This window comes from Rhinatrema bivittatum, chromosome 1, assembly GCF_901001135.1.
Source record: "Rhinatrema bivittatum chromosome 1, aRhiBiv1.1, whole genome shotgun sequence".
In the NCBI taxonomy this organism is placed as follows: domain Eukaryota; kingdom Metazoa; phylum Chordata; class Amphibia; order Gymnophiona; family Rhinatrematidae; genus Rhinatrema; species Rhinatrema bivittatum.
In genome coordinates, this window is record NC_042615.1 from 825,487,848 (window position 1) to 825,632,026 (window position 144,179).

Consider the following 144,179-nt stretch of genomic DNA (forward strand, 5'->3'; position numbering starts at 1 on the left):
CATTTTTCGGAAGGAAAATAAAGAACAGAAACGGCAGAGAGCTCCTGCTTAGGTCTCAATGCGTGCGGCCATCTTGGTTCCGCCCCCTCAGTATTTGTCTTTTAATGAAGTGGTCAGAGGGACAGGCCTGGAGTGACTGAGTTGGGCCCATGAACTGAAGCTTTGTCTGGACTTCCATCATGGAATGTCAGGACTACACTTAGAAACTTCTAATTAAGATACATTTTACTTACAATTGAAAACTGGAACTATGAGTCTGCAATATGATTATCTAAAAGGCAATGAATGACCACTAGTGCCTATTATGAATGCAATATAATTCTTTTGGACTGCATATAAGGGAGCACTTCTGTTTGGTGAGTAAGTTTAAAGATATCCAGCTCTGGGTATTCATTAACTTTATGCTTATCCTGCTCAGTTCAAAGAGATGATAGCTGATTTATGGTTAAAAAAAGAAAAGCCTGGAGGCCTAATTCTCCAATTTCAGCCCCAGTGCCGGCTCGGACCCCCCCCCCCCCCCCCAGCATCTCCATGCTCTTCCAAACATTGCCTGAAAGTGTAAAGTGGTACTGAGCTGATGGTCAAGTCTCTTTCCCTTCTGGGACTGCTCCCAACCCAGCTAGCTAACTCCGAGTCCGGCCCAGAAATGCCCCTTAAACGTACCTGGCTGAATTATTTAAGCATTTTCTATATCCTCATTCCAAAAGAAGATCCCTCAGTTTTTGAATGAAATTATCCAATGTGGATTAAAGACACAACAAGCATTGCAGTAATAATTACCTTATTAATGTATCTATCCCCTGTACTCAGCCCTGGGGAGCATTGGATTTAATCACTCAGGGTCATGTACACTGTCTCGCAAGAGGACGGGAGGGGCACTGGTTTCTGGGCAGTGCCAAACTGGCTGAAGACGCTCCCAAACCCAGTCCATAAACTCCATTCCCTGTGCGTACCCGGATCAGTCCAGACGGCTGGGTTTTGCCTCCCTTCCAGCAGAGGGAGACAGAGAAAAACTTGAAGAACGCCCCCTCTTAGAGTGGTGTTGTACCTGCGACCCTTCAGTATTTCTCTGTCTCCAGCAGACGAAGGTGGCAGAACCTGCAGTCCTGATCTAAACAAAAAAAAAAAGAAAAAGGCAAGTCTTTCAGTGAGGGACTTTTTTGTTTCTCTACCTCGGGTTTGATCAAGCAAGTTTAAAAAAAAGTAAAAAGAAGGCAGGAGTCTTGGACTGAGGTACCTCCCAGGGCGTAGGTAGGTCTTTCTGGGTCCATCCACACCCCCCTGGTTGTAGGCTGAGCTAGGTGGCCCAGTAGCTCCTGGCCCCAGAGTGAAGCAGTCTGGCTGGGGTGAGTACCGGTGGTCCGCTCCCCTCCCCCCTCCGCACAGAGACGTTTTTATTCCTCTGTTGAAAAAAAGCCCCAAAGGTTTTGAACGGTCGCTCGGGGAGGGTTCCAGATATTTTTAGCGCTGATGCCTTGTGCGACGCGCTGCTCTGCTTGGGTACATCCCAGCAGTCTGGATTGATCCGGGTACGTACAGGGAAAGGAAAATGGGTTCTTACCTGCTAATTTTCGTTCCTGTGGTACCACGGATCAGTCCAGATGCCTGCCCGTTGTGGGGCGGGGGGTCATGAGTGAGAGTCCACTCGAATATTTTTTATTCCCAGCAATTTCTGTCTAGGTTAAACGTAAGGACATGTCGGAAGAAAATGGATCACTGCAGTATTGCTCCTTGCCTGTAAATGGTTTACTGTTTTTCATTATTCCGGTTCTTGCTTGATCTAGCTTTTGGTTTTATATTGGTTATTCTGCTGTGGTAAGATTAATTCTGAAGGGTCGCAGGTACAACACCACTCTAAGAGGGGGCGCTCTTCAGGTTTTTCTCTGTCTCCATCTGCTGGAAGGGAGGCAGAACGCAGCAGTCTGGACTGATCCGTGGTACTACAGGAAGGGAAATTAGCAGGTAAGAACCAATTTTCCTATATCCACACTTCTCTTGTGCTCCAGAAAGTAAATAATGGATTGTAAAACTTAACAGGCAAAGGTAGAGAAAGAGTGTCTTCATCATTTCAATTGTCATCTTGGTCAGGTCCCCAAAATCAGAGTTCACCACTAAACCCTTCCCAGCTGTTTCACTTGTAATGCGGAAGCTTTGTGGCTCCAGCTCCTCCTCCACTAAGGGCACCCTCTCTCAAGCAGCCTCTTCCTTAGGGGCCTCTGGTTCATCTGTAACAGGTCAGAATTACCATCAATCCAGTAAGGCTTCAGAAGCAGCTCCAAGAGCCATTGGGCACAGTGTCAGTCCCCGGCCCTGTGCTATAATAACCAGCTGCAACCCCCCAGCACAGTCTCTGCATCCAGATTCTGAACTTTGCCTTAATCAGTAAGGACTTATTTATTATTTATTTATTTAGGGTTTTTATATACCGACTTTCTTGATATATATATATCAAATCAAGTCGGTTTCCAAATAACACAACTATCGCCGGGGGGCGTTACATTAAACAATAAACATAATATTGAACAGAGTAACCTTAAACAATAAGTAAGGTTGTTACATTAAACCATAAACATAGTATTGAACACAGAACGTGTAGGGTTACTTTGAACAATCAATAAGGTCCTGATGGTCCTGAGGGTATTAGGTTGGTGGTGGACTTTAAATTGCGCTATTTTGTTCTTTGACCTGTGTCGAAGTGTTCCTGCGATTCTGGAAAGGCTTGCCGGAAGAGCCATGTTTTAAGGTTTTTCTTGAAGATTAGATGGCAAGTTTCGAGTCAAAGATCTGGCGGAAGTGAGTTCCAAAGGGTGGGCCCGGCTGTGGAGAGTGCTCGTTTAGCTAGCGAGGTTTTAATCGGGGGAGTGTGTAGAGAACCTTTGTAGTTATATCTGATAGGTCTTTTTGATGTGTGAAGGCGGAGTTGCGAGGTAAGATTTAGGTGGGCGCTTCCCATAATATCCTTGTGGATCATTGATAGTGTCTTGAAGGTGATTCTAGCTTTTATGGGAAGCCAGTGGAGGTAGTGCAGAATTGGAGTGATGTGGTCTCTTCTGTTAGAGTTGGTGAGTAGCCTCGCCGCGGCGTTTTGTACCATCTGTAAAGGTTTTATGGATGATAGCGGAAGACCTAACAGAAGGGAATTGCAGTAGTCTAACTTGGACAGTATTAAAGACTGGACTACTAAGCGGAAGTCATTGAAGTGAAGGAGTGGTTTAAGATTTTTTAATACTTGTAGTTTGAAGTAACATTCCTTAGTTGTGTTGTGGATGAAAGATTTAAGGTTGAATTGATTGTCGATGCGCACCCCTAAGTCTCTGACTGAAGGTGAGTGGTTGATAGGTGGATTTATGGATTGTGTTGAGTTTTGGACGTTGAAGAGTGTGTGGTTTTCATCGGGCGAGATGATGAGGATTTCTGTTTTATTAGTGTTGAGTATAAGGTTGAGGCTGGATAACAAGGATTTGATGGATAATAGGCAATTGTTCCAATGCGCCCAGGTTTTTTGGAGTGATTCTGTGATGGGAAGAAGTATCTGAATGTCATCGGCGAAGATATAGTGTTTTAGCTTGAGGCTGGAGAGTAGGTGGCAGAGCGGAAGCAGGTAGATGTTAAAAAGGGTAGGAGAGAGTGAAGAACCTTGAGGTACTCCTCTGGTTGATTTGATAGGAGGTGATTCTACATTATTTATCTTGACTTTGTAGTATCTGTTTTCTAGGAATGATTGAAACCAACTGTGGGCTTCTCCTTGGATTCCTATGTCCGAAAGCCGCTCGAGGAGGATTTCATGATTTACGGTGTCAAATGCGGCGGATAAGTCAAGAAGAGCGAGGAGGTACGATTGTTTTTTTTCAAGGTTGAGGAGGATAGTGTCAGATAGTGAAGTTATTAGGGCTTCTGTGCTTTGTGATTTCCTGAATCCAAACTGTAAGGGGGAGAGGATGTTATTCTCCTCCAGGTAATCAGACAGTTGTTTGTTAACAAATCTCTCCATTACTCGTGAGATTAAAGGCAGGTTGGCTATCGGGCGGAAGTTAGCAGGGTCTGTTGTTGGCAAGTTAGGTTTTTTTAGTAGTGGTTTAAGAATGGCTATTTTCAGTTGTTCTGGGACCTTTCCTTGGGTTAAAGAACAATTAATGATGTTTGCTAATGCTTTGGAGATGGTGTTGGGAGTCGATAGTAATAGATTGGAAGGAATGGTGTCCAGAGGGTGAGAAGATGGTTTAAGTTTATTGAGGATGATTTCAATTTCCAGGGATGATGGGGTCTCGAATGATGATAAGCTGCATTTTTTGTTGTGGGTCGGAGTGCTGGTGGGTGTAGGAGTCCGAGGTTGGAAGGAAATTGGCCTAGCGGTGCTATGGTGAGTTGTTGTTGTCAGCTGTTGGGTGGTGATTGGTTTGAGGAGATTGGTGATCTTGTTGTCGAAGTAGATTGCTAATTCCAATGCTTTGACGGCTGCTTGTTCGTCCGGGATGGTTGGTGGAGAGGGTTTTGTAAGGGATGATACAAATGAGAATAGGGCTTTAGAGTCGAATACGAAGTTATGGATTTTTTTTTGCAAAGAAGTCTTTTTTTGCCTTGAGAATAGCTAGTCTATATGTGTTGAGGTGGGATTTGTAGATTAGACTTGTGTTGGTGGTTGGAGATTTGCGCCAGATGTTTTCCTTTTTCCTAAGTTCTTGTTTGAGAGTTTTAAGAGTCGGGGTGTACCACGGGTGTCTATTAGCTTGCGGAGGTTTCAGAGTTTTGGTAGTGGTAGGGCAGGATAGATCTGCGACCTCCTTTGTTATCTTAAGCCAGGAGTTGATCGCTGATGAGGCGTCTGAGAGGTCCAGGCGGTCGAGTTCTTTAGAGAGCACTTTATTAAGGCTGTCAATGGTGCAAGGCTTCCTGTAGTGAATAGTAGTTGCTGGGAAGCTAAGACGAGGCTGGTCTTTGATTTGAAGTTCCGCAGAGATGAAGTAATGGTCAGACCAAGGGACTGGGACACAAGTGGGGTTGTTGGTCGAAGTTATGCCATTGTTGAGAAAGATCAGGTCTAGCGTGTGACCCGCTTTGTGTGTGGGATCCTTGATGATCTGGTTGAAGCCAAGGTGATTTAGAGCTGTGAGGAGGATGTCGCAATTGTGGGTTAAACGAGTGCTGTTTACATGTAGGTTGAAGTCACCCATCAATATAGCTGGTTTGTCCTGTTTGAAGTGTTTGGTAGTGAATTCAATTAATGGTGAGGGGTCAGTATCTAAGGTACCTGGAGGTGAGTATACTAGAGCTATTTGTAGATGGTCTGAATTGAAAAAGGCGATTTCAGTATTGTTTATTGTGGTGGAGAGTTGTAGTGAGAGCCCTAGGCTCTTTTTGGAGGCAAGCAGGATCCCTCCACCTTTTTTTTTTTTGGTTCTGGGGATAGAATGTAAGTCATAGAGGTTGTTGGGGAGTTGGTTCAATAGAACTGAGTCAGTGGGTCTCAGCCATGTTTCCGTAATCGCACAGATGTCGGGGTTGTCATCAGTCAGGTGATCGTTGAGAAGGTGGAGTTTTTTAGAGATCGACTGTGTGTTGAACAATGTGAGCGTAAATAGGGCTAGACCCAGTGTTTGGGAGATTGGAGAGATCATGATTGGAATCAATCTCTGTTGCCTGATGCCTAGAGTTCTGGGTTTATTGGGTGTAGGTTGGTAATTGTATGGGATTGTAGGTATAGAGAAAGGGGGCATGATGCGTTGTTGGTGAGTGATATAGAATCCTAGTGAGTGTTAGTGAGTGATATTTTTTTTTTTTTTTTTGCTGGTGAGTTTTTTTGCTGGTGAGGTTGGATGAGAGCTGTCTTGGCTGGATGATTACTGGTGAGGCTGGATGAGAGCTGTCGAGGCTGGATGATTGCTGGTGAGGCTGGAAGAGAGCTGTCTTAGCTGGATGGGAGCTGGTGAGGCTGGATGATTGCTGGTGAGGCTGGATGATTGCTGGTGAGGCTGGATGAGAGCTGTCTTAGCTGGATGTTTGCTGGTGAGGCTGGATGAGAGCTGTCTTAGCTGGATGATTGCTGGTGAGGCTGGATGAGAGCTGTCTTAGCTGGATGATTGCTGGATGACTTGTAATCCAACCACTTGTACTTCTGTTGGAAACCGGAGGCTCTCCTCCACTCACACCCCAAAAGGTAATCCACAACTGGTCTCTCCATCTCAACCCACACTGCAGCAGTTCTGGCTCAAGCACTAGAAGTTTCTCCTCTTCTTTGGCTTGGTCTGGCCCCTCCAGAGCCTCCTGTTAGCCTGACTCCTTCTGCCGATGACCAGCCCCTTCCCCTAATGCACTCCTTTTGTATTGCACAAAGCTCTCAGCCATTGGCCAGCAATCACACTTGCCACTCATCAAATAAAACACTCCTACTGGGGTCGTCCAGCCATGATCTAAAGAATGAATGTTAGGCATTATTAGGAAGGGAATGATGAATAAAACGGAAAATGTCATAATGCCTCTATGTCGCTCCATGGTGAGACCACACCTTGAATACGGTGTACAATTCTGGTTGCCGCATCTCAAAAAATATATAATTGCGATGGAGAAGGTACGGAGAAGGGCGACCAAAATGATAAGGGGAATGGAACAACTCCCCTATGAGGAAAGGCTGAAGAGGTTAGGACTTTTCTGCTTGGAGAAGAGATGGCTGAGGGGGGATATGATAGAGGTGTTTAAAATCATGAGAGGTCTAGAACGGGTAGATGTGAATCAGTTATTTACTCTTTCAGATAATAGAAAGACTAGGGGGTACTCCATGAAGTTAGCATGTGGCACATTTAAAACTAATCCGAGAAAGTTCTTTTTCATTCAACGCACAATTAAACTCTGGAATTTGTTGCCAGAGGATGTGGTTAGTGCAGTTAGTGTAGCTGTGTTTAAAAAAGGATTGGATAAGTTCTTGGAGAAGTCCTTTACCTGCTATTAATTAAGTTGACTTAAAGGGGATGGAACAGCTGTCCTATGAGGAAAGGCTGAAGAGGTTAGGACTTTTCAGCTTGGAGAAGAGACGACTGAGGTGGGATATGATAGAGGTGTTTAAAATCATGAGAGGTCTAGAACGGGTAGATGTGAATCAGTTATTTACTCTTTCGGATAGTAGAAAGACTAGGGGACACTCCATGAAGTTAGCATGGGGCACATTTAAAACTAATCGGAGAAAGTTCTTTTTTACTCAACGCACAATTAAACTCTGGAATTTGTTGCCAGAGAATGTGGTTCGTGCAGTTAGTATAGCTGTGTTTAAAAAAGGATTGGATAAGTTCTTGGAGGAGAAGTCCATTACCTGCTATTAAGTTGTCTTAGGGAATAGCCACTGCTATTGCTGGCATCAGTAGCATGGGATCTACTTAATGTTTGGATACTTGCTAGGTACTTGTAGCCTGGATTGGCCACTGCCCCTTGGTCTTAGCGAGTATAGCAATTTCTTATGTTCTTATAAATTGTTTTAATATTTTAGAAAAAAAGCACACAATACCAATGCCTTAGAGGTGAGGTGGCCACCTCCGGTCCTTGAGAGCCACAAACAGGCCAGGGTTTCCGAATATCCACAATGAATATGCATGAGATAGATCTGCATGCACTGCTCCATTCAGTAAAGCATAACCCCAGTAAGAACAGAGCTACTGCGTTGCCTCGTGACCCCTTACGGTTACTTTCTTTACAATAAAATCTGATCAGCCTTTATAGATTTAGGCTTGGCTAAAGAGTGCAGCCTTTAACTGTTTCCTAAAATTCAAATAATCATCTTTCACCCCCAAGTTTGTGAGGCAAGGTATTCCGCATTGTGAGCCCCCAGAAAGGAGGCTGCCATGGCCCTGCGTCTCACGCAGTCGCTAATCCCGAAGCGAGGACACGGATGACTGATTCTGCCCTGCAGAACGCAGTACCCCAGAGGTTGCCAAGGCGCCATGGATTATCACCGTGAAGAGTTTAACGAATAATGGTCAGGTCTTCGAACGAGACAGGCTGCTGGCTTGACAGCAAGGCCGCTCCCTCGCCTTTGGCGAAATCCTTTGCATGCACCCGTGTGTCAGTCACAATCTTTGCTGCTGCATTCTGGGCCAACTGGGTAGCACACAGCCGGGTCTTAAAGCGCCTTGGGTGTAGTGCATCTACGGGAGTGAAACTTAACAGGTGCCACAGCTTACAGCACCGCTCTGAAGTCATTAACAGCAATGTAATGTTTCACTGGCAGAATCGTTTTCATTTTTAAAAACAAGCCAACCCTTGTGACTGCAGCGAAAGCTTATGACACAACAATCCTGACTTCTTGCAGTCACCAACTTTCAGACTAACCAAGTTATCCAGTGGTGCAAATCTGCTGATGCAGAGAGCGCTCGCCTTTTGCAGAAGTCAGAGCCAGCTTTTTATCTGACAGCCAAGTGCTGCTCACCTTGAGACATCTCCAGAGCACATCCAGGTGCAACCTGCCATCCACATGCATAAAATGCATAAGCTAAGTAAAGAGGGGGGTGGAAAAAAGGTGCAAAAAGATACAATAAGTGAATAGAGAGATACAAAGAATAGTGCTATAAAGTGGGACAAAGAAAGATAACTGTAAAATACCCTAAGTGAAGAGCGATACAAGGCAAAATGCCGTATAGTGGAACTCTGATAAATAATTGAATAATACAAAGGCGACTAGGGATACAGAGCAAATCGCCCCCTTCTCCCCTCTTCTCCCCCCTCTGCTCTCCACTCCCCCCTCCCCCCCTAATATTCCTAAATCCCTTTTCTCTCAGTTCTCTCAACATTGTACATATGTATATAATTGCAATTCTTGTTTAATATTTAATGCAATTTATCCCATATTCTCTTACCCCTTTATTCCCTTGTTAACATGTTTTATCTGTTCCATGTAAAGCGCCATGTATGGCGTATATTTGCGTTACACTGTGAACCGATGTGATATCCTGGATGAATGTCGGTATATAAAAAATTTTAAATAAATAAATAAATAAATAAATGAATATTCCATAGAGAAATAATTGCGGGCAAGCAGCTAAGAGGAAACTGTGTAAATTATGTATAAGCTTGAAGGAATAGCCATGTTTTGAGTGTTTGCTTCAGTTTTATAGATTTTAAAAGGGCCACGCGTGTAGCCGGACCTTGTGACCACCATATGCACATTTTAGAACGGGCCTGGCCACGTGCGTAACCCCTGTTATGTGCAGCAGTGCCAGGCCCTGCAAAAGGGGCGAGCCAGGGGGCGAGGCGGGAGGTGGGCATTAGCTGCTGTCCCGGGGAAGCGCGTGCCAGCACCCAGTCGACACGCGGAACTTACTACTGCTCAAAAGTAAAAAAAAAAAAAAAAAAAAGTTAGGGTAGGTTTAGGGGTCAGGGAAGAGGTAGGAAGGATAGCGTTAGGGATAAGAATGTTCCCTCTCAGTCCGCTCCTTAATTGAAGCGGACTGGGAGGGAACTGGGGGAGGCCCGATCGCATCACTGCGTGTATTTTTCTAAAATCCCCACCCCTCACCCCGTGCGCGGAAAAGGCCAACCGCCCGCACGTGCACACGGACATGAAAATCTGGCACAGATGTACGCGCGGGAGTGGTATTTTATAACATGTGCGCGCATGTTATAAACTAGTCATGTCCATATGCACGCGCCAGGGACTGCGCACACATGGACGCGCGTGCGTATTTTTTGAAATCTACTTTCTTGGTTTTCCAGCATGAACTGCGCGTTTGAGTTCTCCCCAAAGTGGCTCAGTAATGTTGAGCTCAGGAGACTGTGATGGCCACTCCAGAACCTTCCCTTTCTTCTGCTGCTTCAGCCACTGAAGGGTCAACTTGGCTTTGTCATATTGGGAAGTCCAAGTGCGGTCCATGTGCAGCTTCCTGACCGATGAATTCTCTGCCAATGTCTTATGATAAGATGCTGCATTCATCCTCCCATCAATTTGGACAAATTTCCTGTGCCGCTGTAGCTCACACAACCCAAACAGCAGAGCTTCACCTCCATGCTTCACAGTAGGGATGTAGGCTTCTTCTCTTCATAGGTCTTGTTGACTCCTCTCCAAACATAGCGTTTGTGGTTGTGACCATAAAGCTCAATTTCAGTCTTATCACTCCAAATCATTTTGCTCCAGAAGTGTTGAGGCTTCTCTTGGTGCTGTTTGGTGGATTGTAAGCGGGCTGTTTTGTGGCGTTGGTGCAACCATGGCTTTTTTCCTGCAGCCCCTTTTTGTTCAAGTATCTCCTTATTGTAAGTGCTGAAACGCCCACACCACTTGGTTTCGGAGAAGCCTGCATTTCAGAAGAGCAGGGATCATGGACCCCATTTCAGCTTCAGAACGCTACGTGGATCCCCTCACACTTCTCCGTCATTTTGCATGCTCGTAACAAAAGAAATAATAAGATGCTCGCCAGAATCATTCATAATGCATAAAACTGTGATTTGAACTGAAAGCATAAGGAGACAATTTCCACAGTAATTGAAAAACTGCCTCATAATTGAAGGTTGAGGTTGGGGAAAGCCGGCGCATTTGTTCCTGCAAACTTTTCATCTGCTTTGAAACAGGTGCAAGGTTCATGCGTGAAAAGCGTGCACGAGGATTTCCAATTTAAATCTCCCCATGTATTCCCCTCCTCCCCCCAGCAGGTAAAAGCACACGGGCTGGGGAAGAGCAACTCTCAGAGGCCTTGGTACACGGATAAAGACGCATTTCCCCACACAAACCATTCTGAGACTTCCTTTCAGCCTGCTTCCTGTTCAGAAAATGGTAGTTATTAAATCATTGAGATTAGAGAAACAAAACAATAACCTGCTTTACAAAGGGTAAAAGGCCCCATGTCTGTCTGTGTGCCCCCCTAAATAAATTGTATGTATAATGTCTTTAAACAAACCTAGCTGTTGTCTCACACTCCTTCCTCCTTGATCCTTGGGTGTCATCTTTCCCTTCTCTCCTCCTGGACCATGCGGGGCCCTCTATCCCTCCTTCTCGCTCTACCTCTATCCAGCACAATTCCTGATAGGCTGCCTGCCTTCCCCTTAACCAGATTAATAATGGATTCCTGTCCCTCTCGTAATCCTCCATTTCTTCATTCCAGTCTCATTCCTTCTCCCCTCTGTCAATCCCAGTACTATTTCCTCCTTTCTTCCTTTGAGCCCTCCTACTCACTTGTTTGGTGCAGCTCTCTCCCCTCCTCTCTCTGTCAGGCAGTAGTAGGAAATGTGCTGATCTAGCTTTTCTTAGTGTGCAGCAGTGCAGTCGGTCTCTTTCTTCTCCACCTCCTCATGAAGTGTGGCAGTGGAGTTTACAATTGCTCCCCCGCTTCCCCCATCTCTGCCAAACATGGAGCAGTGCACTTTGGGGCTTTGCACTGATGTGAATTCTCTTCTCCTTCTCCTAGTCTGCTGCAAAGTGGGGTTAAGTTTTCAGGGCCAAACTAGGCCCCACTCTCACTCTCTTGGCCTGTGGCAGAAGCTCAGCTCTTAGCAGCAGCACATTCATCTTCTCCCTACCTAAACTTTCTTGTATCCCTTCCGGAGGATCCCCTAGGAAGGTCTCATGGACCTCTGGGGTCAGTGGAACCCAGGTTAGAAACCACTGCAGTAGAAGTTGCTTGTAGGTTTTGCTTTTCATCCAGACAAATTTTCCTGGCAGTTGTGCCTGAAATCTTTCTTGGCATTTTCAAATCTTTGGATATCTTTTTATATCCTTTTCCTGATTTATAAAGTTGAACTATTTTTGCTCGCATATCCTTTGACAGTTCTTTTGCTTTCCTCATGCTTCAGTAACCACCAAAGTTACTGAATGAGATGCACAACGTTTCTCAAAAGCTAAGACACTCATTGACTATTTACACACAGACACTAATTACAATCAAGCAAGGCACAGGTGTGGCTATCTACCCTTCATTGCCATCTCAACCTGTGTGTGTCAGCTTGAGTGTATATTATCAGCCCAAGCATTCAAACTTGCAAACTTTGCATGCAAGGTTTTGAACAAGACAGTTTTATTATTTCCCTTGTTGCTATGTTTTTTTTAAAATTATTCTGTGATACATAATAGTTTTAATTTAAACACATTAAAAATAACAGACGTGTTTTGTCTGATCATTCATGTTTTCTTAAAATGCTACACATCTTACAAATTTTGCCAGGGGTATGTAAACTTATGAGCACAACTATAGACAGAAAACAACAAAAAGATAAAGCTGACCCTTGGGGCATCGCTGAGTCTAATGTCCTTCATGGAAAGCATTTTTCTATAACTCTCACTCAGGGCATAATCTCTGGTGGAAGAGTCCAGTCTGGCATTCTGCCCCCTTTTTCCTGGCACTCAAGGAAGCAGAGTAGAGCCAGTTCTGGCTCTCCCGCATAAATGGAGCAGAGCTAGCGGTGTAAATCAGTTCCAGCTCCCCTGCAGGAACAGAGCAGAGCAAGGATCATGCCTGGCCAGCCAGGGCTCAGAGGAAGCAGAGCACAGTGTGGTGGAGCCGCTTACCCAGAGACAGGATTCCCACGTGACCTTGAGTTTTGACCAATTTCCTGGCACAACTGAGAAGGCCATGAGGGAAAATGGCCAAGGTAGAAGAGACAGGAGGTGAATGCCTGTCAGCCCCACAGCTTCTGCCACTGCTGGGTGTGTCGGCTTCCTGGCCAGGTTGCTGCTTACCAGGCTGGTTGCCCAGGCTCCCGCCACCCCCCACCTCTGCCACTAGTGACCACACTAAGGGAGGGGGCAAGGGTCAGGAGCGTAAGTGAGGCGATAGTGGGAGGGAAGTGAATGAGGGGACCAAAGGAAATGAGAGTGAGGGTGATGGAGATGGGAGGAAGGGAGAGAGGGTGTGACTGAGTGGCAGGATCAGAGTAGGGAGGGCAGTCTGTGAGGGAGAGTAAAAGACAGAGTGACTGAGGAGAGCACGTTATGCCTCCCGTGAGGAAGTCAAGAAGTGGATGCAGGTCTGAGGAGAGTACAAGTTACATCCCCCAGCTGATTTTGGCTCAGAGAGAAGGCCTATGCCATACTGGCCAAGGAGGGCATGGAGGAGAGTTGCTGGAGTGGAGAATTTTCTGGAGAGGGGGAATTAATGACTATCGTGGCAGGGGGGGAGATCTTGAGGACCATCAAGGATTTGGGTGTGAGACTTAGGGGCAAGAGGACCTCTGGAGGAATCATGGGGAAGGATTGGGAGAGGATGTCTTGAGGTGGAGAGGATCACCGGAGCAGAAAGGAGGAAGAGGAAGGGCCACATTCTCTGTAACCTCTTCCTCCTTATCTTAGTGACCCTCCATCCACGTCCCCAGTAGTGTTCAGTTCCTAGTTGTCCTTCACTCACCAGTGCTTATGGATGAGGAATGGCTGTGAAGAAGCGAGCCCTGGAGGAGGCTGGGGAGGAGCCAATCAGAATTTGGTTTCACACATGTGTGTATGTGAGAGAGTGTGCGTTTAGGAAAGAGCTCACACCCAGCCCTGGCTCTTGCCTCTCCCCTCCCCCATCACTAGGCCACTCTTTCATTTCCTTTTTATCTGCTAATTAATCCCTGTGAAAGAGAAAAGGCCTCCATGTCCAACCAGGCTTTTAATTAGAATGTAACTGAATTGTTCATTTTTTAGGGTAATGATATTTTTAGGTACAGCATCTATCAAATGTTAGGGACAGTGTATCTTTCTGTAGTTTATTATGCTTTTCCCTGCTCAGCTATGCAGAGTGTAGGAGTTGTCAGCAGAAGGATTAGATATTCCTATAAATTTATCAAGATCCTTCCTTACTTATTATTGGAAATCTGGTCCCACGTATATTTTCTTTTGGTTTTATTTTGATGTAGATATTTGTTTGTTTGGCCTTAATTATTGTTTAATATTGATTTTGTGGGGTTATGTATTTTATCTATTGATTCGTATGACAGTTTGAGCTCAGGAGGGTCAGGGATTATAAAGAAATCTGGATTTTACATATCCTGCTTCTACAGAGAGACTGGGAAGAGAGGACAGTAAAGGCGGGGAAAACAAAGCTGCTGCTAACTCAGGATTAAAATCCCACCCCATGCATATTCTCCTGTCATCCCCCTATCCCTACCCTTCTCACCTCAGCCCCATGCACTCTGTCTTCCTCTCCCTGCCCTCCATTCTTCCGCGTCTCATAAGAACATAAGAAAATGCCATACTGGGTCAGTCCAAGGGTCCATCAAGCCCAGCATCCTGTTTCCAACAGTGGCCAATGCAGGTCATAAGAACCTGGCAAGTACCCAAAAACTAAGTCTATTCCATGTTACCATTGCTAATGGCAGTGGCTATTCTCTAAGTGAACTTAATAGCAGGTAATGGACTTCTCCTCCAAGAACTTATCCAATCCTTTTTTAAACACAGCTATACTAACCGCACTAACCACATCTTCTGGCAACAAATTCCAGAGTTTAATTGTGCGTTGAGTAAAAAAGAACTTTCTCCGATTAGTTTTAAATGTGCCCCATGCTAACTTCATGGAGTGCCCCCTAGTCTTTCTACTATCCGAAAGAGTAAATAACCGATTCACATCTACCCGTTCTAGACCTCTCATGATTTTAAACATCTCTATCATATCCCCCCTCAGCCATCTCTTCTCCAAGCTGAAAAGTCCTAACCTCTTTAGTCTTTCCTCATAGGGGAGCTGTTCCATTCCCCTTATCATTTTGGTAGCCCTTCTCTGTACCTTCTCCATCGCAATTATATCTTTTTTGAGATGTGGCGACCAGAATTGTACACAGTATTCAAGGTGCGGTCTCACCATGGAGCGATACAGAGGCATTATGACATTTTCCGTTTTATTCACCATTCCCTTTCTAATAATTCCCAACATTCTGTTTGCTTTTTTGACTGCCGCAGCACACTGAACCGATGATTTCAATGTGTTATCCACTATGACACCTAGATTTCTTTCTTGGGTTGTAGCACCTAATATGGAATCCAACATTGTGTAATTATAGCATGGGTTATTTTTCCCTATATGCATCACCTTGCACTTATCCACATTAAATTTCATCTGCCATTTGGATGCCCAATTTTCCAGTCTCACAAGGTCTTCCTGCTTGTGATTTAACTACTCTGAACAATTTTGTGTCATCTGCAAATTTGATTATCTCACTCGTATTTCTTTCCAGATCATTTATAAATATATTGAACAGTAAGGGTCCCAATACAGATCCCTGAGGCACTCCACTGCCCACGCCCTTCCACTGAGAAAATTGCCCATGTAATCCTACTCTCTGTTTTCTGTCTTTTAGCCAGTTTGCAATCCATGAAAGGACATCGCCACCTATCCCATGACTTTTTACTTTTCCTAGAAGCCTCTCATGAGGAACTTTGTCAAATGCCTTCTGAAAATCCAAGTATACTATATCTACCGGTTCACCTTTATCCACATGTTTATTAACTCCTTCAAAAAAGTGAAGCAGATTTGTGAGGCAAGACTTGCCCTGGGTAAAGCCATTCTGACTTTGTTCCATTAAACCATGTCTTTCTATATGTTCTGTGATTTTGATGTTTAGAACACTTTCCACTATTTATCTTGGCACTGAAGTCAGGCTAACCGGTCTGTAGTTTCCCGGATCGCCCCTGGAGCCCTTTTTAAATATTGGGATTACGTTTGCTATCCTCCAGTCTTTAGGTACAATGGATGATTTTAATGATAGGTTACAAATTTTTACTAATAGGTCTGAAATTTCATTTTTTAGTTCCTTCAGAACTCTGGGGTGTATACCACCCGGTCCAGGTGATTTACTACTCTTCAGTTTGTCAATCAGGCCTACCACATCTTCTAGGTTCACCATGATTTGGTTCAGTCCATCTGAATCATTACCCATGAAAACCTTCTCCATTACGGGTACCTCCCCAACATCCTCTTCAGTAAACACCGAAGCAAAGAAATCATTTAATCTTTCCGCGATGGCCTTATCTTCTCTAAGTGCCCCTTTAACCCCTCGATCATCTAACGGTCCAACTGACTCCCTCACAGGCTTTCTGCTTCGGATATATTTAAAAAAGTTTTTACTGTGAGTTTTTGCCTCTACAGCCAACTTCTTTTCAAATTCTCTCTTAGCCTGTCTTATCAATGTCTTACATTTAACTTGCCAATGTTTATGCTTTATCCTATTTTCTTCTGTTGGATCCTTCTTCCAATTTTTGAATGCAGATCTTTTGGCTAAAATAGCTTCTTTTACCTCCCCTTTTAACCATGCCGGTAATCATTTTGCCTTCTTTCCACCTTTCTTAATGTGTGGAATACATCTGGACTGTGCTTCTAGAATGGTATTTTTTAACAATGACCATGCCTCTTGGACATTTTTTACTTTCGTAGCTGCTCCTTTCAGTTTTTTTCTAACAATTTTTCTCATTTGTCTCACAGAGCTGCATCCCCTGACACAAATTCACCGCTTCCTCCTTACACCTCCATCAGCATTCACTTTCTCTTGCTTATTCACCACAGCTTTCACACCCTCAACTTCTTCCCTGACACCCTTCACTGCTCCCCTGGCTCTAGAGCTGGTTCCCTTCTCTCTCCCTTATCTCTCCAGACAACAGAGGAGAGCTGGATCACCACCCCATACCTTTCCTAACCCACAGTATCAGACATCATGGATGAGGGGAAGAGGGGAGGTGAATCTGCTGAGAGCGGGGAAAGGCTGGGTGTGTGTCTCCTGCCCCTCCTGTCCCTGAAGCATCAGGCTGCATGGGTGGGGATAGAAGGGGAGGGGGAGTTACTGAGAGCAGAGGATTGCTGGGTCTGTGTCTCCTGCCCCTCCTGTCCCTGAAGCATCAGGCTGCATGGGTGGGGATAGAAGGGGAGGGGGAGCTGCTGAGAGCAGAGGAAAAGCTGGTTCTGTGTCTTCTGCCCCTCCTGTCCCTGAAGCATCAGGCTGCATGAGTGGGGATAGAAGGGGAGGAGGAGCTGCTGAGAGCAGGGAAAAGCTGGGTCGGTGTCTCCTGCCCCTCCTGTCCCTGAAGCATCAGGCTGCATGGGTGGGGATAGAAGGGGAGGGGGAGTTGCTGAGAGCAGGGAAAAGCTGGGTCGGTGTCTCCTGCCCCTCCTGTCCCTGAAGCATCAGGCTGCATGGGTGGGGATAGAAGGGGAGGGGGAGTTGCTGAGAGCAGGGAAAAGCTGGGTCGGTGTCTCCTGCCCCTCCTGTCCCTGAAGCATCAGGCTGTATGAGTGGGGATAGAAGGGGAGGGGGAGTTGCTGAGAGCAGTGGAAAGCTGGGTCTGTGTCTCCTGCCCCTCCTGTCCCTGAAGCATCAGGCTGCATGGGTGGGGATAGAAGGGGAGGGAGAGTTGCTGAGAGCGGGGAAAAGCTGGGTCTGTGTCTCCTGCCCCTGAAGCATCAGGCTGCATGGGTGGGGATAGAAGGGGAGGGGGAGTTGCTGAGAGCAGGGAAAAGCTGGGTCGGTGTCTCCTGCCCCTCCTGTCCCTGAAGCATCAGGCTGCATGAGTGGGGATAGAAGGGGAGGAGGAGTTACTGAGAGCAGCGGAAAGCTGGGTCTGGTCTCCTGCCCCTCCTGTCCCTGAAGCATCAGGCTGCATGGGTGGGGATAGAAGGGGAGGGGGAGCTGCTGAGAGCAAAAGAAAGCTGGGGTGGTGTCTCCTGCCCCTTCTTACCCTGAAGCATCAGGTTGTATGGGTGGGGATAGAAGGGGAGGGGGAGTTGCTGAGAGCAGGGAAAAGCTGGGTCTGTGTCTCCTGCCCCTCCTGTCCCTGAAGCATCAGGCTGTATGGGTGGGGATAGAAGGGGAGGTGGAGTTGCTGAGAGCAGAGGATTGCTGGGTCTGTGTCTCCTGTCCCTGAAACATCAGGCTGCATGGGTGGGGATAGAAGGGGAGGGGGAGTTGCTGAGAGCAGGGAAAAGCTGGGTCTGTGTCTCCTGCCCCTCCTGTCCCTGAAGCATCAGGCTGTATGGGTGGGGATAGAAGGGGAGGGGGAGTTGCTGAGAGCAGAGGATTGCTGGGTCTGTGTCTCTTGCCCCTCCTGTCCCTGAAGCATCAGGCTGTATGGGTGGGGATAGAAGGGGAGGGGGAGTTGCTGAGAGCAGAGGATTGCTGGGTCTGTGTCTCCTGTCCCTGAAACATCAGGCTGCATGGGTGGGGATAGATGGGGAGGGGGAGTTGCTGAGAGCAGGGAAAAGCTGGGTCTGTGTCTCCTGCCCCTCCTGTCCCTGAAGCATCAGGCTGTATGGGTGGGGATAGAAGGGGAGGGGGAGTTGCTGAGAGCAGGGAAAAGCTGGGTCTGGTCTCCTGCCCCTCCTGTCCCTGAAGCATCAGGCTGCATGGGTGGGGATAGAAGGGGAGGGGGAGGAGCTGAGAGCACAACAGCTCTTCCTTCTCATTTCTCAGATCTGAGTTGCTGCAGTCCCGCTGCTCACTGGATATGATTTCTGTAACGTATCAGATGAAAAGCGACAGAGGGTGATCAAACCCCTCTCTGAGATTGTCAGTTTTGAATGTGTGGTGGCAGCCAGTGTAGCCTGATAAAAACTGCTCATGCTGATTGAATACCTTTCAGTTGGCAACCCTAGGAACAGCAAAGCAGGCCAGAACTGGGGTTCCGGGGAGAATTAATGAGACTGGCTGGTCTGGGGAAAAGGGAGGGGGAAGAAGCAGGCCAAATGGTGGGGGAAACAGCAGGGAAAATTAAGAGATCGATATTCAAAAAATTTTGGAATCGCCTGCACATGAACCAAGATTAGAATATGTGTCCCCTTTCCTGGTTACATTTTGTCCGAATAACTAGAAAATGTATGGCTACAGGGAGGGGGCGCTGTTTCACTTGGATAGTCAGCAGTACCCAGACAAGTTTAGCAGAGTTACATTTTTTATGAGAAAGAAATAGCTGACCTGAAGTTACCCAGCTAAGCTCACCTGCGGGTCTCAGCCTGATGTCTATTTATCATGGGGGTGGTGTCCTGGCAGGCTTGGAATGGTGTGGCCGGGGCTCCCCTGCCCTGGAAGCCTCAGTACCGGTTAGTTTCTCCCATTGTGCGTGTAGTCTGTATTGCTAGGCGCCCAACCCAATGCGTCGGGAAGGGAAGAGCTGAGAGTGGTGACCCCCACTGTTAGTTCCTCAGTACATTTATGCCCATGGCATGGGATTAAAGCTAACAGCGAGTAATGGAGTGGAGGAGATGAGCAGTACACTGGATGGTAACAAGCCAATTAAAAGGGTATAGCGCTGGAGGTTCTCAGTTCCTTATAAGGGTGTTCGAATAATTCAGTCAATGAAGATATTTTCCAAGCATTTCCAACTTTTATTCCTGGAGTACAGGAAAAGTTGAGGGACCCAGAAATGCCACGGCGGCACTGCCTATGTGAGTCTTTGCTGCCTGCCTTGCTGCCGACATCAGAACAGCAAAAAGTTTGGTAAACATGTTCCTTACACGAGTAAGGGGCTGTCCCCATGATGAGAAGGGACAACCAGGAGGCTCAAGCAGCATAGAAAACTGGAGCTGGGTGGAGGGGAGGCAGGGATCCAAAGAGACAGTGCTTGGACCCGGCGAGGGATGGGGCATGAAAGACACAGAGTAAGCTCCTTTTTGGCAGTAGTGCTGCAGGGGCAAAAGCTCATGCCTCTGAAACTGGCTCCTCCCCACTCTGCGGCAGGGGAAGGCTAGAGAGGAGGGAACACACTGCAAATTTCCTCAAACCACGCATTCTCTATGGTGACTGGGTCCCCATAATATCGCTCAAGTCTTTCCCACACCTCTTTTAGCACCATAGGAGGATCCTCTGGGTGGACGTTTTTTAATCTTCTCACGTGTTCGACTGATTCATGTCCCAACCATTTCATCATCAAGTTCATCTCTTCTTGCGGGGTCAATCTCATATCCTTCACTGCATCTTTAAAGTCAGATTTCTATGCCCTGTAACTCTTAGGGCGGTCGTTGAACTCGTAGAACTCTGCGGTTAAGAATTCCCGGCGAGTCATATACCTTGCTAAGTCTTCTCTTTCTGAAGACTCGTCCTGAAAGGTAGTAGGCCTTGATGGGTGGATGACTTGTGGTTGATCAATTGTCTCCTGTTTAGGTTCAGGGTGTCCAGCTGTGGCCCTTCCTGAGCGGCCTTGGAGGGAACGGGGAAAGCCATAGGGGCTCCCCTTGGGCTCGGCATCGCCATCGCCACCAACTGTTTCTGGCCCTGTAGTTTTGGAGGTAGGGAAGGGGAGGCTGAGTCATGCCAGCCAAAATGTCGATACCCAAAAGCAGCAGGGGGACAGAAGTCTCGACTAACACTTAGCATTGACAATGTAGCGCAGTCACTGTTTGCTTCTGATTCAGATGAAGAATCATCTTGTGTGGGATTTTCATCTGAAACGGAAAAAGTAATAGGTGACGAATCTTTGGGAGGATCAGTTAGTCCTGTCTTAGCCTCCACTTCAGTGCAGCAGGGGAGACATGAAACAGATGAGGAGGAGGAAGAGCAGTCAGTGCAGGCACAGAGGGTGACTGAGGTCCCTGGCATTGCTTCTCAGGGTGCAACCACTATCTCAGCTCCAGTGCCAACATCCACCCCCAAGGGTTTAGAGAAGGGAGGATCACGAAAGACATCTCCATCGCTAGCCCTACCTTCTGGAATTTCCTACCCACCAATCTACGTCTAGAGCCTTCCCTCCATAATTTCAAAAAAGGAATCAAAACATGGCTGTTCAAACAGGCCTACCCCGATTCGAACCAAACCTAGTCTAACCCTTACCTACCTCTCTACCTCTCTCCCTCAGCTAGCCATCTGTCCCTTTTCCCATTTTCCCTCCGCTCCCCCTGCCCTCCTCCCCGCCTAGCATTCGACCACTGCGTTCACTTAAGATAGTACACTGTATAAAATTGCTCTGATGTATCCATTGCTATTTTCAATGGCGTTTTTGTAATTATTAGATTGTATATATTGTAATTTTGCTTATACTCATTCTGATATTGTAATCACTTATAGCAGCTTCTTACCATATAATTGTTCCTTTAATTTTCCATCGCTTGCTTTTTCCTTCATTACTCTTCCTCCCTCTCCTTCTAGCCTTCTCCCCTTCCCCCCTCCTTGTTCAATGTAATTTCTCCAACTTTATTGTTAATTGTAAACCAGCATGATGTTCCACACGAATGTCGGTATATAAAAACTCATAAATAAAATAAATAAATAAATAAAAATAATCTGCGATCTGGAGCCACTTTAAAGTGATGGATGACCCGCGTTTTGCTCAGTGTAATTACTATGCCAGGGATATTAGCAGAGGCAAACAAAAGGGACATCTATCTAATTTTGGCATGACGCATCATATGAAGAGGCAACACCCAACAAGATTACTGCCATCTGGGGATGGTGGCAGTTCCAGTCAGGGGACCCCTTCCAAGCAGCATAAAGTGGTTGAAAAGCAGCAGAGTCACCCCATGCCCTCATCCCCTTCTAGCAGTCAGGTGGCAGGCCAGCAACCCTGTGACATGTGGCAGAAGCGACAACCCACCATGGAGGAAATGGGGTGGATTGCGATAACATTATTCTGGGGTAGAAGGCAGGCAGCCTCAAAAGTCCGTACAGGCCTTATGTCCCTACAAGTGTTTGACCTCGATTGCTGTGCCTGTCCATCCAGGCCTTATGTCCCTACGTGGGTTTCACCTCTGTCCTCGATTGCTGAGCCTGTCCATCCAGGCCTTATGTCCCTACAAGTGTTTGACCTCAATTGCTGGGCCTGTCCTTCCAGGCCTTATGTCCCTACAAGTGTTTGACCTTGATTGCTGAGCCTGTCCATCCAGGCCTTAAGTCCCTACATGAGCTTGACCTCTACTCTTGACTGCTTTGCCTGTTCATCCAGACGTTATGTCCATTGAAGGGTTTGACCTCAATTGCTGTGCCTATCCGTCCAGGCCTCATGTCCCTACAAGTGTTTGACCTCGATTGCTGTGCCTATCCGTCCAGGGCTTATGTCCCTACAAGTGTTTGACCTCGATTGCTGTGCCTGTCCGTCCAGGCCTTTTGTCCCTATGTGGGATTCACCTCTGTCCTCAAATGCTGTGCCTGTCCGTCCAGGAATTATGTCCCTACAAGGTTTGGACCTCGACTGCTGTTCCTGTTTGTCCAGGCTTTATGTCCCTACAAGGGTTTGACTTCGATTGCCATGCCTGTCCGTCCAGGCCTTATGTCTCTACAAGTGTTTGACCTCGATTGCTGTGCCTGTCCATCCAGGCCTTATGTCCCTAGGTGGGCTTGACTCTGTCCTCAATTGCTGTGCCTGTCCATCCAGGAATTATGTCCCTACAAGGGTTGGACCTCGATTGCTGTGTCTGTTCATCTAGGCCTTATGTCCCTACAAGGGTTTGAGCTCGATTGCTGTGCCTGTCCGTCCAGGCCTTATGTCCCTAGGTGGGATTATTAACTCTGTCCTGTATTGCTGCGCCTGTCCGTCCAGGCCTTATGTCCCTAGGTGGGATTGACTCTGCCCTGTATTGCTGCGCCTGTCCATCCAGGCCTTATGACCCTACGTGGGATTCACTTCTGTCCTCGAATGCTGTGCCTGTCTGTCCAGTCCTTATGTCCCTACAAGGGTTGGACCTCGATTGCTGTGCCTATTCGTCCAGGCCTTATGTCCCTACAAGTGTTTGACCTCTGTCCTCGAATGCTGTGCTTGTTTGTCCAGGCCTTATGTCCAGTCCTAACAGCTGAACCCTCATTGCAAAGGGAAACCTCAGTCTCTGGCAATTAAAACTAGTAATCCTTTACAGCATGGATCCTTAAATAAAACAAACAGTTTTCTTTAGTTTCAGGGCAGAGAAGAGAACTTCTTCCGTCTTGCTTATGAAGTCATGATCTGTTTGCAAATGCTTAAATCCTAACAATTTGTACCAATATACACTCTAGGGGCCATTCCATTCCAGGGAGCCCTTTCCTGCTCAAAGAAAGGAAACTCTCCCCGATGTTGCAGCCTATCTCTTAGTACCTGTTGACCCATGTTGATCTGCTGTTCACATGCACTCTCCTCTGTCTCGGCCTTGAAAACTCTCGTTTGTATATCAGCTATGTCCACTAGGGTTGTGCATTCGTTTTTGCCGTATTGGCGATCCGCAACGTATATTACACTATTCATAGTACTCGTGGGGAAGCGAAACGTATCGCGATTCCCCACAAATACACGAATCTTCCCCGAATTATATGGCCACCTAAATAAAAATTTAAACAAACCCCCCACCCTCCTGAACCCCCCCCCCCAAGACTTACCAAAACTCCCTGGTCATCCAGCGGGGGGTCCGGGAGCCATCCCCTGCACTCACACCCTCGGTGCCAGTTTCATCATGGCGCCGATAGCCTTTGTCACAGGGGCTACTGGTGCCATTGGTCAGCCCCTGTCACATGGCCATTGGCACCATCTTGTGCTCCTACCATGTGACAGGGGCTGACCAATGGCACCGGTAGCTCCTGTGACATAATATGGGCAAAGGCTATCGGCGCCATTTTGAGTACTGGCATCGGATGGCCGGAGTGCAGGAAGTCGCTTCGGGACCCCCGTTGGACCCCCAGGGACTTTTGGCCAGCTTGGGGGGCCTCCTGAGCCCCACAAGACTTTCCAAATGTCCGGCGGGGGTCCGGGAGCGACCTCCTGCACGCCAGCCGTCCAATGCCAGTACTCAAAATGGCGCCGATCGCCTTTTCCCTCACTATGTCACAGGTACCGATAGTCGGTCCCTGTGACATAGTGAGGGCAAAGGCGATCGGCGCCATTTTGAATACTGGCAGCAGATCGCCTTTGCCCTCATATGTCACAGGGGCCGAATCCGAATCACGAATGCAACATATGGCGTCCCTCTGCACATCCCTAATGTCCACCAGATTTTAAAAGACCAGCGAGAGCTCACTAGACGCCAATGGAAACACCCCACTCTAGGGGCGAACCCATTCTAGGGAGCCCTTTCCTGCGCAAAGGAAAGGGAACTCTCCCTGGGTGTAGCCAGCCTGTATCTACCCTCTGACCCATGTTGAACCACTGTTCACATGCACCCTCCTCTGTCTCTGCCTTGAAATCTCTCGTTTGTATATCAGCTACATCCACCAGATTTTAAAAGACCAGCGAGAGCTAACTAGACGCCAATGGAAACACCCCACTCTAGGGGCGAACCCATTCTAGGGAGCCCTTTCCTACGCAAAGGAAAGGGAACTCTCCCCGGGTGTAGCCAGCCTGTATCTACCCTCTGACCCATGTTGAATCGCTGTTTACATGGTAACCTCCTCCACCTCAGCCTTGAAAATTCTCGTTTGTATATCTGCTAACTCCACCAGATTGTAAAAGACCAGTGAGAGCTCACTAGACACCAATGGAAACACCCCACTCTAGGGGCGAACCCATTCTAGGGAGCCCTTTCCTGTGCAAAGGAAAGGAAACTCTCCCCGGGGCTCTTGTTTGAATATTTGCTACTACCACCAAAATCTGTACCCGCAGATGCTCCACCCCACCCAGGCATAGTTCATCATGTTTCAGGTCCTAGCACTCATGTTTGACTCCCTGGTCCCTGTTTCAAGACGGGTCTGGTGCACAGTACGCCCAGTTGACAGTCCTGCCACATGCTGAGCCTCGTCTTGTCTTGCCTCCTTGTCTTTCCCTTATCAACACCACAGCGACCTGACTACCTCAGCTCTGCAAGCCTGTCTTGCCCCTATCAACTTTCTGCCACTCTGCCTTGTTGCCATACACCAGATGACTTACTCAACTCCTTGTGGTGTTCTTGCCACTATCATGGTTCCTCAGTGTGTTGGTGGTAGTCTTTCTGCTTGCTATGTTCCCCCTTCATTGTGCTGTAGGATGTTGATGCCACTTGTCTTGCCACTTTTTCCTGTCGTGCTGCCTACGAGGGTTCATGCATCTGTTATCGGTGCTCTGTTTTGAAGCTGTGGTGTGTTTTTGACATTCTCGCTGCACTCTTGCCACTTCTGGTACCCCTTTGCTCCTTTACAGTGCCTTAGGCTATTCATGCCACTTTGGTGCCACTTTGCCACAGTCTAAGTACCTTGGAGCTCTTTGTTGTTCTGATGATTGCTCCCCAGAAATTTCATCAAATTAATAATAAAACCCCAATTCTCAGCCAAAAATAGGCTGCAAATACTTCCCTCATTGACTTTAATGGGAACCGGAAAACGAATGCACGTATCAACGTATCGGGGCGCCATTGTACGAATGCAATGAATATGCCCCCCCCGATGAATACGTATCCCAAATACAACAAATAATTTCTGGCTGCACATCCCTAACAGAAACAGAAACTATTCTACGGAAAATGAAACCAGCGCAGCACCCCTCCGACACTATCCCTAATACCATTGCCCAAACTATTGCAGATAGCATTAACTGCTCCCTCACCCACGGGGATGTTCCTGCGCCCTTAAAGCAAGCCACTGTCAAAACCCTACTCAAAAATCCTAACCTCGACCCTAACAATCTCTCGAACTACAGACCCATCTCTAATCTACCCTTCCTGGCCAAAGTACTAGAAAAAGTAGTTAACACCCAGCTCTCAGACCACCTAGAAAAACATTACATCCTTTTCCCATCACAATTTGGCTTCCATAGATTTTTCAATACTGAGACCCTCCTAATTTCCCTTACAGACATCATCCTAAAGGGTTTCTGCAAAGGACAATCATACCTACTTGCACTACTTGACATATCCTCGGCCTTTGACACTGTAAACAACAACATCTTTCTTACCCATCTCAAAGAAATTGGAATAGTTGGAACCCCCTCCACTGATTTGAATTGTTTCTAACCAATAGACTTTACAAAGCTAGAATTGATGACATCGAATCCAAACCTATTCACCTCTCCCGGGGCGTTCCCCAAGGCTCCTCCACCCTTTTCAACATCTACCTTCTGCCACTCTGCCAACTCCTCTCTGACTTACGCCTCTCTCACTTTATTTATGCGGATCACTGACTCATTAACCAATATCCTTAAAACATGGGAAAATGCCTTATCATCTATCAATAGCTTCCTCTCCAACCTGAACCTGGCCCTCAACTCTTCCAAAACGGAACTTATCATCCTCTCGCCTCCCCATAACCCAATAAGTGCCACCCCCCAAACCTTTACATTCTCACAGCAAGTATGAGACCTCAGTGTCTCTATTGACCATCACCTCAACCTAAAAAAAATGTATTAGCCTGACAATGAAAGAGTGCTATTTTAAACTTAACACTTTTAAAAAACTGAAACCTCTCCTCCACCTTAACGATTTCCGCACTGTACTACAAGCCACTATCCTCACAAAAATAGACTACTGTAACTCCCTACTCCTCGGCCTCCCCAAAGCTATTATTAAACCCCTACAGATGCTTCAAAACTCTGCTGCCAGAATACTCACAAACACTCATAAAAAAGACCACATCACACCCATTCTCAAAGATCTGCACTGGCTCCCCATCTCCTACCGCATAATCTACAAACTACTCATCTTATTACATAAAACCTTTCACAACCAGAATATGCGCTGGTTAAATGACTCTATACTTTTTCACACTACTAACAGACCTACTTGATCCTCTTATAAAGGCTCCTTCACCTAAACTCTACCACCTAAGCACCATAAAAGATTGTGTCTTCTCCACTGCTCCTGGAATTCCATGCCTCCCGACCTCCGACAAGAACAATGCATACAGAAATTTAAGAAGAAACTTGGTTATTTAAACAAGCCTACCCTTAATCCTCCTATCACACTCGCATCTCTCATTTCGCACTCCCCTCATTCTAGCCCTATACAATTAACTCCCCCCCCCCCCCCCGCTGCTCTTCCTCTTTCCATTGTTTCTCATCCTTTGCAATTGGATATTTAATCATCTCTTTGGTCTAAGCAAGATATTGAAATACCTTTAATGCCTCTAGCCATTTCTCCCTTGATTTATGTAACTTGTTTTATCCTTTGATCACTGTCCCACTTTTTCCTATGTATTATGTTTTACATATGTCCTGCTTTAAATTGCTCTAGGCCAGTGGTCCCCAACCTGTTTTGCACCAGGGACCGGCTTCAAGCAAGACCATTTTTCCATGGCCCGGCAGGGCGGGGTGGGGTAGGGGCGGGGCTTTGGTCATATGGGGGCGGGGTTATGGAGGGGGTTGGATTTTAGTGCACACTTATCATTTAATTATGACATTTATAATGTGAATGTGACTCAACTCACCATAGGTTCTCATATGCATGGCACACTGACCCATGATCGTCATGGGGCTAGATGTAAAAGTACAGTTTGTATCCACGGGAACCCCCCTGACCCACAATAATGGATGTAAAGCAGAATTATGACATTCCCCATACAACTCACCCTACAAAAAAGATATTCTGGTTCTGGTGTCATCTCAGTAACAGCAACTCACACTCCTTCTACTTCCAGGCTCAATAGCCCTACTTATGAAAAGACAGCAGTTTACCACCAATGCATGTCCTCTTGAGAAAACACAACAAATAAGACCGATACAAACGCTTACATGCTAGTAAAATATCTCATCTCGGTAACAGACACAGAACCGACCTAACATACTCCCAGGATCTGTAGTAATACACATAAACTAATCCGCACACAGTTACACCTGTATTATGGAATACACTCAAACAGGAGCAACCCTATCTATGAAAAGGCAACACTACAAATATTAAATCAGGTCCTAAAAACCAATACACCTCTTATTAGGAAAACAGAACTAGCAAGCAGCTATAGATCCCCACACAGAAATAATTGTAAAACTATACTAATAAGCAGAATAAATGTTTCAAAACAGCTATGAACAGAATAACATCCAACAATTAAAAACTCATAAAAACTATTAAACATTCTCCAAACACCAATAAAATATTTCAAAAAAGCAGACATCACACAATTAACATGGCAGTCAAGAAAAATAAACTTAAAAAGCCACCTTTACTTACCCCCTCCAGCAGCTCTCCTACTCCCCTTCCCTGCAGGCCGTGAAGCAGCAGTAGAAGCTAAGCTCTATATTCATGGTCCTCTTCCTTAGTGCCCATGTCTCTCACACACACACCATACCAGTCATTCCCCCATGACCAGTTTCTGTCTCTCACACACCAATCATCTCCCAAACAGTCTTTGGCTTACACACACACCAGTCACCTTCCTGAACAGTTTCTCTCATACCATACACACACACAGGCTTCCCACTCTCATGTTCTACTTACATATATGGGCTTCTCACTCTCATAATCACTTTCTCTGTCTCTCTCTCACACACACCCACACACACACACTCACTCACTCACTCACCAGTCTCTCAATCCCATGCTTGTTCTCTTCACATGCACAGGCTTCTCATTCCCATAATCACTTTCTCTCTGTTACACACACACCAGTCTCTCTCATTTCCAAGCTCACTCTCCACGTGCACAGGCTTCTCATTCCCTGAATCACATTCTCTCACATTCACACACACCAGTCTTTTTCTCTCACACACACCGTCACCTTACCAAGCAGTCTCTCTCTCTTATGCATGCACTCACTCCCATGCTTTCTTTCACCCCCACAACACCAGGCTTCTTACGCCCATGCTTTCCCACATACCCAGACTTCTCACTTCCATGCTTTTTCTCACACACACACACACACACACACACATCAGTCACCTCCCTGACTAATGTCTCACACTCTCACATACACATCAGTCATCTCCTTGAGTAGTCACTTTCATTGTCTCTCACATACACACACACATCAGCTCTCTGACCAGTCAATCACACACAGGCTGGCTGCCTGCTTCTCTCTCCTTCTCTCACTCACTTCCTCTTCTCCCCCCCCCCCCCCCCAAGCACAAATGGAAGCTGCAGCAGCTCCCGCAGGCCAAGAAAGAAGAATCCCATCGGCCGCGGGAGGCTCATGCTGCTGTCTCCTTTCTCAATTACCGGCTGCTTCTATTGCTCGGGGACCGACGCTGCAGCCACCGCTGCTACTTTATCACGCGGCACGGCTCTTTCTCCTTCCCGCGCACTGCTCCGTGTATCACTTCCTGTTCCGGGTCACGGGAGGGGGGGGGGGCAGGCGTGGGAAGAAGAAAAGGCCCAGCCGCGGGTGCCACAGCTTCTTCTAGCACTGCTGCCGTTCCCACTGGGCTTGAACGTGCTGACAGCCCGGCGGCAACGGCAGCGGGAGAGACCGGGAGCACGCAACACACCTGCCGGTGCTTGGCGGCACCGCGGACCGGCAAAAAACTCCCACGGCCCGGTCCCGGTCCGCGGACCGGTGGTTGGGGACCCCTGCTCCAGGCAATATTTTATCATTTATTTCAGCTTTTCTGACATTCAATTTAGTTTTTAATTACCCTTATTGCCTTAAGCCCCTGGTTCAGTTTCCCTTGTGTAAACCTGCATGATGTACCTATGAATGTTGGTAAATAAAAAACCTCAAATAAATGAATAAGTTAGAATAATCAGGAATGTCAATGCTTTTGATTTATTGAAGAAGCGATACAAGGGATTAGCAGAATCATGAGAAGTTTCTGGCGGTGAAGATGCTTTCTGTGCCAGCAGAAATGGAAGAAGATCCCTTGTAGTGAGCAGAGAGGATTCAGCCGTCAGCCATCACTTTGCAGATCCATCGGCTGATATTCAGGTATGGACTCAGTATGTCTGAAAGAGAGAATAAGAGCAATAAATAGAGAGCAGGGTCAGCCTGAGACAGAAAAATACAAAATCTTCTGAAGGGATCAGTGAGAGTGGATCTCTGTTAATGAGGGGGATGATCCAAGGGCACCATGGGGAGAAGCTAACTCGCTGCTCGTTTCCTCTGGTTGCACTATGGGAGAGTCCTGATTACTTATTGGCTCTGACTGCACTGCTGAAGCTTTCTGGTTGGCTGCTTATTGGCTTTGACTGTACAGGCTTAATAAATTTTATTGTAATTGCTTTGATACTTTCTATATTTCATGCTCACTTTCATCCATGCAATATTTCTGTAATGAACACCGGTCCCATTCCTGCTCTCTGATTAATAAACCAGAAATCCTAGAGGACTCCGGCTGTAAGGAAGGAGGCTGCAGGAATTTGCTGGAGTAAGAGTCACGTTTGCTCCTCTCCCCAATCTTTCCCCACAGGAAACAGCTCTCACCCCCTTCACAGTGATCTCAGAACCAGGCTGTCTTAGAGCAGGATCGGGTCTCCTCCCAGAATCTCCAGTTTCCCTGTACGTACCCGGATCAGTCCAGACCATGGGTTTTGCCTCCCTTCCAGCAGGTGGAGACAGAGAAAAACTTGAAAGGCACCCTCACTTAACCTAGTGTGCCTCCTGCATCCCTTCAGTGTTTGTCTCCAGCAGATGGAGGTGGTACAAACACTGCAGTCTTGCCCTGTTTCTGGGGTGTAGGCTATCCCTTAAATTTAAACAAGAGTGAACTTAGCTATAAGTTGTGAATCAAGCAAGTTAAAAAAAAAAAAGGAATTTCTTCTGCAGAGGGACGTTTTCCCAATCCTCCCAGAGGGTTGTTAGATCCTGCGGGCTCATCCTCTCTGGTAGCAGGTTCTTGGAGCTGGGGTTGGTAACCCCGTGGGCCTCCAGACAGGTATGGACCTGGGGAAGAGATTACTGGTGGTCCAGTCCCTCTCTTAACCCGTGGTGTTTGTGAGCATTTAAAAAAATATATATATATATATATTTGAAAATTATCTTTTTTGGTCTGCTGTGATCCAGGACGAATTTCACGTTTTTTGGGCTGTTCTCTCCCCCACGATGCTGCAGGCATCTTCGTGTATGGCATATGGAGAATCATCCGTGCGGCTTTCTAGGGCCAGTATTTGCTCCCGCTGCCTGCCTGGCAGGGAAGGCACCTTCTTTTGCAGGGTCTGCAGCATCAGCCAAGCCTCGAAGGGCTTCAAAACGATCTGCTCCACGGGAGCTTCAGGCTGATCCTTCCTCCCTCAGTGCGGGGACGGCAGCCATCTTAAACACCTTTGCTGCAGCTCAGGCAAGTGCTATGGGGGAGGGGGAGCTTCCTCCAGCGCTCTCACCGGTCCCTGCCAGTACTGAGGATACTTTAGATCAAGACTGGGAGTCTTTACTTGAGGATCCTGCTGTTCCAGGGGGACAGGATGTTGATTCTGATTCCTTTTCCTTGGATTTTGTCCTCCTTATGCATAAAGCAGAGTGGTGCTTTGCCGAAGAGACATACGCAGGGGCCGTCCCCCAAGAAAGCCAAGCGCACGGATGTGCAGATCGCGAAGTTAAAAGGCGCTGTGGCTTCGGGAGGCTCAGCTGCTCCGGGGGCCCCGGGCAGTGTGGCTGCAGATGCAGGAGTCTCTCCATCCCCCTCCCCCGCCGGGGGGTGGGGGTGGGATTGGGTGATGACCGGGGGAAACAGTCCACCTTGGATGGAGATGATCCTAAGGTGGTCCGTCTGTTCCAGAGAGGAATTGGAACCCCTCATTCTGGCTGTGGTTTCTGAGCTCGGAGTGGAACTTCCCCCGCAGGCTCCACCACAGGACACGGTGGATCCGGTCCTGGCGGGATTGCGAAAGCCGACCCGGGCTTCTCATTGCCATCCCATGCTTTTACAGCTGATGACCAGGGAGTGGGATGCTGCGGATGCTGGTTTGTGAGTGGGGCGAGCCATGGATAAACTGTATCCGTTATTGGATGAGTTTTTGGAGCTCCTGCGGCCCCCTAAGGTAGACGCTTCAGTTTCAGCTGTTGTCAAGCGGACCACTATTCCAGTCGCAGGCTCAGCGGCTCTCAAGGATCTTCGAGACCACAAGCTGGAAGTGCTACTTAAACGCATCTTTGAGGCGTCGGCCCTGGGTATCCGGACGGCGGTGTGTAGCAGTTATATGCTGCGTGCGAGCCTGCGCTGGGTACAGCAATTGCTGACGTCCAGAGAAGATTTTCCTCCAGATGAGTCAGAGCAAGCGAAGCTTTTGGAGGCTGCGGTAGCATATGGAGCGGATGCACTGTATGACCTGCTCTGCACATCCTCTCGCACCAAGGTGCCTTTTGTGGCTTCACAACTGGTCAGCTGATGTTTCATCCAAGGCTCAGCTTGGTGCTATTCCATTTAAAGGTGTTTTTTTATTCAGGGATGATTTGGAGCAGTTGATAGTCCCCGGGGGAGAACAAGATTCACAAGTTGCCATTTTTTTAGAGATGGTGCCGGCCGTCCATTACTCCTACCATGTGACAGGGGCCGGCCAATGGCACGGATACTTTGTCACATGGTTAGGGCAAAGGGCCATCGGCGCCATTTTTATTAGTGGCAGCCGACGGCCCGAGAGCAGGAGATCGCTCCCGGGATCCCCACTGGACCACCAGGTACTTTTAAAAAGTTTGGAGGGGGAGTCATGAGGGTGGGGGAAGCTAAAGGATGTGTTTTAAAGGGTCGGGTGGGTTTTTTGTTTATCACTCGGGCACAGCCGATTAAAAAAAAAAAAAAAAAACGATCCAACCCCACGAAAAAAATTCCCCGATTGTACCCGAACCTGGAATTAGAACCGATTCTGGTTCCGATTCACATCTCTACTATGCGGTCCACAAGTCAAACGGCAGATTGTTTATCAGACTCTCAAACGTCTCCTGGCTCTGGGATTGGTAAAGCCGGTCTCTCCCGAACACTGGAGGACAGGAAGGTACTCCATTTACTTTGTAGTTCCAAAGAAAGAAGGGTCCTTTCGGCCAATTTTGGACCTCAAGAAGGTAAACAAGTCTCTCAAGGTGCCACACTTTCGCATGGAGTCTCTGCCCTCAGTCATTGCGGCGGTACGTTAGCAAGTAGCTCATTTAAAACAAATCGAAGAAAATTCCTTTCCACTCAGCACATAGTTAAACTCCGGAATTCATTGCCAGGGGATGTGGTTTCAGCAGTTAGTGTTACTGAGTTTAAAAAAGGTTTGGATCAGTTCTTAGAGGTTAAATCCATAAACTGCTATTGTGGTAATTAATAAGCAATAGTAGCTTGTGATTTATCTAATGTTTGGGTACTTTCCAGGTACATGTGACTTGAATTGGCCGCTGTTGGAAACAGGATACTGGGCTTGATGGACGCTTGGTCTGACCCAGTATGGCATTTCTTATGTTATGTTCTTATGTATGTAAGGAAGAATTCCTGGCCTCTCTGGATCTGATGGAGGCATACTTGCACATTCCCATCCGCAAAGATTATCAAATATCCCTTCGTTTTATGGTCCTGGGGATGCATTACCAATTTTATTTTTATTTATTTATTATTTATTTAAATCTTTTTCTCTACCGTCGTTAAGGTGGGCACCGTCACAACGGTTTACAGTAAGGCACAAAAGAAATGCTATTAACCTCTATCAGTTTACATAGGTGCCATAATGTTCGGTAACATAGTTTTAATCAATGTTAGTTGTTAAATGAGAGTGAACACTATCATGTCCCGTTTGATTCTATAGCAGTTTGAGTCAAGGACTCATTCTTTAAGTAACTTATCCTTTACTGATGAATTCTATTAAAAACAAAAAAACATACACCCTTAGTGATTTCTGTTTGCGTGGGTGTTTTGTCCCTTGCACTTACCTGGTTTAAGCTTTGCATTTCCCTGGATTCTATTCTCCCTTCTCTTTTTGAAAGGCTTGTTTGAAAAGCCAAGTTTTCAGATTTTTTCTGAAAGTTTTGTTTTCTCTTTGTAGTCTTAATTCCAATGGCATGGAGTTCCATAAAATGGGTCCTGCTAAGGATAATGCCCTTTCTCTTACCTGCGTTAGTCTTGCTGTCTTGACTGATGGAATCGTCAGAAGCGCTTTGTTGGCTGATCTCAAATTTCTGTTGGGGATGTGTACACGAAGGGCTGTGTTCAGCCAGTCTGCGTTTTCGTTGTGTATTAATTTGTGTATGGTGCATAGTGTCTTGTACTGTATTCTTTGTTCAATGGGAAGCCAGTGCAACTCAGTCAGTGTTTCCATAATGTGATCTCTCTTCCTTTTTCCAGTTAATACTCTTGCAGCCATGTTCTGCAATATTTGTAGTGGTCTTATGGAGGTGTATGGTAAGCCTAGTAGAAGGGTATTGCAATAATCAGTGCTTGCAAATATTAGTGCTTGTAGTACTGATCGAAAGGCTCGCGATTGCACCCCAGACATTCACCAAGGTCTTGGTGGTTGTGGTGGCGTCCCTCCAGAAACAAGGCCTACTCATTCATCCCTACCTGGACGATTGGTTCATCAGGGCCAAGTCAAGGGATTGCTGTGTGGAAGCGATCCACAAGGTGACCACTCACTTGGAATCCCTCGACTGGGTAATCACTCAGACCAAGATCAACCTTGTTCCCCCTCAGACATTAGAATTTTTAGGAACCAGGTTTGACACTGCGGTCGGGAAAGTTTTTCTTCCAACGGATCGAAGGAACAAACTGATGGAGCAAGTTTCTCACTTGTTGGTTCTTCCACTGCCCAAGGCCTGGGACTACCTGCAAATTCTAAGTTCGATGGCATCCACACTGGAGGTGGTTCCTTGGGCTTTTGATGATATGAGACCGTTACAATGAGCATTACTTTCCCGGTGGGATCCCAAGTCGGAGAATTTCCAATTACCACTCACTGATCACGCCAAGTCCAGTCTTGGGTGGTGGCTTTGCCCACACAACCTGTTTCAAGGAATGGATCTGGACGTCCCGAACTGGACAGTGGTGATTACGGATGCCAGCCTCTCAGGCTGGGGAGCTGTCTGCCAGTATCTTTCAGTACAGGGTAACTGGTCCCCGGAGGAGTCCGGATGGTTGATCAATTGCCTGGAGACCAGGGCAGTTCGCTTGGCCTTGCAACCCTTTCTTCCACAATCACACCAACAGGCGGTTCAGGTTCTCTCCGACAATGCGACGATGGTGGCCTATAATCAACTATCAAGAGGCACCAGAAGTCAAGCTGTAGCCAACAAGGCGGAGTTAATTATGGCTTGGGCACAGCAAAATCTGGCAATGCTGGCAGCTTCCCACATCGCCGGGAAGGACAACATACAAGCGGACTTCCTCAGTCAGAGGTACATAGATCCAGGAGAGTGGGAACTCTCGGATGGAGCAATGGATCTCATTTCTCACAGATGGGGACTCCCCACATGGACTTGATGGCAATGCGGGACAATGCCAAAGCTTCTCCTTCTTCAGTTGCAGAAGAGATTACGGCGCAGAGGAGGTCGATGCGCTAGTGCTTCTCTGGCAAACCTCCATTCTCCTGTATGTGTTTCCTCCTTGGCCTCTGGTGGGCAAGGTGCTTCGCAGGATAGAAGTCCTCCCAGGGAGGGTAATTCTAGTGGCTCCCGAGTTGCCCTGATGTCCGAGGTTTGCAGACCTCATCAATCTGGCCATGGACGGCCCTCTACGACTCGGGCATCTTCCACATCTTCTCCATCAAGGGCCTATATATTTTGACCAGGCAGCTCGCTTCTGCTAGCGGCTTGGCTTTTGAAAGGAGGAGATTGAGGAAGAAGGGCTATTCTGAGGAGGTCATCACTACATTGCTACAAGCCAGGAAAATGTCTACCTCCCTCTCATATATTAGAGTATGGAGAGTTTTTGAGATATGGTGTCGTGAGAGAGAAATTCTTCCCAGACATGCTACGATTGCTCAGATGTTAAGTTTTTTGCAAACTGGTTTGGCCAAGGGCTTGTCCTTTAACTCACTCCGGGTACAGGTGGCGGCCCTAGGCACTCTGGTTGGTAGCTTGGTGTTGAAAATGGTGTTTTTGGTGAAACATCACTTCGGTTTACATAAAACGGATAGAGAGGAGGAAATGGAAAAGGAAGGGAAGAAAAAAGGTTACATAATAACAAAAAACAAAAAACTTTCAATTTAATAATTAACGAGAAGAGGTTAAAGGATAGAGGGGGACAGGATAGGCAAAGGGGAGGTTGAGTAAAAGAGAAGCAGGTAAGATAGATTGAGGGTAAAAAAGAGAACTTGTAGGAGGAATATATACAGGGGAGAGTATGTACAATGGAGAGGATTATATACAGGGGAGAGTATGTACACTGTAGAGGGGTTGTGAGGTGGTAAGGGGGAGGAGAGGAGTTACGTGAAGGCTAAGGTGGAGGAGATTGGAGGAGGGTGTTGGGCGGGATGAGATCAGTGGGATGGGCAGCGAGTTTTATTTTTTTAATGAGATTTTCCATTTCAGAGGCAGACTCTCTGTTATTATTTGTGATAATTGTGGGTGGATCCTTGGGCCGGTAGCAGATGACCACGCCCTCGGGGAAGATCCCGAGAGGGGCCACCGGTCAGGCTCAGAGTTGGGAGACAGTAATGCACTAGATCTTTTATTGAACTGTATAGTGAACCACCAGAGGTGGCAGTAGTGAGCTGGAAGAGCCCAGCTGAGCTGTAGTCCCTCAGGCACTGGAACAGCGATCCTAGGATGGCTGAGCTGTAGAGAAACTGAATAGAGTGAGTAGGCAGAGTATGCAGAGTTCAGGAACAGAACCTGGAAGGTAACACTCACACAATAGTCTCTTGAGGCAGCCCAGAGGCTGGAATGAAGTAGGCCCTTGAGAAGCGAGTACCTGGTTCCAGGGAAAGCTCTGAGAGAGAGATGGTAACTCACTGGTGTTGTAGGCCGTGGTGACTTCTTGGCAGAAGTAGTATTTGGTAGCAGGTCGGGAACGTGGGCCCTCGAGGAGCGAGTACCGGTTCCAGACTGAGACCTGAAAAGTAAGAGAGAGAGCGAGGTCCCCGAGGAGCGGGTACCCCTGGTAAAGTCCAAGGAGGCAGAGTATCAAGGTATGCAGAGAGCGAATCCCATCCACAGCGATACCTGGAGAAAGCTCTTGCTAATTTGAATAGCTAGCAACAACGAAGACTTTAACTATCCAGTGAGGATGACGTCATCTCAGGGGGATGCCCCTGAGGTTATGGATATCATCAGCAGTGGATTGAGCTGCTGGGGACGTCACTGAGAGCTTCAGTGGAAGTGGCGGTGTTGGGGAATGTCCAAAAACCACTTCAAAAGGTGACAATCCAGTAGATGTTGCTGGATGAGAGTTGATGGCAAATTCAGCCCATGGAAGCAATTTGGCCCAGTTATTTTGTCGGGATGTAACATAAGCTCGAATAAACTGCTTCATTGTTCGATTCATCCATTCCATCTGACCATTCGACTGCGGATGATAGGCTGAGGTGTAGCCTAGAGAGATATCAAACAGAATCGTGCCGTGAATTGGGATCCACGGTCAGATACGATGTGAGAAGGTAGTCCGTGGAGGCGGAAAATGTGCGTTATGAAGAGCTTTGTAAGCTCCAAGGCTGAGAGTATGCGAGGGAGCACCATGAAGTGTGCCATCTTGCTAAATTGATCCACTGTCACCCAGATGGTATTCATTCCTCCAGAAGTGGGTAAATCGAATCAGTAGTGATGTGCGACCAGGGCTGTTCCGGAACTGGCAGTGGTTGCATCTGACCCCATGGTTGTCCAGAAGCAAGTTTGTTCTTGGCACAGTTGGTGCAGGATGCCACGTAAGAATAGGTACACTTTTTTATGGTAGGCCACCAATACAGCTTCTGTATCTTGAGCAGGTTACGGCATTGGCCAGGATGGCCAGCCAGCTTAGAATCGTATGCCCAAAAGTGCACTTTCTTCCTGAGTCTTTTAGGAATGATAGTTTTACCAGTGGGTACAGACTGGGTGGATGCCAAGAGGATCTTCTTCGGGTCAATTATGTGCTGTGGCTCATCAGGCACATCCTCCGAATGAAAAGAGCGTGACAGAGCATCTGCTCTGGTGTTTCTATCTCCAGGGCGGAACTTCAACACAAAATCGAAACGATTAAAAAATAAGGACCATCTGGCCTGTCTGTAATTCAGACGTTGTGCATGGCGGAGATACTGTAGATTTTTATGATCCGTGAATACGGTTATTTGATGTTGAGTGCCTTCGAGCCAAGGCCACCATTCCTTGAATGCAAGCTTTATTGCTAAGAACTCTTTATCGCCGATCCCATAGTTGTTCTCGGCTGAAGAAAATCTTCATGAGAAGAAGGAACAGGGATGTAAGGCTTTCGAATCTCCTGTTTGGCTCAACACAGCCCCTACACCCACATCTGAAGCATCAACTTCGATGATAAAGGGCTTGTTGGGGTCTGGATGCCGCAAGCACGGTTCTGTGGAGAAGGCAGTCTTAAATTTCTCGAACGTGGAAATGGGCTCCGCTGACCATTTTGAAGCATTGACACCCTTGCAAGTTATCGCAGACAAGGGTACGGTTAAAGAAGAATAGTTCTTTATAAAGCTTCGATAATAGTTGGTGAACCCCAGGAATCTCCTTAAAGCCTTCAGCCTGGTAGGCTGGGACCAATTCTTGATACTTTCAAGTTTGTGAGGGTCCATTTGGAAGCCTTCTTTTGACACTATGTAGCCTAGAAAAGGCTTTGTGAAAAGTCTTTGTGAAATTCACACTTAGAGAGATTGACGTACAGCCGGTGTTCGCGAAGACGGTGGAGTACTTGCTTGACATCTGCAATGTGAGTGTCCAAATCCTGGGAGAAGATTAATATGTCATCCAGATAGACCACAACATTCTTGTACAGCAGATCCCGCAAGATGTCATTCATCATATTTTGGAAAATGGCGGGTGCATTGGACAACCCGAATGGCATTACTAGATAGTCAAAGTGGCCGTCTAGCATGTTGAAGGCCGTTTTCCATTCATCGCCTCTCTGAATGCGAATGAGGTTGTAGGCCCCCTTCAGGTCGAGCTTAGAAAATATCTTGGCTCCTTGCAGCTGGTTAAACAGCTCCAAGATTAACAGCAAGGGGTAACGGTCTTTGATCATGATTTCGTTTAGACCTCGGTAATCGATACATGGACGTAGGGTACCTTCCTTCTTCCCCACATAGAAAAAGCCTGCACCAGCTAGTGACTTTGATGGTCTGATAAAACCCTTCTGGAGATTTTCTTCAATGTATTCCGACATTGCTTTATTCTCAATGGCTGAGAGAGGGTACACCTGTCCTTTAGGTGGCTCAGCATTGGGCTTCAGTCTTATGGCACAGTCATAGGGCCTATGTGGAGGAAGAATATCAGCCGCTTCTTTGGAAAATACATCCCCTAAGGATGCATATTGGGGCGGCAGTCCTGGCATCACTGGAGTCGTAGGTATGCAAATGATAGGCGAGGTTTCCTTAGGGCACCTCCTGTGACATTCTGGGCTCCAGTGGGAGAGATCCAAGGATGCCCAGTCAAATTGGGGTTGGTGCACTTGAAACCAGGGTAACCCCAGGACGATAGAGTGCATCGCCCTTTCCAGTACAAGAAGGAGAGCGATTCCGTATGGAGAGCTCCGGTGCGGAGAGTAACTGGTATGGTTTGGCAAGTCACGTCGCCCGGTAAGGGCTCTCCATGAATGAAGGATAACAGTAGTGGATCTTTCAACTTGATGAGGGGAATCCTCAAGTATTCCACTAGACGTCTGAGAATGAAGTTGCCTTCTGCCTCTGCATCCACCAGGACAGGAGTCTGAACCGTGACTGGTCCATAGGTCAAGGAGACTGGGAGAGAGAGTGGAGGAGAGGGTTTAATGAGGCCTAAGAACAGTCCTCCTGCAGGACTTAAGCCCATCTGTTTTCCGGGCGAATGGAGCACGTAAAGACATTGTGGCCGGGCTGACCACAGTACAGTACATGCAAAGGTCGCGCCTCTTCCGAAGTCTTCTCTCTTTGGAAGTCAATCATCCATGACCAAGTTGCATCGGTTCATCTTTATCAGCAGCAGGGATTACTGGAACCATCTGAGGTGCAGGTATAGCACTAGCCTGTTTCAACCCAGGTAACACCTTAGGCCGGAGTTCCTTCACCTTGTCCCAAAGCCGGTGATCAATCCGAGTGGCCAAGGCTACTAATTCGTCCAGCGAGTCAGGTGTTTCAGGAGCAGCCAGCTCGTCCTTTAAACGATTATCCAGGCCTCTGAAAAAGCGAGTCTTAAGACATTTGGGTTTCCAGCAGAGTTCCGCCGCAAGAGTTTTAAACTCTATGGCAAATTCAGCCAATGATCTGTTCCCTTGCTTTAATTCAACCAAAGCAGAACTGGCGACAGAGGTTTGAGCAGGGTAATCGAAAACAGATTTAAATAAGTCCATAAATCCTTCTATGTCCTGCAAAATGGGGTCCTTGCATTCCCATAAGTTAGATGCCCAAGACAAAAGCCCTACCATCCAGGTATGAAAGGATGTAGGCAGTCTTGGAGAGAGCTGAAGGAAATAAAGATGGTTGTAAAGCAAAATGCATGTAGCACTGGTTTAAAAAACCCCGGGTCTTTTGGATTTCTCCAGAAAAACGAATTGGAGCTGCCAGTGATACAGCAGTCTTCAAAGTTACCTCCTATAACTGACCTTCATGGCTGGAAGCTGTGCCTTGAACCTTCTGTGTGTGTAGCTGATGGAACGCTGAAGTAAGTTTCTCCAAGGCGTCTTGCTGCTCCGAAATGAGATGTGCCGGATCCATGGAGTTAGCAATCTGTTATTATTTGTGATAATTGTGGGTGGATCCTTGGGCCGGTGGCAGATGACCACGCCCTCGGGGGAAGATCCCAAGAGGGGCCACCGGTCAGGCTCAGAGGGGAGACAGTCACACACTAGATCTTTTATTGAACTGTATAGTGAACCACCAGAGGTGGCAGTAGTGAGCTGGAAGAGCCCAGCTGGGCTGTAGTCCCTCAGGCACTGGAACAGCGATCCCAGGATGGCTGAGCTGTAGAGAAACTGAATAGAGTGAGTAGGCAGGGTATGCAGAATTCAGGAACAGAACCTGGAAGGTAACACACACACACAATAGTCTCTTGAGGCAGCCCAGAGGCTGGAATGAAGTAGGCCCTCGAGGAGCGAGTACCTGGTTCCAGGGAAAACTCTGAGAGAGAGATGGTAACTCACTGGTGTTGTAGGCAGCGGTGACTTCCTGGCAGAAGTAGTATTTGGTAGCAGGTCCGAGAACGTGGGACCTCGAGGAGCGAGTACCGGTTCCAGACTGTGACCTGAAAAGTAAGAGAGAGAGCGAGGCCCCCGAGGAGTGAGTACCCCTGGTAAAGTCCGAGGAGGCAGCGTAGCAAGGCATGCGGAGAGCGAATCCCATCCACAACAATACCCGGAGAAAGCCCTTGGTAACTCGAATAGCTAGCAAAAACGAAGACCTTAAGTATCCGGTGAGGATGATGTCATCTCAGGGGGACGCCCCTGAGGTTCGCGTCACAGCTGGAACTTGAGTCGGGGCCGCGCCGCGCGCGCACCCTTAGGCCTCAGGAGAACATGGCGGAAGGCAGCGTCTAGCTGGTCGGGGGACGCCGGAGGAGGTCGGCAAGATGACACCGCGGCAGCCAAACTTCCATCAACCAAAGAGGGAGTCACAAAAGGGGTAAGGTGGGCGGAGTGGACACGTCGGGCAGCGATGGTCACAACACTCTCAGATCATTTGTTTGTCCTATGGAGTGGTCCCAGGAAGGGTCACAAGGTGTCTAATATGACAATTGCTCGATGGTTGAAAGAAGCCATATCGTCTGCATATATTTGTAAAGGGAGACCTGTTCCTGAGGGCCCATTCTATTCGTTCTCAAGCAGCTTCGTGGGCCGAATGCCAGTTGGTATCACCTCAGGAGATTTGCAGAGCTGCTACTTGGAAGACGCTCCAAACATTTGCTAGCCACTACCGCTTGAACGTTCAGGCGCCCGGAGATTTTGGCAGTGGTGTGCTGCGTGAGGGACTCACGAGGTCCCATCTGGTTTAGGAAAGCTTTGGTACATCCCATGGTCTGGAATGATCTGGGTACGTACAGGGAAAAGAAAATTGGTTCTTACATGATAATTTTCGTTCCTGTAGTACCACGGATCAGTCCAGACACCCACCCAAAGACAAGGAGTGGGTAACAGGAGGATCTGTAAAGTCCGCTCGCGTATATTCAGGTTATGTTATTGCAGCATACTAAGAAAGAAAGTTACAGTTACGTGTTTATATGTTCGTTCTTAAAGTTCTTGCTTGATTCATTGCTAGTCTAATTCTGCTTTGATACTCTGTATACTGAAGGGATGCAGGAGGCACACTAGGTTAAGTGAGGGTGCCTTTCAGGTTTTTCTGTCTCCACCTGCTGTAAGGGAGGCATAACCCATGGTCTGGACTGATCCATGGTACTACAAGAATGAAAATTATCAGGTAAGAACCAATTTTCTTTTAGTGCACAAGGTAACGGCACTGAACCCCAGGACTCCCCTAAAGCTGCATAATGCTGGGGGGAGGAGGTTGAATTGGGGTTCATGGAAGCAGAATTGCCACTTTCTGCCAATGTTGTGGTAAAATTCAGGTGAAGATTATTTCAGAGGCCAGCGATGGGGAGAGGGTTGAGACATCAGTAAAGTCAATGTGGGTGAGGGGAAGGAGGGGAGATGGAGAGGAGGTGTTTGTGAGTGGAAGTTTTATTCTCATCTATTGAAAGAAGCAGAGCAGCAGAGAGGAAGAACTCACTGAGCAGACTGGGGGAGCAATTGGTTTTTTTCTGCAGTCATTTACTATTTCAGCAGAGGAGTATTCGTACAAACTCCTAATATTAGTAAGAACAGGAAGTTGGTTTTACCAGCAGTTAGTGATAACCTTTGCTAATCTTCAGGAAAGAACAGAAAAAGAGGTTGGTAGAAGATGAGGTAGACCTGATTGACAAACTTAAGAGTAGTAAATAATCTGGACCAGATGGTATACATCATATTACACCCACTCTCCGAAACCTTCACTGGTTACCAGTCTACCACAGAGTCCTTCACAAATCTCTCACCCTGATACACAAGTCCATCCATAACTATTTTCATCTTGACCTTGAATTTCCCCTCAAACTCCATACATCCAACAGACCGATTAGAGAAATCCACAAAGGAGAGTTACAATCCCCTCCAACCAAAACCATTCGCCTAGTTTCGACCAGGGTCCGAGCCTTTTCTCTAGCAGGTCCAAACATTTGGAATAGCCTTCCCGCAGAACTCAGGTTGGAACCATGCCTACCAACTTTTAAAAAAAAACTTAAGACTTGGCTGTTCCGACTAGCCTTCTCGGATCCTTCAGACACACAATAATCTACCATCCTACTCACGAGCCATGGAACCATGCCTCTCCGTGAGATGCCTCTTATCCAATACCTCCGCAATTAAACTATCTTGCTCGAACTGAGCTCATTATGACTTTTGTGTTTTAAGTTACGGCCCTGCTCGGGCCTTTTTTACTCTATTTACTTCCAAGCTGTAAAGCCTCCAAGTTTATAGTCCTTGTTCAATGTAACTTTCTTGCTCTCTTTCTGATTATAACTTATTGTTCTGTTTTTTTTTTTGGTTACAAGTTTCTATCCCTCGTTCGATGTAAACCGATCTGATATGGTATTCAACCATGAAGCTCGGTATAGAAAAATGTGAAATAAATAAAATAAATAAATAAATACAGCCCAGAGTTCTGAAGGAACTAAAAAATGAAATTTCAGACCAATTAGTAAACATTTGTAACCTATCATTAAAATCATCCATTGTACCTGAAGACTGGAGGATAGCAAATGTAACCCCAATATTTAAAAAGGGCTCCAGGGACGATCCGGGAAACTACAGACCGGTTAGCCTGACTTCAGTGCCAGGAAAAATAGTGGAAAGTGTTCTAAACATCAAAATCACAGAACATATAGAAAGACATGGTTTAATGGAACAAAGTCAGCATGGCTTTACCCAGGGCAAGTCTTGCCTCACAAATCTGCTTCACTTTTTTGAAGGAGTTAATAAACATGTGGATAAAGGTGAACCAGTAGATGTAATGTACTTGGATTTTCAGAAGGCATTTGACAAAGTTCTTCATGAGAGGCTTCTAGGAAAAATAAAAAGTCATGGGATAGGTGGCGATGTCCTTTCGTGGATTACAAACTGGCTAAAAGACAGGAAACAGAGAGTAGGATTAAATGGACAATTTTCTCAGTGGAAGGGAGTGGGCAGTGGAGTGCCTCAGGGATCTGTATTGGGACCCTTACTTTTCAATATATTTATAAATGATCTGGAAAGAAATAAGACAAGCGAGGTAATCAAATCTGCAGATGATACAAAATTGTTCAGAGTAGTTAAATCACAAGCAGATTGTGATAAATTGCAGGAAGACCTTGTGACTGGAAAATTGGGCATCCAAATGGCAGATGAAATTTAATGTGGATAAGTGCAAGGTGATGCATATCGGGAAAAATAATCCATGTTATAGTTACACAATGTTACGTTCCATATTAGGTGCTACAACCCAAGAAAGAGATCTAGGTGTCATAGTGGATAACACATTGAAATCATCGGTTCAGTGTGCTGCGGCAGTCAAAAAAGCAAACAGAATGTTGGGAATTATTAGAAAGGGATTGGTGAATAAAACAGAAAATGTCATAATGCCTCTGTATTGCTCCATGGTGAGACCGCACCTTGAATACTGTGTACAATTCTGGTCGCCGCATCTCAAAAAAGATATAATTGCGATGGAGAAGATACAGAGAAGGGCTACCAAAATGATAAGGGAAATGGAACAGCACCCCTATGAGGAAAGACTAAAGAGGTTAGGACTTTTCAGCTTGGAGAAGAGACGGCTGAGGGGGGATATGATAGAGGTGTTTAAAATCATGAGAGGTCTAGAACGGGAAGATGTGAATCGGTTATTTACTCTTTCGGATAGTAGAAAGACTAGTGGGCACTCCATGAAGTTAGCATGGGGCACATTTAAAACTAATCGGAGAAAGTTCTTTTTTACTCAACGCACAATTAAACTCTGGAATTTGTTGCCAGAGGATGTGGTTAGTGCAGTTAGTATAGCTGTGTTTAAAAAAGTATTGGATAAGTTATTGGAGGAGAAGTCCATTATCTGCTATTAATTAAGTTGACTTAGATAATAACCACCAGTATTACTAGCAATGGTAACATGGAATAGACTTAGTTTTTGGGTACTTGCGAGGTTCTTATGGCCTGGATTGGCCACTGTTGGAAACAGGATGCTGGGCTTGATGGACCCTTGGTCTGACCCAGTATGGCATGTTCTTATGCTCTTATTTTAACACAAATTTATACCTAGCAATAGTTAATTTAAACAATTATCAGGAGGATAAGTTTAGGTTTACCTTAGCAGGCACAGAGGGAGCAGCAGTATCCTAAAGGAAAGAATGAGAGTAGTGAGATTAGGGAGGAGGATCTCCTGGGAAGGTCACTTTATAGGGGAGACAGCAGAGTTAGAACTGAAGTCCATGTCACAGTGATCAGATGCTAAAACCACCAGGACCAGCAGCAGAGGCTCCCTCCTACTCCTGGTTCTCCTGTCCTCATCCCATTGGGTTCTAAGCCCCATGTGGTTTTAGCATTATATCTCAGGATGTGAAAGATTAGGAGATGAAATCTCCAGCACATTTACCAGTGGAAACCTGTATGAGCATAGCATGGTGTTCATGCTTGGCAGAGCTTTCTGGATGAAAGGGTGCTGGGTAGGGATGTGAATCAGGCTTCGGACGATTGAAAATATCGGACAATATTTTCAAAATCATTGTTGCTGGTGTTCTCTTATCATTTTGGGGGAGGGCGAGAAAAACGGCACGCCAAAACAATCCCTAAACCCACCTGACCCTTTAAAACTGTTCCCTTAGCTTCCCCCACCCTCCCGAACCCCCCCAAAACTTTTTACAAGTATCTGGTGGTCCAGTGGGGGTCCCAGGAGCCATCTCCCGCTCTCGGGCCGTCGGCTGCCACTAATCAAAATGGTGCGAATGGCCCTTTGCCCTTACCATGTGACAGGGTATCCGTGCCATTGGCCGGCCCCTGTCACATGGTAGGAGCACTGGATGGCCTGCGCCATTTTTAAAGATGGCACTGGCCATCCATTACTCCTACCATGTGACAGGGCCTGGCCAATGTGACAGGGCCTGGCCAATGCCACATATATATATATATATATATATATATATATATATGTGACATTTGCCATGAACTTCGGTATAAAAAAAAAAATTAAAAGGATAGAAAGGGGTGACATATAGGATCCAGGTTTATTTTTATTTATTTATTTTAAGTCTTATTATCTGCAGCTTCCAGTTTGTTCAGTGTGGAGTACAGTATTAACCCTTAGAATCAGTTAATTATAGCAAAACAACATAAAACAAAATATAAAATCATAAAACCATTACTTCCAGATGCCTCAATAAAATATAAAGCCTTCATCTGTTTCCTAAAAACTTTGATATCCTTCTCCCATGCAGTGCCAAAGGCAACGCATTCCAAAGAACTGCTGCAAAGTATGAAACAGCACTACAGCGTGTTATCTGCAATTTATAATCCCATGATTTTCTTTTTTTTTGACTATGTTACTTAAAACCGGCACAATAAAACAACCCTAAAACCCACCCCGACCCTTTAAAATAAATCCCCCACCTCCCGAACCCCCCCAAAATGCCTTAAATTACCTGGGGTCCAGAGGAAGGGTCCCGGTGTGATCTTTTACTCTCGGACCTCCGTGCATTGTAGAAATGGCGCCGGCGCTAACTTTGCCCTGTCATATGACAGGTCAAAGGTAGCGCCGGCGCCATTTTGTTTTTTTGTCCCCCGACGTCAGGAGCGTAGGAGATCGCTCCTGGACCCCCGATGGACTTTTGGCAAGTCTTGTTGGGGTCAGGAGGCCCCCCCAAGCTGGCCAAATGTCCCTGGGGGTCCAGCGGGGGTCCGGGAGCGATCTCCTACGCTCCTGACGTCGGGGTCAAAGGTAGCACCGGCGCCATTTCTACAATGCACGGAGGTCCGAGAGTAAAAGATCACACCGGGACCCTTCCTCTGGACCCCAGGTAATTTAAGGCATTTGGGGGGGGTTCGGGAGGGTGGGGGATTTATTTTAAAGGGTCGGGGTGGGTTTTAGGGATGTTTTAGTGTGCCTGTTTTCGATTTACACGATTTACACGATATTTAAAAAACCCAAACTGCGACGATCCGATTCCCTCCCCCTCCCAGCCGAAATCGATCGTTAAGACGATCGATCACACGATTCACATCTCTAGTAAATGTCTGTACTAAAATAGCCTGGGGCTCAGTTTGTGTAAACATGAATGCCAGTTTATCCAACCTACAGCTCAATACAGTAAAGTGCGGCCGCGGTTACCCCGCTCCTAACCTGCTTTCTACTCACTTTCCGGCCGCGTTAGCCCTTCCTGCGATACACAATCCCCTTTAACCTACTCTTACCGCCTCTTTAAATCCCCGGGTAACCCCTTCCGCACGCGGCATGTATATTAGATGTAAACGAGCGAATTAGCTATTCCCTCCCATACAGTAACGCGCGCCCCGACTATCGCTATTTTACCCTGCCATTTTGCCCCGCATTTAACCTGCTAATTTACCGCCTACCCCTACCCCTGCGTTAGAGGCAAGGGTTAACGGTAGATGGCAAACCTTTCCACAAAAGAAAACCTAAAAACCTAAAATGGGTATAAATACCTTGGATGTCACTTTCCGAATCCCCCATCTCCACGCGGGCGGGCGGGTGTGCGGTCATCGAGGCGGGAGCCGGCGGGCGCACGTTCATCCAGGCGGCGGTGGCGGGAGCCGGCGGGCGCGCGTTCATCCAGGCGGTGGCGGGAGCCGGCGGGCGTGCGTTCATCCAGGCGGAAGGAGCCGGCGGCGAAAGCGGTCTCCAGCAGCCCCCGTCAGCAGTGAATGAATGCACGCCTGTGTACGCCCGTGCAATTTCGGCGCTCAAGGCAGGGCATTAGAGAACGCCGACGTCACATGCCATGACGTCAAACGTCGTGACGTCACGCCTTGAGCGCCGAAATTGCACGGGCGTACACAGGCGTGCATTCATTCACTGCTGACGGGGGCTGCTGGAGGCCACTTTCGCCACCGGCTCCCTCCGCCTGGATGAACGCACGCCCGCCCGCCCGCTGGCTCCCGCCGCTGCCTGGATGAACGCGTGCCCACTGGCTTCCGCCGCCGCCGCCTGGATGAACGCCTGGATGAACGTGCGCCCGCCGGCTCCCGCCGCCGCCTGGATGAACGCGCGCCCGCCGGTTCCCGCCGCCGCCTGGATGAACGCGCACCCGCCGGCTCCTGCCGCCGCCGCCTGGATGAACGCGCGCTCCCGCCGGCTCCCGCTGCTGCCTGGATGAACGCGCACCCACCCGCCCGCTGGCTCCCGCCTCGATGACAGCACGCGTGCCCGCCGGCTCCCGCCTCGATGAACTCGCTCCCGTCTCGAACGCGCGCCCGCCAACTCCCGCCAGTAAGTTTACTTTTTTTACACTTTATTCCCTTTTGTTTTAATTTTCGCCCTGCGCCTTGCTTCGGGAGGGGGGGAACCATCCACTTCCTGGGGCCTGTCATTTCAAATGTCATTTGAAATGACAGGCACCAGCGCACCCAGGATACTGTATAGGCGCTCTATCCAGTAAAATGGGTTGCGCGGGCCTAACGCTTCTCCTAACGCTTCGCAGACGTGGCTTGCATTTGCAAGCAATTTAAATAGAGTATCGAGCGGCATGTGAGCAGGACTGTGCGTGCGGCGAACGAGGGTGCGCCCGGCACTGCCGCACTCTTTCTAAGGCGGCCTTACTGTATCGACCTGCTAGAGAGAAGTTTTCCACGGGGCGGAGTTGGGATTTATATCTAATGGTGTCTGTATAATTCGGAGTCACTGATCCAAACACATTTATTATATGCAATGTACAAAATTAGTTTTAAAATATACAACATTTTGTGAAATTATTTGTCATTTAGTAAATTGTTCTTACCTTAGCGTTATTAAAAGATTCCTTATATCTTTCCTGAAAGAAATAGAAACAGAAGTGATTAAAACCTAGAGCTTGTGCCAGCAGAGATGAGTCTTCTGCTCTCCATTTTGTTTGGGTTTAGGGAAGCTCCAGAGGAAGCATTAACAGACCCTGGGGGGGAGAAGTCCTGGTGATCAAGTGACCCCTGCTGCACTGATTTGGGGTCCATCATTGCAGGGTCCGAGAAGGAGCCCCAGTGCATGGCCATGGCCTAGGACTGCCCCTGCAGTGACTATGCTAGATATGTTGAGGAGTGCAGCATGGGTGAGGAATTATGAAATAGGGGAAAATACTGGGGTAATTGTGAAAGAAGGCTCATGAGTAGTTATAGGTTACACATCTCGGCAATACTTTATGGTGCCAGGTGGACACACCCACTTCTGGTTTAAGCCTCAACCCTTTTCACACCCCTCAGCCAAATATTTTCACTTCCAGTTTAAGCCCTGTCCACTGGTCCCCTCTCATCAAATCAGCTTTCAAATCATGGTTAAGCTCCACCCCAATCCCCACCTTAGTCCCTCCTCTTTGCTGTCATTTAGCCTAGCTCTGCCCAAGCCATGCTGCTTTTGGCTTATGGGGCAGCCATCTTGTGTGCCCTGGGATAGCCATCTTGTATGACTTCACAGCTGAAAGGAGGGGATCTTTCTTGGATAATATCACCAGAAATTACATCACAGGTAAAAGGGGAGGTGCCATGTTTGGTTAATGACAACTCAATAGAACAGAATTTGTAGCTTCCCCTTACTACTCACCGGCGGCCATCTTTAAAGATGGCGCCGGCCAGCCAGTGCTCCTACCATGTGACAGGGAACGGCCAATGGCACGGATACCCTGTCATATGGTAAGGGCAAAGGGCCATCGGCGCCATCTTTATGAGTGGCAGCCGACAGCCTGAGAACGGGAGATCGCTCCCGGGACCACCACTAGACCACCAGGTATGTTTTTGGGGGATCAGGAGGGTGGGGGAAGCTAAGGGGTCGTTTTTAAAGGGTCGGGTGGGTTTTTTTTTTATCGGGCCATCGGCGCCATTTTTGAGTGGCAGCCAAAGTGGCGCCGATGGACCGAGTGCGGGAGATCGGTCCCCGCGCCCCCACTGGACCACCAGGTACTCGTAAAAAGTTTTGGGGGGGTTCGGGAGGGTAGTGGAAGGGATTCGTTTTATAGGGTCGGGGTGGGTTTAGGGTTTTTTTTGGTGTGCCGGTTTTCCCCGCCCTCCCCCGATTTACAATTTTTCATGATAAATCGGGGGAATTTCTATTGTATCGCGACTCTTAACGATTTTTGACGATTTAAAATATATCTGATGATTGTTTTAAATCGTCAAAATACGATTCACATCCCTAATCACCATGTAGTAGCCTTGACTCCAGAAATCCACCCCCATGGCTCTTCTCTTCATTCCCATCCTCTAGCCATGCCCCTTTGAAATCCTTCACAGTTTTAGTCTTTAGTTTACTTAGGGAATAGCCACTGCTATTAATTGCATCAGTAGTATGGGATCTTCTTGGTGTTTGGGTAATTGCCAGATTTTTGTGGCCTGGTTTGGCCTCTGTTGGAAACAGGATGCTGGGCTTGATGGACCCTTGGTCTGACCCAACGTGGCAATTTCTTATGTTCTAATGTTCATGTTTCCTCCTTGCCTTCGGCCCTCCATAATTCTAAAGATATCAATATAGGTCTGCTTTTTTATCTTCTTTTAAAGAGACTTGGGGACACTCTCCAATAGATGAGATAGAGACGTCAGTGCTGGGGGGCAGTCATGATGGTTCCGCTGTTTTGTCGGTCTCTCCTTGGAACTCGTACAATAATGATTTGGACGACGAGTGCTTTGATGATGAACTGAGAGCCTTCGGCTTGGATTTCCTCTTTCTCTTGCCCCCCTTCCTAGCTCTCTTGCTCTTATCTGTGCCTGGATTTTTTTGCATGCAATCCCAGCTGCTTCACCTGCAATTGCACCCTTGGACTCACCAGGCCGACTGCAAGGTCGTAAGATGGTGTGGACGTTGTGATCGTGCATTCTGCTTTATGCATATTGTGCGATGTACCATTGGAACTTGCAAGATTCACTGCTGTTATAGGCTGCATTTCCTGAGTAAGGGGAGCCAGAACCATTGCATAATCATACGACCTACGTGTACTGACAAGAGGCATGCCAGAACTCTGGGCTATAGACTCCTGAGTGCATTGACCTGACTAGCAGGCTTGTAAAGCCAGGTTCCCCATGGATGTGGTGCCTCAACGTAGGACGTGCTGCCGGAATATGGGTTTGGGCACCATGTGTTTGGATGGCTAAATGCCATCTGCACACCCGAATAATTTGGAATCATCAGAGGGTAATGCTGGTTAGAGGCCCAGGATGGCATGGTGGGCCAGTAGGAACCTTGTGGGGAAAGCTAATCACTGGTCCTGGCCATGTAGCATTCCATCTTATAGGTAATGGTTGTGCCGTAAAGCCCACGGAACTGGATCCATCGCAGGGTGGACCTGGTGTGCTAGGACGTGGTCTCTCATGTGGCTGTGCAGTCATCTCGGCTGGCGGTGCTGTGGCGGCTTCTTCATCTGGAGGGTTCTGTGGGGACATGAGACAGGAGTGTCGTGCAAACCAGGGTGCTCGGTAAGTCATGGGGTATGGGAACAGTCTCGGAGGGGGAGCAGGGGCGGAATCAAGCCCTCTGCTTCTCTAATGAAAGGGTCCGCAGCACATGCTAACTGCGCTGGCTAGGGCACCCTTGTGTATTACAGTCTGGATGTTCAGAAGTCTGCCGCCACAGATTGTGTAATCCCCCCACAACGGGGTACGAAATCCCTCCCTTTGTGTTTTTTTGGGGGTTTTTTTGCGGTGTCAAAATTACATAAGAACATAAGAAGATAAGAACATGCCATACTGGGTCAGACCAAAGGTCCATCAAGCCCAGCATCCTGTTTCCAACAGAGGCCAAAACCAGGCCACAAGAACCTGGTAATTACCCAAACACTAAGAAGATCCCATGCTACTGATGCAATTAATAGCAGTGGATATTCCCTAAGTCAACTTAATTAATAGCAGGTAATGGACTTCTCCTCCAAGAACTTATCCAATCCTTGTTTAAACACAGCTATACTAACTGCACTAACCATATCCTCGCAACAAATTCCAGAGTTTAATTGTGCATTGAGTAAAAAATAACTATCTCTGATTAGTTTTAAATGTGCCACATGCTAACTTCATGCAGTGCCCCCTAGTCTTTCTATTATCTGAAAGAGTAAATAACCAATTCACATCTACCCGTTCTAGACCTCTCATGATTTTAAACACCTCTATCATATCCCCCCTCAGCCATCTCTTCTCCAAGCTGAAAAGTCCTAACCTCTTTACTCTTTCCTCATAGGGGAGCTGTTCCATTTCCCTTATCATTTTGGTAGCCCTTCTCTGTACCTTCTCCATCGCAATTATATCTTTTTTGAGATGCGGCGACCAGAATTGTACACAGTATTCAAGATGCAGTCTCACCATGGAGCATTATAACATTTTCCATTTTATTCACCATTCCCTTTCTAATAATTCCCAATATTCTGTTTGCTTTTTTGACTGCCGCAGCACAATGAACCGACAATTTCAATGTGTTATCCACTATGACGCCTAGATCTCTTTCTTGGGTTGTAGCACCTATTATGGACCCTACATTGTGTAATTATAGCATGGGTTATTTTTCCCTATATGCATCACCTTGCACTTATCCACATTAAATTTCATCTGCCATTTGGATGCCCAATTTTCCAGTCTCACAAGGTCTTCCTGCAGTTTTTCACAATCTGCTTGTGATTTAACTACTCTTTGATGGAAATCTGTAATGAAATGGCCTCGACGGCCAGATGTAAAATCAGGCGCATGCCAGCCATTGGAATGAAGATATTGTAATAAACAGAAACCAGCCTCATGGGGTGAGGTGCTCGCTGGCATGAATGGTTTGCGCCAGCTGCTAGGATTGATTTGGTGCTGCCTTCAATTGCAGCAGCTGGGAAGGGAAAAGGGGCCGTTGTGTGCAGGCCGGCCAATTTTATTTAGCCGGTGACATCATCACCGGGCGCCGTTATCCTGGCCAATGACGGGCCTGATGTGCGTGCGTTGCCCTCCCCCTTCGCTCACGCGGCCGGAAGACCGGAGGAGCAGGGATGGGGAGCTGGGCGGGCCCGCCACGCACGTCGGCGCAAGGCCTTATCGGCAAAGTAATGTATTGAAAGCCATTCGCCATTTTAAAACCTGGGGACATTTGAAAAACTTACACTGAAACCGTCCAAAAATCATATGCAAACGAAATAATAATAAAAACGTTGTAAATAGTGAATTGGGAGTTTAGAAATGCAGAGAACACGTTTTAAATATTTAGATTAGGACCATCATACCACCCCACGGACGCTGAATCATTTGCATTCAGTATTTTCACCACTGAAATTCAGTTCTGCGGTGAAAATACTGAATGCAAATGATTCAGCGTCCGTGGGGTGGTATGATGGTCCTAATCTAAATATTTAAAACGTGTTCTCTGCATTTCTAAACTAATAATTCGCTACGTGCAATGTTTTATTGCATTTTATTTGAAAACTTATATAAAATTCTCATTTTTTAAGAAATGAAAAAAAAAAAAGACAGGCATAAATCAGATTGATGTTTTCTTACCTTAGTACGAGTGAATCGCTTCACACAGCTTGCAGAGTTACATGGGGGAGCTTTCATCGCAGGACACACTTACTGTTGTTTGAAATCCCTTAGTACCTGCTATAAATGTTTCAGGCACACGATCTCTTCATCCTTTCCACGTTTTTTTTTTGTGCCCACCAAAATAAACGATGCCACAGAGCAGGCTTTGGGCACAAACACAAAGGCAGAGACAGGTTAGTTTTATCTGCAAACCTTTCCCCCCCCCCCCCCCCGGGACAAACTGGGCTGATGACGTGAGAAATGCTGGGGAATGTAGTCTCTCCACTCCATCTCCTCTCTTCTCTCCCAGAAAGAGATCCCCCCCCCCAGCCAAGCCAGGAACGAGGCTGCAGCCTTCCTTTATCCCAAACATACATAAAATGAAAAGATTGAAAAAACCTAAAATTGAGTTAAAACCTGCTTAGACATGTCAGTGCTGTTTCATACAGTAAGTAAGACTGCGATGCCCTTGCATATTTTGTTTCCATTCTAATTATGGTGGGTGATATTGCCATGTTGTAACCTTAACTTTTTTTTCTCTCTCTCTCTCTGGATTGTCAGGCTGTATTGAGAGAGAGAGAGAGAGAGAGAGACCGGTGAACTGGACCGCTTCCTCCTCTCAGCTTTGTATACCGGGATCTTATCCTAGTCACTCCCGTGCTTCATTTGTTAGGGCAGAAAATATGCACGGGCCAGGGAACAATAACGGATCCACACCAAAACCCGAGACCTACGACTGGAAAGAAAAGTCTTTCCATGGGGTTTAAAGGTCTTGCCTCTAACTGAGACCGAGGCAGATCAGACGGCGAGAGCATTCGTTTTTCCACTCTAAAGACTCTGGTTCCAGCCTGGGCTGTGCTAGTGATTCTTCTTTTATACAACAACTGTGTGTTTCTACAAATAACCTGTTCTCTGGGCTATTTGGAGCTTGCATAGAGAGTAAATGTTGACAATGCAAGACTTCAGTGTGATCATCCAGGGAGGCGAGGCCAAGCGGGAAGCAGAGGCCAACTGGGGCTTCGCCCTCATTCCCCGCAGGTTGAGCCTTTGTGGTACTGGGGGGCCAGCGGGACTGAGGTGGGCCTCCACATGGTTGATCCCGGAGGGAGTGCCCAGAGACGGGGGGCCAGGAAGCAGCATAGACGGAGGGTCCCAGAAGGGAGAGGCAAGATCCGAAGTCTGGGTTCAGAAGAGAGGAGGCAGACGGCTGGAGACAAGGCCAGGTCTGAGCACGAGGTCGAAGCCAAGGAGGTCCGTCCGAAGGTAAGGAGGGACAGGAGCTGGAACTGGAGCAGGTACTTGGAACAGGAACAGAACGCATGACTGGAAGGTGTGACTGGAGACCTGTTGCCAAGGCAAGCTCTGAACGTCTGAAATGCAGCTTAACAGTGTGGCAGCTAAAATGATAACTGAGCAACCTCTTAAGACAGCCTGACAAGCTGGTACTCTCTATCACCCTGATGACACAATCCAGAGAGACAAAAGAAAAAAAAGTTGAAAGGTTATAACACAGTAATGCCAGCGGCCAAAATTAGAAAGGAAAAGAAATGCGAGTGCATTGCAATCTTACTTACATTATGAAACAACACCGGTTTGTCTAACGCTGTTTTAACTCAATTTTAGGGGTTTTTTTTTATTTTTTATTTTATCATTTCTTAAAAGGAAGAAATATTTTATGTACGTTTGGAACAAAGAAAGGCTGCAGCCTCATTCCTGGCTTCGCTTCGCAGAGGTGAGGAGATCTATTTCCAGGGAAGATTGGAGAGGGTTTGCAGAGAAATCCAATCTGTCTCTGGGTTTGCGTTCAAAGCCCGCTCTGTGCCCGTCCTTTATTTTGATGTGCTTGTAAAAAAAAAAAACATCTAAAAGCTGCCAGGAGGAAGATGAAGAGATTGTGTGTGTGAAACATTTACAACCTGTTCCAAGGGATTTCAAACAGGGAAAAAGCAAGCATCCCTGGCTTCCGGCCCCTCCAGAGAGCTGCGATCAAGGCTCCCCCTGGAGCTCTGCAAGCTCGGTGACCCAATCCTAGGAAGTGATACCGTAGCACCAAGACCAAAACAAAATGAATCATATTTATGCCTGTCTTCCGGCCCCTCCAGAGAGCTGCGATCAAGGTTCCTCCTGGAGCTCTGCAAGCTCGGTGACCCGATCCTAGGAAGTGATACCGGAGCACCAAGACCAAAACAAAAATGAAACATATTTATGCCTGGCTTCCGGCCCCTCCAGAGAGCTGCGATCAAGGCTCCCCCTGGAGCTCTGCAAGCTCGGTGACCCAATCCTAGGAAGTGATACCGTAGCACCAAGACCAAAACAAAATGAATCATATTTATGTCTGTCTTCCGGCCCCTCCAGAGAGCTGCGATCAAGGTTCCTCCTGGAGCTCTGCAAGCTCGGAGACCCGATCCTAGGAAGTGATACCGGAGCACCAAGACCAAAACAAAAATGAAACATATTTATGCCTGGCTTCCGGCCCCTCCAGAGAGCTGCGATCAAGGCTCCCCCTGGAGCTCTGCAAGCTCGGTGACCCGATCCTAGGAAGTGATACCGGAGCACCAAGATCAAAACAAAAATGAAACATATTTATGCCTCTCTTCCGGCCCCTCCAGAGAGCTGCGATCAAGGCTCCCCCTGGAGCTCTGCAAGCTCGGTGACCCGATCCTAGGAAGTGATACCGGAGCACCAAGACCAAAACAAAAATGAAACATATTTATGCCTGTCTTCCGGCCCCTCCAGAGAGCTGCGATCAAGGCTCCCCCTGGAGCTCTGCAAGCTCGGTGACCCGATCCTAGGAAGTGAGACCGTAGCACCAAGACCAAAACAAAAATAAATCATATTTATGCCTGTCTTCCGGCCCCTCCAGAGAGCTGCGATCAAGGCTCCCCCTGGTACTCTGCAAGCTTGGTGACCCGATCCTAGGAAGTGATACCGTAGCACCAAGACCAAAACAAAATGAATCATATTTATGCCTGTCTTCCAGCCCCTCCAGAGAGCTGCGATCAAGGCTGCCCCTGGAGCTCTGCAAGCTCGGTGACCCGATCCTAGGAAGTGAGACCGTAGCACCAAGACCAAAACAAAAAAATGAATCATATTTATGCCTGTCTTCCGGCCCCTCCAGAGAGCTGCAATCAAGGCTCCCCCTGGAACTCTGCAAGCTCGGTGACCGGATCCTAGGAAGTGATACCGTAGCACCAAGACCAAAACAAAAATGAATCATATTTATGCCTGTCTTCCGGCCCCTCCAGAGAGCTGCGATCAAGGCTCCCCCTGGTACTCTGCAAGCTCGGTGACCCGAACCTAGGAAGTGATACCGGAGCACCAAGACCAAAACAAAATGAATCATATTTATGCCTGTCTTCCGGCCCCTCCAGAGAGCTGCGATCAAGGCTCCCCCTGGAACTCTGCAAGCTCGGTGACCCGATCCTGGAAAGTGATACCGGAGCACCAAGACCAAAACAAAAATGAATCATATTTATGTCTGTCTTCCGGCCCCTCCAGAGAGCTGCGATCAAGGCTCCCCCTGGAGCTCTGCAAGCTCGGTGACCCGAACCTAGGAAGTGATACCGGAGCACCAAGACCAAAACAAAATGAATCATATTTATGTCTGTCTTCCGGCCCCTCCAGAGAGCTGCGATCAAGGCTCCCCCTGGAGCCCTGCAAGCTCGGTGACCCGATCCTAGGAAGTGATACCGGAGCACCAAGACCAAAACAAAATGAATCATATTTATGTCTGTCTTCCGGCCCCTCCAGAGAGCTGCGATCAAGGCTCCCCCTGGAGCTCTGCAAGCTCGGTGACCCGAACCTAGGAAGTGATACCGGAGCACCAAGACCAAAACAAAATGAATCATATTTATGTCTGTCTTCCGGCCCCTCCAGAGAGCTGCGATCAAGGCTCCTCCTGAAGCTCTGCAAGCTCGGTGACCCGATCCTAGGAAGTGATACCGTAGCACCAAGACCAAAACAAAATGAATCATATTTATGTCTGTCTTCCGGCCCCTCCAGAGAGCTGCGATCAAGGCTGCCCCTGGAACTCTGCAAGCTCGGTGACCCGATCCTGGAAAGTGATACCGGAGCACCAAGACCAAAACAAAAATTAATCATATTTATGCCTGTCTTCCGGCCCCTCCAGAGAGCTGCGATCAAGGCTGCCCCTGGAACTCTGCAAGCTCGGTGACCCGATCCTAGGAAGTGATACCGTAGCACCAAGACCAAAACAAAACAATGAATCATATTTATGCCTGTCTTCCAGCCCCTCCAGAGAGCTGCGATCAAGGCTGCCCCTGGTACTCTGCAAGCTCGGTGACCCGATCCTAGGAAGTGATACCCTAGCACCAAGACCAAAACAAAATGAATCATATTTATGCCTGTCTTCCAGCCCCTCCAGAGAGCTGCGATCAAGGCTCCCCCTGGAGCTCTGCAAGCTCGGTGACCCGATCCTAGGAAGTGAGACCGTAGCACCAAGACCAAAACAAAAAAATGAATCATATTTATGCCTGTCTTCCAGCCCCTCCAGAGAGCTGCGATCAAGGCTGCCCCTGGAACTCTGCAAGCTCAGTGACCCGATCCTTGAAAGTGATACCGGAGCACCAAGACCAAAACAAAAATGAATCATATTTATGCCTGTCTTTCGGCCCCTCCAGAGAGCTGCGATCAAGGCTCCCCCTGGTACTCTGCAAGCTCGGTGACCCGAACCTAGGAAGTGATACCGGAGCACCAAGACCAAAACAAAAATGAATCATATTTATGCCTGTCTTCCGGCCCCTCCAGAGAGCTGCGATCAAGGCTCCCCCTGGTACTCTGCAAGCTCGGTGACCCGAACCTAGGAAGTGATACCGGAGCACCAAGACCAAAACAAAATGAATCATATTTATGCCTGTCTTCCGGCCCCTCCAGAGAGCTGCGATCAAGGCTCCCCCTGGAACTCTGCAAGCTCGGTGACCCGATCCTGGAAAGTGATACCGGAGCACCAAGACCAAAACAAAAATGAATCATATTTATGTCTGTCTTCCGGCCCCTCCAGAGAGCTGCGATCAAGGCTGCCCCTGGAGCTCTGCAAGCTCGGTGACCCGATCCTAGGAAGTGATACCGTAGCACCAAGACCAAAACAAAATGAATCATATTTATGTCTGTCTTCCGGCCCCTCCAGAGAGCTGCGATCAAGGCTCCCCCTGGAGCTCTGCAAGCTCGGTGACCCGATCCTAGGAAGTGATACCGTAGCACCAAGACCAAAACAAAATGAATCATATTTATGTCTGTCTTCCGGCCCCTCCAGAGAGCTGCGATCAAGGCTCCCCCTGGAACTCTGCAAGCTCGGTGACCCGATCCTAGGAAGTGATACCGTAGCACCAAGACCAAAACAAAATGAATCATATTTATGTCTGTCTTCCGGCCCCTCCAGAGAGCTGCGATCAAGGCTGCCCCTGGAACTCTGCAAGCTCGGTGACCCGATCCTAGGAAGTGATACCGTAGCACCAAGACCAAAACAAAATGAATCATATTTATGCCTGTCTTCCAGCCCCTCCAGAGAGCTGCGATCAAGGCTGCCCCTGGTACTCTGCAAGCTCGGTGACCCGATCCTAGGAAGTGATACCCTAGCACCAAGACCAAAACAAAATGAATCATATTTATGCCTGTCTTCCAGCCCCTCCAGAGAGCTGCGATCAAGGCTCCCCCTGGAGCTCTGCAAGCTCGGTGACCCGATCCTAGGAAGTGAGACCGTAGCACCAAGACCAAAACAAAAAAATGAATCATATTTATGCCTGTCTTCCAGCCCCTCCAGAGAGCTGCGATCAAGGCTGCCCCTGGAACTCTGCAAGCTCAGTGACCCGATCCTTGAAAGTGATACCGGAGCACCAAGACCAAAACAAAAATGAATCATATTTATGCCTGTCTTTCGGCCCCTCCAGAGAGCTGCGATCAAGGCTCCCCCTGGTACTCTGCAAGCTCGGTGACCCGAACCTAGGAAGTGATACCGGAGCACCAAGACCAAAACAAAATGAATCATATTTATGTCTGTCTTCCGGCCCCTCCAGAGAGCTGAGATCAAGGCTCCCCCTGAAGCTCTGCAAGCTCGGTGACCCGAACCTAGGAAGTGATACCGGAGCACCAAGACCAAAACAAATGAATCATATTTATGCCTGTCTTCCGGCCCCTCCAGAGAGCTGCGATCAAGGCTCCCCCTGGAACTCTGCAAGCTTGGTGACCCGATCCTGGAAAGTGATACCGGAGCACCAAGACCAAAACAAAAATGAATCATATTTATGTCTGTCTTCCGGCCCCTCCAGAGAGCTGCGATCAAGGCTCCTCCTGGAACTCTGCAAGCTCGGTGACCCGATCCTAGGAAGTGATATCCTGGCACCAAGACCAAAACAAAAAAATGAATCATATTTATGCCTCTCTTCCAGCCCCTGCAGAGAGCTGAGATCAAGGCTGCCCCTGGAGCTCTGCAAGCTCGGTGACCGGATCCTAGGAAGTGATACCGTAGCACGAAGACCAAAACAAAATTGAATCATATTTATGCCTGTCTTCCAGCCCCTCCAGAGAGCTGAGATCAAGGCTCCCCCGGGAACTCTGCAAGCTTGATGACCCGATCCTAGGAAGTGATACCGTAGCACCAAGACCAAAACAAAATTGAATCTTATTTATGCCTGTCATCCGGCCCCTCCAGAGAGCTGAGATCAAGGCTGCCCCTGGAGCTCTGCAAGCTCGGTGACCGGATCCTAGGAAGTGATACCGTAGCACCAAGACCAAAACAAAAATGAATCATATTTATGCCTGTCTTCCAGCCCCTCCAGAGAGCTGAGATCAAGGGTGCCCCTGGAGCTCTGCAAGCCTGGTGACCGGATCCTAGGAAGTGATACCCTAGCACCAAGACTATGGATGTGAATCGTTTTTTGACGATTTAAAATATCGTCCGATATATTTTAAATCGTCAAAAATCGTTAGGGCCACGATACAATACCAATTCCCCCGATTTATCGTCAAAAAATCGTGAATCGGGGGAAGGGGGAGGGCAGGAAAACCGGCACACTAAAACCCCCTAAAACCCACCCCCGACCATTTTAAATTAAATCCCCCACCCTCCCGAACCCCCCCCCCATGCCTTAAATTACCGGGGGGTCCAGCGGCACACTAAAACCCCCTAAAACCCATCCTCAGCACACTAAAACCCCCTAAAACCCACCCCGACCCTTTAAATTAAATCCCCCACCCCAAATGCCTTAAATTACCTGAGGGTCCGTAGCGGCGGTCCGTAGCTTAAATTACCCCCAGGTCCGTAGCTAAATCGGGGGAAGGGGGAGAGCAGGAAATCCGGCACACTAAAACGTGGTGTCTTCAGCCGGCGCCATTTTGCAAAATGGCCGCAGCAAAATGGCGGCGGCCATAGACCAATACGATTCGACGCAGGAGGTCATTCCGGACCCCCGCTGGACTTTTGGCAAGTCTTGTGGGGGTCAGGAAGGCCCCCCCCAAGCTGGCCAAAAGTTTCTGGGGGTCCAGCGGGGGCCCTGGAGCGATCTCCTGCCGCGAATCGTTTCCGTACGGAAAATGGCGCCGGCAGGAGATCGACTGCAGGAGGTCGTTCAGCGAGGGGTCCGGAACCCTCGCTGAACGACCTCCTGCAGTCGATCTCCTGCCGGCGCCATTTTCCGTACGGAAACGATTCGCGGCAGGAGATCGCTCCAGGGCCCCCGCTGGACCCCCAGGAACTTTTGGCCAGCTTGGGGGGGGCCTCTTGACCCCCTCAAGACTTGCCAAAAGTCCAGCGGGGGTCCGGAACGACCTCCTGCGTCGAATCGTATTGGTCTATGGCCGCCGCCATTTTGCGGCGGCCATTTTGCAAAATGGCGCCGGCTGAAGACACCACGTTTTAGTGTGCTGGATTTCCTGCCCTCCCCCTTCCCCTGATTTAGCTACGGACCGCCGCTGGACCCCCAGGTAATTTAAGGCATTTGGGGAGGGTGGGGGATTTAATTTAAAGGGTCGGTGGTGGGTTTTAGGGGGTTTTAGTGTGCCGGTTCACGATTTTAACGATTTTAACGATACTCTAAACACCCAAACGGCAACAATACGATTCCCTCCCCCTCCCAGCCGAAATCGATCGTTAAGACGATTGAGGACACGATTCACATCTCTAACCAAGACCAAAACAAAAAAATTGAATCATATTTATGCCTGTCTTCCGGCCCCTCCAGAGAGCTGAGATCAAGGCTCCCCCTGGAGCTCTGCAAGCTCGGTGACCCAATCCTAGGAAGTGATACCGTAGCACCAAGACCAAAACAAAAATGAATCTTATTTATGCCTGTCTTATTTTACATGGGATTCTTTTTTTCTTTTCTAAAAAAAATGATAATTTTTTTCAGAAATGCTCAGCTTTTAACATGGCTATTTGCTTTCAATACATTACTTTACTTTTCCAAACTACATATTGGGTCATTTCAGGTCTACAATATTGCTTTACCCTTTGGAGGTTTATGTTAAGACTTATGACAGGAGAGAAGGGGAGGTGGGGGCTGTCAGAGGGTCTTCTCCCCTTCCCCCCAAGCTGGATGAAACGCAGATCCCTGAATGCAGATCAGTTAGGAAAAAGTGAAATGAATGAAACCCTACACATGGTCTGCCAAGGAAACAACATCAGATGCTACAAAACGAAGCAGCCATGATCCTTACTAACACGCACAGGATGGACCACATCACACCGATACTAAAAATACTTCATTGGCTACCCATACACTCCAGAATACTCTTCAAGACTCTGACCATCATTCACAAAGCCATATATCATGAATCCTCTCTACAACTAACCATACCCCTCAAATTACACTCTTCTTCAAGACCTTCCAGATCTGCTTACAGAAGCTCCCTAGAAGTTCCTCCCAGCAGCTCCACTAAACGTAACTCCATCGAAAAACGAGAGCTTTCCACCGCGGGACCACATCACTGGAACTCTCTCCCACCAGACCTACGCCAGGAACATTGTCATCTCACATTCAGAAAAAAACTGAAAACTTGGCTCTTCGCCCAAGCTTATCGCTGAAGAAACCCATGGTATCTGCAAGGACCTCCACCCCCCCGGTAGATGTCCTCTCACAGCTGCATTAAGCAGCCGCTATTCTAGAACCGCTCTTGTATATTAACATTGCAATAGAATCTCCAGTATGTAAATATGTATTTAAGTTTAACAGCGAAGCATCCGCTCCTTGCGGATAGACTGTTCTATACGTTTAGAATAGTAATTGTTAATCTATCCTTTTTCTTCTAACAGCGATGTTCGATCTCCCTGTTTTAATGTAACTTTTTTTTGCTTCCTATGTTAACTGGTTTTCCCCCTTGTTTATTGTAAACCGGTACGGTAAGACCTAGTCTTGAGCATTGGGATATTAAAAGAACTGAAATAAATAAATAAATAAGTAAATAAATACATAAATAAATAAATAAATAAATCTTAGACTGGTTATTTACACTAAGATTGCCCATAGGAATGTCTTCTAAAAAAAACCCCTGTGATATTGATTTCTGCTCCCGACTGCGATTAATGGCGTGAACGTGACAGAATGATGCATAAACAGTAAAACATTTTTAGTCAGCAAAACAGAAAAGCATGCAGGGAAGGCTCTAGGATTCAAAGTAAAGGGCTTCCACATATTCTGAAGTACACAGGGATGCAAGTATGTATCTCTCTGCTACCGAGATGACACAAGAATTTGAAAGCTCTTTTTTGCTTGGTGGATGCTCTTAACTTTGCTCTTCTGCATTGTCATTAACCAAACATGACGACTCCACTTTTACACTCATGATGTCATTTCCTGTGATGTCATTCATGGTGGCTGCCTCCATTTTAGCTGTGATATCATCGTAGGTAGCTGCCCCAGGACTGAAAAGATGTCTGTCCCCTAAAATATGGCCACAGTAAGGGTTGCCACAATGGAGGCCTCATGGGCAGAAGTGTGGGTGTGGCTAGGGCGGAGCAAGCTGAATGTCAGCAAAGGCGCAGGGCGAAGGCAGGGAATGGGTAGGGCTTAATCCCGATGTGAATGTTGATTGGCAGAGAGGGAGCTAGTGGTGAGGATTAAACCAGAAGTGAACACTGATTGGCTGAAGGGTGGGGAAAGGGGCAGGGCTTAATACAAAAGTGGGCATGGCTAGCTGTCAAAACAAAGTTTTGACAAGATGTGTACTTAACTACTCTCATGGCATCAGGGGTCCCTGCCTGCTTCCAACTGAGCGGGAGACCCAATGGAGCAGGAGGAAACTGCAGGGTAAGAGAAAAATGTACATCTCAGAGTTCCCCCCAAATTACCAAACCAGGATATAGCAGGATAAATATAAAACTAACACCCAAACACACACAGACTTTATCATCTCTGAATCATTCCAGGCCTGAATTCTGAGGGCAATTTCAAATGATTTTACTGAATCTTTAGCTGGGTAAAAGTGGGGGCTGACATTTGCCCTCCCCCTCTGTGGGTAAGAGAAGCTGCATCCTGCGATGGCAAACAGAGCAGACAATTTTGTGTTTTCCATTTAAAACCTTTAGCTCAGGGGTGGCCAAGCTTTCACACACTAAGAGCCAAGGGATCAGATTGCCCAGCACCAAAGAGCCTCAGGTTTTCAAGGGATGAGGGGTGTGGTGGGAGAGGAGAGTCCCCCTTCCCCATCAATCTCTCTCAATCCCTCCATCCTGTCCACCTCAAGTCTCTTCAAATCCTCCCATCTTCTCCTCAGCAGTCTTTCTCTTGATTCCTCTTGCTATGCTCGTCAGTCTCTCTCAATCCTCCCATGCTGTCCCCTCCTGTCTCTACCACATCTCCCTCTCCCTCTCCATCTCCCTTCTGCCCAACACCTGTCTTTCTCTCTCTCTGAATCCCACATCCTGTCCCTACCCTTCTCTGTCTCAGCATTGCCTTCATAATGTTCCTCAACCCCAAAAGAATGACAGGGGCTTAGGGGCCGATGCAATACAGGGCTCTCAGTTCAGCGCACTTTATAACCTGCAGTTGAACGTGGGTTGTAGAGGCGCTGACTAATCCCCTTATGCAATTTAAATATTGCATCGCACCCCCAGGAGAGATGCCTGGGGGCGTGTTATGAAAGCAGGCGCTGAAAACACAGCGCCCGCTTTCAGCACGAGTTTTTTGCATTGGCGCCTTAGTGTGTAAATGTACGCATTTAACCTCATTTTTTGTGTGTAAATTTCTGTAGTAAAAAAGGTCAGGGTACAATTTGTGTAAATGTATGCATGCAACCTGGTTTTATATCTATAAATGTCTGTAAAAATATAGCCCAGGAATCAGTTTGTGTAAACATATTCACATAACCTGGTTTTATATGTGTAAATGTCTGTACTAAAGTACATAAGTCCATCAAGCCCAGTATCCTGTTTCCAACATTAGCCAATCTAAGTCACCGGTACTTGGCAAGAACCCAAATATTAAATAAATCACAAGCTACTTGTTGCGATCCCCCCTGCTGCTGCGCTACAGGAGGTCTCTTACCTTCCTCCAGAGGCCGCCTTGAAGCCAGGGCCTCGCCTGTGTTCCATCCGGGACTTGTTCCAGGGCCTGAGAGGCCTAGCTGCTCCTGAGGCATGCCGGTGGCTTGCAGCCTCAGTGTTTGGACTTCCTGTTGGGCGACGCCCTTCCCTAGGGGCTGGCCCGCAGCTCTCTACCCTAGTTATAGGACCAGCGGTGGGCGGTCCTGGCAAGCTCCTCCCAGGGAGTTGCCTTCTACCTCCAGTACTTAAGGACTGTCTGTTCACTTGCACCGGGCCTTCGGATTGGGTTACACAGTTGTCTGTGGCCTCTCCCGATCCAGGTCCTCCGTGACTCCGGCTCATGCTTGTCGTCAGCCTGCCTTGACTCCGGTCCGTGACTCCGACTCCTGCTTGTCTTCAGCCTGCCTTGACTCCGGTCTGTGACTCCGACTCCTGCTTGTCTTCGGCCTTCGGATTGGGTTACACAGTTGTCTGTGGCCTCTCCCGATCCAGGTCCTCCGTGGCTCCGACTCCTGCTTGTCGTCAGCCTGCCTTGACTCCGGTCCGTGACTCCGACTCCTGCTTGTCTTCAGCCTGCCTTGACTCCGGTCCGTGACTCTGACTCCTGCTTGTCTTCGGCCTTCGGATTGTGCATTACAGTTGTCTGTAACCTTGCCGGTCCAGGTCCTCCATGTTTCCTGATGTCTGCCTAGACGTGTTTCCTGATGTCTGCCTTGACGTGTGCCTGTTGTCTGCTCCTGTTCCTGCCAGCCGAAAGGGCTTCGGATGTGAGTATCCCAGCATCGGAGTTCCTGTTCGCCTGGGTCTTCCCCGTGCCCTCCTTCTCAGCGTGGTCCGCGACCAGCCTTCCTAGGCTGTGTAGGGCGCGTCTGGGACAGGGTGGTCCGCGACTCAGTCCCACGGGCGGGCTGAGTAGGGTGCCCTGATGGACAGTGCAATGTTCCCGTCCAGCCTTGTCTTCAGTGTCTGCTTCAGCCCTTGTCCGGATGTCTACCTGTCTCTGCCTTGACCTGGTTCCTGAGTCTTCTGTCCTGTTGGGCCCTGGAGTGGCCAACAGGAGGGATTTGTCCCACGGGCTCTTGAGCTTCTGCCAGCCGAGGGGGCTTCGGATGTGAGTAGCCCAGCATCGGAGTTCCCGCTCGCCTGGACCTTTCCTGTGTTTCGCTTCAGCCCTTGTCCTGATGTCTCCGTCTCGCCTCAGCCTGCTTCTGCCCCATCTGATGTCTTCTGCTAAGGACTCTGTCTGCCCTCGCCTCTGTCCGGCCTGCTGCCCATTGCCGTTCCCTGCGGCAGGTCCGAAAGGGCCGGGAACAGTCGGAGGACCGTTCATTAGTCAACTTCCCCCGTGTTGGCTACCATGGGCATGCAGGTCCGGCTGAGGGCCGGACTCCCTGCTTCTGTTCCTGCCTGCCTGGCTCACCATGCCTGCTCAGCTCACCTCCCACGGTGTGGCCTTGGGCTCCTCCTGGGGTCCTGCCGTGGCCCAAGGGCTCACCACCTGCCCGAGACGACCACGCCCGCGCGCGCTCGTAACACTACTGTTGCTTATTAATTAACAGCAGTTTATGGATGTTTCATCTAGGAACTTATTCATACCTTTTTTAAACCCAGTTACACTCACTGCTGTAACCACATCCTCTGGCAATGAATTCCAGAGCTTAACTATGCACTGAGTTAAACAGAATTGTCTTCAATTTGTTTTAAATGAGCAATGGAGTGCCCCCTGGTCTATTATCTGAGAGAGTAAATAACCGACTTGTTCAAGTCATTTATGATTTTGTTGACCTCTATCATATCCCCCCTCAGTCGTCTCTTCTCCAAGCTGAACAGCCCTAACCTCTTCAGCCTTTCCTCATAGGGGAGCTGTTCCATCCCCTTTATCATTTTGGTTGGCCTTCTCTGTACCTTCTCCATCGCAACTATATCTTTTTTGAGATGCGGCGACCAGAATTGTACACAGTATTCAAAGTGCAGTCTCACCATGGAGCGATACAGAGGCATTATGACATTTTCCGTTCTATTAACCATTCCCTTCCTAATAATTCCTAACATTCTGTTTGCTTTTTTACTGCTGCAGCACACTGAGCCGACGATTTTAAAGTATTATCCACTATGATGCCTAGATCTTTTTCCTGGGTGATAGCTCCTAATATGAAACCTAACGTTGTGTAATTATAGCAAGGGTTATTTTTCCCTATATGCATCACCTTGCACTTATCCACATTAAATTTAATCTGCCATTTCGATGCCCAATCTTCCAGTCTTGCAAGGTCCTCCTGTAATGTATCACAGTCTGCCTGTGATTTAACTGCTCTGAATAATTTTGTATCATCAGGAAATTTGATTACCTCACTCGTCGTATTCATTTATATATATATTAGGGATGTGAATCATTTTTTCACGATTTAAAAAATCGTCCGATATATTTTAAATCGTCAAAAATCGTTAGAGGCGCGATACAATAGGAATTCCCCCGATTTATCGTCAAAAATTGGGGGAGGGGGGAAGGGAAGGAGGAGGGCGGGAAAACCGGCACACTAAAACATCCCTAAAACCCACCCCGACCCTTTAAAATAAATCCCCCACCCTCCCGAACCCCCCCAAAATGTTTTAAATTACCTGGGGTCCAGTGGGGGGGTCCCGGTGTGATCTTCCACTCTCGGGCCACGGCTGCGTTAATAGAAATGGCGCCGGCGCTACCTTTGCCCTGCACTCGGGCAGTATTGCAAAATGGCGCCGGCCGTATGGCCGTATGGCCGGCGCCATTTTGCAATACGGCAATACGGCCCGAGTGCAGGAGGTCGATCCCGGACCCCCGCTGGACTTTGGCAAGTCTTGTGGGGGTCAGGAGGCCCCCCTAAGCTGGCCAAAAGTCCTGGGGGTCCAGCTGGGGTCCGGGAGCGATCTCCTGCGCTCGTGACGTCGGGGGACAGGAACCAAAATGGCGCCGGTGCTACCTTTGCCCTGTCACATGGTAAGGGCAAAGGGCCACCGGCGCCATTTCTATTAATGCAGCTGTGGCCCGAGAGCGGGAGATTGCGCCGGGACCCCCCCTCCCACTGGACCCCAGGTAATTTAAAACATTTTGGGGGGTTCGGGAGGGTGGGGGATTTGTTTTAAAGGGTAGGGGTGGATTTTAGGGTTGTTTTAGTGTGCCGGTTTTCCCGCCCTCCCCCGATTTACGATTTAAATGATTTAAAAAAAAAAAAACAAAACCGCGACGATCAGATTCCCTCCCCCCCCAGCCAAAATCGATCGATCACACGATTCACATCTCTAATATATATTGAAAAGCACCCTTGCTGTAGTTACACAATGTTAGCTCCTAATATGGAACCTACCTATTTGGGCCTCATTTTCAAAGGGGTTTACCGCGCGCGATAAATTCGCCAGGGGGCGGAGAATATGCAAAACTGTCGTGTGCGGCGAAACAGCCGCAGTGGTAGCGCGGCTGCTAGCTACAACCCTGTACTTCGCGTTACGGAGCCGCTAAAGGGTTATGAGAGAGAGAGAGAGAGAGAACCTTACAATAGTAACTATGCCCTAGACAGGTATTTGAATCCCTGTGGGAGGGCCACCTACTAACTCAGGGTAGGGATTAGGCATGAGCGTCGGGGGTTGGGGGCCACTTTCGCATTCCACATGACATGTACGGACAGGACAGTGGTCTCTAGTGCAGATTTGTTGGCCGGAGTGAGGACGCTCACTCCAAGAAGAGATTTGGGCAACGTTCTCTCCACCTAGCTTGTTGTTGCCCATGTAGAGTGTCCATCAAGCTAGGTGGAGAGAACTTTGCCCAAACCACTTCTTGGAGTGAGCGTCCTCACTCCGGCCAACAAATCTGCACTAGAGACCACTGTCCTGTCCGTACATGTCATGTGGAATGCGAAAGTGGCCCCCAACCCCCGACGCTCATGCCTAATCCCTACCCCGAGTTAGTAGGTGGCCCTCCCACAGGGATTCAAATACCTGTCTGGGCATAGTTACTATTGTAAGGGAGTCTCTCTCTCTCTCTCCCTCTAGACAGGTCGCTCTATCTCTCGCAGAAGAGATATATATGCGCTCTCTATCGCCCTATATCTATCTCTCTCTCTCTCTCTCGTCTATGTCCTATCTCGCTCTCTCTCTCTCTCTCTCTCTCTCTACCTCTCTCTCTCTCTCTCTCTCTCTCTCCCTGTGCACTGCGATAAAACACTGACAGAATCATCGCACACTGGGAACATATCGCGTGCGGTGGTAATGTTTTCCTGAGCGGCGGAAACATCGCCGCACGCGATGTTTCCCCACTGCACGAAAGAAGCCTCATTTGCATTGGTAACGCCCCCTAATGCGTTACCAATGCGATAATGGAAAATGAGGCCTTATGTTCTTACCACCCAGGAAAAAGATCTAGGGATCATAGTGGATAATACTTTAAAATCATCGGCTCAGTGTGCTATGGCAGTCAAAAAAGCAAACAGAATGTTAGGAATTATTAGGAAGGGAATGGTGAATAAAACGGAAAATATCATAATGCCTCTGTATCGCTCCATGGTGAGACCGCACCTTGAATACTGTGTACAATTCTGGTCACCGCATCTCAAAAAAGATATAGTTGTGATGGAGAAGGTACAGAGAAGGGCAACCAAAATGATAAGGGGAATGGAACAGCTCCCCTATGAGGAAAGGCTGAAGAGGTTAGGACTTTTCAGCTTGGAGAAGAGACGGCTGAGGGGGGATATGATAGAGGTCTTTAAGATCATGAGAGGTCTTGAATGAGTGGATGTGAATCTGTTATTCACACTTTCGAATACAGAAGGACTAGGGGGCACTCCATGAAGTTAGCAAGTAGCACATTTAAGACTAATTGGAGAAAATTCTTTTTCACCCAATGCACAATAAAGCTCTGGAATTTGTTGCCAGAGGATGTGGTTAGTGCAGTTAGTGTAGCTGGGTTCAAAAAAGGTTTGGATAAGTTCTTGGAGGAGAAGTCCATTAACTGCTATTAATCAAGTTTACTTAGGGAATAGCCACTGCTATTAATTGCATCAGTAGCATGGGATCTTCTTAGTGTTTAGGTAATTGCCAGTTTCTTGTGGCCTGGTTTGACCTCTGTTGGAAACAGGATGCTGGGCTTGATGGACCCTTGGTCTGACCCAGCATGGCAATTTCTTATGTTCTTATGTTCTTAAGTACAGATCCCTGAGGCACTCCACTGTCCGCTGTTTTCTCTTTTCCTCTGAGAAAATTGACCATTTAATCCTACTCTCTGATTCCTGTCTTTTAACCAGTTTGTAATCCACAAAAGGACATCGCCTCCTATCCCATGACTTTTTTTAGTTTTCTTAGAAGCCTCTCATGAGGAACTTTGTCAAACGCCTTCTCAAAATCCAAATACACCACATCTACCGGTTCACCTTTATCTACATGTTTATTAACCCCTTCAAAAAATGAAGCAGATTTGTGAGGCAAAACTTCCCTTGGGTAAAGCCATGCTGACTTTGTTCCATTAAACCACAAACGAAAGAGCCCTCTCCCTAGCAGGTCCTTTCCTCTGGAATAAGCTACCCAGCTCCCTCCGCCAAGAAGCCTGCCCAAAAATATTCAGGCAAAACCTTAAGACCTGGTTCTTCAAACACACCTACACCCACTCACAAGCACTTCCTCTCCATTCCTTACCTCTCTCCTCCTCTACCCCGCCCCTCTTCCTTTCCACCTCCTTTCCACTCCCCTCCCATTTTACTTAACACCTTCCCTTCTCCCCTTTGCATTCCTCTAAGTGAATACTAGGACAATATAATTGTATATAAGGACATCATAATATCAAACACGTATATATATACCTTCTACAAATGCTGATATCCCTCCCAATTATCAGAATTTCTCTGCCCCCTTGTTTAGCTAACCTCCTTAGTTAACCCCTTTAGTTAATTATTACTTGTAAAAACTAATTTGTTATTTGTATGGTTTAACTGTTCCTCATATAATCATGCGATAATTGTAAAGCCTGTTGCTAAATTTCTGTTCTCTGTAAACCGACGAGATGTTCCCAACGTTCGTCGGTATATAAAAGCCATTAAATAAATAAATAAATGTATTTATTTATAACTTTTCTATACCGACATTCAAGGAGCTATCAACTTGGTTTACATAGAACTGGGGAAAGCATTAACTCAAGAAATGCGAAGTTACATATAACGTAAGGGAGCTTAACTAGGAGAGAAGGCTAGAGTAGCAGAGTCAGGTACCAGGAAGATATGGTACAACTGTATAAGAAATATGGCAATATATGACAGTAATTTACAGTACGTACAATATGTATCGTAGAGCAGTAACTTGTGTTTGGAAGCACCCATAGAAGGAGCGGCGGGTGAGGAGCTGAGCACTAGGGGCTGTGGCATTAGGTGAAGGCTTGTGAGAAAAGCCAAGTTTTAAGGTTTGTTTTTTTAAAGGCTTGGGTACTATGTTCTTGACGCAGGTGAGGGGGCATTGAGTTCCAGATGGTTTCTATATGTTCTCTGATTTTATTCTCTATAACAGTTTCCATGATTTATCCCGGCACTGAAGTCAGTAGCCTGGGCCTCAGTTTGTGTAAATATATGCATAATTTCCTAGTTTGCCCAACCTGTAGAGAAGTGTCCCAGCTGGCCGAGTTGGGATTTATAAACAATCTATTTGATAAAAATAAAATGTACATATAAATTCACCTTGGGCCAGGTGTAACTTTGTGCAATGTAACGTGAGCATGTGCTCTGTTAATTACCCATCTTATGTGAGTAAATTTTGCTTTGAAAATACTTGGTAATGTCCGTGGGTGCAATCCACCCTCAGAATTTACTGCTATTGCTGCTCTTATAAAATTACTCCCTTATTGTATCTGTAGATTTAGGAGGAACTGAACTAGAGATGAGTTAATATGTACACATACACACACACACATGCACACAGATTGATATTACATGAAAGATTGTGAAATTGTCATTGAATTAATTGCTCTTACCATCGCTGCCTCAGCTCTAAATAAAACATTTTTGATCTGAAAGAAAATGAAAGAGAAATGATTAAAATGCTTATTTTGATCCAACAGAGTCAGGTCTTCTGCTCTCCAGGTTTTATGTGGAAAGAGATAGTGCAGACGAAGCATTATTGACTCCTGGGGGGGAGGGAGAAGTCCTGGTTATCAAGTGGCCAGATTTAATGTCCATCATTGCAGGGTCCCAGAAGGAGCCCGGGTGCAAGGTCTCGGGCCAGGACTTCCTCTGCAATGATAACACTGGATGTGATGAGGAGCACAGCAGGGGTTGGGGATTATAAAACAGAGGGAGATCCTGGGGTAATTGTGAATGAGGGCTCATGGCATCAGGAGTCCCTCCCTGCTTCCAACTGAGCGGGAGACCCAATGGAGCAGGAGGAAACTGCAGGGTAAGAGAAAAATGTACATCTCAGAGTTCCCCCCAAATTACCAACCAGGATATAGCAGGATAAATATAAAACTAACACCCAAACACACCCACACTTTGGGGTAGATTTTCAAAGGGGTACGCACGTAGGATACGCGCGTACCCCCTGAAAACCTACCCCAAACCCCCCCTGCGCACGCCGAGCCTATTTTACATAGGCTCAGCGGCGCGCGTAAGTCCCGGGGCTTGCATGGAGAGGCGTGCCGGGGGGCGTGTCGGGGGCATGGCGGTCGTGATGCGGCTTTTCGAGGGCGTGGCGCGGGTGTGGTTTCGGCCCGGAGGCATTCTGAGGGTGTGGCTGCTCCCTCCGGAACAGCCCCCGGGTCGGGTGATGGCGCGCCAGCAGCCCACTGGCGTGCGCAGATTTACGTCTGCCTCCGGCAGGCGTAAATCCGGCGATAAAGGTAGGGGGGTTAGATAGGGCCGGGGGGGGGGGGGGGGGGGGGGTTAGGTAGGGGAAGGTGAGGGGAGGGCGAAAGAAAGTTCCCTCTGAGGCCGGCTGCGCGCCGATCCCGGATTTTAATGGATACACGCGGCTACGCGCGTATCTATTGAAATCCCGCGTACTCTTGTTCGCGCCTGGTGCGCAAACAAAAGTACACGCTCGCACAAAATTATAAAATCTACCCCTTTATCATCTCTAAATCATTCCAGGCCTGAATCCTGAGGACAATTTCAAATGATTTTACTGAACCTTTAGCTGGGTAAAAGTAGGGGCTGACATTTGCCCTCCCCCTCTGTGGGTAAGAGAAGCTGCATCCTGCGATGGCAAACAGAGCAGACAATTTTGTGTTTTCTCCCTCCATAAAATATAAAATAATAGGAAATCACTGACCCTCGCAGAATTACAGTCTCACTTATTTTTATATTTCCACAAATTAAAATAGAAAAAATTCATCACCCTCTCACAGTGTTTCATTCAGTTACAATTAGTAATGTAGAAACATGACGGCAGAAAATAACTGTAAGGCCCATCCAGTCTGCCCATCCGTCCAGTTTATTTAGCATTATAATTCTCATCACTTCCTTAGAGATCCTCTGTACTTATCCCATGCTTTCTTGAATTCAGATAGTCTTGGTTTCTTCCACCTCCACTGGGAGGCTGTTCCATTCATCCACCACCCTCTCTATAAATAAATATTTTCTAAGATTATTCCTGAGTCTGCTCCCTTTTACCTTCATCTCTTGACCCCATGTTCTAGAGCCTCCTTTCCATTGAAAAAGGTTCACGTCCTGTGCACGGAAACCTTTGAGATATTTGAATGTCTCTATCATATCTCCCCTATGTAGCCTTTCCTCTAGGGAATACATGTTTAAATCCTTAAGTCTATCCCCCTATGCTTTAGAACAGGGGTCAGGAACCTATGGCTCGGGAGCCAGATATGGCTCTTTTGATGGCTGCATCTGGCTCGCAGACAAATCTTTAATAAAAAAGTAAAAAGCTAACAAAATCCCCCACCCTCCTGACGCCCCTCAAGACCTCCAAAATTAATTTTCTACAACCCCCACCCTCCTGACCCCCCCAAGACCTGCCAAAAGTCCCTGGTGGTCCAGCGGGGGTCCAGGAGCGGTCCGGGAGTGATCTCCTGGACTTGGGCTTTCGGCTGCCAGTAGTCAAAATGGCGCCGACGGCCCTTTGCCCTCACTATGTCACTGGGGTCGACCAATGGCAGCGGTAGCCCCTGTGACATAGTAAGGGCAAAGGGCCGTCGGCTGCCAGTAATCAAAATGGCGTCGACGGCCCTTTGCCCTTACTATGTCACAGGGGTTACCGCCGCTATTGGTCGACCCCAGTGACATAGTGAGGGCAAAGGGCCATCGGCGTCATTTTGACTACTGACAGCCGACAGCCCAAGTCCAGGAGATCACTCCCGGACCCCCGCTGGACCACCAGGGACTTTTGGCAGGTCTTGGGGGGATCAGGAGGGTGGGGGGTTTTGTTAGATTTTTACTTTTTTATTAAAGATTTGTCTGTGAGCCCTGGACCCCCGCTGGATCACCAGGGATTTTTGGCAGGTCTTGGGGGGGGGGGGGGGGGAGGGGTATGGGGGGCTGTAGTAAATTAATTTGGTAGGTCTTGGGGGAGTCAGGAGGGTGGGGGGTTGTAGTTAGTATGGCTCTCACGGAATTACATTTTAAAATATGTGGCATTCATGGCTCTCTCAGCCAGAAAGGTTCCCGACCCCTGCTTTAGAATGAAGAACACTGACCATTTTAGCAGCCTCCCTCTGGACCGACTCCATCCTGATTATATCCTTTTGAAGGTGCGGTCTTCAGATATTGTACTCAGTATTTCAAGTGAGGTCTCACCAGGGACTTATCCAGGGGCAATATCACCTCCCTTTTTCTGCTGACCATTCCTCTCAGAGCCATAGGGGTGGTGTTCTGGAATGGAGGCTGCTATCTGGTAATTACTACCCTTACTCAAAAAGCCTTCACACGGTTAATGCAACTCCAACATTTCTCTCTGCATCAATGACAGGGGATGGCAGGAAATTTGAATCAAACAATTACTAACAAGGGCCCTGAACTTGGCGGTCTGTGAAACAGATAAGGATTGGGAAAATAAGTGTGGGAGCTTGCTGGGCAGACTGGATGGGCCGATTGGTCTTTTTCTGCCGTCATTTCTATATATGTTTCTATGCAGCCAAGCATCTTTCTGGCTTTTACCATCACTTTATCCATCTGTTTGGCCACCTTTAGATCATGAGATACATTTATCCCTAGATCTGCTCTTCCTATGTGCTTAGAAGAATTTCATCTGCAGTATTGTACCTTTCCCTCGGGGTTTTGCATTTAAATGCATTACTTTTTTAATATTAAATCTTAGCTGCCAAACCTTAGACCATTCCTTGATCTTTGCTAGATCCCCATACCTGGGAACTCTCAGGATTTCACCCGGAGAGTCAGGGAATATGCATCAGGGAAAACACTAGAAATCTGAGGGCCTCTCTGTTAGGGATGTGCATCCGTTTTCCACAAATTTGTGATCCGCAAGTTATTTTTTCCTATCTGTTAAATACGTGGGCAGGCGAAACGCATCGCGACTCCCCACGTATTTAACAGATTTCTGTTTTATTCGGCGCGCAGCGAGGCGCGCGCTTTTCTTCGCCGCCATTAGCTGTGAGCTAGTACCCAGGATTACCACAAAATGGCTGCGCCCCTGCGGTAACCATGCCGACCTGTCTGACCCTTTCCTGTGAGTCACAGTGACTCACAGGAAAGGGTCAGACAGGTCGGCATGGATACCGGAACGCAGCGTATCCGCGCTGACATTTTCTGAGCAGCACTGAATGCAGCCAATAGCGCTGTCATTCAGTGCTCTCTGTGGATTTTACTGACGAGCCAGCAGTATATAAACATCAGCACGAGGAGCCACGCAGTTATTTCCAGCGATGCTGTGGGGAGTTCGGCTGATGGGTGGAAGAGGGAGCAGGCAGGCAGAACTTATAGAGAACAGATAGGCTAGCTAAGGAAAGAAAAATATTCCTTGTCTTGCTGTAGTGCCAGGGGGTCAGCTAGAGTCACTAGTATTCCTGTTTCTTTCAAGCAGTTTCTTTTGGTCAGACTCATCTCTGACTGAGAAGAGAAGCTGACTGTGCTAGGTCAGCTAGCACTGACCACCATTTACCATTCAGGGTGTTGGGCTGGCTTGGAGAGAGATATTATTTTCAATGTCATCCATTTTTCTGGAGTGACAAAAATTCCTGCTTTTTTTAATTCCAATTACTTAGTCTCTCAGTGCACTGGGCTTCACTGGGAAGTTTAATAGGCTGAGTCTGTGCAGTCAAGTGCCCAGGGAGTCTACCTCTTTTCTGCTTACAAACAAGCAGCTTCTGTGTGCACGGCTGCACGCCACACACATTAGTGCACAGCCAGGCAGCGTGACAGTGGGCAGTGGGCATTTTAAACAGACTGAACATTATTATTGTGGGACAGTGGGCATTATTACCACTCTGTGACATAAAATCCATAATGTCAGGGAAAGAGAGATGCAATCGACTTATTGGGACTGGCAGAGGAGGCACCCCAAAAGACACTAGTGCAACACCACCAGTACAGCTAACAAGGCAACTGTTGCAATCTAAACTAATTGTAGGGGATGGCAGTTCCATGGCAAAAAAACCGAAATCTGACCATGATACATCGCCATCGCCACCACTTGTTTCTGGCCCTGTAATTTTGGAGGAGAGGGAAGGGGAGGCAGAATCATGCCAGACAAAATGTAGACACACAAAAGCAGCAGGGGGGACAGAAGTCTCGACTAACACTTAGCGGTCACAAGGTAGCACAGTCAGTGTTAGCTTCTGATTCAGATGAAGAATCTTCTTGGGTGGGATTCTCATCAGAAACGGAAGAAGTAATAGCTGACGAATCTTCGGTAGAATCAGTTAGTCCTGTCTTAGCCTCCACCTCCAGAAATGTGCAGCAGGGGAGAGATGACAGTGATATCGAGGAGGAGGAGGAAGAGCAGTCAGTATAGGGACAGAGGGTGACTGGTGCCCCCTCTGGCATTGCTTCTCAGGGTGCACCCACTACCTCAACTCCAGTGCTAGCATCCACCCCCAAGGTGTTAGAGAAGGGAGGATCACGAAAGACATCTCCGATCTGGAAACACTTTAAAGTGACGGAAGACCCGCGTTATGCTCGGTGTAATTACTGTGCCAGGGATATTAGCAGAGGCAAGCAAATGGGACATCTATCAAATTTTGGCATGAACCATCACATGAAGAGGCAACACCCAACAAGATTACTGCCATCTGGGGATGGTGGCAGTTTCAGTCGGGGGACCCCTTCCAACCAGTGTGCAGTGGTAGGAAAGCAGCAGAGTCAGCCCACGCCCTCATACCCTTCTAGCAGTCAGGCGGCAGGCCAGCAACCCCCTGACATGTAGCAGAAGCGACAATGCACCATGGAGGAAATGGGGTGGAGTGCGGTAATGCTATCCCGGGGTAGGAGGCAGGCAGCCGCAAAAGTTGTAACCAGGAGCATTGGGGAAATGATTGCCCTTGATGACCAGCCCTTGCAGCTAGTGCACAATGTGGGTTTCAAGCGTTTTTTGAAGGTCGTACTTCCAAATTACAAAATCCCGTGCAGAACCACATTTAGTAGAAAGGTCATCCCCAGCCTGTACAAGCAGTGTCACAGTCGCTTGCAAGCACTGCTAGGTAAGGCAGACGGAAGAGTGCATTTCACCTGCGATATCTGGACCGCCATGAATGCTGCACACTCTTACCTCTCTCTGACAGCACACTGGTGGGACATGGCAGAGGCAGGGACAGCCAGCAGCTCTATTACTGAAGAAGTGTCAGGGTGGAGGTGGGCTTTACTGCACACCCACCTGACGGACCAGGCCCATACTGAAGCCAATATTCTAGCATGCATCAGAAAGATGCTGGAGGGCTGGCAACTACACCAGCGAGACAGGAATACTCAGGCAGGGTTCTTTGTCACAGACAATGGTGCAAACATGGTTAAGGCAATAAGCGATGGGCGCTTTAAGAACATACGATGTTTTGCACACACTCTGCACCTGGTAGTGAAGTCAGCTCTGGGCTTGGAGTCCAATGACAAGGAGAATGAATACCTGCATAGATTAATACAGAAGTGCAGGAACATAGCAGCACACTTCCACAGAAGTGTCAAGGCGGGGCAGGTTCTCCGACAAAAGCAGACTGATTTGAATATGCCTCAGAAGCAGCTCATTCAAGACATTGCCACCCAGTGGAATTCCACCTTTATGATGCTGGAAAGGTAACTGGAGCTGCAGACACCCCTTCATGAACTTTCTGGTACAATAGACATAGGTGTGCAGAATCCCCTAAGGCATCATGATTGGTTAGTCATGAGTCAGCTGGTAAAACGCCTGCAGCCCTTCAAAGGATGTCCCGGAGGAGCTGAGTTCCAGAAGTGCCGCCTTGGCTGACATCATCCCTATAGTTAAATTCCTGGATGAACATTTGGAGGCCTTTAAACGGCAAAAGGGAATGACTGCTGAGGTGCTGCAGTGTCTGGACGTTTTGCAGCAGCAGGTGAAAGACAGATTAAGGCCTTTAACAGACGACCGCACATACATGCTCGCCTCTGTCTGTGATCCCCGTGTGAAAGGTAAACTCGCCCTGCAGACCAATTGTCTGTCATTTGTGAAGGAGCTGCTGTTAGCAAAGGTCTGTGAACAGGAGCGCCATAGGCGGAGACAGATTAGGCTTGAAGCAGAGGTGGAAACAGCAGGCACGTGAGAGAGTTGTGCTGCTAGCCCAGGCAGGAGCAGCCCTGTGTCAGTGACAAATAGTACCTCCTCCTCCACGTCAGAACGCCCAAGGCATGTTGGCCATAAACATTCATCAGTTGTGCAGTGGGCGAGAGAGAAAGTAGATGGATTGAGTGACTGAGCCCTCCCAAGCACAGGAGGAGACAGCAGCACAGCTGTCAGTGACACGGTATCTCTCAGAGCCGATAGAGAAAATGCAGACAGATCCGCTGGCATACTGGACACACAAGTCCACTGTCTGGTCACACCTAGCCAAAGTGGCTCAGCGATATCTGTCATGTCCACCAACCAGTGTGCCCAGTGAACGTGTCTTTTCAATGACAGGGGATATCATGAGCCCTCACCGCTCAAGGCTGGCACCAGAGTTGATGGAAATGCTAGTGTTTTTGAAAGTAAACCTGCCTTTGCTTGGGTTTCCAAATTTTCCTTGTGAATGGCAAGATGAATAAAAGCTATTCAAAGCCTTGCAGCAGCCCCAATTGCCTCCTATGCTCCAGACAATGTAAGCACTGCAGCACATGTACCTGACATGAATCGCTGTGCCTGACCGTCTACTGTCCAGGCCTTGTGTTCCTACCAGTGTTTGACCTCGATAGCTGTGCCTGCTCATCCAGGCCTTGTGTTCCTACCAGTGTTTGACCTCGATTGCTGTGCCTGTTCATCCAGGCCTTGTGTTCCTAAAAGTCTTTGACCTCGATAGCTGTGCCTGCTCATCCAGGCCTTGTGTTCCTACCAGTGTTTGACCTCGATTGCTGTGCCTGTTCATCCAGGCCTTGTGTTCCTACCAGTGTTTGACCTCAATTGCTGTACCTGTCAGTCCAGGCCTTGTGTTCCTACCGGTGTTTGACCTCTATGGTACAAAGTCAACATAGGTTGATATTGCAGATTTGGACTTGAGTAGCAGTATTCTTATTTCTTAGAGCTCTTCAAGTTCCTTTGTCATCATCTGAAGTGCATAAGTACAGTCGGAATTCACTAGACGCCAACGGAATTCACTAGACGCCAACGATATTCACTAGACGCCAACGTAAACACCGGGTACACCACACTCTAGGGGTGAACCCATTCCAGGGAGTCCTTCCCTGCACAAAGGAAAGGGAACTCTCTCCTGGGCCAGCCTGTCTTTCCCCTATGAAAACCACAGGGACCAGACCAGACTACCTCCACTCTGCCAGCCTGTCTTGCCCCTATCAGCTTTCTGCCACTCTGCTTTGCTGCCATACACCAGATGACTCACTTAACTCCTTGTGGTGTTCTTGCCACTATCATGGTTCCTCAGTGTGTTGGTGCTAGTCTATCTGCTTGCTATGTTCCCCCTTCATTGTGCTGTAGGATGTTGATGCCACTTGTCTTGCCGCTTCGCCTGTCGTGCTGCCTTCGATGGTTCATGCATCTGCTATCGGTGCTCTGTTTTGAAGCTGTGGTGTGTTTTTGACATTCTCACTGCTGCTTTGTGCCTCTTTTAAAGCACTCTTGCCACTTCTGGTACCCCTTTGCACCTTTCCAGTGCCTTAGGCTATTCATCCCACTTTGGTGCCACTTTGCCGCAGTCTAAGTACCTTGGAGCTGTTTTGTTGTTGTGATGGTTGCTCCCCAGAAGTTTCATGAAAATTGATAAGAAAACCCCAATTCTACAGCCAAAAATAGGCTGGAAATCCTTCCCCCATTGACTTTAATGGGAACCGGGAAACGTATGGACAGAACGGCAACGTATGGAATTCTCCATACGTCCGTATGGAAGGGAATTGACCGTCCACGAATACAAATCACGAATGCAACGAAAACTTTTTGGCTGCACATCCCTACTCTCTGTACACAGCTCAGCCACTCCCCTTCCTTAGTAAGCCTGCATGGAACAGGAGCAGTGGGGAGAGCCTGGAACAGACACTGGAAGCAGCAGGTGGGGAGAAAGTGGAGAGGGGCTCGAATACACACCAACCTCAGTCTGCAGCTGTGATTCCAGGACCTGGGAATCACTCAGCTAAAGGTAGGGTGAGGAATCATAGGTCAATGAGCTGAGACTTATAGGTGGAGGGAACAAAGAGAGTGCAGGGGTCCGGGAGAGATAAAAGGGAAGCATGTTGGGTCATCTCGGGGGGGGGGGGGGCAGGTGATGGTGATGGGTGGGAGAAAGAGAGAGAAATTGTGGATTAGTTGAGTGGGGGCATGATGGAAAAGAGAAAACCGATGCATATTATTCCATTCCTTCCCCCTCCGCTCCCACCCTCTGCTAATCAACAGCAATCTCAGGGTGATCACAACTCCAAAGTTCCCAGGTATGTAGATCCCTCTTCATGTTTTCCACTCCTTCCTGGCTGTCCACGCTGTTACAGATTTTGGTATCAACAACAAAAAGACAAACCTTTCCCGACAATCCTTCCATTATTTTAGCTGAGGTTCACTGCTAGTAACAACCCCCTCCTCAGAGAAATCTCCATTCACCACCACCTTTTGTCACCTCCCACTCAGACAATTTCTAACCCAGTCAGTCGCTCTAGGATCCATGCCAAGGGCACACAATTTATTTATAAGTCTTCTGTGCAGAACTGTTTCAAAGGCTTTGCTAAAATATAAGTACACTGGGGTAGATTTTCAAAGGGCTACGTGCGTACGATATGCGCGTACGCCCCGAAAACCTACCCCAAACCCCCCCTGCGCGCGCTGAGCTATTTTGCATAGGCTCAGCGGCGCGTGCAAGCCCCGGGACGTGCGTAAGTCCTGGGGCTTGCATGGAGGGGCGTGTCGGGGAGCGTGCCACGAGTGACACAGCGTTTCGGGGGCGTGCTGCGAGTGACGTGGCATTTTGGGGGCGAGCCTGGGGGCGTGGTCGAGGCCTCCGGACCAGCCCCTGGATCGGGTGATGGCGCGCCAGCACCCCGCTGGTGCGCGCAGATTTACACCTGCTTTCCGCAGGCGTAAATCTGCCAACAAAGGTAGGGGGGGGTTTAGATAGGGCCGGGGGGTGGGTTAGGTGGGGGAAGGGAGGGGAAGGTGAGGAGACGCGGAGGGAACAGGCAGCGCGCGCTGGGCTCGGCGCGTGCAGGTTGCACAAATGTGCACCCCCTTGCGCGCGCCGACCCCGGATTTTATAAGATACGTGCGGCTATGCGCGTATCTTATAAAATCCAGCGTACTTTTGTTCACGCCTGGTGCACGAACAAAAGTTCGCCCATGCATACATTTATAAAATCTACCCCACTATGTCTAGTGCTGTCTCTTGATCCAAATCTTTGGTCACCCAATCAAAGCATTTGATCAAATTCTCTGTTAAAGCCAAGCTGCCTTGGATCTTGCAAATTATTGGATTCCAAAAACTGCCCTCTCCTCTGTTTTAGCAGCGATTCCATTAGTTTGCTCACCATAGGGGTCAGACTAACCGGCCTGTAGTTCTTAGCCTCCTCCCTACTTCCACTTTTATGAATAGGGACCACATCTATACGTTTACAGTGCTCTGTGAGTCCTCCAGATTCTAATGAAGCATAGAAAAGGCCAGCCAGCAGAGTTGCTAGGATATATATAACTTCTCTTAGTGCCCTCGGATGTGTCCCATCCGGCCCCATCATCGCTTATCTACTTTAATTAGCCCCTGATGAGCACACTGTTCTTAAAATTGATTGAGGTTTACCTCACTTCCAATGTTTTTGCATTTGTTTTATGTGGTCCTGCTCCAGGCCCTTCTTCAGTGAACACCAAACAGAATTATTTGTTAAGCAATTTTGCTTTTTCCTCTTCATCCCCTACATATTCCTCCCCTTCACCATTGAGTCTCCCAATGCCACTTTTACAATTCCTTCTCTCTGTAACGTATGTAAAAGCAAAGTCTTGACCTTCTGTTTTACCATATTTCCTATTTCCTCTTCTCTTTCAATTTTCGCATTCCTGACTACTTTCCCAGCTTCTCTTAATTTTTCCAGATATTTCCGCCTGTCTTCCTCCTTCTGCGATCTCGTGCAGTTTATGAATGTGAACCTTTCCTCCCTCACTTTATCAGCTTCTTCTTTAGAAAACCAGAATGGTCTCTTTTTCCTCTTCCCTTTATTTACTTTCCTAACAATGAGATTTGTTTCCCTTGTGCGATCCCTCCAGCTGACGACTCCGTGAGGTTCTCCCCCATTCTAACAAAGTTACATTTCCTGATGTCTGGGACCCTCACCTTAGAGACAGAAGAAGAGAAGGAATATTAAGGCTGCACTGAACCATCTTTCCCACATCCCTCATTACTTCCTGATATTTCTCTTTAATATAAGGAGGATAATTTCACAAGGGACACTCAGTATTATGCACAGAAATGGCCATTTACAAAGGGAATATATTTATCCAGCCCTGAGAGACTGCAGAACTTGCCACTTAACCGGAAATCACCAAAGATTCCTGGTAAAGTAGCGCTGTCAATAAAAAGAAATGTGAAGCGGACCTGTGGCCCAGTTCCTCTCCTCTCCCTGCCAAATTTCCTACCTGATCTTACCAGGCCATGCACTCTCCAACTCCCAAGTCCCTTCAGCATGTAAAACCAATGAGGAGGGATCTGCAGGTCAGGCCACAACATCACCTTCTCTGATTCCTTTTTAGAATAAAAATGTTCCTACGTGAGTCTCCCCTTTCCTCCCAGACTCCTCTGGACCCTAAAATCTCCAGGCAGGAGTGAGTTACACATTGTCAGAAGCTCCCACAGTTTATTCTCCCAGCAATGCTAGAGGGCCGACAGCATTCCTGGCAACTCTCCGGATTTGGCCCGGAGACTCCAGAATTCTAAAAGAATTACCAGGTCTCTGAGCCAATACCGGAAATCTCCGGGTGCTGCAGCAAAACCAATCTGCTTGGACCCGGAAAAAAGAAAGGAACGTCACTGGTCTTGCGAAGCTAAAAAAGGAGGAACTCAACAGTGATTTCTACCATCTCCGGACCTTTTTACCTCTTAACCGCTTCCTCGTGACACCACCTGCTCCTGCACAGCCTGTTTCCTGTATCCAGTAGGGGTGTGCATTCGTTCTCGCCGTATTGGCGATCCGCAACATATATTGCACTATTCGTAGTATTCGTGGGGAAGCGAAACGTATCGCGATTCCCCACAAATACACGAATCTTCGCCGAATTATACGGCCACCTAAATAAAAATTTAAACAAACCCTCCCACCCTCCTGAACCCCCCCAAGACTTACCAAAACTCCCTGGTGGTCCAGCGGGGGGTTCAGGAGCCATCCCCTGCACTCACACCCTCGGTGCTGGTTTCATCATGGCGCCGATAGCCTTTGTCACAGGGGCTACTGGTGCCATTGGTCAGCCCCTGTCACATGGCCATCGGCGCCATCTTGTGTTCCTACCATGTGACAGGGGCTGACCAATGGCACTGGTAGCCCCTGTGAAATTGTATGGGCAAAGGCTATCGGCGCCATTTTGAGTACTGGCATCGGACGGCCAGAGTGCAGGATGTCGCTCCGGGACCCCCGTTGGACCCTCAGGGACTTTTGGCCAGCTTGGGGGGGGGCCTCCTGACCCCCACAAGACTTGCCAAAAGTCTAGCGGGGGTCTGGGAGTGACCTCCTGCACGCCAGCCGTCCGATGCCAGTACTCAAAATGGCGCCGATAGCCTTTGCCCATACAATGTCACAGGGGCTACCGGTGCCATTGGTCAGCCCCTGTCACATGGTAGGAGCACAAGATGGCGCCGATGGCCATGTGACAGGGGCTGACCAATGGCACCGGTAGCCCCTGTGACAAAGGCTATCGGCGCCAAGATGAAACCGGCACCGAGGGTGGGAGAGTGCAAGGGATGGTTCCCGGACTCCCCCCTGGAACACCAGGGAGTTTTGGTAAGTCTTGGGGGGGTCAGGAGGGTGGGGGGTTGTAGTTAATTTTAATTTTAGCTGGGGCACGAATAGAAATTGCCGTATTAACGCATAGGGGCGCCATACGGCCGAATGCAACATATCTGCTGCCCGACGAATCCGAATCATGAATGCAACGTATGGCGTCCCTCTGCACATCCCTAGTATCCAGCCACTTGCCTGCCCCATCCTGTTTGCCTTGGCCAATCAGCATTGCGATTTTCTACCCGTGCATCAAACGAGGAGTAAGAAACAGGCAGCATCCACTTCCGCTGCACAGGAGGAGAAGGAAGAGGCTGCTGCTGCTCCAGGAGCCCACGTTAGAGTCTGCTGTTGCTAGTGTGTTTTGAAAGAGGGGGAGAGAGAATGAATGAGCATGTCTGTGAGAGTGAGTGAATGTGTATTTGTGTAGGAAGAAGAGATCTGAGAGTGTATGTAGGTGAGTAGGAGAGAGCTAAGGGCAAGTGAGCTTGGGTGTGAAAGTGAGTAGGTGTGGGTTGTGACCGTCACTACCCGATGTCTCCACTCCGCCCACCTTACCCCTTTTGCTACTCCCTCTGGTTGACGGAAGTTTGGCTGCCATGGCGTCATCTTGCCGTTCTCCTCCGGTGTCCCCGGACTGGCTAGATTCTGCCTTCCGCCATGTTCTCCTGAAGCCTAAGGGTGTGCGTGCGGCATGGCCCCGACTCAAGTACCAGCTGTGGCGCGAACCTCAGGGGTGTCCCCCTGAGATGACATCATCTTCACCGTATACTTAAGGTCTCTCGTTTTACCAGCTAATCGAGTTAGCAAAGGTTAAGGTTACTATAGGGTTACCTAGCTCCTCCAGGTATCGCTGTGGATGGGATTCGCTCTCCGCATGCCTTGCTACTCTGCCTCCTTGGACTTTACCAGGGGTACCCGCTCCTCGGGGGCCTCGCTCTCTCTCTTGTTTTTCAGGTCGCAGTCTGGAACCGGTACTCGCTCCTCGAGGGCCCACATTCCTGGACCTGCTACCAAATGCTACTTCTGCCAGGAAGTCACCGCTGCCTACAACACCAGTGAGTTACCATCTCTCTCTCAGAGCTTTCCCTGGAACCAGGTACTCGCTCCTCGAGGGTCTACTTCATTCCAGCCTCTGGGCTGCTTCAAGAGACTATTGTATGAGTGTTACCATCAAGGTTCTGTTCCTGAACTCTGCATACCCTGCCTACTCACTATATTTAGTTTCTCTACAGCTCAGCCATCCCGGGATCACTGTTCCAGTTCCTGAGGGACTACAGCCCAGCCGGGCTCTTCCAGCTCACTACTGCCTCCTCTGGTGGTTCACTATACAGTTTAATAAAAGATCTAGTGTGTGTGTGTGTCTGTCTCCCAACTCTGAGCCTAACCGGTGGCCCCTCTTGGGACCTTTACCCATGGGCATGGTCATCTGCCACCGGCCCAAGGATTCACCCGCAATTATCACAAATAATAACAGTGTGTATGGAAGAGGGAGAGGCGTGAGTGAATGAGTGAGTGTGTGTTGGTGGGAGAATGGCAGAAGTAAAGGTGTAAATGCACATGTGAGAATATGAGAGAATGAGCAGTGAAAGTAATTGTGAACATGTAAGAGTGTTTATGAGAACAAATTTGTGGGCACCCGGTCCCACTGTGCCAGTTGCCCTCCCTCCCTCCCCCCCCCCCTGCTAATCCATGGTAATCTCAGGGTGACTGGAAGTCAAAAGTTCCCAGGTATGGCCGGCAGTATATGATAGCCTAGTTCTGGGGCCGAGGAACACGGGATATGTGAGGGCCCTGATAGAGAAGTGGGGGTAAACAGTGGGGCATTTTCATCATAGCATAAAGGATGGGCAGCTTCCCTGTGAGAAGCAGGAAGAATTTCAGATGCCTCATAATTGTCTCATTCAAGATGTTGGCACTTCCTGGAATTCCTCCTCTCTGATGCTTCAGAGGTTACTGGAGCTGCAGACACCTCTTCATGACCTGTGCCTGGAAATGGAGATAGATATGGTTTCCCTCGGGACCTCAGTGATAAAGGAGCTGATGTAACTCCTGAAGGCCTTCAAGGATGCCATGGAGGGTCTGAACTCCAGAAGCACCACCCTAGGTGGGGTCGTCCCCAGAGAAAAGATTCTGGAGAAGTTAGAAGGCTTCTGTGACAAAGCAGAGATTTTACAGTTTGAGGACTCCTTGCAGTGGCAACAACAAGAGAGAGGGAGACCTCTGACAGCATACAGTACTCACTCGCTGGCCATGATTTGTGACCCGCGGGTGAAAGGAAATAGGATTCCTTAGACTAAGTTTGATCTTCTTGATGCCGGCCATAGCTGTGAATGGCTGTAAATAATTATCCCAAGCCTCAGTTTCTGTAAACGCATTCATGGATCTCATTTATGTAACAGTGATCCAGGGGGCAAAGTTACAGGCTGATACAGTAAGGACACGTAAGAAAAAGTGCAGCAGTGCCGGGCGTACGCTCGTTTGCCGCGCGCACAATTTGGTTCGCACACCGCTCGATTCAGTATTCAAATGAGACACAAATGCAAGCCGCGTCCAAAGTGCATCTGTGAAGCGCTAGGCATGCGCAATCCATTCTACTGTATAGAGGGGTATACGCCGCCTGTACAATATCCTGGGTGCGCTGGTACCTGTCGTTTCAAATGTCATTCCACCAGGTAAGTTCTTTTCTACAGACCCCGCTGCCTTGAGCACCAGGCTGGACGAGCAAGCCGCGACCTCGGACATCGGCAGGAAGGCCCATACAGGAAACCCTATTATTTACTATCTGTATTTAAAGTATTTATGCAACTCACCCTCTAGTTCTTTGGAGGGCCACAGGGAGTCCTAGTTGTTGCTGCTCAAGGCTTAAGGCAGCGGGAGGTCGCGGCATCTGTTCATGGACCTTCCCGCTGCCTTGGGCGCCCAGCCAGGCTCTCAAGGCAGCGGGAGGTTGCGGCTCATCTCGCTGGTTCAAGGAGACACTCTAGCTTCGTCTCGTCTCTTCCTCTCCCAGGAATCTGTCCATGAATGGTCTCCGCGACCTCCCGCTGCCTTGAGCGCCCAAGCGGCTTGGGCTCCCAGCCAGGTGAACAAGGCAGTGGGAAGGTCCATGAACAGATGCCGCGACCTCCCGCTGCCTTAAGCCTTGAGCAGCAACAACTGGGACTCCCTGTGGCCCTCCAAAGAACCAGAGGGTGAGTAGCATAAATACTTTAAATACAGATAGTAAATAATAGGGTTTCCTGTATGGACCTGGCCAGGCCCTTAGGACAGGATTTAAGTATTTTCACATGAACGGACGACGCGACCTCCCTGCTAAACTGCTCCGCCACGCTCGAGGAGGAGAAGGGAAGGCTTTCGGGGTCTCCAGCTCCCCTCTCCTCGCGGGGGGTGGGGGGGTTTGTCACCTGCAGAGAAGGTTGAAGGAGGGATCCAGAGGGGGCGAAGATACAGCTCAAGGCAGCGGGAAGCTGACTGAACACCACACTAACGCCAGGGTCAGGGTAGGCGGTAAATTTGCAGGTTAAAGACGCGGCAAAATAGCTGGTTAAAAAGGCGATAATCTGGGTGCACGTTACTGTATGGGAGGGAATAGCTAATCCGATCATTAACATATCATATACATGCCGCGGGCGGAAAGGGATACGCGTCGATTTCAAGAAGCAGTAAGGACGCGTTAAACCGGATACTGAATCGCGGGTTCGCCTTACGCGTCCAAATTGTGCATCCAAAGCGGGTTAGAAGCGGGGTAACTGCGGCCGCGCTTTACTGTATCGGCCTGTTAGTTAGTTAGTTAATTTACATACCGTCAATCTGAAAATACATTCTTGGCGGTTTCCAATAAAATCAAACATTTACAGATACATAAAATCTATTTGTACGTAAATGCTAAAAGAATCAGAAAATCATAAGAAGACAGTTATTTCAGGTTTCCAGTGTTACGATCCTGCCCGCGAGGAGCGCGGGCAGGCCCTCACCTCCATGCGGCCAGTTGGGCCGCTGACGCTGCTGCCTCTGCAGCAGCTCTGCTGCAGTGTCCGGGCTCCTCCCCGGCTGCCTCCAGCCCTGCGCTGCAGGGTCTGCCCTCCGGGAGCCTTCCCATGTGGCTGAGTCAGCTGTGTCAGCCTCTGTGTCTCCCCGACGCGTCTCTGCCGATCCTGGGGCTTTCAGCCAGCAGGGAGGCCGTCCCTGCTGGTGCCTGCAGTTTCCCACAGCTCCCTGCAGCCAGCCTTACCTCTCTGCCTGCAGCCTGCTACAGCTCCCTGCTCGTCCTGCAGCCAGCACTTCTCTCTCTCTGCTTCAGTCCTGGCGGCTGGGAGCTGTTCCAGCGACCTGCCTTCACCCAGCTCTAGCCCAGGGCTGCTCCGCTGCTTCCCTGGGTTTTCCACGTGGCTGAGGACGCCACCAGCTTCCAGCACTCATCTTTCCAGCTTCCTAGGGCGCGAGCGCGCGCCTCTCGTCTGTTCTTCAAGGGCCAGCCAGGTGTGGCCCCTGCTGGCTCCTCCCTGGGCGTTGTCCACCTCAGCTCTACAAAGGGATTCAACGTTCAGTCTGTCTTTGCCTTCGCAAGGAGTTGGTCACTCCTGAGATCCTCGTTCCAGGAGCTGCCTTGAGTTCCAGCCTTCTGCAAGGTCTAAGTGTTCCATGTTTCCAGTTGTTCCAGTCCTGATGTTTCCAGTTGTTCTAGTCCTGATGTTTCCAGTTGTTCCAGTCCTGATGTTCGCTTGTTCCTGTTCCTGCCTTGAGGTCTGATTCCTTCTCCGGTATCCATGGTCCAGCCCAGATATTACAAGCCTTGCACCTTGATCCTGAAACTCGCCTGAAAGCTAAGTACCTTGCCCTTGAACCTCTTGAAAGCTAGCACCTTGATCCTGTGTCCTCCAATGTCCTGGTATCTCGCGGCAAGCCACACCGTGGTCTGTGACCAGCCCTCGGGGCGGGCTGATTAGGGCCATCTGTGATGCAAGCCATGTACCTCGTTTCTAAGTCTCTGAGAAGTCCTTGTTCCTGATCCTGTTTCCTGCTTTGGCTGCCGGTGTGCAGCAATCCTGCTTCTTCCCTGTTACCTTGATGTTGGTGCCAGATCCAGTTCCTGATCCAGTCCCATATGTTCTGCCTTTCGTCTTGTCTGGCTCCTGAGCCTTCTGGCCTGTTGGGCCCTGGAGTGGCCAACAGGCGGGATTCGTCCCTGTGCTTTGGAGCTTCCCTTCCTGCCAGCCGACGGGGCTTCGGATGTCAGTATCCCAGCATCGGAGTTCGCTTCGCCTGGATCTCTCCTGCATTTTCCCGTTCTCGGCGTGGTCCGTGGCCTGCCCTCCAGGGCAGTGTTGGGGATGCGTGGGACAGGGTGGCCCGTGTCTCAGTCCCAGGAGTGGTCTGAGCGGGGTGCCCTGAGGGACTGTGCTCATGTCTTTCTTCAGTCCTTGTTCCTGAGTCTACATCTGCACCTTCATTACCTCGCTTCTGAACCTACCTCAGCATCTTCAGTACCTCGCCTTTGAATCTACCTCTACACCTTCAGTACCTTGCTCCTGAGTCTACGTCAGCACGCCCAGTATCTTGTCTCTGAGTCTACGTCTGCACTTCCAGTACCTTGCTTCTGAGTCTACGTCAGCACGTCCAGTACCTTGCTTCTGAGTCTACATCTGCACTCCCAGTACCTTGCTTCTGAGTCTACGTCTGCACTCCCAGTACACTGCTTCTGAGTCTACGTCTGCACTTCCAGTACCCTGTTCCTGAGTCTCGTCTGAATCTATGTTCCAGTCTTCGCTGTCCTGGCCTCTGTCCGGCCTGCCGCTTCGTGCCGTACCCTGCAGCAGGTCCGAAAGGGCTGGGAACGGTCGGAGGACTGTTCACAAGACCAACATTGCGTTGTTGGGTCTTCCGAAGCTTGCAGGTCCGGAGGAGGGCCTGTTGCCTGGTCATCACTCCAGTCTTGCTTCCGTCCTACCCATGCTCGGGCATGCCACGCCTCCCGCGGCTCTCTTCGGAATCCTCTGGGGTCGAGCCGCGGCCCAAGGACACACCACTCTCAGGAAGTGGGATCGCTCTCCGAGCGCTCTGCAACATCCAGATTCCTTCCATCTGTTTAGATCTGTTATTAGTCTGTGATTGACCGAAAATGCAGTGCCACTGCCAAATAACCACATTTTTAAGCCTTTTTTTTGGAAAGCTTAGTATTTGGTTCCATCCCCAGTTCAGCTGGCAGGGTATTCCAGAGCGTTGCAAATGACCCTGACTTCACGCCGATGTGCACCCTGGACGGAAGGAATCTGCGGGAGACCTCTATTTGCTGATCTCAACGTCCTGCTAGGTGTGCACAAGTGTAGGGATGTATTTTCTACCTTATTGTGTATGATTGTCAGGCTCTGTATTTAATAGGTAGTCGCGCAGAGTCACACGCAGCGTAAGGTTCGTCTGTACTCAGTCAATAACCCCAGGAGCAGCGAGGAGAAACTGAGCCAGAGATCAATCAAGTATTTTCAACGTGAACGTATGCCTGTCACCCCCTTAATGTATCTGCTGAATTAAAAGAAACTAAACCAGAGATCATCAGTGAATACACACACACACACACACACACACACACACATTATTATACAGAATGTAAAACATTAAATTACACAACAGTTAGTGAAAGTATTTGTCATACTGTAAATTGCTCTTACCACAAATGATATGAAATGTGGATAAAATGTTCCCTGAAAGAAATAGAAATAGAAATGATTAAAATCACATCCTGAACCAGCCCTACGTCAGATCTTTTGCTCCCCTGGTTATCTGGGGTAGGGATGCTGTGGGGACAACCTTCACAGACAGGGGCGGTCTGGTCACGTGGTCTGCGACAGAGCCGAAAATCCCCGGGCCAATTTTTTCCTGGAATCCTCCCCTGTTCACAGCCCTTGGAGGAGGGGGAGAGGTTCATTGAATGACCCCTGGTTTCATAATCAAGTTTGATCCCTTGTGATCCAGATTTAATGTCCATCATTGCAGGGTCCCAGAAGGAGCCCGGGTGCAGGGTCTCGGGCCAGGACTTCCTCTGCAATGATAACACTGGATATGATGAGGAGCACAGCAGGGGTTGGGGATTATAAAACAGAGGAAGATCCTGGGGTAATTGTGAATGAGGGCTCATGGCATCAGGAGTCCCTCCCTGCTTCCAACTGAGCGGGAGACCCAATGGAGCAGGAGGAAACTGCAGGGTAAGAGAAAAATGTACATCTCAGAGTTCCCCCCAAATTACCAAACCAGGATATAGCAGGATAAATATAAAACTAACACCCAAACACACCCAGACTTTATCATCTCTAAATCATTCCAGGCCTGAATTCTGAGGGCAATTTCAAATGATTTTACTGAACCTTTAGCTGGGTAAAAGTGGGGGCTGACATTTGCCTCCCCCTCTGTGGGTAAGAGAAGCTGCATCCTGCGATGGCAAACAGAGCAGGTAATTTTGTGTTTTCCATTTAAAACCTTTAGCTCAGGGGTGGCCAAGCTTTCACACACTAAGAGCCAAGGGATCAGATTGCCCAGCACCAAAGAGCCTCAGGTTTTCAAGGGATGAGGGGTGAGGTGGGGGAGGGGAGGGGAGTTCCCCCTTCCCCATCAATCTCTCTCTCTCTCAATCCCTGCATCCTGTCCACCTCAAGTCTCTTTCAATTTTCCCACCCTGCCCTCAACAGTTTCCCTCTTGATTCCCCTCCTTTTCCCCTTGTTTCTCTCAATCCTCCCATGCTGTCCCCACTTTTCTCTGACCAGCATCTCCCTCTCCCTCTCCCCCTCTCTTCTGTCCAACATCTTTCCTTCTCTCTCTCTGAATCCCACACCCCGTCCCTGCCAGTCTCTCTCTCAGCAGTGCCTGCATAGCATTTCCCAACCCCACAAGCACGACAGGGGCTCCCGGCTCAGCGGCACAACATTAACACCTCCCCACCTCACCCAGTATGATACTACTTTCACCCCATCTTCACCCTAGCAGCAGTTTCTACTCTGTCCCCACTCCTTCTGACCCCTCCTTTTCAATGCTCTCTCAGGTCTCTCTCACACACTCTCTGCCATCCCCCCTTTCTGGCTCTCATAAATCTCCCCCCTCTCAGCGAACATTCATCACTTTTCAAGTTACTTCCCCCAGAAAGTATTCACTCATCCCCCCCTCCCCGTGTCTCTCTCAGACTCTTCCCACTCCAATCACCGTCTCTGTCTCTCTCATCCGTCCACCCTCATCTCACCTCTGGCCTCATTCTCCTGCCTTCCCATCATCCCTTCTGCCTCTGTTTCCTCCTCTTCTTTCACCAACTCTGGCTCTCTTACCCTCCCTTCCACCTTCATTACCTATAGCTCTCTCTCACCCACCCTCACTCTCCCTCCATCCTCAACCCCCTTACACAGCCTAACCTCACCAGCTCTCCCCCACTATGACACCATTTCTGTTTTTACACCTCCACCTCCTAAGTCTACACTACTGGGAATCTTGCACACATCCCCCCTCCCTCTGGCTTTCTCTCTACTGCCATTGTACCCCAATCTCTCTCTATGATGTCGCCTTTGCTCTCCCCTTAAAATAAAAAGAGGAAATCCCTAACCCTCCCAGAGTTACAAACTAACTTATTTTTGCATTCCCAATAACTTGGACTAGAAGATAAATCTCCCTGTGACAGTGTTGCATTCAGTTACGTTTTCTCTTCCCAAACACTAGAAGAGAAATAATTTTAAGATTGAACTGAACCATCCTTCCCCACATCCCCCATTACCTCCTGATGTTTCTCTTTAATATAAAGAGGATAATTTTCCTAAGGGACACACAGTGCTATACCCAGGATTATGGATTATAAGACACTTCCTGCCCCTTCTATGGGAATCCATCCCATCCAAATGAAGGACACTGTCAACAGTTTGGGTTCCTTCTAGACTGGACCCTTTCTTTCACTCCTAAAGTTTCTAGTCTTATTGAACACACATTTTACTTTTGTGATTTATTCTCTGCCTTAGAACACTTTTAGATTAACAGGAGTTAAAGACCCTTAGTTTACTCTTTGATTGTAAATTGTTTAGATTATTGTAACTCTCTATACCATGGCCTCAGACCTAACCTGCATCTCAGACTTCAACTCGTTCATAAGAGTGCAGTTAAACTAATTGTTGGTAAGAAAAATATGATCAAGTCTCATCCTTGCTAAAGGATCTACCCTGGCTTCCCATCACCGGAAGCATTCGATGTAAAGTCGGCTGTGTTGTCAGAAAATGTGAAAATGTGTTAGAAAGAGTGTTTCTTTGCGCCATGCACATGTGTGGTGTAGCCAGTTATATCAAGTTAGTATTGAAGCATAAGAAGTGGGTTTTATTTTGTACTCTTTGTACATTTACTTAGATAAGGGCTTAAACTGGGATGCCTTCCAACTTCAGACACCTGTGTCCTTGGGGGGCAAAAAAGCACAAGAAACTTTCTTGTGATTAGAAGACAGACTAGCCCCCACCTGACATGGATGTTCCTTTTAGGTACTTACCAAGTCTGGCAAGGCACCTCTCTGGAAGCTCAACCTGAGGGTCTTGAGTCCAGGCTTGTTGCCCTCTTCCAACAACTGGAGCAATCCTCCCTACAGCTTACTTCAATCGCATCAGAATCTCCTCTTGATGGATTCCGTGCTGAGTTCTGCTCATCTAAGTACCAAAACTTGTTCCTGGGTTTCCGGGAAAGAAGGTGCCAATCTTACTAAGATCCTTAGATCACCTTCATGGAAACTACAGCACTGTTCTCTACCATATTTTGGTGCTCCAGAACAGTTCCAGAAAAGATTTGCTCTGCGACCCTGCTTCCATAATGACTCCTGTGCCTGCCAAAACCTCCTATCAGAAGTACTTCTGGAGACTCCTCACCTAGTCCTATGCATCGAATTTCAGGTTTGCTTAGAGGTCTCGTTTTCTTCTGGATGGACATCTTTCCTGAGGTAACATTCTCTTTGTTGCGCCCGTTGGTCGCAGGCGGCTGCGACCTCTGCTGCTCACCTCTTTTCTCTCCTCTGCTTCCAGTCTGGGAAAGAAAGCCATCTCCGCTTCTCCACACCGACCCTCATGGCATTCCCGGGACGGCGTGGGCGCTCCTGGCAGCCATCTTGTTTCTGGGGTAACCTAGGGTATGCGCGTGCCTGGGCCCTTCTTGAGCGCGTCATTGCGGGAAACTCAGGGGCGTCCGCACCTCATGATATCACCTGCATTTACTACTTAAGCTCAGCTGACCTTCAGTACAACGAGTTAGTAAGGATTCCAGTCCTGCTTATTCCGCCTTCCTGCAACTCTGGTTGCTGTTCCTGTGAGTGTTCTTGGTACCCACTCCTCGGGGGCCTCGCTCACACTTAGGGCTATCTGCTCCTCAGAGGGTCTCTCTCACTGCCTCTGCTCTCTTTCAGTGAGTCCTCCATTTTTCCTTGGACAACCTGGCTCTGTTCCGTTCCAGGTCTTCTTGGTGCCTACGCTTCAATCTACTTCTTCAGTGCCAAGTGAGTACAGTGCCTGCTCTCCACCTGCCTCTACCTTCATTGTGTGGATTCTCGGGTTACCCCTCTCTGTGGACCACTACCGGATCCATACCATCTTGTGCAACTTGCCACCAGCGACCAGCCTACCCCACTTCCGGATATCGCCTGCACAGACACCAGCAAGAGAAGGTATTCTTCAGGGCATCCTGCGCTGCGGGTTACCACTGGCTCTCCATAATCTTGTGTGCATCCATCTACTATAGGAAAATTAGTTCTTACCTGATAATTTTCGTTCCTGTAGTACCACGGATCAGTCCAGACCATGGGTTAAGCCCCCGTTCCAGCAGTTGGAGATAGACCAGAGTTCTGAGGCATGCCCATATAAGGATGGAACCCACCCAGGAACCCTCAGTAAAACTATTGTCAAAGCAGAAAAGGTATAATATCAAGCAAGTACCAGGATAAATAGTAAATTTTAATTTAAAAGAACCAAATAACATAACAATTGAATGAACTGTGTGACTAAACGCTCTTGTATAACTACCCCTGATCATCGCAAGATGCTTCCGGTGCCTAACAGCAAATCCCAGAAAGATGATGCAGAAGACAAAAATAGAGAAAACAAAAACCTGTAAGAAGGAAAAAAACAAAAAAACAAGATTAACAAGAACAAATTCGAGCGGACAGAATAAGAACGGGCGGGTGTCTGGACTGATCCGTGGTACTACAGGAACGAAAATTATCAGGTAAGAACTAATTTTCCTTTCCCTGTACGTACCCGGATCAGTCCAGACCCTGGGATGTCCCAAAGCTTCCCTATAGAGGGTGGGACCCAGAAAGTCCCGCTCGAAGCACCTGCCGACCAAAGGAACCAAAGGCTGGAGCCTGAACATCGAGTCGGTAGTGACGAGCAAAAGTATGAAGAGATTTCCATGTAGCTGCCCTACATATTTCTTGTGGCGACACCGATTGAGACTCCGCCCAAGAAGTCGCTTGAGAATGTAAAGAATGAGCTTTAAGGCCTTCAGGAACTGGTCGGCCCTTGCAAATGTAGGCGGAATAAATCATCTCCTTCAACCAGCGAGCAATCGTAGCCTTAGAAGCTTGCTTCCCCCTGTTGGGACCACTCCACAGAATGAAAAGATGATCGGAAACCCGAAAATCATTAGTGACCTCAAGATAATGCAATAAGACTCGTTTGACGTCAAGACGACGGAGATCACTATTACCAGAAGCCGCGAGATCCTCTAGTGAAAAGGCGGGGAATTCAACGGACTGGTTAATATGAAAAGACGAAACAACCTTAGGTAAGAAAGACGGTACGGTCTTTAGAGAAACGCCCAAGTTGGAAAAACGCAAGAAAGGGTCTCTACAAAATAGAGCTTGAAGCTCAGACACTCTCCTGGCTGAACAGATAGCAACCAGGAAAACTGTCTTGAGAGTCAAGTCCTTGAGAGTGGCACGACGAAGAGGCTCAAAAGGAGCCGTACAAAGAGCCCGAAGCACCAAATTCAAATTCCACGAAGGACAAATAGACCGGACAGGCGGCCTTAAATGCTTAGCGCCTCTGAGAAAACGAACAATATCCGGATGAGAGGCGACTGGCCGACCCTCAATGGTGCCCAGGAGAGAACCAAGAGCTGAAACCTGAACACGCAGAGAGCAGACTGAAAGACCCTTGGCGAGACCACGCTGAAGAAGAGAAAGTAAAACTGCAACAGAAGGCGAGCGAGCCGAAACACCCAACTCTTCACAAACATTTTCAAAAACCTTCCAGACCCTCACATAAGTAAGGGAAGTTGATTGTTTGCGGGCCCTGAGAAGGGTGGCAATAACTTCATCTTTATAACCTCTGCGTCTTAAATGTCTCCGTTCAAAAGCCATGCCGCTAGACAGAAGTGATCCGCCTGGTCGGAAAATACGGGACCCTGCCGCAGAAGATGGGGCAGATGACCGAGACGAAGAGGTCCGTCCACCGAGAGATTCACCAGATCCGCGAACCACGGCCGTCGGGGCCACTCGGGAGCCACGAGAATGACCGGACCGCGATGAAGTTCTATTCTCCGAAGAACCTTCCCCACTAATGGCCACGGTGGGAACACGTAGAGAAGAACGTCGGAGGGCCAGGGGAGAACCAACGTGTCCACCCCTTCTGAACAATGCTCCCTCCACCGGCTGAAGAACCGAGGAGACTTGGAGTTGGCTAGCGTCGCCATGAGGTCTAGGTGAGGAGGGCCCCACCTGTGCACAATTAGGTCCATCGCTATGTCTGATAACTCCCACTCGCCGGGATCGAGATGTTGACGACTGAGGAAGTCGGCTTGAACATTCTCTTTTCCCGCTATGTGGAAAGCTGCCAGGCGATCCAAGTGCCTTTCCGCCCAGAGAAAAAGTTTGCTGGCTTCTAACGCCATTTGATGACTTCGAGTTCCCCCCTGCCGATTTATGTAAGTTACTGTGGTGAAATTGTCTGATAGAACCCAGACAGCTCTGTGACGAATCAGAGGAAGAAAAAACTTGAGAGCCAGACGAACCGCTCGGGCTTCTAGGCGATTGATGTGCCAGCGAGACTGGGACAGGGACCAGAACCCTTGAGTCGTTTGAGATTGGCAGACAGACCCCCAACCGGAGAGACTGGCATCTGTTGTTACTATGACCCAAGAGGAAGTCAAAAGAGGCATTCCCTTGAGAAGGTGGGCCGGGGAGAACCAGCATTGTAAGCTGGCGATGGTAGAGTCAGAGAGGGGGAGGATCTCCTGATACTGCTTGGATATCGGTTTCCAACGGGACAACAATGTTTTCTGCAAAGGATGTATATGAGCAAACGCCCAGGGGACGAGATCGATCATAGAAGCCATGGTCCCTAGGACCTGGAGGTAATCCCAGGCTGTGGGAAGAGGGAGAGAAACAAAATTGTTCAACTGATCTATCAGATTGATTGTCCGCGAGTCTGAAAGAAAAACTTTCCCAATCTGGGTGTTGAAAAGTGCGCCCAAAAATTCCAGTTCTTGCGAGGGGAGAAGAGTGCTTTTGAGAGAAGTGAGAATGGCTAAGACCCTGTCTACCGCGAGCATGCAGAGAGATGGACTTGGCCCTTATCAATCAATCGTCCAGGTAAGGATGGACTAAAATCACTTCTTGGCGGAGGGCTGCTGCAACGACTACCATGAGGTTGGTAAAGGTGTGGGGAATAGTGGCTAGACCGAATGGGAGAGCCCGAAACTGGAAGTGCTGACCTAGGATCTGAAAACAAAGGAACTTCTGATGTTCCTGACGAATGGGGATGTGAAAATAAGCCTCCTTCAGATCTAGGGAAGCGAGAAATTCTCCGGGACGAACCGCTGCAATTACTGCCCGCAGGGTTTCCATTTTGAAACGGGGAACCTTGAGGGCCTGATTGACCCTTTTGAGATCCAGAATGGGACAGAAAGAATCGTCCTTTTTGGGAACAACGAAGTAAATTGAATATTGGCCAGCGCCCCTTTCGTGTACTGGAACCGGAAGGATTGCCCCTAATTCCTGAAGATTCAACAAGGTGTGGCAAACCGCAGGCCGCTTGGAAGGGCCGCAAGGGGAAACGATGTAGAGATCCGGCAGGTGTCTGGCAAATTTTAAAGCGTAGCCGTGCTCTATCACATCGAGGACCCAGAGGTCGGAAGTGATTTTGGCCCACTCCCCAAGAAACAGAGAAAGATGCCCACCTAAGTTTCTTGTGGAGGAATGGACCGGCCGAATCTCATTGGGGAGCTGACTTAGAAGTGGTGGACTGCTGACAGCCATCTCGGAAACCTCGACGGCCACGAAAGGAATGGGGCCAAGACTGTGACCTGGATACCCCTCCCCTGGGGAGAGATCCACAGGCTCTGTTAACATAACGGCAATTCCCCCTGAAGCGAGAACGAGACGGGAAAAAAGACTTTGACTGTTTGGGATGGTCCTTTGGCAGCTTATGTACCTTGTTTTCCCCCAAGGACTGAATAAGCTGTTCCAGGTCCTCACCAAAAAGCAACTTGCCCTTAAAAGGAAGATTGCCCAACCGAGCCTTAGAAGAAGCATCAGCAGACCAATTGCGCAACCATAGAAGACATCTGGCAGATACCGCTGAAACCATAGCTTTAGCTTGGACCCGAAGCAAATCATAAAGTGCATCCGCACCATAGGCTATAGCATCCTCCAAACGTTCAGCTTGCTCAGCCTCTGCAGACGGGAGGTCCTGGGTGCTGAGTAACTGCTGCATCCACCTAAGGCTTGCCCGCTGTATGAGACTGCTGCAAATTGTCGCCCGGACACCAAGAGCTAAGACTTCAAAAATGTGTTTTAAATAAAATTCAAGTTTACGGTCCTGTACATCCCGTAAGGCTGTAGAGCCCACTACCGGGATGGTAGTGCGCTTTGTCACAGCGGTGACAGAAGGATCTACCTTGGGAATTTTTAACATGTCCAGGTAGTCCTCAGGGATCGGGTACAATTTATCCATAGCCCTTCCAACGCGAAGACCAGTCTCTGGGGACTCCCATTCCCTGAGGAGGAGCAGGCGGTGCATAAGATGAAAAGGAAAACTGCGCGGTAAAGCCCTGAGTCCCGCCAGGACTGGGTCCGCGTTTGGTGTCATCGCCGCCGCCACAGAGTCATCTGGGGGGGCATCAATTCCCAATTCCTGCAAAACAAAGAGAATAAGAGGTTCCAGCTCCTCCCGCCAAAATAAATGCAGGACCCAGGGATCATCGCCCTCTAAGGGGGGGGGTGCAGTAGAATCATCATCATCCCCTGCATTAAAAGGGTCCAAAGGAGGTTGGGGAGGAGGGTCCACCGGGGGAGGGGGGTCCACCGGGAGAGGGGGAGCTCCTGGGACTAAACGAACCCTAATAGGGCCCTGAGGGTCCTGGACGACGTCAGGGGAAGGCACCGGTAAATTAGGAGGGTTAGGAAGGGAGGAAAAAATGGGGGGTGGGGGTCTATCCCCATCTGTAACCTGGCCAGGTAAGAATCATGCATTAATAACACAAATTCTGAGGAAAAATGAGGCCGGACGGAATTACTCACCGAGGGGGGGGGGGGGGGTCCGAGCCACCCCCCCGAGAGCGAATCGGGCTCAAATCGGGGAGAATAATCGGATCCCCAGCCCCTGGAGAAGCAGGAAGAGTTTCTTCTGAAAATCCCAAAATGGCCGCCGGAGACGCACGTTCCCGGGTCGGGAACGGCTTTGAAATTCATCGGGGAACCCTTCCCCGAGGTCGAAAAGGTGGCGGTTCGATGGAGGAGCCCTCACCCCCTGAAATACACCAAGAGCAAACCCCTTCTTGGGAGAGCCGGGAGGCCGACTCTCCGCAGGCTAAACAGCAAGATGGCTGCAGCATCGAGCAGGAAAGCAGCCGCTTAGGTAATTAAGAATAGCTGATCAGGGAGTCCCTGAGGAGCTGGGCAGGAGATTGAACCCCGCTCCTTCCTCACAAAATAAACTGCTGCCTTTTATATTGGTTAAATAAAATTATGTATTCTGTGAAAGTGAGTTGTCTTTTTTTTTTTTAATAAAGAAGTCTCAACCGAGGTATGTGCATCTCGGGGCATGGCAGCAGTAAAAGTGGGGACTGGCACCACCAGTATCACCCACACTAGGTCACTGGGAAGGGAACCTAGACTGACAGAAAATCAAGGGGCACAGCCCCCCTAGGAACCCCAAGAGCAAGGGAGACAAAACTGTCTGCCCTGACACAGTTAGTCAGAGAAAACTGACAAAAAGAAATTCTCTTTATTTTATTTTATTTTATTTATTTATTTATTTATTTATTTATTTTAAATTAATAAGAGGAAAACTGAAATTGTACTTGCGTGAACTTGCCCCAAAGAAAGAAGAAGAAAAGAACAACCGAGGGCAAGTGAAAACAGGGAACCAAAGGGTGAGCTGTTCCAACTGCTGGAGACAGACGAATACTGAGGGTTCCTGAGTGGGTTCCGTCCTTATATGGGCAGCCTCAGAACTCTGGTCTGTCTCCAACTGCTGGAGACAGACGAATACTGAGGGTTCCTGAGTGGGTTCCGTCCTTATATGGGCAGCCTCAGAACTCTGGTCTGTCTCCAACTGCTGGAACGGGGGCTTAACCCATGGTCTGGACTGATCCGGGTACATACAGGGAACTCCAGCCTATTCTGCACTATGGGCCTCTACCAAAGATATTGCACACAAGCACCACTGAGAGGAAGTATTTCCAGGACCATCCCGCATTGTAGGCTATCATCGGAAAAGACCTGCTTGCAGGTCCTACATCTTGGACTAAGTTCATTACCCGTTCCTCGGGTACCATTGCAGTACAGTAAAGTTATTTCTCTGTTGTCCATCATCACTGAGACTCCGCCTGTCATGGTGAGTCTCCACAGGGCTCCACCCTGTGGGTGGAGTCTACCCTTTCCACGACCCAGGGCCCCACTGTCTAACTTTAGACACACAGAACATAACACTCTTATGGCAATTATTCCACATGGGGGTGGGGGGATGAGGATACAGGATTCTCCCTCCCAACGATTAAAGACTCTCTGTATTATGTTTGTAGGCAACCGTATGAAATTCTGCTTTTAAATAGTACACATTATCATGTATTTTGTGATGAATTGCCTGTTAATTTCACTCATTGGGAAGAAATCCCTTATTGTAATATTACTTTGTGGAATAATGCTTGTGGGAACAATAGGGTCTTCTGTTCTCAGTCCTTGTCCACCCAGACACAATGCCCATTTGCCCTAATTGGCGTTATCAAGTTAACCTTTGCAATAAAAGATTTCATAATAGAATATGAGGAGCTTTATTTACACAGGAAGCACATTTCTTTTCAAACAGACTAGTGCAAGGTAGATCATTAACACTGCCTGCATTCGAGGCTTAGCAGAAGGGAAAAATGAAATGGATATTACAGCTGTTTTAGATCTTATCATACAGACTAAGTGGCTAAATGAGTCATTTTCCCAACCCAACTGGTTAATAAGAACAGCAAGAAGAAAAAGAAGAAATGTTCTGAAACATGAAACTCAGAGCACTTTTCTTAATCTTAATAATAGAATTAAAGCTGCTACCAAGGGCATTCAGTCTAATGAATATTTATTTATTTATTTACTTATTTAAAGAGTCTTCTATACCGATGTTAGTCGAAACATCACCTCGGTTTACATGGAACAAAAGCAATGGAAATTACAAGTAACAGGGGAAGGGTCAGCTAAAAGCAGGAGTTTTTCAGTTAAGGGATTATTTGGCTCAAACCCTACAGTTAGGAATTGAAGCCATAACCACGACTGTTGAGAAAATACACGTCTTAGCGAGAATAGAACAGTTAACCCATTTTATAGACATCTTACTTCCCCAAAAACGAAATGGGGGGGACCTTCAACTGGGAAAAATGTTAGAGGAAATAAACCTCACAGCAGAACAAATTTAGAATGTCCATGTGGAGGCCTCACAAGTTATTTTGCAGGTCACCAAACACGAAATGAGAAAAGAACCATGGGCAACCTTGGGATCAACGTTAGAATAAGGGGTTAGATGCATTTTTCTCTCTATCACCACATATATGTGGAAGAGATGTTGGGGAAATTCAAAATTGGGGACAATATATTGAAAGTGCTAATGGTAGCAATGAATGGATAAAGACAATTAACATTTTTGAACCAACGCATTTGCGCATTAATAATGCTGGTTTTCACTGGAATATAGCACAGGGTTGCCAGAAGGTTCCTGTAACCGTGTGCAATTCCCTGGTGCAAGTTTATAATACCTGCCTCACACTGGAAGGAGAGGCCGACTGACCTCTGGAACCGAATCCCGGTCCACTAGTAGAGGTTTTCTTGAAACTTCCCAATGGATCCTACATCCTCCGATCAGATAAAGCACAGTGCGGGTTTCAACCGGGAATATTGTACCTAGTCACTGCCTGATCTGTTATTTATTAGGTGTGGACAATGGGAATTTTATCCCATGCTTAGTTTCCGGCTCAAAGAAACTGTAATATATGGAATTTAAGCCAGTACAATTCACTGAGTTGAAAATATTATTGAGTCATGTTTTAAATGTGAATGTATTAGTGCAAAATTTGGCTTCACTCTGGTTAATGTCTGAGGATGAGTTCTTGCAGCATCTGAGGATGATAGAATTAACAGCTAGTGAATGAGAACTGATCCTGAAAGAGCTGCTGAAACCGGAGGTATTTTCTAATGCCCTGGGTCGAGCCTTCTCTGGATTAGTGGGTGGTATAGTAAAAACAGCTGTAGGAGTAGTTAAAACTATACCTGAAGGGGGCGGGTGGACTTCTTCATGATTTAGGGTTCAACTTATTCCCATTAATCCTGGGAATCATAGTAATAATGTTAGGTTTGTGGACCCTTGAGCCGGCTTGAGAGCAGTTGGAACTACCAAGGGGAGGCCCTCGGAAGATGCTTGTAGCCGGTAGATGGTGCAGGACCAGGAGACCAGACTGAACCTCTACCTTTACCAGCCCTTGTTCCCCGTAGGTTGAGGCCTTGGGTACCGGGGCTGGCAGGTTTATGCCGCTGGGTGCACCCAAAACTGGGCACCCATTAGAACAGGCCCAGGCTATTTTATAACATGCGTGCATATGTGCGCAGGAGTTAGGAAACGGAACTGTGTCCCTGGGGGCGCGCTGACAGACACCTATATATGCAAGCCTGCACGCCCATTTCAAAGTGACTTGTCTTTAGCTATATTTGCATTATTGTCTGCTTTCTGGGGGAGTTTCTTTTAATTAAGAAAAAGGGCAAAACACAGTATTTTGACTGAAGAAGAGTAAAGTAGATAAAAAAAAACCCCTGGGCTCCTGTTACAAAGTTGCTTTGCCTATGTATCTGTAGATTTAAGAGGATCTAAACCAGAGATCATCAGTGAGTGTACACACACATACACACATTATTAAGTAAAATGAAAAAATTAGATTTTAATTACATGACAGTTAGTGAAACTGTTTGTCATATAGTAAATTACTCTTACCAGCATTGACATCATCTCTGGAGAAATTGATCCCTGAAAGAAATAGAAATAGAAATGATTAATATACACATCATGAACAAGCCCTGAGTCGGATCCTTTGCTCCCCTGGTTATCTGGGGTAGGGATGCTGTGGGTGTAAACTTCACAGCTCCTGGGGGATAAGAGGAGAGGTTCATCGAATGAGCCCTGGTGTTATACTCATGCTTCACCCCTTGTGATCCAGATTTAATGTCCATCATTGCAGGGTCCCAGAAGGAGCCCGGGTGCAAGGTCTCGGGCCAGGACTTCCTCTGCAATGATAACACTGGATGTGATGAGGAGCACAGCAGGGGTTGGGGATTATAAAACAGAGGAAAATCCTGGGGTAATTGTGAATGAGGGCTCATGGCATCAGGAGTCCCTCCCTGCTTCCAACTGAGCGGGAGACCCAATGGAGCAGGAGGAAACTGCAGGGTAAGAGAACAATGTACATCTCAGAGTTCCCCCATCTTCACCCTAGCAGCAGTTTCTATTCTGTCCCCACTCCTTCTGACTCCTCCTTTTTAATGCCCTCAGTTCTCTCTCACACACCGTCTGGTTCTCATTATTTATTTATTTATTTATTTAAAGGCTTTTATATACCGGAGTTCATGCACTAGTGCATACCACTTCGGTTTACACGGAACAAGGAACAGAAAATTACATCAAACAGATTGAACAATTAAACAAATATACAATTACATCCAACAATTGGGTATAAATAACATGGCTAACTTAGTAGTAACTTAGAGTTAGAGGTGAAGGAGAGAAATAGTACCAAGTGGTAATAGAACAATGTTAATAGCTAAATAATAAATATAAATAGTAAATACAAGTTCTTATAATAAATACAGGTGTTTACAGATTACAGTCTTCATGAAAAGTTTACGTCTACAGAATAGGGTTAAGTAAATAAGAACTGGCGGTTATTTCTATAGGAGTGAAGACTTCAAAAACTAAGGTTACATCTGGATTAAGAGGTATTGGTGTAGCATGTTCAAATATTTAATGATTTGGAATTGTGAGACCAAGGATAAAATTAGGAGTTGTTTGATATGATTATAAAAGCGAGAATGATTCAAGTTCTGGGATGTGGTTCTGAGCTAGACCTTTAAGTGTAGGCTTTTGTAAAGAGCCAGGTCTTGAGTTTCTTTTTGAATGTTCGAGTACACGTTTCGAGGCAAATGTCCGTGGGGAGGGCATTCCAATGAAGGGGGCTGGCAGTCGAGAATGCACGTTTCTTGAGTGAGGACTTGGCTGAAGGTACGTGTAAGGTGCCTAAGTATCTGTTTCTGATTGGTCGTGAAGACTCGTGTAGGCGAAGTGGAAGGCTTAGATCTAGCGACGTTTGTGAATGGATGTTCTTGTGTGTTATAGTTAGCACTTTGAAAATGATTCTGGATCTGATGGGGAGCCAGTGTAAGTGTTTTAGTATGGGTGTTATGTGTTCACTTCTGCTGGTGTTAGTAAGAATCCTTGCGGCGGAGTTCTGCAACATTTGTAGAGGTTTTGTGGTTATGGTTGGAAGGTCTATAAGCAGAGAGTTGCAGTAATCGATTTTGGAAAATAGTATTGTTTGGAGGACTGTTCTGAAGTCCTGAAAATGCAGGAGAGGTTTCAGCTTTTTCAGAATATGTAGTTTATAATAGCATTCTTTCGTTGTGTTCTTGACAAATTCTTTGAGGTTCAGCCTTTTGTCTAAGGTGACCCCAAGGTCTCTTACTTGAGTGGAATTGATCATTGGTGGTGAGGTTAGGTTGTTGGTAGGCTGAAGGTTCTCATCTGGAGTGATAAGCAAAAGTTCTGTTTTTGACGTATTAAGTACTAGGTTAAGGCTAGATAGGAGTGAGTTTATGGACTGTAGACAATTGTTCCAGAAGTTGATGGTGCTGGAGATGGAGTCAGTGATTGGCAGCAGAATCTGAACATCGTCTGCGTATATGAAGTGTGTGACCTTAAGACTTGAGAGCAGATGACATAGGGGGAGAAGATAGATGTGAAGATAGCGGCGGTCCGGAACCCCCGCTGAACGACCTCCTGCAGTCAATCTCCTGCCGGCGCCATTTTCCGTACGGAAAACGATTCGCGGCAGGAGATCGCTCCCGGACCCCCGCTGGACCCCCAGGGACTTTTGGCCAGCTTGGGGGGGCCTCCTGACCCCCACAAGACTTGCCAAAAGTCCAGCGGGGGTCCGGAACGACCTCCTGCAGTCGAATCGTGTTGGTCTATGGCCGCCGCCATTTTGCGGCCGCCATTTTGCAAAATGGCGCCGGCTGAAGACAACACAATTCAATTGCAGGAGCCCGTTCCGGACCGCCGCTGGACCCCCAGGTAATTTAAGGCATTTGGGGGGGGGGGGTTCGGGAGGGTGGGGGATTTAATTTAAAGGGTCGGGGTGGGTTTTAGGGGGTTTTAGTATGCCGGTTTTCCTGCCATTGGTTTAGGGCAAGTAAGTACTTCCCTCCCAAAGTTGATGAAGTATTAAGGCATTTGGGGTGGGGGATTTAATTTAAAGGGTCGGGGGTGGGTTTTAGGGGGTTTTAGTGTGCCGGCTCACGATTTTAATGATTTTCACGATATTTTAAACACCCAAACGGCAACAATATGATTCCCTCCCCCTCCCAGCCGAAATCGATCGTTAAGACGATCGAGGACACGATTCACATCTCTAGTTCTCATAAATCTCCCCCTTCTCCACCAACATTCACTGCTTTTCAAATCACTTTCCCCAGAGGTATTCACCCTCGCTCCCCTCCTGTGTCTCTCACAAACTCTTCCCACTCCAATTACCCGCATCACTACCTCTGCCCACCATAACACCATTTCTGTTTATAGCCCCCCTTACCCACAAAATCTGCATTGCTGACATTTTTACCCATGTAAACAGTGCCCCATGTGCAGCGAAGACTTGTCATGGTCAAAGTGTAAGACGTAATGTTTAGTAATGTAGTTGGCAGCAAGTTTTCTGATGCTCAAGGTATAAATTAATTTTCCTTAGAATAAGAGGCTCAGGATAAATAATAAACCAAACTCCTTAGTCACCATCTAGAGTTAGCATGGATTTCAATAAAATATGCACTCTCACTTTCCTTCATAAAAATTATTACTACTGCTACTACTAATTAACATTTCTGTAATGCTACACGACTTTCACAGTCTTGTACAAACATACAAAAAAGACAGTCCCTGCTCATTGGAGCTTACAATCTAATAAGACAAACACACAGGACAGGAAGTTTGGGGTTTTTCATGAAGCAAAACAATGGTTAAAAAGAAAAGATAGTTAGTTAACAAGACTATAAATAGACAACCAGGCACAAGATTTAAAAGCTGTTTCAAAAATGTGTCTTTAGATGGGATGTAAACATAGTAAGAGAGGTAGCATGACGCACCAATTCTGAAAAATATTATAACATGGTGCAGCCAGTGGAAAGCAACGAGTCTGGAATTTGCAGTAGAGGAAAAGGGCACAGATAGGATTGACTTTTCTGACAAGCGGCATGCACGAAGAGGGGTGTAGAGATAAGAGAGGAGAGGTAGTGAGGTGCTATACAGTGAAGGCACTTGTAGGTGAGAGAGGAGTTTGAACTGTATGAGGGAGTGGATAGGGCGCTAGGGATGTGCAGAGGGACGCCATACATTGCATTCGGGATTCGGATTCGTCGGGGGGCAGATACGTTGTATTCGGTCGTATGGCGCCCCGATACGTTAATACGTCGATTTCTATTCGTTTCCCCGCTAAAATTAAATTAACTACAAGCCCCCACCCTTCTGACCCCCCCAAGACTTACCGAAACTCCCTGGTGGTCCAGCGGGGGGTCCGGGAGCCATCCCCTGCACTCACACCCTCTGCTGCTGGTTTCAAAATGGCACCGATAGCCTTTAACCTACTATGTCACAGGGGCTACTGGTGCCATTGGTTAGCCCCTGTCACATGGCCATCGGCGCCATCTTGTGCTCCTACCATGTGATACGGGCTGACCAATGGCACCGGTAATCCCAGTAACATAGTAAGGGCAAAAGCTATCGGCGCCATTTTGAATACTGGCAGTCGATAGCCTTTGCCCTCACTATGTCACAGGGGCCAACGGTCGGCCCTGTGACATAGTGTGGGCAAAGGCTATCAGTGCCATTTTGAATAATGGCAGGCGACGGCCCGTGTGCAGGAGGTCGCTCCCGGACCCCCGCTGGACTTTTGGAAAGTCTTGTGGGAGTCAGCAGGGTCCCCCAACACGTGCCAAAAGTCCCTGGTGGTCCAGTGGGTGTCTGGGAGCAATCTCCTGCACTCAGGCCATCGGCTGCCAGTAATCAAAATGGTGCCTATAGTCTTTGACCTTACTATGTCACAGGGGCTACCGGTGCCATTGGTCAGCCCCTGTCACATGGTAGGAGCACAAGATGGTGCCGGCCATCCATGTGACAGGGGCTGACAAATGGCACGTAGGCCCTGTGACATGGTAGGTCAAAGGCTATCGGCGCCATTTTGAAACTGGCAGCCCAGGGTGTGAGTGCAGGAGATGGCTCCTGGACCCCCCGCTGGACCACCAGGGAGTTTTGGTAAGTCTTGCGGGACCCTGCTGACTTTGGTGAAAGATAAGTCATGCAGCTGAATTTAGGACAGATTGCAGGGAGAGAGATGGATCACTGGGAGACCTGTGAGGAGCAGGATGTAATAGTGTAAGCAGGAGTAGATGAGAGAGTGGAAAGGGTCCTGGTATAGGTGCAGTGACTTTGGTGAAAGATAAGTTATGCAGCTGAATTTAGGACAGATTGCAGAGAGAGAGATGGATCACTGGGAGACCTGTGAGGAGCAAGAAGTAATAGTGTAAGCAGGAGGAGATAAGAGAGTGGAAAGGGTTCTAGTAGAGTGTTCAGAAAGGAAAGGATGGATTTTGGCTGTCTTATAAAGAAAGAAATTACATGTTTTAGGAGTGTTTTGGATATGCGTAGAGAAGGAGAGAGAGGAGTTGAAGAAGACTTCAAGGTTATGGGCTCAAGGGACCAGGATGATGACCATGTTATCCACAGAAACAGAGAAAGAAGGAAGAGGGGAGGTGGGCTTAGGGGGAAGATAAGGAGCTCTGACTTGGCCATGTTGAGTTTGAGATGACAGCGGGACATTCAGGCAGCAATGTCAGACAGGCAGGCCAGGATCTGAGATTCGATTTCTGGTGAAATTTCTTGTATAGAGAGGTAGATCTGGGAGTCATCAGCATAAAAATGGTATTGAAAGCCATGAGAGGAAATCAGAGCACCAAGGGGATTAGTAGATAGTGAGAAGAGAAGAGGGACCAGAACCAAGCCCTGAGGCACCAATTGTTAGTGGGATGGCAGTAGAGGAGTAACCACCAGAGGAAGACAGAGCAGCTTTTAAACTAGAGCAAAAGGGAAAGCAGACAGTCACTCAGCAGCGTATGGTTCGGAGAAAGGTATCTTCAAAGGATACTAATGATGCATTAGAATTAGGGCATCCTGACAGTGAGGTTCCAATAATTAGAAAAATAGTCCGTGCCTGTAACTAAAAACTCACCTGAGCTAAAATATTCTAACTTATCCCTAGCAATTAAAAAGCAGAATGAAAATACAAACAAAAAACAACTTTGAAATGTTTGTATGCTAATACCAGAAGTCTAAGAATAAGATGGGAGAATTAGAATGTATAGCAGTGAATGATGACATAGACTTAATTGGCATCTCAGAGACATGGTAGAAGGAGGACAACCAATGGGAGAGTGCTATACTGGGGTATAAATTATATCGCAATGTCAGAGAGGAGCACCCGGGAGGCGGTGTGGTGCTTTATGTCTGGGATGGCATAAACATCCTGCACGAGACTAAATGCACAATTGAATCTTTATGGGTAGAAATCCCTTGTGTGTCAGGGAAGACTATAGTGATAGGAATATACTATCGTCCACCTGATCAAGATGGTGAGACTGACTGTGAAATGCTAAGAGAAATTAGGGAAGCTAACCAAATTGGTAGTGCGGTAATAATGGGAGATTTCAATTACCACAAAGTCACAAGTGCAAGTAAAGACATCAAGTCCCATTCACGTAAAGTAATAATTTATTAACCACGAATAGAATTTATATCATAATTTAAATCGGCAACTCCATATCAGTAGTAACAAGCATGTAGTTTTCTATGTCCCCCGACACGGTCCCGTGTTTCGCGGAGGCTGCATCGGGAGGGACCCAAGGAAATCATTCATATCTGGAAAGTGATATAATATAGTATAAGAAACGGAACACATACTGCCAAACAGGTAATATCTTTAAAGTACACATACCCATTCCATTCTTCTCAGGAGCGCGCTCACCCTGTAGTCTGACAGCCATTTAAAAGGGCAGAAAAGGCGCGGAAAACGAACTATCGCGAGATATAACAATCAGCAGGCACCTGTCAATAGAGACTACCAAGGTGTTTAATAGAATAGGTGCCATTCAATATCTTTATTGAGGCCAGAAGGGGCTACTGTATTTAGGGTATGGATCCATCGCTGCTCCCTCCGACCCAACGCACCGGAGAAATCTCCTCCCCTTGAAGGCGGCGAGACTACCTCCAATACGGAGTAAGAGAGAGAGTCGATGGAATGTTCTGCTTGGAGCCAGTGAGAAACCAGAGGTTCATCAATCCTGGAGGATCTTATATTCGAACAGTGTTCAATCACCCGTGTCTTTATCATTCGGGATGTTTTCCCCACGTATAGCAATGAACAGGGGCAACTTATCACATAGATCACTCCTTTTGTGCAGCAATTGGATTGAGAATATAGTTTGAACACACGTCCTGTCACCGGGTGTATAAAAGAGCTAGCCCGTTGTGTATGCCTGCACATAGTGCAGTGACCGCACGGAGAATGTTGTCCGTTTGTTTTATCCAAAAATTGTGTCCCTGATGCTGTATGCACTAAACGGTCTCTAAGATTCGTCGCGCGTTTAAAAGTGAATCTCGGCGGACCCTGCATTATAGTGTTCAGTGACAAGGATGACCAATGTCGTCTGACCAATGTCGTCTGACCATCGAAGCAGGACGGACGACAAACCCGCTCACGAGAGGCTCCTCCAACGTCTCAGACCAGTCAACAACAGCGACCGGCCCGCCTCCCTCGGACCCAGACAGAACTGTGGCAATAAAGGACACAGTCTTTAATTTGTCATCATGTATCCTATCCAGCACTGAAGTAAAGGTTTTACATCATGGACTATCATTTGTTCCCACTCAGAAGGGTGATGCTTTTGATATTCTGACTCATTTACACCGCTTTTTTCGATCTCTGAAATTAAAACTTTTCTTTCAGAATTTCCCTCCGGCCCAGGATTTCTCCGTGGTCCATGTGAAATCGAAATGGACTCCACCGGGAGTGGGTGACGTCACGTTGGGGGCGTTTGAGCGTCTTGTATGTGATGATGTATCACGGATTTGTTCACAATATCAGTATATTAGATACAACCTGACAAAGCAGGAGGCTAGTGCTTTGACGGCTCTATCTCATGATCCCTCGATAGTTATAAAACCAGCGGACAAGGGAGGAGGGATAGTTATACTCAATCAAACAGATTATGTGGCAGAAGTGCTTAGACAACTGGGAGACACTTCATTTTATGTTCCACTCACCTCTGATCCCACTCATTCACTACGTAAACATATCCAATCAGTGGTACAATCTGCTATGGAGGCACATACTATCACTATAAAGGAGTCCAAGTTTTTGGTCTCCACACATCCGGTAATGCCTCTATTCTATATCCTCCCAAAAATACATAAGTCCCTCGAAAAACCTCCGGGACGCCCCATCGTATCTGGAATTGGCTCTTTATTAGAGCCACTTTCACAGTTTGTAGATGTGTTTCTGAAACCCATGGTACCCCAGATCAACTCCTATGTGCGGGATTCGTCCCACTTCATGACTATATTATCATCCTTGCAGGTTCCTCAATCCTCAATCTTTTTGATCACACTTGATGTAATATCTCTGTATTCTAACATCCCCCAAAATGAGGCCCTTATAGTAATCGAGAAATATTTGAACACACGCCCTGCTCCACAGAGGATTACCACTACCTTTTTAGTTCAACTCGCTGAATTAGCATTGACAAAAAACTTTTTTCAGTTCCAGGACATTGTTTATCAGCAGATAAAGGGGACTGCAATGGGGTCGACTATGGCCCCCAGTCTGGCGTGCCTATACATGGCTGAATATGAGACTTCAAACATTTATTCCTCAATGTGGTCACAGTTCATCCATGTATGGCTGCGCTACATTGACGACATCTTCATTGTCTGGACAGGTACAGACATTCAGTTCTATCTGTTCCTGGACTGGATCAATACAGTCAATGCCAACATCCAGTTCAACTACTGCATCCATCCCTCGCGAATTTCTTTTTTGGATATTGATGTATCTTGGGTGGTGGACCATTTCGAAACCACTTTGTTTCGAAAACATACTGACCGCAACACCTTATTGGCCTATAACAGTTGTCATCCGCGGGCATTAAGGGATAATATTCCTACAGGCCAATTTTTGAGACTCCGTCGGATATGCTCCACACGCCAGGAATTCCTTTCCCAGTCTAATGGGTTGGTTGACCGCTTTACAGAAAGAGGTTACCCTATGCGAGTCATTAAAAGGGCTTTTAAGCGTGCCCTATATGCACAAAGAGAATGGTTATTCACATCTCCTCCCCCATCAGATGAGGTCACCCACAACTGTATTCTCCCTTTCTCCATTGTTGGCAGGGCCATAGCGAAGATGGTCAGACGACATTGGTCATCCTTGTCACTGAACACTATAATGCAGGGTCCGCCGAGATTCACTTTTAAACGCGCGACGAATCTTAGAGACCGTTTAGTGCATACAGCATCAGGGACACAATTTTTGGATAAAACAAACGGACAACATTCTCCGTGCGGTCACTGCACTATGTGCAGGCATACACAACGGGCTAGCTCTTTTATACACCCGGTGACAGGACGTGTGTTCAAACTATATTCTCAATCCAATTGCTGCACAAAAGGAGTGATCTATGTGATAAGTTGCCCCTGTTCATTGCTATACGTGGGGAAAACATCCCGAATGATAAAGACACGGGTGATTGAACACTGTTCGAATATAAGATCCTCCAGGATTGATGAACCTCTGGTTTCTCACTGGCTCCAAGCAGAACATTCCATCGACTCTCTCTCTTACTCCGTATTGGAGGTAGTCTCGCCGCCTTCAAGGGGAGGAGATTTCTCCGGTGCGTTGGGTCAGAGGGAGCAGCGATGGATCCATACCCTAAATACAGTAGCCCCTTCTGGCCTCAATAAAGATATTGAATGGCACCTATTCTATTAAACACCTTGGTAGTCTCTATTGACAGGTGCCTGCTGATTGTTATATCTCGCGATAGTTCGTTTTCCGCGCCTTTTCTGCCCTTTTAAATGGCTGTCAGACTACAGGGTGAGCGCGCTCCTGAGAAGAATGGAATGGGTATGTGTACTTTAAAGATATTACCTGTTTGGCAGTATGTGTTCCGTTTCTTATACTATATTATATCACTTTCCAGATATGAATGATTTCCTTGGGTCCCTCCCGATGCAGCCTCCGCGAAACACGGGACCGTGTCGGGGGACATAGAAAACTACATGCTTGTTACTACTGATATGGAGTTGCCGATTTAAATTATGATATAAATTCTATTCGTGGTTAATAAATTATTACTTTACGTGAATGGGACTTGATGTCTTTACTTGCACTTGTGACTTTGTGGATTACCTGATGTGCAAGGTGCTTCTGGTATTTTTAGATTTCAATTACCCCAATATTGACTGGGTAAATGTATCATCGGGACACACTAGAGAGATAAAGTTCCTGGATGGAATAAATGATAGCTTTACGGAGCAATTGGTTCAGGAACCGATGAGAGAGGGAGCAATTTTAGATCTAATTATCAGTGGAGAACAGGATTTGGTGAGACAGGTAACGGTGGTGGGACCGCTTGGCAATAGTGATCATAATATGATCAAATTTGATTTAATGACTGGAAGGGGGACAGTAAGCAAATCCACGGCTCTCGTGCTAAACTTTCAAAAGGGAAACTTTGTAAAATGAGAAAAATTGTTAGAAAAAAACTGAAAGGAGCAGCTACAAAAGTAAAAAGTGTGAAAGAGGCGTGGTCATTGTTAAAAAATACCATCCTAGAAGCAGAATCCAGATGTATTCCACACATTAAGAAAGGTGGAAAGAAGGCAAAACGATTACCGGCATGGTTAAAAGGGGAGGTGAAAAAAGCTATTTTAGCCAAAAGATCTTCATTCAAAAATTGGAAGAAGGATCCAACAGAAGAAAATAGGATAATGCATAAACATTGGCAAGCTAAATGTAAGACATTGATAAGACAGGCAAAGAGAGAATTTGAAAAGAAGTTGGCCGTAGTGGCAAAACCTCACAGTAAAAACTTTTTAAAATATATCCGAAGCAGAAAGCCTGTGAGGGAGGCAGTTGGACAGTTAGATGGTCGAGAGGTTAAAGGGGCACTTAGAGAAGATAAGGCCATCGCGGAAAGCAAAATTGCTTACCTTGTAATAGGTGTTATCCCAGGACAGCAGGATGTAGTCCTCACATATGGGTGACGTCAGTAACGGAGCCCTAGTGCAGGAAAACTTCTGTAAAAGTTTCTAGAAACTTTTGACTGGCCCTATGAGGCCACTGAGCATGTCCAGCATGGCATGATATTCTCTGCCACAGGTGTCTCACTTCGTCTTGTAGGTAGCAATAAGATTTAGCAAAAATAAAATAATAAAGAAATGTGACCCAACTCCGCGGGGTGGCGGGTGGGTTTCGTGAGGACTACATCCTGCTGTCCTGGGATAACACCTATTACAAGGTAAGCAATTTTGCTTTATCCCAGGACAAGCAGGATGCTAGTCCTCACATATGGGTGATTAGCAAGCTAAAGGCTGAGTCATTTTGTATTGAGGCAATAGTTATGTATTGTAGTTGAAATGAATCAGCCGAAGATCACAGCAGGTTGGTTGTAGAAGGAGTTGGGTTTAAATTGGAAATAAGTTCTTTAAGACAGACTGTCCATAGGTTGAATCTTGTCGTCCTTCTTTGTCCAAACAGTAATGAGCTGCAAAGGTGTGGAGAGAACTCCATGTTGCTGCTTTACAAATGTCCAGAATTGGTACTAAACGATAGTGTGCAACTGAGGTTGACATTGCTCTTACTGAATGAGCCTTTACTCGCCGTTGAAGAGGAAGGCCTGCTTTTTCATAGCAAAACTGTATGCAATCTGCTAGCCAATTGGATAGAGTATGTTTACCCACTGCTTTACCCGGTTTGTTTGGATCATAAGAAACAAATAGCTGATTGGACTTCCTGTGGACTGCAGTGTGGTTTAGATAGAAGGATAGAGCACGTTTACAGTCTAAGGTATGTAGAGCTGCTTCTCCTGGATGGGAGTGAGGTCTTGGAAAGAATGTGGGTAAAACTATGGATTGGTTCAAGTGGAATTCCGTAACTACCTTAGGAAGGAATTTTGGATGAGTATGGAGAACTGCTTTGTCATGGAGAAGCTTTGTATAAGCGGCACGGAAAAACGAAGACTGAAGTGAGACACCTGTGGCAGAGAATATCATGGCATGCTGGGCATGCTCAGTGGCCTCACAGGGCCAGTCAAAAGTTTCTAGAAACTTTGACAGAAGTTTTCCCGCACTAGGGCTCCGTTACTGACGTCACCTATATGTGAGGACTAGCATCCTGCTTGTCCTGGGATAAAGATTAGATGATTTCTTTTCTTCGGTGTTTACTGAAGAGGATGTTGGGGAGGTACCCATAATGGAGAAGGTTTTCATGGGTAATGATTCAGATGGACTGAATCAAATCACGGTGAACCTAGAAGATGTGGTAGGCCTGATTGACAAACTAAAGAGTAGTAAATCACCTGGACCGGATGGTATACACCCCAGAGTTCTGAAGGAACTAAAAAATGAAATTTCAGACCTATTAGTAAAAATTTGTAACTTGTCATTAAAATCATCCATTGTACCTGAAGACTGGACTGTATTTAAAAAAGGATTGGATAAGTTCTTGGAGAAGAAGTCCATTATCTGCTATTAATTAAGTTGACTTAGATAATAATAAGCACCACTATTACTAGCAACAGTAACATGGAATAGACTTAGTTTTTGGGTACTTGCCAGGTTCTTATGGCCTGGATTGGCCACTGTTGGAAACAGGATGCTGGGCTTGATGGACCCTTGGTCTGTCCCTCTCCCATCGCACTAAAAGTGCGATGGGAGAGGTAAGAAGAGAAAACACAGGACAGAGTCCTGAAATCCAAATGAGGACAGAGTATCAAGGAAAAAGTGGTGATCAACAGTGTCAAAAGCATCACACAAGTCATGGAGGATAAGGACAGAGTAAAGACCTTTGGCTTTAGCCATAAACAGGTCTTTGGAGACTTTGGCAAGGGCTGTTTCAGTTGAATGTAGAGGGTGAAAACCAAACTGGAATGGATCAAGAATGGCTTCAGATGTAAGAAAGTCAAGACAGCGGCAGTGAATAGCATTTTCAATTAGTTTGGAGGGAAAAAAGAGAAGGGATATGGGATGATAGCTGGCAGGACAGGTAGGATCTAGTGAGGGGTTTTTAAGGAGTGGTATGATTACAGCACGTTTGAAGGCAGCAGGATCAATAGCTGTGGAGAGTGATAGATTGAGGATGTGACAGATATAAATGGCTGTAAATAATGATCCCAAGCCTCAGTTTCTGTAAACGTATTCATGGATCTCATTTATACAACAGTGATCCAGGGGGCAGAGGTGGGATTCACACACAGAGCTTTTGATGATAAAAAGTCCACATGTAAATCCATACACACAAGTTACATCTGCTTAGAGCGGGCGCAGCTTTGTGCAATGTAAGGTTTGTGTGCACTCAATCAATAACCCCAGGAGCAGCCAGGAGTAACTGAACCAGGGATCAATCAAGTATTTTCAGTGTTAACCTAATCACGTTACCCCTTTAATGTATCTGTAGAGTTAAAAGGATCTAAACCAGAGATCAGTGAATACACACACACATACACACATTATTATATAGAACGTAAACAATTAAATTTAAATTATTCAAGTTATTTTTCTTTAGATTTATATTTCTTTAGATTTATATTCTGCTTTCACACTTTTTTCAGCGCTTCTGTGTGGATTACATTCAGGTACTGTAGGCATTTCCCTAACCCTAGATAATATGTGCTATATTAGACATATAGTAAATTTCTCTTACCATATATTCTAGCAACTCTGGAGGAAGATTGTTCTGAAAGCAATAGAAACAGAAATGATTAAAATGCACATATTGAACAAGCCTTGAGTTGGATCTTTTGCTCCCCTGGTCATCTGGGGTAGGAATGCTGGGGAGGCAAACTTCATGTCCCCTGGTGAAGGGAGGAGAGGTTCATCGAATGACCCCTGGTGTTATACTCGTGCTTGACCCCTTGTGGCCTGATTTAATGCCCATCATTCCAGGGATGTAGAAGGAGCCCAGGGCTGCCTCTCAGTTGGTCACACATGATATAATGAGGAGCACAGCAGGGGTTGGGGATTATAAAACAGAGGAGAATCCTGGGGTAATTGTGAATGAGGGCTCATGGCATCAGGAGTCCCTCCCTGCTTCCAACTGAGCGGGAGACCCAATGGAGCAGGAGGAAACTGCAGGGTAAGAGAACAATGTACATCTCAGAGTTCCCCCCAAATTACCAAACCAGGATATAGCAGGATAAATATAAAACTAATATCCAAACACACACAGACTTTATCATCTCCAAATCATTCCAGGCCTGAATTCTGAGGGCAATTTCAAATGATTTTACTGAACCTTTAGCTGGGTAAAAGTGGGGGCTGACATTTGCCCTCCCCTCTGATACTACACGCAAGTTATATCGACCTGTTATATCGACCTGTTCTTTTTATTTATTTAATTTTTTATTTAACTTCTTTTACTATACCGACACTCAAGACCAGGTCTTATCGTACCGGTTTACATTAGAACAAGGGGAAAAATCAATTAACGTATAAGTGGAAAAGAGAAGTTACATTAAAACAGGGAGAGTGAAAACATGGATGTCGGAAGATAGGACAGAATTAAGTAATTGAACAATAAGTTAACAAAATTACAAACTATAAATTAACATAAAACAATAAATTAATAATACAGAAAACATGGATTATAATCAGCGGAAATATACATGGAAATATATATATATGGAATATATACAGCTGGAATATACATGTTATGTCAGATGGGAGGAGTGGCGGGGGTGAGGGAAAAGGGTGGGTTGAGGTTGCGAGTGGAAAAGGGAAAAAAGTGAAAAAAGTTTGGGAGTGCGGGGAGGGAGAAGGGTGGGTTGGAGGGTGAGAGAGAGTTGGTTAATATGGAATCCTTCAACGATAGGCTTGTGTGAACAGCCAGGTTTTAAGTTTTTTTCTGAAGGTTAAATGGCATTGTTCCTGGCGTAAGTCTTGAGGAAGCGAATTCCAATGTAGGGGACCTGCTGTTGAAAAAGCTCGCTTGTGGATGGAGTTGTGAACTGATGATTTGTTGGGAGGGGCCTTGAGCTTACTCTTGTAGGCAGTTCTTATTGGTCTTGAAGATGTAAGTAGTTCCAGAGGGAAGGTGAGTTGGAGAGAGGATTGTTGGTAGACCGATTTGTGGATGATAGTGAGAGCTTTGAACAGTATTCTATGTTGAATAGGAAGCCAATGTAAGATTTTTAGGATAGGTGTGATGTGGTCCTTGCGCCGTGTGTTTGTAAGGATCCTGGCTGCTGCGTTTTGCAGCATCTGTAGAGGTTTTGGTCGAAGAGGCGGGGGAGACCGAGTAGAAGAGCGTTGCAATAGTCAATCTTTGAAAACAGTATTGCTTGAAGCACAGAACGGAAATCCTGGAAGTGTAAGAGCGGGTCTTAGATGCTTCAGGACCTGTAGCTTGAAGAAACATTCTTTAGTTGTAGCGTTAATGAATTTTTTGAAATTCATTCTGGAGTCAAGGGTGGCCCCAAGGTCTCTGACATGGCTTGCTAGTGGGGTTATTGTGTTATTAGTGAAGGGGTGGTTATCGCTAGGGGAGATAACCAGGAGTTCCGTTTTGGACGTATTTAGGACCAGGTTGAGATTCGTGAGAAGCTGGTTGATGGCATGTAGGCAGTCGTTCCAGAAATTTAGAGTTGAGGAGATGGGGTCCGAGATGGGGATTATGATTTGCACATCGTCTGCGTATATAAAATGGATGAGGTTGAGGCTATTGAGCAGCTGGCATAAAGGAAGTAGGTATATGTTAAACAGGGTAGGGGACAGAGAAGAGCCCTGTGGTACTCCTTGTTTTGATGGGACGGGGTGGGATTCTTTGTCGTTTATTTTAACTTTGTAGTGCCTGTTGTTCAGAAAGGATTTAAACCAGAGCAGTGCAGAGCCAGAGATGCCTATTTCCATTAGACGGCTGATGAGGATGTCGTGATTTACCGTGTCAAACGCCGCAGAAATATCGAGTAGGGCTAGGAGGTAAGATTGTCCCTTGTCAAGGCCCATCAGGATGGTGTCCGTTAAAGAAAGAAGGAGGGATTCTGTGTTTAGGCGTTTCCTGAAACCGAATTGAGAAGGGTATAAGATATTGTGGGAGTCCAAGTAGTCGGTGTGAGACGGAAGTTGACAAGTTTTTCCATTATTTTAGCTATAAAAGGTAGGTTTGCGATGGGGCGGAAATTTGCTGGGTTGGCTGGGTCCAGATTGGGTTTTTTTAGTAAGGGTTTCAGCGAAGCAATTTTTAAGGAGTCAGGGACAGATCCTTGATTGAGGGAACAATTTATGATGTCTGCCAGAGATCTGGCAATGGTGTTAGGAATGGTGAGGAGAAGTTTGGTTGGTATTTGGTCTAGAGGGTGAGATGAGGGTTTCATTTTCTTGATAATCGATTCTATTTCCAGGGATGATGTAGGTTCAAGAGATACTAGCGTCTGTTTAAGAATAGTAGAGGATGGATTTTGGCTAGGAGTTTGGCTGGGGGGTTGTAAGGCTATTGAAGATTTGTTGGATGTTGCCAGTGGGCCAAGTAGGTTTTTGACTTTGTTGTCAAAGAAAATCGCCAACTCTGTAGATTTGTTTTGGGCTTCTTCTTCTGAGAAGGTAGGGGAAGTGGGAGTGGTGAGGGCTGCCACATATGAGAAGAGCGTTTTCGGGTCGTATAGGAAACCGTGTATTTTTTTGGCATAAAAATCTCGTTTGGTGCGGGTGATCGATGTTCTGTAGAAGCTCATTGCTGTTTTGTAAGTAGCCAATGATGTGGGGGAGGGGTCTTTCCGCCAGCGTAGTTCCTTGTGTTGTAGGTCTTGTTTGAGTTTTCTTAATTCCGTAGAGAACCAGGGTTTTTTGTTCGAGCGTGCTGGGTTGATAATTTTTGAGGATAATGGGCAAATTGAGTTTGCTACTGCGTGTGTGATTGTTTGCCAGGAATTAATTGCGGTATCAGCATCTGTGAAGTCCAGTTTGGATAGGTCTTTGGCAAGGCTGTTGTTGAGTGCGTCCATTGAACAAGGTTTCCTGAATTGGATGGAGGATTTGGAAGCAACAGGGGTCTGTTTTTGATTAATGGCTAGTTTTGTAACTATCAACGAGTGGTCTGACCAGGGGATGGGGGAGCAGGAAGGTGGGGAGATGGGCGAGATGGTTTCATTAGTGAATATCAGGTCAAGCGTGTGGCCTGCCTTGTGGGTGGGATTATTTATGATTTGATTGAATCCCATAGCCTGGAAGGAGGAAAGTAGGGCTTCGCAATTGGAAGATGGGGAGGGAGAATCAACATGGATGTTGAAATCTCCTAAAATGATAGCGGGTAAGATGGAGTCGATATGTTTGGCTATAATTTCGATGAGTGGAGAGGGGTCGGCTTCTAGGAGCCCTGGGGGGGCGTAAATAAGGCAGATTTGGAGTTGGGAGGATTTGAATAATCCGATTTCTAATTTAGTCGTAGATTTGAAGGCTTGTTGAGTTAGTCTTAATTCTTTTTTTGTGATTAACATTATTCCACCCCCTCTTTTTTTAGGTCTGGGGATAGAGAAGACGTCATATTGTTGTATTGGTAGTTGGTTGATTATGGCTGTATCAGTGTTTTTCAGCCATGTTTCGGTAATGGCACAAATGTCCGGTTGAGAGTCTAGGAGATGGTCGTTGAGCAAGTGAGATTTTTTTGAGAGTGACTGTGAGTTTAGAAGGCTTAAGGTTATTAAGGATAGACCTAGGAATTGTGTTATTGGGGAGATCATGATTGGAATCAGAGATCTCTTTGAGCGTAGATTGAGTAATGGTGCGTTAGTTCTGGTGGGGATTGAGCGAGGGATAATCGGAATGGAGAAGGTTTGTAGCATGTTAATGTCTTTTTTGGATGTAGGTTGATGCTGGATGCTGGAGTGGCTGGATGAATGCTGGATGCTGGAGAGGCTGGATGCTGGGGTGACTGAATGAATGCTGGATGCTGGAGAGGCTGGATGAATGCTGGAGAGGCTGGATGCTGGGGTGACTGGATGAATGCTGGATGCTGGAGAGGCTGGATGCTGGAGTGACTGGATGAATGCTGGATGCTGGAGAGGCTGGATGCTGGGGTGACTGAATGAATGCTGGATGCTGGAGAGGCTGGATGCTGGGGTGACTGAATGAATGCTGGATGCTGGAGAGGCTGGATGAATGCTGGAGAGGCTGGATGCTGGGGTGACTGGATGAATGCTGGAGAGGCTGGATGCTGGAGAGGCTGGATGAATGCTGGATGCTGGAGAGGCTGGATGCTGGGGTGACTGGATGAATGCTGGATGCTGGAGAGGCTGGATGCTGGGGTGACTGAATGAATGCTGGCTGCTGGAGAGGCTGGATGCTGGGGTGACTGAATGAATGCTGGAGAGGCTGGATGCTGGAGAGGCTGGATGCTGGGGTGACTGGATGAATGCTGGATGCTGGAGAGGCTGGATGCTGGGGTGACTGAATGAATGCTGGCTGCTGGAGAGGCTGGATGCTGGAGAGGCTGGATGCTGGGGTGACTGAATGAATGCTGGCTGCTGGAGAGGCTGGATGCTGGAGAGGCTGGATGCTGGGGTGACTGGATGAATGCTGGATGCTGGAGAGGCTGGATGCTGGGGTGACTGAATGAATGCTGGCTGCTGGAGAGGCTGGATGCTGGGGTGACTGTGTCAGAAAATATCTTAATATTTTGTGCTTTATTGATAATTACTTATATTTAGTGAAGTCAGTAATCAATTAGCCATAAAGAAACATGTTAGCATTTAATACCCATAAGCCTTTACTTTTAAAAGCCATGACATTGGTCATGGCTGTGCTGAAAAAGCTCCAGCACATAGCTTTCACCTTTCCCCTACTTAAAACCTCAAGATTTCACCTTTGTCCCACTTTCAGACTTTGAGAGTACAGTTGTTTACCACTTTCTCTTATCTCAAGTAAGAAAGCACCTGCATTTTATGACATTGAGCATCCTAACGCAGGTGTCATGATTGACCACCCTAAAAACAGATGGCCAGCCAATTAAGTGTGACAGAAGGGAGTGAAAAAGATTTTCTCTTAGAACTACAAAAGAAATCCAATTAAAAATCAAAAATGGGCGAAGCTATAAACAGAATAAAATTTAGATGTGTTGATGGAAGTGTAACAGCGACCCTGGATCAAAGGGTCTTAAGTGTATAAAACAGTGGCAGTTTGAGGGAGAGGGAGAGGTGCTACTTAGACTTTCTTCGCACGTGATTGAGAGAGACACAAGCGGGGTGCTTCAGATAAATTGGTAAATATAATTTTTATTCAAGTATATGAGAACCTTTAAATTGCTATTGTTTCTACATTGGCAGATGTATTAGAAATGTATTAATTTCTAAAAAGATGATATTAATAGACATTTATAATTTCAATTACTTTTTTTTAATGGCTCTTACATTGATTGTAGGATATACTCTGGTAAAGTTAAGATTTGAACATAAAAGTGTTTTAGTCATTTAGAGATATTTATTCATGCCTTTCTTTATCTGAAATAAAATATTTTTACAATAAACTGACTGGTTTATTTATGCATGATGTGATGTATAAATTAATGGTTAATAAATTTCTGTGGTAGATTCGAACACACCTCTGAAAGTAAACTTTTTGTCTCAAGGCAGAAAGGGTAGGGAAATAGAAGTGGAAGTGGGATATTTTATCCAGGCAGGATTCCCTGGTTTTAAATTCTGCTAAGGGTAGAAGCCTCAATACTTCCATTCAAAATTTACCACATGGCGCCCAACGTGGTTTAAATCTCCTGTAGAATTAAATATTATTTTCCAGTCATGTAATTTTGCCTTTTGCAGCAGTTTTTATAATTGGTTGCAATGGCTGACCCTTATAGAATTAGAGCTTCTCAAGAAGCAACGTTCCGTAAGTGGGTTGAAGCCAATCATATCAGGGAAGATCAGTCCTTTGTCCTGCATTTACAAGTGGCCAGTGACTCGTCACCGTGCTTTCATGTTGACATTTGTCGTTTAAAAGCTCTTACTGCACAGGGCAGACACCAGGGGCTAAATAGAAGAGCAGAAGAGGATTTTGTTCCTTTTGCTCTCCCTGATTGTCAGATGTCTTTTTCACTTGGTAAATGCTTATTTGTAGAGAATCCGGTAATTCCGGTTTCTGAAAAAAGAGGGGGCTTGGCGTTCACTGAACCGCGTCCGCCTCTTGATGCTATTTTGTCCTTTGATGCCCCGCCTGTGGATCAAATTCCGGCAGGGAAAAAAAAATGCGTTTTACAATGCCCTATTGCACTGCTTTCAAACGCTCAGAGATCATTACGGACAAACCTCGTTTTCTTTGGGGACGCCTGGAGAATTCGGGACCCGTAGTGAGATTGATCGAAAAGCAGATAGAGTAAGGCGGGCTTTGGGGACGCTTCCAGCTGATGTTAATCTGATACCTCTATTCGTATTGATCTTAGTAATCGTTTAAGTGCATTGGCCCCTGCAGATCGACATGAGCAGTTCCCATTCATTATCCAGCAAGTCTTCGAGGCGGCTGGTCATCCATTAATCCCTTCTAAGCCTCTTAAACAGGCTCAGCTAGGGTCTGACAGACCCAGGGAAAGGGGCAGAGAGATCCAGCGCACTCAGCCTGAGAAAACTTCAAGACGGGTGAGTTTTCATTTTAGGAATCCTTCTTCCCAGGATAGAAATCAGAGGGACTATAGGGGGTTTGGGAATTCTAGGCAGGATTATACACCCCCCCCTCCACGAAATCCCTCTAATACTGGGTGGGTTCCCCGCTATCCTGTGAGGGATAATCGTGGGACCCCTCCTGCCCGCTTTCCAGCTCCTGAGAAACCTCCAGCGGTGTCCGGAGCTGTAACTAAGGCGGACCGCCCTCCCCCTTCTTCTCACAAAAAGCCTGTGAAGCGAGCCACTTTCCATGGCAATGCTGGCTCCACGTCTAAACCCCCTGTGGATCCAGAATAAGGAGCAGGGTGATCTATTTGTGGGCATGATGGACTCAGGTACTACTATTAATATCCTGACTAGAGAATGGGATACAATTCAATATTTAAATGAAAATGTCACAATTACTATGTTTGCAGGGAAGCAGTCTCAAGCTCCCTTAGCGACTGTAGAAATCTTTTCCCCTTACTTCAAAGGGTCCCGTACCATAAAAGTGGCATGTTTATTTGATGAGGAGGATCCTTTCGCAGTTTATTTCACACAGGCTGCTGTGCCTGTTTTGCCTTCTATGATGTTGGAGGACCCCCTTTATGGCTTTGAGGCTGTAAAAGCTTCATTTTCTCCTCAGCTCAAATCCATCATTGGAGAGGCTGAGCTGCAGAATTTGTTTACTGAATGGCTTAAGTTAGGAGTCGTTCAGCTCTATCATACCCACACTGGTTTAGTGCAGACCCCTAAGCCGATAGAGATAGTTTTAAATAAGCCTTTCAGTCCTCAAAAACAGTATCCTGTCCATAAGAAATTCTACAATGATTTAAATATTATTATTTCTCAGAAACTTACTCAGGGTGTTTTAATTGAGGAATATTCTGAATTTAATTCACCCCTCCTTCCTGTGCCCAAACCAAATGGGAGTACTCGTATGGTCATTGACTATAGAGTACTTAACGCCTCTTCTGAGACAGTTGCGGCTCAGACTTTGAATCCTGCATCTACAATTGATAATTTGCCACGACCTAGGTGGAAAGCCACCTTGGATTTAGCTAATGGGTTTTGGAGTATTCCGATTAGCACTTCCCCTGTCACTGCATTCACATTCAGGGGTAAGCAGTATCAGTATACCAGGCTCCCTCAGGGTTTTAAAAATTCCCCTGTTTTGTTTTCTGCTGCCGTTGAGGAACTCCTTCAGCGACATAACATTGATAATGCTGTTCCTTATGTTGATGATATATATCTGGCTTCTGATAAGCTGGATGTGCTTTGGGATTCTGTAGTTAAACTAATACAGGTACTGGGTGAGGAAGGCTTTGTAGTTAATTTTGCCAAAGCCAGAATTGGTTTTGAGGAAGTTAAGTTTCTGGGATTTTTAATCGGGGTGGCAGGTGCTAGCCTTGCCCCCACCCTCCAAGAAAAGATTATATCCTTCCCGGTGCCTAAGACATCTCGCCAATTGCAAGTAATCATGGGGACACTTAATTTTGCACGTAAAACTGTGCCTAGTTTTGCCTCATTAGCAGCCCCCTTGTATGATTTGCTTAAAGGAGATGCCGTTGTGGCACGTGATTGGACTGCTGTTCATTCTGAATGTTTGAGAGCGCTGCAAGAGGCTGTCAAAGTTTCAGCCCCTTTGGTGCACCGTAAATCATCTAAAGATTTAGATGTCACGTTGCAGGTTTCTGACTCTCATTTCTTGGCTACAATCAGTAACCATGCTGAATCTCAGCCCATATGTTATATTACACATACTTTCTCTCAGCCTGAGAGGAAATTTAATGTTGTGGAGCGTACACTGACGGCTGTCAGATATTGCCTGTCTAAAGTCTCTGCTCTTGCTCAGGGTAAGATTATTCATTGTTATACTGGGATTCCCCAGTTACAGGCTGTCACTCGCCATTCCCTCCCAGAGAGTAGGGCTCTCTCCACACGCTGGGTGCAATGGCGTGCTGATCAATATAGAGACGATGTGCAATTCCATTATCAGAATGGTTTGGCTGATTCTGACATTATTTTAACTTGTGAGGATCTTTGCTTAACTACTGAGACGGATAGGCTCCTTCCTCCTATTTATCAGAAGGTTCAATTGGTAATTTTTACTGATGGTTCTGCCACACCCTCGGGTGACTATCTTACTGCATTTTTGCTGGTGCGGCTAATGTTATTTTAACTCCTAATAAAAGGGGTCAGTGGAAAGTCTTTGCCACACATACATGGCGATTAGGTGATATGAGTTCACAGCAGGCGGAGCTGATTGCCTTTCAAAAGGCTTTGACACATATTGAGCAAACGCCCAATTTGGATCCTGAAAGATCCGTTATGGTTTGTTCTGATTCTACATTTGTGGTGTCTGGGTTTAATTCACATATGAAAGTGTGGGAAAACAGTGACTTTTTAGATGTTACAGGCAAGCCTATTGCACACAGAGCTCACTGGAGATTAATTTTTTCTATTTCACAGAAACTTACTGTGCAGGTGCTTGTCTTGCATGTGCCTGCTCACCAGACCGTGGGCTGGTACTCTCGTTACAATTCTTTGGCAGATGCAGCAGCTAAATTGGCTGCCTCTCAGCAAGAGATAACTGTAAGGGCACGTCTTGCTAGGCATGGCTCCTTACATTTGAATGCGGCTACTTTGTGCCAGCATTCAGATGGGGTTTTGACTAGAAGTCAGGCAAAGAAAATGGTCAGTGACTGTTTGGATTGTCAGCGCACAAATCCCAAACGGACTGGACACCCTTATGTTGAGGGGATACTTCCACGGGGAATTAGACCAGGGCAGGTGGTCTATATGGATCATGTTGGTCCCCTTACTTCTTCCCGTGGTTACAGACATGTTTTGGTTGTACTTGATTCCTTTACTGGCTTTGTGTTTCTATTTGCACAGAAACGCATTACTGCTATTGTGACTGTTAACCGTCTGGCTATTGTATTTGGTATTTTGCCTTTTCAGTTTCTTTGCACAGACGGCGGTCCAGCCTTTAAAAATGCTGAGGTTGAGACCTTTTGTGCTGATCATAGCGTTACTCATCGATTCTCCTACCCACATCGTCCAGAATCTAATGGAATGGTTGAAAGGATTAATGGTGAGGTTAAGCGTAGTCTGCAAATTTTTGCTTTGCAATCTAACCCCAGTAATTGGTACCTTCATCTTCCGGAGATCCAAATCCGGATTAATAGTACCATAACTGCCAATCATGAAGCTCCCGCTATGTCTCTCTTTGGGTTCTCTATGCTTGAAAATATGGCCTCCTCAGAAGCTATGGTTACTTCTGACAAGGCCTCTCGGAGTCCAAATCCTTTTCGGATTGGTTCTGTAGTTTTGAGCAAAACGCATGTTCGTGGCTCTTTAGAACCATACTGGTCTAATCCCTTTATTGTTACAGAACTTCTAGGTGACTCGGGACTGTTGCTTTCTGACTCTGAGGATCCAAAGAATAGGAAAGTTGTGTCCATTAGAGATGTCAAGTTGGTATCCGAGACATTGGGGTTTTCCGGTACCAGAGCCTCGGTTCAACCCCCAGCCTCTGCTGCATCCGCAGTTTCCGCTGATGCCAATGGGTCAGGAGGATCTACCGCTGCCCAGCGCTCCCACTGCTCCAGCAATTGATGTCATTCTCAGCGGTGACGTGGCTGTGCCTACCCCGGAGCAGGACGATCAGGTCGTTCTCAGTGTAGCTTGTCCCGCATCTGAGCGTCCTCCATGTTTCACTCGCTTTCAGCAGAAGCTTTTGCTTGCATGCTGTATGGTTTGTTCCCCAATCAGTACCTTTTTGCATGCTGTGTTTCTTTTTTACAGACCTTATTGTAAGTATGTTATTGCTTGCTGGGTGCTTTTAATTATTGCATCTCCTATCTCACTATTTTATCTCTTATCTAATACCCAGCTGCATTCCACCTTTTCTCCCGCAGCTTCACAGGAGCTCCGTTATTCACACTCACATGTCAGTAAGCGCTCACCTTCTGAGCCTTTGTCTCTTCTGGCAGTGCCTTTGCCTTCTGGTGTTATTCTTGTTCCATACCATGGCTGGCTGGTGCAAGATCCTGTTTTATTGCATATTGATGTTCCTTTCAGGTTTTACACTCACCAGGTTTGGCAAGGCATCTCTCCGGAGTCCCTGCCTGCGGGTCTAGAGTCCAGACTTGTTGCTCTGTTTCTGCAGCTGGAGCGTTCCTCCCTGCAGCTTTCTTCCATCACTTCGGAATCTCCTCTTGATGGCTTCCGTGCGGAGTTCTGTTCGATTAGATATCAGAACTTGTTCCTGGGTTTCAGAGCAGTGAGTGTCAATCTTACTGGGATCCTTGAAACTCCATCCTGGAAACTGCAGCACTGCTCTCAACCACATATTGGTGCTTCTGAACAGTTCCAGCGGCTGTTTGCCCTTCGTCCTTGTTTTCATAATGGATCTTGTGCCTGCATCAATCCCCTTTCGAAGGTGCCTCTGGAGGACTCCTTGTCTGGCTCTAATTATGAATTTTCAGGTTTGATTAAAGGTCTCATTTTCTCCTGGATGGACATCTTTCCTGAGGTAACTCTTTCTTACGCTAATTATTCCACATGGGGGGGAGAGGATACAGGATTCCCCCTTCCAATGATTAAGGACTCTCTGTCTTATGTTTGTAGACTACCTTATGAAATTCTGTTTTTAAATAGTACACATTATCATGTCTTTTGTGATGAATTGCCTGTCTCTTTTACACATTGGCGTGGAATTTCTTTTTATAATTTATCTTTGTGGAATAATGCGTGTGGGAATAATCCATTCTTTTGTACCCGTTCCTCGTCCACCCAGACAAATTGCTTTTGTTGCCCTAGTTGGCAATATCAGGTTAATCTTTGTAATAAAAGGTTTTCTAATAGGGTATGGGGACCCTTCTTTACTCAGGAGGCTAATTTTTTTCAAAATGCACCTGTGCTAGGCCGGTCTTTGACCGCTGCCTGTATCAGGGGTTTAGCTGAGGGGTTAAATGACACTGAGGTTACTTCTGTGTTAGATTTAATTGTACAGACAAAATGGCTGAATGACTCATTTCCCTTGCCCGCTTGGGTGATGAGAACAGCCAACAGAAAGCGCAGGAATGCTTTGAAACAGGAGGTTCAAAATACATTCCTTAATCTTAATGATAGAATTAAAACTGCTATAAAAGGTATTCAATCCAATGAATATCAGCTAAGAGCAGGTATTTTTCAATTAAGGGATTACTTAGCTCAAACCTTACAGTTAGGGATTGATGCCATATCCACAACTGATGAGAAAATACAGGTTCTAGCAAGAATAGAACAGCTTACTCACTTTATTGATGGTCTTACTTCCCCAAAACCCAAATGGGGAGACCTTCAATTAGGAAAAATATTAGAGGAAATAAACCTCACAGCTGAGCAAATTCAGTATGCCCATGTTGAGGCTTCACAAGTTATTTTGCAGGTCAGCAAACATGAAATGGGAAAAGAACCATGGGCAACCTTAGGTTCAACCCTAGTACAAGGGGTCAGACGTATCTTTCTCCCAATCACTACTCAGGTCTATAAACGTTGCTGGGAAATCCAGAACTTTGGTCAGTTCTTGGAAAGCTCAAATGGAAGCAACACCTGGATTAAAACAATTAAAATCTTTGAACCAACCCACTTGTGTATTAATAATGCTGGTTATCACTGGATCATAGCACAAGGTTGTCACAAAGTTCCTGTAACTGTGTGTAATTCCCTGGTGCAGGTCTCTAATACTTGCCTCACACTAGAGGGAGAAGCTGATTGTCCTCTAGAACCGAATCCCGGTCCTCTAGTAGAAGTTTTTTTGAAATTACCCAATGGATCTTATATCCTTCGGTCAAACAAAGCACAGTGTGGGTTTCAACCGGGAATATTGTATTTAGTTACTGCACTATCTGTCATTAAGTGTGGACCGTGGGAGTTTTATCCTACACTTAGTGCCCGGTTAACTGAAACAATAAAGTACATGGAATTTAAACCAGTACAATTCACTGAGTTAAAAATGTTATTGACTCATGTTTTAAATGTAAATGTATTATTAAGAAATTTGTCTTCACTTTGGTTAATGTCAGAGGATGAGTTTTTACAGCATCTGAGAATGATAGAACTAACAGCTAGTGAATGGGAGCTGATCCTAGACGAGCTACTGAAGCCAGAGGTATTTTCAAATGCCCTGGGTCGTGCTTTTTCTGGATTAGTGGGTGGAATAGCTAAAACAGCTGTTGGTGTAGTTAAAACCATAATGGAAGGGGCAGGTGGACTCCTTCATGACTTAGGGATCAATTTATTCCCATTAATCTTGGGAATCGTAGTAATAATTGGTGTTCTTTTCTTCTGTCTTAAGAGAAATTAGAACAAAGAGCAGCGAACCAGAAATGGCAGGTGTAAACTCAAAGATACATATTCCAGCTAATCCTAGGAAGAATGCGATGATTGTCTGCCTGGGACCTGATCTCATAAATGAGTATGCTGATTATGGAAGCTGGATGTATTCAGAAAACAATCCTGATACATGTGCACCTTATTATCTGCATAAAAACTGTGATATTTTATTTAAGTTCCCACAATATTCCTATTGCTGGACTTGGCCAAGAAGACTGGCATCTGTTCGTGAAGCACTACGAAGAACCTTGAGTGCTCACATTTGTCAGTGTGCTCTCTGGGAACTTGTGCCCTGCTACTTCAATATCTACTCTTTGGCAGAATATCAATTAGGATATGGACATGGCCTATCAAATGCCAATCCTGTTGCTTCAGATGGAAATTCAAGAGCCTCCAGCCCGGGGTTAAGCTCGAATTGGTTTCCAGTATCTAGTCCACCGTCTTTTGTGACGGATGAAGAATTAGATCCAATACACCTTGCTCCGGCTAATTCTCTAACAGATGAAGGACAAGACTTTATGCTTTGGCTGAATGCAGCTCTCTCCTCTGAGGATGATCAATCAGTCATTCTCCAACATCAGCAACCAAATCCTACTCAAGATTCTGCTCCGACTAGACCAGCAGTGGAAGGCGAGCAAACAGATTCCAATATCTATAATTAGTCAGACTGACTTCACAGATATCTGAAACGTCTGATCCGGCTGGATCTACTGAGAACTGTGAATAACTGTCTATTATTGACTGGACTGGTATGTGTCTTATTCAAAATGCACCTTGCCATTTCAGGATCGTTGCTCGTCAATTGGTAAGTATAATAGGCATTTAATGCCCACAGATCCCTACACATGATGGAATCAGTGATGACACATCACAGATTTCTGACCCATAGAGATTATTTTAATTATGAACCCTCATCTTACTTGACTGGATGAGCAGCTTCAAATTTAAAATTTACATTCCCTGGGTATGAATGTTCTCTATTTCCCATAAGGAAATATTGTGAAATTCTTTATATCTGGTTATTATTAGAAACAAACTCAGATTTGTCAATTCATATCTCTTTATAGTCAATTTGGTAATGTAACCAATTTTTATTTCACTTGTATCTATGCAATGTTGAGCACTGACACAACTTATTATATGTAGTTTATTGTGTGATTATTTTCCCCCAGGCTTATTAGTGCCTTACTGATTTATATGTACCTAGCTATGTCTAGTATTTGTTTTACTGACTCCATGGGGGGGTGTCAGAAAATATCTTAATATTTTGTGCTTTATTGATAATTACTTATATTTAGTGAAGTCAGTAATCAATTAGCCATAAAGAAACATGTTAGCATTTAATACCCATAAGCCTTTACTTTTAAAAGCCATGACATTGGTCATGGCTGTGCTGAAAAAGCTCCAGCACATAGCTTTCACCTTTCCCCTACTTAAAACCTCAAGATTTCACCTTTGTCCCACTTTCAGACTTTGAGAGTACAGTTGTTTACCACTTTCTCTTATCTCAAGTAAGAAAGCACCTGCATTTTATGACATTGAGCATCCTAACGCAGGTGTCATGATTGACCACCCTAAAAACAGATGGCCAGCCAATTAAGTGTGACAGAAGGGAGTGAAAAAGATTTTCTCTTAGAACTACAAAAGAAATCCAATTAAAAATCAAAAATGGGCGAAGCTATAAACAGAATAAAATTTAGATGTGTTGATGGAAGTGTAACAGCGACCCTGGATCAAAGGGTCTTAAGTGTATAAAACAGTGGCAGTTTGAGGGAGAGGGAGAGGTGCTACTTAGACTTTCTTCGCACGTGATTGAGAGAGACACAAGCGGGGTGCTTCAGATAAATTGGTAAATATAATTTTTATTCAAGTATATGAGAACCTTTAAATTGCTATTGTTTCTACATTGGCAGATGTATTAGAAATGTATTAATTTCTAAAAAGATGATATTAATAGACATTTATAATTTCAATTACTTTTTTTTAATGGCTCTTACATTGATTGTAGGATATACTCTGGTAAAGTTAAGATTTGAACATAAAAGTGTTTTAGTCATTTAGAGATATTTATTCATGCCTTTCTTTATCTGAAATAAAATATTTTTACAATAAACTGACTGGTTTATTTATGCATGATGTGATGTATAAATTAATGGTTAATAAATTTCTGTGGTAGATTCGAACACACCTCTGAAAGTAAACTTTTTGTCTCAAGGCAGAAAGGGTAGGGAAATAGAAGTGGAAGTGGGATATTTTATCCAGGCAGGATTCCCTGGTTTTAAATTCTGCTAAGGGTAGAAGCCTCAATACTTCCATTCAAAATTTACCACAACTGAATGAATGCTGGAGAGGCTGGATGCTGGAGAGGCTGGATGCTGGAGAGGCTGGATGCTGGAGAGGCTGGATGCTGGGGTGACTGAATGAATGCTGGCTGCTGGAGAGGCTGGATGCTGGGGTGACTGAATGAATGCTGGAGAGGCTGGATGAATGCTGGATGCTGGAGAGGCTGGATGCTGGAGAGGCTGGATGAATGCTGGAGTGGCTGGGTAAAGGATAGAAGCTGGAATGGGTTAGCGCTTATAAGGAGAGGGTGGGGTAGTTGATGGAAAGTAGCGACGGTTGCTTCTATGGCCCCTTAGTTGCGAGATTCCAGGGGCCGACGCAGACTGCGCAGGGAGGCCGACCTGGGCTGAGGGAGTATCGTGGGATGGTGGGGCAGGAGGAGTATAATGGCTGCCAATACGAGAATCGTGGTTCTGCTGCTATTCAGGTGCGCACGAAGGGGCACACAAAGGGGCAGGCCCCTTTGTGTGCCTTCGGCGCGCGACGCTCGGCGCGTGACGCCTAGTAGGGTGTGCAGTTAAAGCCTAGCCGGGCTGTAGCTGGTTGGCTGGCTTCTGGTTGAGGGCGGGCCTTGTCGCGTTTCGCGGGTTTGTTTTATTCGTTTTTCGCCGCGTTTCCTCCTATGGCTTTGGGCCTCGGCGCACGCGGCTGGCGTTGGGGTCCCCCGGGTGGGGAGGCCGTGTACTGACCTGACCTTCCCCCGGTGGGGCTCCGGCGCCGGTCGCGCAGGTCTCCGGTCGCGGCGTGGACAAGGGGCGAAATGGCGCCTGCAGCCTAGCTTTAAAGCCCAGCCGGGCTGTAGCTGGTTGGCTGGCTTCTGGTTGAGGGCGGGCCTTGTCGCGTTTCGCGGGTTTGTTTTATTCGTTTTTCGCCGCGTTTCCTCCTATGGCTTTGGGCCTCGGCGCACGCGGCTGGCGTTGGGGTCCCCCGGGTGGGGAGGCCGTGTACTGACCTGACCTTCCCCCGGTGGGGCTCCGGCGCCGGTCGCGCAGGTCTCCGGTCGCGGTAAATGTCTTTGTAAGACATTTACTTGTCAATGTTATTGTTCTGTTAAAATGTAAACCGAATTGATCAGTAATTCTGTTATTGGAAAGTCGGTATATAAAAATGCTAAATAAATAAAATAAATATCCAGCATAGCTCCCTGCTTCAACGGCAGGGGAGAAGAAAAACAACCAATAAGGGCTGAATAACATAGTCTGGGTAAAACAAATAAGCATGGGTGTAGCTTGCTTATTGCGGCGCTTACTTCCCCTACTACCTATAACTAATCAAGCTTGATATTTCACTTGGATGCAGCTCCATCACTGCTCTCTACATTAATGGTGGGGGTGGAAGGGGAATAGAACCAAAGAGCTAAGAGAAACAGATAAGTATGAGAAAAAAATGTGAAGCTTGCTGGGCAGACTGGATGGGCCGTTTGGTCTTCTTCTGCCGTCATTTCTATGTTTCTATGTTTCTATAAAAGAAGCTGCATCCTGTGATGGCAAACAGAGCAGACAATTTTGGGTTTTCCATGTAAAACCCAGCTTAGTGGTGGCCCGTGCTTTCACACATTATGATCAGATGCAATATTTGTGTGCAGAAGACGGGCGCTCACTTTTCCTAACAGAAACGCAGCCTCCTCTCCTGGGCACGCAATGCAATATTGAAATTACAGTTTGCACTAAAACGGAGGCACCAGTGAAAGGTTCGGCATGCCTAGTGCTTCCTTGGCGTCGGGTGCACAGGAGAGGTGAGTGTCAGTGCGGGTTGGGAAAATGGACGTTCACTATATGAGCTCCCTCAGAAGAGAAGGAATTTTAAGATTGAACTGAACCATCCTTCCCCACATCCCCCATTACCTCCTGATGTTTCTCTTTAATATAAAGAGGATAATTTTCCCAAGGGACTCACAGTGCTATACCCAGGATTATGGATTATAAAACACTTCCTGCCCCTTCTATGGGAATCCATCCCATCCAAATGAAGGACACTGTCACCAATTTGGGTTCCTTCTTGTCTGGACCCTTTCTTTTTTGCCGTGGTTTTAAAGTCTTATTCAACAAACATTTTACTTTTGTGATTTATTCTCTATCTTAGGCCAATTTTAGAGCAACATGAGTTAAATACCTTTAGTTTACTCAGCTAACCTGTATCACAGACTTCAACTCGTTAATAAGACTGCTGCTAAACTAATTTTTGGTAAGAAAAATATGATCCTGTTTCATCTTTACTAAGGGATCTACCCTGGCTTCCTTTTACCAGCTGCATTCAATGTAAAGTTGGCTGTGTGACTTTTAGCGCGTATCGTTGGAGTCTTCCTTCATATCTAGCTAAGTAGCAGGGTGTTGCGCCAACGTGCGTGATAGCCCATAGTAACGGCGAGGCTGTCCCGCCTCCTGGCTCCCCATCCTCTTCCCCGGCTGGCTGATCCAGGTGCATGCCGCCGGAGGAGGGAGGGACGACGCATGCTTGCATTCGACTCCTCCCCTCCCCCGGATGCCAGCACGTCCGCGGGGCGGTGTCATCGGCAGGGGACCGCGTGTGGGGATGACGTGTCTGGATCCATTTAAGCAGCTGGCACGCATCCGACAGCACATTTTCCCTCCCCGGTTGGCGTGAGCGCAGTGGGTACCTTGCGGCTCTGACAACACAAAACCGCAAGTATACGGGTCACACCCGATCACAGGCAGCGCCTTGGGCATCAAAAAACTGGAGAATTTGCACCATTCATGGTCAGGGGAGGGGAGCAGCTCCGAAGATTCTTTAAAGGGGCTCAAGATAATTAAATCAACGGACCGGCACAGTCATTGTGCATGCTCCGCTAGGCCTGCTCACAACGATTTGAGCTGGACAATTTCACTCTAGTATTTGCCTGTGGTGGCATAGGGTCGAGATTTAAAAAAAAAAAGAACCAGTTGGTTTTTGTGACTGTGGTCTGATTCTGCCTGGAGGAATAGGGTGGGCACTTGCAACACTGACATGTCTGCAGCAGCTGACCACAATATGGCTGAAACTGAGCCATGTGGGCGCCCAAGAGCCGTGGGAAGGCCCCCAAAAGATGAACATGGGTGCCCCAGCCAGTACAGTCAGCGGCCTCCACAGACCACTTAGCTAGGGGGGCAGAGGGCCTGATAACACCCCTGCCCACCCCTAGAGAATGCTATCCCCATGCCACTCGAGATTCCGTCACCCTCTGCAGGCCATGACTCGCATGTTGCATGCCCTCAGCCCATCGCCGAAGCACCAATTATTCATAAGAAGAATCTGTCAACATGTCTTTGGCTGAGACAACAAATGGACAGCTGGTTGACGGGCCGCGATCCAACACTGGGGGTCCCCCTTTTGCAAAAGCCATCTCCATGGCATTAACCTTGCAGCCAATACCCGCAGGATGGAACGCCACATGGACTGGACCAGCGATTAGCCCTTTGCCGCACAGCGTATATTGGTCCCCCATGCAATCTTGGGCACCGCAAATCCCTACGATGATGCAGAATTAGTCAGGCATGCAGGTGACGCTCTGACAACAAAAACGCATGGTGCCCGAATCCATATCTCATCAATCCACCATACGGTATGATGCCTCAGCATAGAAACATAGAAACATAGAAATGACGGCAGAAGAAGACCAAACGGCCCATCCAGTCTGCCCAGCAAGCTTCACACATTTTTTTCTCTCATACTTATCATTTTCTCTTAACTCTTGGTTCTATTTCCCTTCCACCCCCACCATTAATGTAGAGAGCAGTGATGGAGCTGCATCCAAGTGAAATACCTAGCTTGATTAGTTAGGGGTAGTAGGGGTAGTAACTGCTGCAATAAGCAAGCTACACCCATGTTTATTCCCTTTACCCAGACTATGTCATACAGCCCCTATTGGTTGTTTTTCTTCTCTCCTGCCGTTGAAGCGGAGAGCCATGCTGGTTATGCATTGAAAGTGAAGTATCAGGCCCTTTTGGTTTAGGGTAGTAACCGCCGTAACAAGCCAGCTACTCCCTGCTTTGTGAGTGCGAATCCTTTTTTTTTTCTTCTCCCCTGCAGTTGAAGCTATTCTGGATATGCGAGGGCTTGGCCTTTTCAACTTTGCCTTCCTGGACAAGGCACACAGGAATCACTGGAACAGGGCCCAGGCATGTGCAATTCTCCTATTGGTACTTCATGAGCACACAACCACGCAACGGTCACAGATACAAATACACAGGAAATGCAGAATACTACAGCAGCGGTTCTCTCAAGCACCAAACATGAAGGGGGCAATGTTGAATGTTCAAGCACGATGTCTGCAACATCTCCTGACATTGGAGTCAGTATAGGTGAGTCCGAGAGCACAATTGTGGGTGAAACAGCCGGTGTCACGCGAGAAAAATCAGGCACAGATAACGGTGAGAGCACTAGTAAAGGGGGAAAATGAAGGAATAAGGGCAGGGTCAGATTCTGGCAGTTCATCATCAGAGTCCTCATCGGCGGAAACATCATTTGACGAGGACCAAAGAGGGACAGAGAACGCAGCAGATACATTGCACGGGCCCCTGGCAGTGATGTCCTTGTCACAGATATGGGAGAGAATGTCCCCAGATCTCTTTGGAAGAAAAATCGAAAAATGGACATATATTGATATCTTTCAAATTATGGAGGGACGAAGACAAGGAGGAGGCGGGAAGGTAAACATGCATGACCAGGCACCCAGCATTAACAAGCCCGTACCCCAAAACATCACCAACTGGATGAGGGCATTCCTGCGGATGACGAGTGTGCTCAGACTGGAGGATCCTTCTCAATACCGACCCATGCTGAGCTACGCAGATACCATACTGGAAGCTTACCACAAGTACGAAGGCTGGGCCTGGTTAAATTATGACGAGTTGTTCTGAGAAAAAACGGTGGAAAATCATCATATATCATGGGGAACATAAGATGTTGGACTTAGGCTTAGACAGATGAAAAGTAAAGCCACAGATGCAGGCGCTAACAGGTTTTGCTACATTTTTCCATTCTTGCTTATGATTGTGGAACAGGAGAATTTTCCAACCCTTCAAGGGAGGGTATACTGGACACTAATTCAGACCATCAAGTGAGAACTAAGAGATGTGAGATGGATATAGAAATAGTAGATCTGGCAGACATTATATTTTTGTTGATGTTAGTGATCTTTTGCATTTTCACGTGTATCCTGTTTGTTAAGTTGAAGTAAACATCACCATTTGACTCTGGACTGCATTTCTCTATCGTACCAATATTCTGATGACCTTCTAAAGTGAGTACCCATTGAACCAGTGACTGTGAAAATATTTAAGGGTGGCTGTATTTTGTATCACACAATTGCACCATTGCACCAAGGGGCCCAGATGTTATACATCCTCCCTGCCATGGGAACACCCAACACCCCAGTGGCTACTTGTGTTTGGTATGGAGAGAAAGGTGAGAGGACCTGGACATTGAGGTAGCCCTTGGGACTCTGTGGTCCCTAAATGTTTTTCTACAAAATCAATAGAGGGTTACACACATTTGGTCTCTTTTTTTGTGGATTATTGTGATGAGGCATTGTAACAAATGTTTTCATGGGGTGTTGGATATTCCTTTAAACGATGGTATGAGAAGCCTTATACAATAGAGAGAGTGTGTGGGAGTTACACGCTCAGAGGGTTTTTGGTGCAGTTGTTCAGGAGTTGGAGCTAGAGGCTGGAGTTACTCCTTGCAGTGAGTGCCTGATATTACAGTAGGTAATGAATACTGCGGATAAGAACTAGAGTCCTAGGCAGTGCTGATGAGCAGAGTCAGAGCTCAGAAAGGATAAGGAGGAAGCATTTCATTCTCAGGAAATCCTCAAAAAGAAAGAAACCTCCTGGACCGCCGGAGCCAGCTATTTTAGTGCCAGAGACTTACTTGTCAGCAAGAAAAGCATCTCCACACTTGCCTTTACCTCCATTTTGTGCAAAAGCTGTGGGCTAGTTTTGTTTCATCACAAGCCAGTAACATACCATTATCTGCCATACAATCTTATGGTGATAATCAATCATCATCAGAGCTTCCTTCAGATCCTTCACCTGAGCCTGCAAAAAAGGAAGCCCATTCAAGATTTCACATATCCTGCATTCATACAAAAGATAACATACCCTTTAGGGGTGGGAAAAAGATAACATTTCATTTCTTTTTTTTTTGTTTCCTGTTTGGGGGTTTGGTTTTCAATGAATTTTGTTTCATACAATGTTTATTTTGTTAAAAAAAACAAAACAAAATAAAAATAAGAAGCAAAACCTAAAAACAACAACAACAAAAAAGAAACAGGGCCTCGTGAGGACTCCATTGCCCCCTACCCATCTGTCCCATCAGAAAAAATGCCAGGGCCAGGGTCCTCCAAGGCCATCACTTACCCAATCTGGGGGGGGGGGGGGGGGGGAATCTGATGCCAAGTCCTAGGCCCATGCCAAAGGCTAGGAATTTATAGGACATAGGCTGAGGTCACGGCAACCTATAGCAGCCTAGGCCTATGCAAAGCCAAGGTTTCAGCCCAGGCCTAGGTGTTGGGAACAAGCTTCGAGGTCTGGGCCTGATGCCTAGGTCCAGACCTACACCTAGACCTTGCATAGGCCTAGGCCACAGTAGGTTGCCAAGACTTCAGCCTAAGCCCTAAGCAAGGCCCAGGCTTCAAGTCCTGGACCTGATGCCTGGGCCTCAGTCTAAGCCAGGGCCTGGGTCCAGGCCTGACACCAAAACCTGGTCTAAATTGGGACTTAACCCAGAGACCAGGTCCCAATGCCTAGATTTGTGGCCTGAGCCCAGACTCAACCGTAGGACCCAGTCCAGAAACTTGGTCCAATGTTGGGGACTTGGCCTGGACCCAGGCCTTGGTCTGGCACAGGCCTCAGTTGTCTTCTATCTTCTTTCTTCTTTGAGAAAATGGCATTGTCCTCTGGTGCTTCCTCCACCATGGAGAGCGCCATTTTGATGTATGGCAGCCTAATTGTACTGCCATGCACCAAAGTGGCAGTACAATTAGGTGGATACAATGGAGTTAATTAATTCTAATGCCTCCCAAGCAGAAGGCATCGTTTCATGGAAGAAGAAAGAATTCAGAAAACCGAAAGCTCTGAGGCCTTGACTCCTAGTTTCCTTCCTTAGGTCCCTACATTTAGGGTCCTAAAAGGTTTATGGCTATGGGGCGGAGTTAAGGCAGGAACTCATCAGTGATTTTCAGTACTTGGCACCTAATGTAGGAGCCTGCATCTAAGCAAATGAATAGCAGCCAAAGTTTATGCTGCATCAATAATTTTATGATGAGGAGAATATAAGCAAACTCTAAAAATTATGCAGGAAATTATAATGATCAGACTCTTTAAAACTCAGACATAGACTTCCTATTACTTTATGAGCTATGGAATTATCCTGCTTTTCACCTTCTGATCGCCCATCGGTCCTCCACCTCCTTCCCCTTATGAATGAAAACATTTTTATGGTTCCTGTCCGGCTTTACATTTCCTGGTAATGTCATCGTTTGCTCCTTCAAATTCTGACTTGAGGAAGAGAGTTTTACCTCTAAAGCTGGTCAAGAAATGAAGAGGGTAAAATCTAGTAAGCTGGTTAGTTAAAGTTAGCCGTATAACTTGTCCCATATATTCAGCCGAATAAATGTCCCGTTGAATATACTTGGTTAAAGTTATCCGGCTACCTGTAGGAAGGTAACGTAAAAACCTGACCAGCCATGTTTGAGTATGACCGTTCAGGTTTTTAAGTTATCCGGTACTTACTTTTAGCTCTGGAGTAAACCACGTTCAGCTTCGTGCTTCCAGCGCCATTTTAGCAGAAGCTATGCTGGAGCACCCCGGCAGCGGGTAAGTGCAGATCCCGCTCCTGGCAAGGATTTCTGTGGTTCAGTGGGGAGGGTCCGAGGTGCGGGGAGGGACCGGCACCAGCAGAACCTAACAAATTGCGAGAGATCAGGGGAGGGGCAGTACCACCTGCAGAGTATGGTACAGCTTTTATTAAATTTAAAAGGGGATGGGGGGGTCATGGGTGTGTGTCCCGACAGTGCATTTCGGAAAGTTTGTGGGGAAGGATGAAACTCGGGTTATAGGCCCTTTAATACTTCTTTTATTTTACATTCACAATGCTACTTACCCAGATATCTTTTGAAGACATCAGGATAAGTCGCAAATTATCTAGCCACGTTTTAGACCTGCTCCAGAGTAGGACGCCATTTCTATGGCCAACATAACTGGATATAATTGAAATTCCACTGAGTTAGCCGGATAACTAAAACGCTCCTAGAAACACCATGGAATGCTTCTTTTTTTTATCCCACTAATTTAGCCAGGTAAGTGGTTTAATTTTCCAGATTTGCCATTTACATGGATAACTTGTGAGTTGTCCATCTAAATTATTTTTGAATATTGCTCTCGTTTTCTTAGGCCAATAAAAAGGTCTCGCCTGATATATATATTTTTTATTTTTAAGCTTCCACTTACATTTTATTTTATTACTTGTTATTAATAGTCAACCTTTCATGACTGGTCAGCCAGTTCAAAGTATGTTACACTCAGATGCCATAGGCTATTAGGGATGTGAATCGTTTTTTAACGATTTAAATTATCGTCCGATAATTTTAAAATCATCATTAATCGGTAAGGGACTCGATACAATAGGAATTCCCTCGATTTATCGTGAAAAATTGTTAAATCGAGTATGGGAATTATTTGGGGGGAGGGCGGGAAAACCGGCACACCAAAACAACCCCTAAACCCACCCCGACCCTTTAAAACCAATCCTTTACCCTCCCCTCTCTCCCGAACCCCCCCAAAATGTTAAATTACCTGGTGGTCCAGTGGGGGGGGGGGGGGTGTCCCCGGCGCGATCTCCTGCTCTCGGGCCATCGGCGCCATTTTGGCTACCACTGATAAAAATGGCGCCGATGGCCCGATAAAAGAAAACCCACCCCGGCCCTTTACAAATTACCCCTTTGCTTCTCCCACCCTCCCGACCCCCCCAAAAACCTTTTACATGTACCTAGTGGTCTAGCGGGGGGTCCGGGAGCCATCCCTTCAATCATACCCTCGATGCCGGTGCCGGTGCTGGACTGGTTTCAAAATGGCGCCGATCGCCTTTGCCCTCACTATGTCACAGGGAGCAACCGTCGCTCCCTGTGACATAGTGAGGGCAAAGGCGATCGGCACCATTTTGAAACCAGTCCAGCACCGAGGGTATGATTGAAGGGATGGCTCCCGGACCCCCCACTAGACCACCAGGTACATGTAAAAGGTTTTTGGGGGGGTCGGGAGGGTGGGAGAAGCAAAGGGGTAATTTGTAAAGGGTCGGGGTGGGTTTTTTTTATGGGGCCATCGGCGCCATTTTTATCAATGGTAGCCAAAATGGCGCCGATGGCCCGGGAGCGGGAGATCGTGCCGGGACCCCCCCCCCCCACTGGACCACCAGGTAATTTAACATTTTGGGGGGGTTCGGGAGGGTGGGAGAGGAAAGGGGTCATTTGTTGCTCAGGCCTCACTAAAAAATTAACGATGTTAATTGGAATCGGAACCAATTCCAATTCACATCTCTAACGATCCGATTTTTTTCTCCCTCCATCTGAACCTGATCGTTAAAACGATCGGGCACATGATTCACATCTCTACTAGCTATTTCCCTCTCTTGCAGTCTAAATTTGTTCTTGAGGCTGCTTTAACCACTAAGATTACTCCTCCACTTGCATTCACACGCACTCACCCTAGCGGTCCTCCCTCCAATACCACTTGCAGGAAAAAAATACCATCCCCTTAATAAACCTTTTGCAAAAAAGACACATTACTGGACCCGTCTACATACTTCTCTCAGAACCACCAACAGAGGACACTGCGAGCCATCCAGGCTCCGCCTCCACAACCCCTGCACTTTTCTCCAGCAGCAGAAGACTGGAAGGCTCATTTGCACACATTTCTTTACTCGCTCCTTATTATTGCTGCTCAGATACACTTACCAAAGTATTCTCCAGGCAGTTGTCATGGTGTTCCTTTTTGCAGGCAACAGCACAGCCTACAGTGATGAAGATGACAAAGATAAAACAAGCTGTGCAACTGGGACATAGCAATTTCATGGAGGACATCAGTTTCATCACCAAAATAAGGCATCAATCAAAAATAAATAATTTTAGTAATGGAAAAAGAAGCATGTTACAGCAATGGGCATCTCAGATTCACATAACTTTATTGGCATGACACGTCTACATGTGCTAGCAAGTTAAACAAATTAAGAAGTTAATTTTAAACATTGTGGGGTGGATTTTAAAAGGGTTACGCGCGTAATATATGCGTGTAACCCTTTAAAACCCCTCCTGCGCGCGCCGAGCCTACCTTGCATAAGCTTGGCAATGTGCGCAAGCCCCGGGACACGCATATGTCCCGGGGCATGAAAAAATGGGCGTGGCCAGGTGCCTCGCCACTGCTGCAGGGCTTAGGGATCGCGGGCCGGCATTAAGCCGGCCCGCGCAACCTACGCAACCTATGCAACCTACGCAACCTACGCCTACCCAGAAGCAGAAGTAAATAATAAACAAAAGGTAGGGAGGGATTTAGATAGGGCTGGGGGCGAATTAGATAGGGGAAGGGAGGGGAAGGTGGGGGGGCGGAGGGAACGGGGAAAGCCATCAGGGCTCCCCTAGGGCTCGGCATGCGCAAGGTGCACCCCCTTGCATGCGCCAACCCTGGATTTTATAACGTGCGCAGCTGCGCGTGCATGTTATAAAATCTGGCGTAGATTTGTGCGCGCCGGGTTGCACGCACAAATCTACACCCGCACGTGGGTTACAAAATCTGGCCCTATGTGTATTTTCTGTGGCAGCCTCATGCATAGGATTTGGTTTGTGTTGTTTTTCTAGCAAAACTACACTCAGATAGTTACACCTACAATTTGGTTTGTGTCATTTTGTCAGAAGACTATGATGCCTCTGGAAGAATGAGGACTGCATCGATGAAATGCTAATTGAGGCATCAAAGATTAAAAACTCAAGCAGGGGCAGTTGAAAATGGACCACAAGTTGACAACTGGAACCTGTTGCAATGCCTTACACACTAACTTCAATTTCTCTTGAGCTGAAGTAGTGGTTTTAAGTCCTGAAATTGGTGGAGGAGAAAGCATCCCAGGTTTTAATGATCCATGGTCAATAAAAAACCTTTTCTATTGGAAAAAAATCAGTAGAACAAGGGGTCATGATTTGAAGCTCTAGGGAGGAAGATTCAGAACCAATGTCAGAAAGTATTTCTTCACGGAGAGAGAGCGGTGTTACTGCTGTGGTTTGTGGACCCTTGGGCCGGCCGTGCAGATGATGAAGAGACGTTGAATAGAACTCCGCAGAGATGAGATGGCTGAGAGGCGGAACGGAGCCAGGAGACCAGACACGAGCTTCACCACTGGAAGCC

General features: G+C 47.2%; 1 long non-coding RNA gene across 2 annotated transcripts; it reads right to left on the reverse strand.

The window, feature by feature from the left end:
- Nucleotides 1-29,390: 29,390 nt before the first annotated feature.
- LOC115079104 lies at nucleotides 29,391-91,099 on the reverse strand. Of its 2 annotated transcripts, XR_003853192.1 has the most exons (5): nucleotides 91,066-91,099; nucleotides 71,860-71,895; nucleotides 48,670-48,702; nucleotides 45,028-45,057; nucleotides 29,391-29,585 (listed from the first exon to the last, which is right to left on the reverse strand). It is a non-coding gene; the product is annotated as an uncharacterized LOC115079104 (long non-coding RNA). The 2 variants fall into 2 exon arrangements; XR_003853193.1 differs by lacking the exons at nucleotides 71,860-71,895; nucleotides 91,066-91,099 and adding an exon at nucleotides 64,882-64,917.
- Between the last annotated feature and the right edge of the window lie 53,080 nt (nucleotides 91,100-144,179).